Below are 121,694 nucleotides of genomic sequence, written 5' to 3' on the forward strand. Positions count from 1 at the left end.
TATGGAATGTTTATATTTATATATATATATATATTTTAACTAACCAATAGGGGGTAACCAACCGCTCAATTAGCCAAGTGAAATTCAGTCCTGAAGCAAGTTCAAAGACAAAGCAATATGAAACGACTTCAAAAGATCTGAACTGAAATTACATTACGCGCAGCATTCCCGGGTGGCAGATTTTTATTTTATTTAAGTACTTTGAAGAAAACACGACCCTCCATTATTAACTAATTTTTAGGCTAAAATGTTTTGCCACTGGGACAATGGACATCGTCATGGACAATCAAATGGACAAGCTAGTTCTTTATCAATATACACGTTTATTTTATTTTATTTTTGATTGTTGTTTTATGCGATGGACGGCTAAGAGGATGGACTTTCTTACAAATATAATGTACCAACTTTTATAACTCCTTTTTTTGCAAATAAACTATTATGAATATTACGTAAATTGGTATACAAAATTTAAGGTATACAAACCAACATAAAGTAAAACTTATATTTACGCAGGTACCTATATTTACAGACAACTAACTTAAAATCATTAAAGCTAAACTAGGTATTGAAACAGCGTTGCAATTGTGCAAACTGCATATTGCTGCAGGGTACGTCTTTAACATTAATCTCCTTGATACGAGTAAAATTACATTTTCTTGCAACAATGCAATAGACAGCATTGCAGCTTTGCTGCCGACTGCATTGTCAAAGTCCGTTTTCCTAATTGTGTTTGAGTGCCCAAATATTGAGTGTCGCATCGCATCGCCGCACTCAATGTTTATTTTAAAACAGTTCCTTTACTAACAGACAACGCACACTACGACTACGCGCAGTCCAAATCGTAGCATGTATCGTAGAACCATTGTAGTCCGGCAAACTAGTTTAGTCAGTAGCAAAAAAATTAAATTTAGCCGCGAAGGTTCGGTTCGATCGGTTCGACTTTGGTTACTTTGCCTCCTAAGGGGATGAAAATGACATTCAACATTTATAAAGACTTATAAGCGTACAAAATCGCGAGTGGAGCGGAGGCTAGTAATATAATTATGTGACAGTGACAAACAGGCGCCCAAATTGGCTCGATAAAATGAAAGCGACTTATCACAAAAGTAACGACATGGTAACAATATGGCTTCCACCTTCTGGTACTTCTCGAGACAAATTGAGATGTATTTAACATTGTTGCTGTTTTGTCTTGCTCTATAATATATATATATGTAGCTCCTTGTAGCAGTTGTAGCGGTCAGAGAGGTCTAATTCTATTTAATGTATGTTCGCATTATAGTACCTACGCGTAACAATTCGAATTCGAAAACTCAGCGCGCGGTTGTTTTATGCGATCAACGCAACGTTGAACGCATGGGAAAATCACAATGCGCTTACCGCTGCGTTCACCGCGTAAAACAATATAATACGGTCATGAAATTATCTGATTTAAAATTTAATTTTTCCTACATTCCGTAGATCGCATGCGTTCAACCCTGCGTTGATCGCATAAAACAACCGCGGGCTTAAATTTTTACCGTATTCTCGCGCAAGAGATAGGTAAGTACATTCAGCGAATTGCAGTTGCGATTGTTATGCGCAAATGCAAATTTAATTTCATCAGTTTCGATACGTTCATTGGTTGGTACCATCGTCCATATTATTCACTTACAATTCATAAATCGTAGGTATTGCAAAGACGAAAGGTCTACAAGTTCTTACACATTGCTTAATTAGCATGGCTTTCCCGATTGCCTAAACTAATAAAAACCTTTACCGGGAAACTGAATGATAGAAATATTTTTAAAACGAACCTGTCTGGTCGCGGCTTACTAACATTATCAATCACGCTGACACAGTTACAATATAAAATCTATAAAAACAAATACACGAGTATGGTAAGTGTTGTAAAAATGGGAACCATTTCATTTTCGCTTCAACCCTATGGATTAGTATGAATGGTGTGGCATCTGACATGTGGCATGTGGCATATTTAAAAATAATAGGTGTCTTCACATGCTCTTTTTTAATACAAGTATATTTATTGATAAATAATTACTTCAACAGCAAAAAAAATATTGAATAGCATCGGAACGGATTCTTAAAATTAATTAGCAGGTACCTCTTTTGCTTGTACGGTATACGGTAGGTATTTGTAGTAATTTTTGAACCCTCAATTATGCGTAGTCTGACGCGAACATGTTTTTTATTAACAAATTTCACGCGAGGTGGCGACATAAAAGATTTATATAGTGAATAGGGTTCAGTGGCACAGGCGTGCAATAAATAAATCTACGAAATTGTGAAACCATGCCAGGGGAGCTGCGGGAAATATTCACTTTCAATTTGTTTCTTTCCCCCAGTTGTGATATCGGCTATGCAGGAACCTCTGAATTATTCAAACATCTACTTCATAGGTTTGTGGCCAGATAATATTACGCCCCACTTTGTTTGTTCTTTTTTTATAGGATTTTGTACCTCTAAAGCTGTATATAATTAACAATTTTAAATACCACGGTTACTTTTTACGGTTCCGTACCTCAAAAGGAAAAAACGGAAAATAAATAAGGGATTTAATATGTTAAGGTGACTTACATACGTACATAATGTATAGTTAATAATATACCTAAAGGTATGTCTAATGTCTACAGTGTAATTTATATATTTAATTGAAAAGGAAGCCATTTCAAAAACCTTTTTAATTATTTTATTTCTTATGAAGGAGCACTTTATGCTTTGATTACCCTTGCCAAGGATGCAATGCCTAAAGTATGTCCCACTTTTTGCAACTTCGGCATAGCGTAACTTTGCTTTCACCTCTGTTCCTATAAAAGCTCTTGTAAAACAGGCGCCTTCCGCACCTTTGCATTAACCAAGATTAAAAAAATCATAAGATAAAAGCAAAAGCGTGGACGGAATATTAATTACTCAACGAGAATTTTATATCTCAATGAAAAACCACTTTTAATAGAAAAACGTTTATTCCAAGCCAAAACATAACGACATTGTCGATAACAATTTGAAAAGTGAGAAAATGAGTATCGATACAAAAATATTAGATCTACATGTGCTTACAGACGAATCACAATAACACTCCTTGACGAAATCCTTATTATTGTGAATTTTCAAATCCTTCACAATTTCTTTAATAAGTGCATCTTGATTAACGTCGTAAACAATCCCTTTTGTAGACTCCTTTTTACTGTCATGATAATATTCGTTATCATCGTAGGGTCTTCTTTCGCGGCTGTCGTTGTCTTCATAATATAAATCTTCTTCAAAACGCGTCGTTTGCTTACGGCACTTGTGTTTATGTTTCCGAGGAATTTTCAAATCGCTGAATATTGGTTGTGGATAGCTAACTGTATATGGAATCATCGGAGCTTCACTAGCAAAATATGTATAGGGTACATAAACAGGGTAGAAACTGTATGGATTAGAAGTTACAAAGTCTTGGTATGGCTGACCCTGACTGCAAGAGTGGTTAGTTACGGCGCCAAGGCGAGAGCACTCGTGAGCTCTAGCGTTCGGAGTTGAGTGGGTACATCTTTTCTTATTATGACTAGTGCCCGAACATTTGCATGGACTTGATGGATTCGTTTTTTTACACTTACACTTTTCTTTGACTCCAAGGTCAGGTAAACTTCTCATCCCGATGACTTTACTGTTAAATGGTATGTTTTTTGAAGATTTATTAATTTCTGGTTTTACCCATAGTACCTTATTACGATTTAGTTCTTCATGTTCTGCCAGTTTATTTGCTTCAAATTTCAACTCCGATGTTATCTCAGATTTCGGTAAAGGGTCTAAATATTCGTCGTGGTTTTTTGTTTTGATATCGACGAGCTTGTTCTGATCTATTATGTCAACATCCCTTACGTTATTTATGTGCTTGAAAATTGGCCAATTCTGTTTTATTTCGAGAGTTGGAGTAATCAAATGATGCTTACTTGAAAGGGGTAAAGGATTTTTAGAACTGTCTCTTTGGTCATGTCTTTGTTCCAAAGATAGCAGCATTTCATCGCTCAGTATTTTGTCAAAAATATTGGACTTCAAATCATTATTTAGATTGCTTGTTTTATGGATCGTTCCTTTAGGTTGAGCAGCACCTGAAAAAAAACGTTTATTACAGACCGTGCAACATTTTAATAATATGGAACGTGAAAGGAAATTTACATCAAGTTTACCTCTTGAGTTGGAAATTTCTTGGCGTCCTCCTACATAATTCGTAGTCCTTATGGATCTTTGGGTGAAACAGTTTATCTCCGAATGCGTAAAATATGCAAACACTAAAAAATAGAATACAAAAAACATAACAGAAAATGGACATTTTACTGACACCAGTTGAAAGCTGCCAAGTCTTTATATAACGAATCTATTAGGCCATGTTTGACAATTATTTTGGATAGGTTATTTTGCTTTAGGATATTTTATTATGATAAATGTAAAATTTATCGTGTTGTTTATTTGTGTCAGTAATATTGGTGGGTGCTGCTGTGATTACTGCAGGATATGTCCTAGCCACACGCTCTGCATGTATAAGGTGGGTTAATTAGTTGATTAGTGGCGCGGCGGTGTATCCGTAGTGTGCAGGCCAAACCCTGCATTCTATTCAAATGGTTTGTACATAACGTCACACGTGCATATCATGCAGTCACGTAGGTAACCGCTAAGCTATTATTGTTAGAGAAAATTCACTTCATATTGCAATAAAATGTCTAGATTAAGGGTCAGTTGCACCAAACTGTATGTCACCCTTACAGTGTTCGCTAAATATTTATGTATGGGAAGTTTCATAGTTCACTGGTGACTAACGTTGATCAGTCTGTTAACTGTGGTTGGTGCAACTGGCCCTAATCATGGGATTAGTTGTCAAGCGGACCCCAGGCTCCCATGAGCCGTGGCAAAATGCCGGGATAACGCCAGGAAGAAGAAGGTGCAACTGGCCCTAAGACTTTATTTTTTACGGTTGTTTAATTTTGCAATAGACAGCAGCAACGTACTGAGTAAAATTTCTTAAACAAAAACAACGCGAAATACCTGCCCTTACGAACTTAATTTATCAACATTGTCTAGCTTATATAGCCCTAATAAATCCCTTATAACTGTAGTAGGCATACAGTATTACTCGTAGGAATTTATATAAATAACAGATGTTTTCAAGTCAAACAATGATTGGCATGTAAAACAAAGGATGTTTTAGCTCTCGGAAAACTGGATAAATATGGAAAGCAAATTCAGAGATAAAGCAAAAACACAGAGACATAAATGACGGAATAATACCTAACTATAGGCTAAGCTCTCAGTACATTTTTGACTTCGGAAAACAGTCCATATTACTTAAGATTATCTGACACATATCACTGACAATTATTCTTTCTGCAATACATATATATCCTACTACGCACGCAGCTTTGAATAAATACCCAATACACAATCTCCTGCTATTTAAAAAGTTGTGGCGGCTAAAATAAAATTCTACATTCTCTTGCGCTGCATTTTATACTTTTACTTGTATTTGACATTGTCAAACTGTGCGCTGTGTGTTACTCTCGGCACAATACACGTGGGGTCATTTTTAAACTCTTGTAAGACTTCTATGCTTATTTAAGTTAATTGCAAAAACACAACCCCGGTCTTAACTCCAGTTCCCTAAATCGGGAACTTTTTAATCACCTGGCTTTTCAGAAAACTCACGCTGCACGATTGCCAGACTCGTGGTTTTAATTTGTACTGAAGAACCTGCGAAAAAGTACGAAAAGTTTTAATTTCCGAAACAAACAAAACACCAGCTTTCTTCATTTATTTTTAATCAACAGAGATGCAAAATATGTGTAGCTAGGGCAAATTAGAACGACTGAACTTCTGAAGCCATACTAAATTATAAAATTTTATTAGTAACTTAGGTAGAGTTAGACCTAGATAAGTCTGCAACGATTTTGATAACACACGCAGTGCAAGTGTTATTTTAAACGTCAGTGTCAAAAGTGACATTTCTTCAACCAAAAACGTCACTTTTGACACTGACATATTAAAATCAGAATACGCCTGTAAGTCAATTTCAGTCAAGAGTCTTAGAGCATTTAATAACTGGAGTCGTCTTTAAGAGCTTACCCCTCTGCCGAAAACCTTACACAATTGTGCAAACTTTTAAGTATATGTCAAATGTATGGCTATGTGTACGTTACGTACAAAAATAGCCATACATTTGACGTGCCCCTCCCCCGCAAAAATCGGCAGACTGTTTTGTACAGAGAATTACAGACAAGGTTATTAAATGCGCTAAGATTTGAGTAGGTACGTATATCATAATTATTATAGTTATTATAATAACCTTTCCTACGACCCTACCTTTCTTACTTTTAGCCTTTTGTACGATAAGTTTTCTTTTGTGCAATAAAGTTTAAATAAATAATTATTTATTTTTACAGAGACCGGGGCCGGGCCCGTATTGCAGATCGTACGACGAGACGGCTTTAATAACGAAGGAGGATGTCGAGACGATCGTCAACAAAATCAATCAGAGGAGGAACTTTGTCGCCCTCGGGCTGGCCAGGAACTTACCGAGTGCCGCTAACATGAATCAAATGGTTAGTCTCAGAAAAATATTTTTCACACCACCTATTCGGAAAAGAGCTTTTTCTGCCCTGCTAGGATCCCTCCTAAGTGGCACAAAGGCCTCAAAGTGGCACTTTTCTTCCCTGCTAGGAGGGATCAATGTAACACTTTTCTGTTTTAGCACACTATTTTTAAATTTTTTTGCACATTATTTTTTTAGCTTAAATAATCTGTTTAAGCATCAGATTGTGTCAACACTAAGATTTTTTTATTTTTCTCATAGTTGATGTGAATAGCAGTACTTATGTGTCACACGGTATCAAAATTATTTCGTCTTGGGCGTTAACACTTGAATCCCTCATTACGCTCATCGCTTTATTCAGGATTCAATTAACGCCCTTGACGGAAATATATCATTTTGATCCCTTGTAACACAAACTACTATACTTAGATACATTGATTTACTCATTAATTACTTTCGCTGACTTGGTAGATATGGGGGCGTTAAGGCCCCAATACACAGTGGCTAACGATGGGTCATGCCAAGCCTCAGCCATGGGCGACTATGTGAACACTGGTGAACACCATAACGCTACGCCATGATTCCTTTGAAGTGTCAAAAAAACTGACAACTTCCCAATTGCTCACCACGGTATACAACTTTAGTGATGGCCAGTCGCCCGGCATTGTATAATGTAAAATTTTCACCTCGCGTAATTTGAAAACTATAATTTTTACCGATATTCTTCAAAGGCATTTAGGGCCACGCCCCACTAGCGTCTCCCGCAAGCGTCTAGTCAACTTTATGGCTACTGCTCGATGCAATCGCAACGTTGGCGCAACTGTGCAGCTACGCCATTTTCCATAGCGCTGACTAGACGTCGACGCTCAAAAAACGCTAATGTGGGGTGGGCCTTATTGTAGAAATTTTAATGAAGTGTATATTGTTAATTGTCAGTTTTGTTGTTACTTCATCTGTTTTTCTAATAACAATGAAAAACCTCAAAATGGGACAAAAAAGTGAGAATATGAATGGGAAATACCACTTAACAAGTTGTTCCCCGATTAAGTTTTTTTTTTAATAAATTATATCACTCAGAATTATTTAAAACGTCGCAACTGGAAACCGGAAAATCACAGGTAATTATCTCGGTAGGTACAGTCAACTGTGAAAATATGGGTGCACAAATCATCTCAAAAATATCTCCCATAGCTCTTATGTCAGCGAATTTAGAACTATGGGACATATTTTTGAATAAGTTGACTACATACCCATATTTTTACAGTTGACTGGACCTACCCATCAGAAGGTAAACGAGGCAATCACGAGTTAATCACAATGTCTAGCTGACTGAACAAAACCATCAAAACTATATTTCTCGAAAATGGGACCAGCTAGACCCAATTATTAACATTTAAGGCCTGTGCACGCCGGCTGCGTGTGCGTGACGTGGACGTGCGCGTGCGGCGTTGTAATATACAGATCCTTATAAGAGACGGCACACCGCTTGCGTGACGTGTGCGTGTGCGGCTCCAACATTTTAGCGCACGCGCACGTGCACGTCACGCACACGCAAGCCGGTGTGCACAGCCCTTTAACGTCCTACTGATGCTGTACTCGTAAATATCACCCAAACACAGAAAAAATACTATGAAAAAAAAACAACTACCTACCTACTAAAAGTTAAATTTGTTTAGAGACACACCCGGCACCTATATGTCTGAGCTAAAAAAACTAGGTAGTTCATGAAATTATCTTTAGCCTCATAATTAAAAAAAAAAAAAAAAACAAATATGAAACCAACAAGCAAACCACATGAGGCGTCTCAAAATGAAGTTAGAAACATATAGAAGTTAAAAGTTATAAACCGTGTAAACTTAAATAAACAGACCGATCGAACTGATTTATGAATAACTAGGTACATAAGTAGGTATATTAATAATATTATTCATTATTAGAGCGTTTCTTTTATTTTATGCCATTTTTATATACTGTGACCTTTTTTGCCACTTTTGTGTTATTTCTACTCAGAATCACGAGCTTTTCGATCCTAATGGGATAAAAAAATGTTCCAGAGTTTTTTCCTATTGGGTTATCATTTGTCCATATACTTTGTATGGCGGTAACGACAAGGAAAGTTTGAAAAATGTATGGAAATTTTAGGACACTTTTTTTCTCCTATAAGGATGAAAAGGGCTCGCGATCCTGACTAGAAATAACACAAAAATGGCAAAAAATAAAAGAAACGCTCACTAACGCATTCACTGCCAACGTTTCCGTGGCGATACACGCGTAGCCGATTCTAGGATTTTTCCGCTTTGTAGAGGAAAGCGACTACGCACAGAGCGCCCGCCAAGCGGGTTCCCGGCAATCTATGTATTAATATTGTTCTGCTGCTCTACGAAAAGCATTAAAAATTCAATTCCTCAGTGAGCGGTGTTGAGTAGGTATTATATTTTAAATTTTCTCTCTTTTGAAACTTCCGGCTACCGGAAGGTGAATCGAGAAAATATTTGACTTATTACCCGGAAGCACTCCGATTGAGCTGTCTGCTAAATAATTCACTTAGTTTATTCAAGTATAAATAAAGCCACTTCAAAATGAATAAACCATAACGGACGCGAGCTGAGTCTGTATCTTTAGGTATATAAATAAAAGTAAACAAACAATTTGTAAATTTTCGGGTAGTTATAACATTTGTTGGTTAACCAACCAAATACAAAACCGCCTGGATCCGTCACTGAACGACCTGACTTTAACCTACATTATTTGATCATGTAATGTTTTCATCTACCCTCAACTGACTTAAGAGCCCATCAACGTGCACACTAGCGCCACTTCTAAATAAACGTGATTATTTAAATTTAACCGAGAAATTTAACGACAGGTATTTAAATAAGGGGGCCGCTACGTACTGTATTGTGTATTTAAGTACCTTTTGAAAACATTAAACTAGTTTTTATGTTGCTGGATTCGTCGATCTAGGAACTCAAAACAAAAACGGCTGTTTTGAGTTCCTAGATCGACGAATCCAGCAACATAAAAACTAGTTTGATGTACTTATTCAAAAGGTACTTGAATACACAATACAGTACGTAGCGGCCCCCTTTTTTAAATACCTGTCGTTAAATTTAAATAATCACGATTATTTAGCAGTGGCGCTAGTGTGCACGTTGATGGGCTCTTAAGGAGGCATTTGAGGGTAGAATTTGTTTACTTTTATTTAAATACCTAAAGATACAGAGTATAGACGGGCCTACCTAGCCTATAAACAGGCCGTAACATAGATTGTCCCAAACCCCATTGAATTATGAGTACCGTAAAACGGAGTGAAAAGACACGATTTTCAACTTCAAGGACGATTTTCGCCAATAATCCAAATGATAAAAGTAAAAATTTTGATATCATTTTTTGAGTCTTGGTTAGTTCTTCAATTTCGCATTTGTGAAATAATTTTTTACCTACCCAATTCAGAGAAAATCAAAGAAAACTACCTGTTTTCGCCATATCCTTAAAACGGGGTCGATAGACACAAGAACGGGGTGAATAGAAATATTAAGTTTTAGTCGGCATAGGCATCGAATTTGGTCATTATTATGTTGATATTCTATCGGCAAATGGTATATATATCTGTTAAATAGCAATTTGACACTAAATTATTTTTTCGTGTCTTTTAACCCCCAAGGCGTGTCTTTACACTCCTTTGTGGTATCTAATCACCCCCTATGGCGTAACTACTCACCCCTTATGCGTTTCCACAGACCCCTTTATCACGTAAAATTGCTTGTTATTAGTTTTTTGCAAAAAAATGCTTGATTATAGAGAAAATTTGTGATATTATTTATTATTTAGGTACTACAGATACTATATTACCAGGTTAGCTAACTTTTACTTAGTTAATGTCAAAACATTTACCGCTAGAACAAAGTTCAGACAGGCTTCATTTCTTACCTCGGCGAGACCTTACTTTAGAGTCAAAAAAATCTAACTTTTAGGCAGTTTGATTAAGTTCTTTTGACCGGTATCAATGTAGAGAATAAATAGTCTACTATATACGCATTCCAAAAAAACGAATTTTGGAGATGTACGTTTTTAAATATATCAACTTGAAAGAAGAAGTTCAAAATTTCTCTATTCACCCCGCGATTTCTCTTACGGTAAGAATTATTTACAACCCATTACAACACATTACGCATTTACGTATCTGTTTCTAATTTACATGACTAAGGACACGAAACATGGAACCAAAATTTAAATTACATCATACGAGTATACTCGTAAGTACATCGTTATATAAACTCAAGCAATTGTTCACCGTATTCGCCCGCAGCAAATTCCAAATTCAAACTGGAGCCTATTGCATAATAAAATACAAGTAAATCTATTAATGATATAACTATGTAGCACGTAGCACGTACTCGTAAAATCTCTAATAGTATAAGCTTGTATTTTATTATGCAATAGCCATTAGACCCCTGGTTTTCCAAAGTCACTTACAGTAGTGATCCGTGTTGCGGCATAACGGTTAAGGCCCCGTGGTTTCAGGTTCTACTTTCACTTAATTAATTAATTTATTGTAAGTTTTAACATAAATAAATTAATCGATGAGTTCAATCAACTAATTTTTAGAAGAATATATTTAATCAATAACGTTTTTTCCTAATTACAGCGTTGGTCTGAAGAGCTGGCTTTATTTGCACAACGATGGGCAGACCAGTGCGACCCCGCCGTGCGCCCCGATAGGAAGGACCTCTGTCGCGATTTGGGTAAACAATAGTGTATATTTTCCATATATCTTCTATTAATTAATACACAACTAGGTGTATAATATTTAGTCACTATAGTCAGTCTTATAAACTCGTGCTTTTCCTAGAAAAGTTAAAAATCACTTCAAAGTGTGTCAAAATTATGCCCAGTACAAGAAACAGTATTCGATATTGATGACTACACGTACAGTAACACAGTGCACACCAAGCGTTATGACGCACATACATACTTACAGAATGCTTACAGATATATAAATGTACTTACAAATAAATAAAATTCAGTTTTAGTTTAGAAAGTAGGTTAAATGACAAACTATACCTACCTATTTTGAAATATAAGGAAAAATACTGCTGTTTCAGTGGACACAAAAGTCGGGCAGAGCATTGCTACTGTGATGGGTCTATCGCCTGGATTAAGCGTTAAAAGTTTCGTGGAAATGTGGTACATGCAAGCTTTAGACTACAATGGAAGTGTCACTTATTACAACCAGTAAGTAACTGTATGTTTATTACAATTATTTATTTATTATAACTAAAAATCTCGCAGTTCTGACGATTTTTTTACGTAAATTTTGTGAGTTAAGTATGTTTAACTTTTAGGTACCTAAATTAAATACCTAGAATTTGCTAATTACCTATATTACTTCTAGGAGTAATGTATGATAATTGACCTGAATATATATATATTTATTGTTTGGCTTCAGTAATTTATAGAGACCCCTTTCAAAATGTTTTTAAAATTATTGCAAAATCATTCCGACTGCCATATTTTAATAGTTCTTGTCTACGCGGAAATAATATCCTGTTGTTTTCAGAATTCAATAATAACACTGTATGCTTGATAGTGGTTGACCAATCAATGAAAACCTTTTTCAGATCAGAGGGCCGTAAAACTGATGATTTCACACAATTAATCTGGGCAGAAACAACGCTAGTCGGCTGCGGGAAAGCAAGATTTAACGTGAGTATCGCAATATTGAATGATGGTAGGTATTCGACTTTTGCAGTCACTTTTCCCATGTTAAGCGGGAGAGTTTCCCGATGTGAAATCTCATGGTACAAATAAGTTAATATTTTATAATTCATTCAATTTGAAAGGCCAATAAACTAACATAATAATACTTTCCAGATAGACGACAAAGGCACGATGATAGACAGATTCGTTTGTAACTTTGCTCCCAAAGGAAACGTTCGAGGCAAACCAGTGTACACTATTGGATACCCGGCGACGCAATGCAAAGAAAACTCTCATAAAGATGAAAGATTTACGGGCCTTTGTAAATCTGTTATAGAAAAACGTAAAATGTTCAGATATTTAATTTAAGTACTTTAACTCTTTGAACGTCAAGCGCCAGACACATGTGCAGTGTCAAGACGCAATTCCTGTATAACTAAAAAAAATATTCTATCAGCATAAGTTTGGTTGGTAATTACAGTATTTATTCTCGATCTTGATGTTGAATTATGTCTTAGCACTCATGGCGTTCATGATACGTATACTGTATAATTTTTGACGCTCAAAAAGTTAAATCATTACGTGCTTAGTAAGCTTACACGTGATGATAAGTACTCATTTGTGTTATTTTAGCTCAGAAAACAATGGCAACAACCGAAAACAGTCTGTTGAGAATCATTAACTTGTCGAAAAATCCAGTGAAGTTGGATATGGACCCTCTTCGACTCGACTACAAAAACCGAGAGATGAAACAAGATAGATTTAATTTTATGAGACACCAGAATTTGAGACACATCCCAAATAGCACGCGCGGTAAGGATAATTAAAGCAAAATGTCTCATGGCTAATTGTTCTATACGACTTTTAGGTACATGATACAAAATGATTTTGTTTTAATTTCAGGACTCGTACACCACATAACACCAGTGAGGCAACAAAGTATACAAGAATTACCAAATATTGCTCCATTGCATGATGTTATAAATCGCCAAAACCTCTTAGGACATTCTCCGAACATTTACGGTGCTTTTTACAGAACAAGATCTCCAATAGAAAATTACAGAAGGAATGACTACATGAGAGATACGGTTAACCCTAATTATTATGATGTCAACCTGGAACCACTAACTTATGATGGGCAATGTACTCGTAAGTCAGGAACTGTTCATAATTATAATGCTTGCCACTCTGTTAGTGAAATAGGACATCCTCAATGTAGTCGAAAAGCCAAAGAAAGAAATGAATATATACTAACATCTCCACCTTCCTGCAAGAAAAAAGACCATGCATCTATAAATGCATGTGACTCACAAAAACTTACTTGTGTACTGAATCCAGCCACAACTATAAACAATTGCAATTACAAATGTCATTGTCTTAACATTGAGAATCCGGGCTTGGAAAATCGTCGCCGAATCCCAGGCGAATATGTGTACTACGATTACCTTCCGAACTTAGCCCTTCGTGGTGGGGTAGAATTCCACGGTAGGCACCCTACAAAGCATCATACAGATTCAATTACCTTAAGGACTAAAGACCAAAGTACTGGCAACTACAAAGAAGATTATTACGACATAAATATACCTAAGCAAATAACAAATACACCAAGATCGTTGCGAAAGAATTATCGTAACCACCATCCCTATTTCGTAAATCCTAGAGAAAGGTCAAAAAGACTAATGGAAACACGATTTTCGAATCTTTGGAAAGTAGATGAATCACATAAACGATCAAAACGTAATCCAATATATACGACACTGCGAAACAATATAAAAAGTAAATTAAGAACATACGGAAACATTGAAATTATTTCAGAACCCATAACGATACCAGGAAAAGATTTCAATGAACATCGTCATGAAAGTGCAGACAGGTCTTTGTCGTTTGACGAGTTAATGAATTTTAGAAAAAACCGCGGTGGGGAAATTGACTATAACATAAGAAGAAAAAACAAAAACGACAAAAAAACTGTTAAACCGAAAACCACTAAACCCAAAACCACTAAACCTCAAATTACTAAACCTAAAACCACTAAACCTACAACCACTAAACCAACAACCACTAAACTTACAACCACTAAACCTAAAACGACTAAACAAAAACTCGCTATTAGAAAAGACGAAAAGGGCAGCGAATCATCAAAAGCGCCAGAGACAACTACGTCTTCTACTATACAAATGACTATAATCGGTAGCTTTTCTCCGCAGAGCGCTTGTACACGTAGAATTACATGTACATGGACGATGCCAAAAATGACTGATGCGAATGGCAAAGTCATTGATAATGGTGGTGGTGGTGGAGGTGGCGGAGGTGGCGGTGGCGGAGGTGGCTGGAATGGCGGGGGTGGCGGAGGTTTTCCAAACGGGAGGACGCCGTGGGGACACGTTGAAAACTGTACCCGAAGATATACTTGTAGTCGCATATTCTACAATCGAAACGTACAAGCAAGCGATACTGCCGCCGGGGAAACGACTCTTCCAGATGAAGATTATTGTGAGCGACGAGCACTCGATGTAAGACGAAAAGATTTGGATGAGACCGGAACTGTACATCGTTATAAACATTCCAATGAACCATCTCTAGTTACGCCTTCGATGAAAAATGAATGTACTGGGAAAGCTTATGTCGATTGCTTATGCAATGATCAAAAACCAAGAAAAAAAAGAAGCCACGCTTGCAAACACAAGGAAGATAAAGAAGTTCCAGAATGTAAATCAAAGAAAAAGGAGATCCCTAAAAATTTGTTGGTTTTAGCTTTTAGTAAAATCTTACAATCGTGGGAATATAATCGTAAGAAGCATAGAAAAACTCGTAGTGAGTGCCATTGTAATGCAAGTGTACCGACACGTATGTATATTAGTCACATGTTTATATTCTTTATTTTTATCACACTAAATTAAACAAATTAATAATAACTGAGATTGTTTATTTGTCTCTGATAACATAACATAAACAATTTACGACAGGCAATACAATAATTGATACTAAAGGGATCAATGTCAAACATTTACTTCGGGGAAAAATTTTATTGTATTCTAATACAAAATTTTCTACTTCACTGTTATGTTTTACTGATGACAGTTTGTTATGAAATGAAATATGTTTCCCATTAGGGCGCTCATAAAATCTCGACATCATACTTATATCGTAGTCTAACCCAAAAGATTTATGTTTTTTAACATTTTTGTTCCTTCGTTTTTTCCTTTTAGATAAATTTGTTTCTTTTCTTATAGACATATCATTCAAACCTAAAAATATAATAGATTTGATTAATACTTATTTAGGTGTAACTCTCTGCCTATTGCATAGGTTGCCTTAGCGTAGAGTCCGTCTCAGCTAACTCTGCTTCTATTTCCACAGAAGATGTCTGAATGTGCTTTTTTATAATGGCATTATATTTTCAAATAAATTTGATATTTATGATGATATTCCACATTTTGTCATTGCAAATGCCATGCAGATTTACCTTGGACGACATATAGTTTGCACCGTTTCGCGGTATGTACACGTTGTTCGAGAGATGGGTGCAAGTTATAAATCGTCGACAGTATAATTATTCTGTATATTCATATCACAAACATATTATTGGAACGGTTGGGTCACTTACACATAAGAACACATAATATCTTCTTTTAAATAAAGAATAAAATAAAATTAAAGAGTAAAAAATGAGTCTTGGACAGGTACTATATGTAGGTAGCCATATTAAAGTCATGTAAAAACTATGTAGTTATTTGATAATTTATTATTTACTTTCAGATTTTTCAGCAATATCTTTTAGAAAATTCCTCATATTGCTGTAACCACTAGTTTGTAGCCTCATGTCATCAGGTGAAAGAGGTCTCATTCTTGTTGTAGTTTCTATAATGGGTTCCGTTTCAAGTATTTCTTCTATAAAATCTCGGGTAGGTCTGCTTTTTCTTATTTCTTCAATTTCCATTACAACATCTGGCTCCGAAGGTTTATAAGTAATTTCGTAATCAGTTTCCCTAAATATTTTTGTTGTTTCTTCTCCATCGTATTCAGGAAAAAAGTAATGTCCAGTAAAATCGTAACTTGACTTAACTGCAGAAACTGCTTGTATTTTAATGGGATTGACAAATGGTCCCAGTATTTCTTGTGTTACTTGATCATTTATTCCATCTGCAACAACAAATAAATTTCAAGTACTTAATAAGTACGTAATTATATTAGACCTCATTTTTCTCAATAAAAAAAATATATAAGTAAATATTTTATAACCTGTGTGCCTGAACATAACTGCTTCAACCAGATTAACAAGTAATGTTGAATTAACATAATCTGTGCTGATCGTTTCGGGTTTCGTTGGTGATGTCGCCTTTTTGTAAATGTTATTTACGAACTCAGCCACTTTTTCATCTTTGACAATATTTCCAGACGAAGTAGGTACAGTAGTAGCAAGAATAGCTTTCAAAGCTGGGTCATCACTTAGTTTATTTTTTACAATTTTAACAATTTCATCAACTGCTAATTCGTTTTTACATTTAGATACCCCTGGAGTAGTACTGCTCGAAAAATGTTCTTTTGTTAATTCAAACAAATGTGAAAAATAATCAAAAGTCATATTGTCGTCCCCGTACAGGTGAGGGCCATCTGTAGTCAAATTTGTTGCTTGATTATTTATTACAGAGGATTCGTCTACACTTATAATATCGGTTGTGAATTCAGCTTCGTCAGATTCAGAATCATCTATATCTGCATTATCGGTTCCATGTAAATTAATTGGCTGAGAATCTGAAATAAAGTCAAAATGTTTTTTTTTGTAGCCGTAAATAATGCTAGTGCAATAAAAGCCAACGCAGGACAGCTTGTGGCGCGCTGTTGAGGATTGGCGACCTCACGTATATTATGTTTAACGTCCAATGACAACTCTCTACTCTCAACCCTCACACCGGTGTTGCCCTTAAACCATCGTAGTCAAAAAGGTCTCTACGTATTGGCCTCCCAAATGTCCGGCACACCATTGCACATCAATACATACAAAATAAACTTGTACGCTAAACAATGTTAATATCTGTCTTCTACAATAAATAAACTTATATCCTTCTTCAGAAAAAAATATCAATATAATCCACTTACTACATAATGTCTTATAAGTGTCACTGGTACCATAGTCACATTTGCCAGGTTGCCCAGCTGAGTAAACTGGTTGATTTAATTGGTTCCCTAATGGAGCGAAATTGCATACTAATCTGTATACCACTCGATTTTTTTTCTCCTCTGAATCTTTGAAATATTCCTGTAAATAAAAATTATTAATAACTGCTCATTATAAAATAAGATCATAGTGATCCGTCTTGATAAGTGATTAGTTATTCCAATTAGAAAAAGAATAATGGCCACTACTAAGAAAATAAGTAAAGAATATACCACACCGAATATCATGACTACATAGGTACTTTGAAAAAATCTCATATCTCACACTGATACACAAAGTTGAAAAGCAGTAATCTGTATGCATCCTATACATAATGTTTACATTTTTCTTTTGATTATAAGAACAAGATACTTTTTTTTTCAAAGTAGTGCCGATATACAATTTCATCCCATCTCCCTGATCGACACATTATGGGTTAATAATCAAAACACAAGTAGGTCAATCATTGACTAATCCGCCACTATGGCCATGATGATGTGATCCTGTTATCCGTCAGGACTCGCAGAAAAAAAATCCATTTGTCGCGATCTTGAGCGGCTAATTCCAGCTCTTCCCAACCGAGACCAATTAATATAGCCTCTTTCTCAACGGATCGCCTCGATGTAGTGCTTGGTCGCCCCGACCGTCTTCTGTCAGTCGATTGCCAGCAGAGACCCAGACAAGCAGGGGCTTGGGCGCTTGGACAGGATTAGTAACCATGACACAATAATAACTTACTTTGAATTTCACTCCTCCACACCCCACTTGGTATGAAGCTGCCCATACTAATTGCGTGAATTGATTGTAACTGGATGGTCCTGATTCACTTGATCTGGAAAAATACAGTAGTAAGACGGGCGTACCGGACCGCTACCTCTCTCTCATGAATAGTCGCATCCTTAACAGACGTATACGGTGAACCACTTCCAGTCGAACGAACAGCGCTCATAGGCCAAGAAAGGTACGCTCGGCTAGTATGGCGGAATGGAAATAATTAGTAATAGCTGAAATTTTCGGTGTATGGGACAGATAATAAATCTAGTGATTACGTCGATACATAATCCAAATAAATATATTACATTTAGGTATTTAAAAAAAAATGTAAAAATAAAAAAAATCACAGAAAGTTTGTAAAAAATATTAATAACATTTTTTAAATTTATACTCATAGAGAAATATTTGCTTTATGACATTAAGCATGAATCACACAAAAAATAATTCTGTATCCTACATTTAAAGTAATTAACCTACGGTTATTATTAAATTCAGTATATTTCCGTCCTCAAAAATGGTAATAGGCTATTTTTTCTCTCATTATTTCCAAATTACAATAAGTACAAGCGTTGCAATTTAATCGTACACTAAATAATACCGTATGGTAGGTTTTATGGGGTTATGCATTAATTGCCTGGTTAAAAATGGTAATAGATCAATATCATATGGGATTTTTATTATGAGTTCTCTTTCGTCGAATACTGTAAAAATCGGCTTGAAATATGATTCGTAACACAAAAAACCATCAAAAACGTTATCGTTGCTTTAAAGTTGCCGCGCACGAGCCAGCGAGCTAACGCGATTGGTCGTTGCATGGAGCGGGGCGACGGAACGATGAAACTTCCATTGCCCCGAGCGCGAATATTTAAAAAAGTATTTAGTATATTTACTATTTACTCGGTCAAAACATATGTACCAGTGAACGTAAAAAATATGGGAGACTAGATTCGAACTAATTTTCAGCTTTAATCTGGGCAAGAGTGCTGTAAATAAGAAAGTAAATTTTACGTAATTGCAGGCTTTCCGTCTTTGCGTGCGCGTTAAATTTAATACAATAATAGGCCAATTATATAGGGCTATTATACTGACACACACCCAATTTGATAGCAGAAAAAGACGCGAAATTAAAATTTTCTTAGGGAAATCAAATCTTCGCGCCTATAAGTTTAAACCATTTAAGGTTTCAATAGCGGTCATTTAAGTACCACCCCTCACCACTAAAATGTAATTATCAAAAACGACAGTTGCTAATGTTCCCTAAAGTAAGCATTTCTAGTTATTGCTGCAATACAGTGGTACCGGGCACCTTGCGACGCAAGGCCGAGCAGGAATCGCAAACCTTAAAATATTTGCACTAATTAATTGAGTTAGGATTTTGTTAGTACTCTTTAATTGAATAGCAAAAAATATAAGTTATGTATTAGAAATACCGTTTTTAGTCGATTATTAATTGAGTAATTATTGTTAAACTTATTTTTACCGTGTGGTGTCGGTTAAAATTTCACTAGTAACATCATTTGGCGACTAGGGCAATAAAAGTCGACACCATAACCAACAAATTAACAAACAACAATAACCAACAAATTAACAAACAACAAAAATTTGCAGTAATATTCCAAAACTCGACTGAACGCAAGCGCACCGAACCGTGTCGCTCCCCTGACGCGACTCAGAGTCACAAAACGTAAGGCCGTGGTATTAACGTCAGCGGATAGCTGAGCGGCGAGCGGTGACTGCAGGCGGCAATAAGGTGTTCAGTTAATGTTTTTATAATTTGAAATGACTTCGTTTCCATGTAGAAATAACCAAACAGACTTTAGAAGCATTTAATATTTTATTTGTGGCCGTATAAATTATGTTTTATTGGTAAATTAATTACAATTATTCATATTTGTGGATAAAACAATATACATACTATAATTAATACTAAATTAACATTAAATAAATACATTATTTATGACATAAAAATACATTGCGCGTATTTAACTACTTACCACTGTTTAATTACGATACTTGCAAGCAAGTAGTAAAGTATATGGCTCCATCCTATCCTGTACCACGATATACAAGCGATAACATTTTTGCGAGTTTTGTATAGATAATGGATTTGTCGCTAGAAAATTACGATATCGAGATAAAAGTCAGGTCTCTGAGCGCTATAAACCTTAAATGCTTTTTACTTATACATGTTTTAAATTTGCCGCGCTTTTTCTAGTCAAGCTGAATGTGTTTCACTATAGAATAGTAATCGAATTGGTTCAGATTTAACGTTTAATGCATATAAATAACATAATTAGTAAATAACATAATTTTGGACTAAGTACATTATATTATACATGACATCAGGCTATGGTTTGGCGCACCGTGACCCTGAACTGCGCGGTAATGTGTTACGGCTGTTAAGTGAAGTCCAGACGGTATGATCAAATCGACCGATTTGATCAGAAATGAAATTGGGGTCAATCTCCAAATTAAGCAACAATTAAACAACTGTACCGATATTTGGAACCTCAGAATAATATACCCGGCCGGATACCGGATAGTAACTTTGCTTGATTTCAGAGTAAACAAATTGGATTTAAGTAACAGTCACTGTCATATTGTACATTACTCGTTTATTATTTCAAAACAATTTAAACATCCACTCACTTGCACGCGTAGGTACCTACTCATTTCGAACATAGAAATGAGTCCGCGCCAACGTTCACCACGAAACAGGTTAAAACCTGCACAATGCGCACCTAAAAACCGAAATGTAGGTATTGTTAAATTTAGTTTGTAGTTAATTAGTTTTTTGGTGTAAGTGTATGAACCAAGGTCTGAAATAAATGATTTTTTATTTTTTTTATTGTTCCGCCGGCCGAAGATTCGGCGCTCGGATACCGTATATTTGGCCGACGGTCAGGCCGAATATCCGGTATCTGACCAAACAACTATCCATTGCATCATTTGCATCTCTAATTGAGAGTGGCAACACTGTCGTAGGTCGTATTGCCCTTTTCTAGCATATACGTCCCTCGCTCCTACATTCCCACCACACAGGCAGGTTGCTTTGTCAGTTATACAAGGCAAATTTTCAAGTCATTGGCTTGCTGTTTTTCCATCTGGAAGGTCGTGAAGCTAAACTGCTGGTGAGTTTTTGAATTTGTACCTCAGTTTAGCTGACTATATTGAAATAGTTATATATTTTACAAGGGGGCAAAGTTGTTGTTTAACCGCTCGTGCTAATATTGATACTTGAGCAAGTAAAACATTCGAAACATGGAATCTTGAGCGTTGCGAGGGTTAAACAAAATTTGCCCCAAGTGAAACACAAAATGTTTCACCATACCAACCCGAAGCAAATATTAAATGTAAAAATATCATACAAAATCAAATACAAATGAATGTTATTAAATATTTATGATTTAAAAGTCAATTCTACCAGCAAATATAAGAAAACAACTCAAAATTTGCATTTGATTCCTTTGCCTCACTTGTGAATAAAATGAAACTTTGCTCTCAGTTTTTGAAGCGCAAAGTAAGCCTTTCCGAGCTGGTGTGGTGAAAAACAGTTTCTAACGGCTTATGCCGCTCGAAATAAATAATTAAATTTTTCACGCCACTGTTCGGAAATGTGGCAATAGATGGTCTAAAACCAAGCTGGAAAGTAGGCAATAGCTGTAGCACCTGAACCACCACTACTACAATGTTTCATTGTTATCATCATCTGTCATTGGTGACAGTTCGCTACAGCAATGAGTATAATTTAAAACATAAAAATCAATAAAAGGTCTTTTTTGGCGCAACTTTTTCCTTCAAAAATAAATTTAGGTTATTTATAGGACCAATATCTTGTTAAAAAAAAAACGACATGTCAAACTATTCATTCATTCAGTCAGTTCATTCGATTCACGCTTAAGGTGTTTTTTACTTTTGTAGCTGTTTGTGGTTTTTTAGCAAAAACGCTTCTAAGTTTAGAGTCGGTTTGAAGCAAACAACAGAAAAACGCCTCTTAAATGTGATAAAAAAGAAAAAAGGCGGGATCGGAAAATTCTCACTGACTTGGATAGTACTATAAAATATAAGAAACACGTATCTACGCTCGCTATAAAAATGAGTTGTTCTAGTGAAGAAAATGATATTCTTACGCTGACGCCTACCGAAATTCAAGAGACAGCACAGGCAGTGGCTAGTAATTTGCTACCAGAGAAATCGCGGGCTAGTACTTATAGTTATGCAAATGTTTCCTTATTTCCTCGCAGTAGTCGTGAAAAGCACTATGTAATGCCTCGGCCGGAAACGCTAAAGATGGAGTCGTATTATTCGAGGGCCTCCACCAACGTGTCAGCCCTCAAACTCACTCGTCCATCTTTTAGCGGTTTTACGTCCTCTCCTATAATGTACTATAGTTGTCCGTTAAATTATCTAGCAAATAAAAACGATCCGGAATAGTGATGTGAAAGTGCAAGAGGATATTAGAAAGAGAGATGCCTAAGAGTACCATACCATAATGAATACATGTGTCTTAGCTGTATATTGTATTGTTATAAATAATGTTAAAAATGCTTTATGTTGTTAATGTGTTCCAAATTGTGCCGTTTTGGCATTAGCTGTAAGGTGCAATTTGTTATTTGAAATAAATAAATAAATACAATAAATGTTAATTTTACAAAATGTACCTATCAAATTGTATACTTTACTAAATATCTCTCTCCTCACAGGTGTTACAATAAAGGGTGTACATACTACATAATTAATTAAACACTCATAATATAATTATATTACATACACATAATAAGTATATCATAGGATAATATCCTATACATATTATGTATAATCACATTGGTTTGGCGTCTTCCCACCACCAGGCGATAACAAACATGTTTCAATATTATTCGTAGGTTCCGAATATCGGTACAGCTGTTTAATGACAGCATTTACACAAAAATAAAACGCTAATTAAATAACTTATCATATCCGGAACTACAGATGCAACGGATAATTGTTTGGCCGCATACAGGATACCGGATGTACGGCCTGACCATAGGCCGAATATTCGGTATTCAGCCGCCGAATATTCGGCCGGCGGAAATATACCTACATTCCGGTTTTTTAGGTGCGCATTGTGGAAGTTTTGACCTGTTTCGTAATGAACTTTCGCGCGGACTCATATAGGTCTATCACTAGGTACGAAATTAGTGCGCGAGCTAGTGAATGGAACGTTTAAATTGTTTTAAAATAATAATCGAGTACGATTATATTCCGATATCAAGCATAGTTACTATCCGGTATCCGGCCGGATATTAAAATAAGGGCGAGATAGGATACCGGATAGTAACCGAATATCCGGTGCATTTCTATTCGGAACCTAAAGTTTTAATCCTGCATGGTGCAAATATGTATAATTTTGAGACAATGACTTGAAAATTTGTCTTGTATAACTGACAAAGCAACCTGCCTGTGCGGTAGGAGTGTGGGGGAGAGAGGGACGTATATGCTAGAAAAAGACAATACGACCTAGGGGCTGTCCATACATGACGTCATCTATTTTTGACGATTTTTGTCCCCCCCTCCTCTAAGATCATCCAAAAATCATGCTTCGAATGACACCGTTTCCTCCTGCGTCATGCTACAATCATCCGATGTCCAGACCCGCCCCCCCCCCCCCCCCAAATTTGAAATGACTTAAATTTATGAATAGCCCCCTACGACAGTGTTGCCACTCTCAATATTATTTATTCTTAGGTTCCGAATATGGTGCAAGGAGTAAGGTGCAAAAGTGTAAACATATATTTGACGTCGACTCTTATTATGCTATGTTATACTTATTATGGAACTTAGGAACATAAACTATGAATAGAAAGAGCACGAAATAGTCAATATAATACGTTTGTTGAAAAAAAAAGTCTACAGACGCTTAGGCGCGAAGGGTTATTGTCTCATAGAAAATTTGAATTTCGCGCCTTTTTCTACTGACAAAGTTGTTGGATAGACGTTAATATCAAATGAAAGAGTGGGCCTACACACTTCGCTGTGACAGAATGTGAAAGTGTCACCAAAACTGTCAAATGACTACGATAATAAGTATTCCTTTTATAATGCCACTCCACACTATGCCATTCTGAAATTAAATAAGACGATAGATAGTCATTCGCAATTTTTATTTTTGTAGTGGGTCATAATTGACGTATATAATTACGAATATAATTTGAACATCAACCAATATTAAAATAATATTGGAAATGATATCAGTTATTTTTAATCAGCTATCATTCACGCGCGCGTTCATTTTGCTCAGACTTGGCCGCACAAATATCTGGTGCGAGCGAGACGCCCGCGCACGTTCGAATTGGCCTGTCACTTGTAGCAACTTGTAGGTAAGTACATACTTACCTACATACTATCCACGCGTCCTTGGCACGAACTCCCGCCACCGCCCGCATTGAAACTGTCCCCGCGCGCCGCAAGGAAATGTAATCCTTAGCATTAGCGCAAAGAGTTCAAATTTGGTAGTTTCATTTAGCAAATTTGTTAAAATGCACATATTTATTACATTGACCATATTTTTGTGTGATTATGTATTGAATATCACTTTGAACGTTATCAGAACAAAGTCTGCAAGAAATTATATCTATAACCATTTTTTCTAGCATGTTTAAGGCGTAAATATATATACAAGTGATACAAATAATATTGATGTCGGATTCTCGGATAAATAGCTTAATGAGGTAGTTTTATGGTAATTCAATCAAAGACCTAATTATTACTTATAAACTGAAATAAATGTCATATACTAAGAAAAAGTGACCAAGGCCTCCAGTGCCCCAGGCTGGAATCGAACCAGCGTCCTCTGCTATCGCGGCAGGTGCCTGAACCACTCGGCCACCGGGCCACAGCGACATTAGTCAAATTTTCCAAGTATATGCACTTCCTACTGAAGGCTTGTGGCGCCCCCTGGCCATCTCTAAGGCCCTATCTATCTTTATTTTCTGAAAAATAATTTAATTTGTTCAAATACTTCATAGTAATTATTACTTTTTTTTTATATCAAGTTACGACGTATATCCGTGAGGCCCCGCCATTTATTGAATGAGTTATTTTCCGTGTTAATATTTTGACTGATTCCATTGTCGACTCATTATAAATATTATTTTCGTCACGTTTACGAACTAAAAATACTATTACTATTTTTAACAAACAAGAACGGCTCTTTTTTTTAACTATTTTTTTTTTACCTACTTCCGGACAGAAAGTTGGTTGGATTCGAAAATAAAGTATCTTAAAATGATCTAAAGAACAGGAATAAAAAAAGAATTGCCTATTACTAATTAATGTTTAACGTAACCGTATCTTTACTGGAGTATCAGTCCGTACCAAGACTATATTAGTACTTTAACACATTCAATACCACTAAGTGCTACGGGTTACGCTCGTAGCGCGTAGCCACGGTTTCGTCGTATGTAGCGCGTAGTCGCTACGAACAGTGTACCCGACAGTCGGGTTCTTGGTGTTGAATGTGTTAAGACACTAAAGTATTTCTTATTTTACTGTAAGTGTGAGTCCATATTAGGTTACGGTGTCCAACATTACAAGCGAAGCGAGTGGTCCGTAGGAAAAATAAACTCTCATAAAAATTATATAGGTACATTTAGATATATATGGTCAAGCAAATCTTGTCAGTAGAAAAAGGCGCGAAATTCAAATTTTCTATGGCACGATATCCCTTCGCGCCTACTATTTTCAAATTTGCCGCCTTTTTCTACTGACTAGATCTGCTTGACCAGCAGATAGGGGATATTACTGCAATGTTCTGCCGCCAGAGTGTAGCACTACCGACTCAGTAAATTCAAAGACTAACTTATACATACTGTGCCTTAAACTGTTTTTTGACAAGTTTTCATAGACAATAAAATATGACATTGATGCATCAAGGCGGTTTGTTAACAAGGGCGCGAAAATCGAAATTTAGTTATCTGCCTCTTTATCGCTCGAATATGCAAGAGTGATAGAGAGATTAGATAACGAAATTTCGATTTTCTTGTTTCGCGGTAGGCCATGTGTCAATGTGGTTTGTTTACTGTATGTGCCACAAAGGTGCCACCTACGCAGAGCTTTGCCTAATATTCCCTATTATTGCTTTCCACGATTTTCTTTAAAACTAAATCCCTTATGTAACTGAGAACATTAATACCAGGAATTGTATAATTATTTATAACATTATAATTTTGATTCCATTTCATTTCTATGGCGCCTACGGCTTTTCTGAAATTTAATTCAATGTACAGCCACCTGCAATAATATATTACTCTTTGAAGGCCGCAAAAATATATGACACGCTCTTATGGCTCTACAAATAAGTTCGTGTCAGATATTTTTGCGGCCTTCGTTGTGTAACATATTATTGCAGGTGACTATTTACCTCATGTCATGTTTAGAGGGCCTACCGCGAATACCGAAGTTCTTAAATTGCGGGCATCTTTCTTTTTATGGCAGAATGTTGGCGATCCCATGACGTCTTCCAAACGGCAATGCGGACAAAGCCGATGCGGGTTTAATGGGTAGGACTTCTCCCGCTTGTCTCAAAGAAAGGAATGGGAGATGGGACTCCCACATAACCCTCGACGCCTCCCTCGGTCACAGGGGGCATGCGTAACAACCTCATCGTTAAAAAAAACCCTCTGTATTACTAGCGACTTACGGGCGATATCTGGATAACACGCTTGCGTTCACATTTAACAGTTGTAGGTACCACACGTCGACAAGCGCCGTCGGTGTCAACCCTGGTGCTTCACCGTACACTGTAGCGATGTTTTGTCCGACTCGCATGCTGTCTTTGAAATAGAAAAAATAATCATGTTTATATCCAAAATGTAGAGTGCAGTATCAGCGCCAATAGTGTCATTTATCAAGACTGCTATTCTTGAAACACCAATTCACGAATTAATTTACCTATATTGATTGTGTAAACAAGATACGGAGTTATGATAATTGTTGCGGCTCTCCATGATCTATTTCGAACAAACTGTTAGGTAATAGAGAAAAATAATAGGTAATCAGCTTCCATATTGCTTTCCGAGAACACACTTTTATTACTCAGAAGTCACTTATATGTTCCTCAGAAGCCTTCAGTCATATAAAATCCTGCTCCAAAACTACAAAATACGGTCGTGTTTATTATCAGAAATGAGTAAAGGCGATCATATCAGCTAACTATTTAGCCACAATAACCCATTTCAAATGCATGTTTTTGTTTTAATATGTGCAACCTGCCTATAAATGCCGCCACATAAGGCCGCCACTTAAAGAGAAACGAAGTAGGCTAGTACAGTGTAGATAGGTACAATTTCCAATATGTCGTTTTTTCGTATGAAGGTTCGGAACCCTCCATTATGCGTGATTAGGTACTGACAAAGGCGAGAATCCAATCTGTGCAACGTTGCGGATTGCGGAGCATTAATATTGGTGTGTGTGTTTGGCGTTTTATACGGGTGTCCTTTCCTCGCTACGCTCCGCTCTGCTCTTAGGGCTTACCGGGAACGCGTTTGACGTGTTGCCTCCCTGTCACACTTACGTACGAATTCACAAGTGTGACAGAGAACACGTAAGTATACCTATATCGCGACAGTCATCTTCCACTTCCCCAGCGTCTTTATTAGACACGCATTGGTCTGCCCAGCGCTGGGCGGATTCGGCTAGCTCTTCATTCCACTCCTACAACGAGAAAATATCTATAAAATGATGACGTATAAAATAACACTTGCATTGCGTGTGTGCTATCAAAATCGTTGCAGACTTCTCTTGGTCTAACTCTACCGTTTTCACGTAGCACTTAAGACTTTTTAGAGGCAGAAATAAATAGTGATTTTAAATTTTTAGCTTTAGTTATTTTAACTGTACTTAGTTTTAGTTTTATATTCATGTCATGTTACAACACTTATTATATAATAAATCTCGTTCAGTCATCTGTCCCTCCCCCCTTGTCACCTCTATAATTATTGTTCCTCTGCGCACCTCGCACAACACACTCGATACCTCGCGCGGCGGCGGCGCACCTCTATAGCAAACCGAGAAGTAGGTAAATTGCCGCTTTTTACGCATAATGATGCTAAACCGTCTCAGCTGCGACATGGGTTTAGATTTTTACTTCTAACCATGAAGGGCCTAGGAATTCCAATCTTGAGCATCTAAACTTTATATTTTCGATATCGTTCCGCCTCTTGATGGCTCCATAGATAAAATAGCAAACATAATTCTCCGCTAGGTCGACATTAACCCTTTGCAAAGATTACCATTTTAAACATATCCTCGGCGGCGGGCAGTGACCGGATATCGCCTGATGCCACTTTATCGCGTCGCGCATTTATCTTGTCGAGGATTAACTGTTTGTCCTTGTCGCTTTTTATCGTCAGCTCGTAGTCGAGGCAGCGAGCGGCGGGACCTGGAGTCTGAAATGTAATGTTGTTCCAAATAATTAAGAAAGAAAGACTGCTGGATATATTTATGCCTCCCCTAAGGTTCTCCACGACGCGCGATATCCTCATTAAAAGTTTCCCTGCGATCTTGAACAGATCATCGCCCGCCTCATTGGAAGTTTTTTCATTCTGCGATTTCCGGTTCGCAAAATAATAATTAGGCATAGCATTTAAAACCATAATGCCGAGTAAAGTTAAAAGCTCCGTAAAAGCAGCTGGGGCTAATGCACTAAACACAAGAAAATATTGGTTGGTTGGTGGTTGAAATATTGTTTTTTTTACCTTGCATAACTGCAACATTGTTAGTAGCCTTTTTAAATTTTCCGGTAACAGTGTTTGATACTTACCTAGTGAAAGTGAAATCTTGACTCGGCGCATCGTACCGGTGCAAAAGCTGATGTAATAAGCCCTAACTCTAACTGTACTCACGCTACTATGATTTACCTAAAGTAGCAAAAGTTGTCTAAGAAACCCCTTTCATGCTGATTACGTATTCATTTGCCAATTTGGACTCGGTGAGCTGAGTAGCGATAAAATAGCAAATTCAAATGCATGCTGGATGTGAGCAGCTTTAAATTGAAGTTTCTGAGTATTTTTCTAGGTGGGTAGCTACTTTAACCCTTCTCTTACCAATTGACGCGATATCGGGTCAGCAAATAAAATCAAAATTCAATTCTAAATTCAACACCTCAAGGTCGTTTTTTGCCTAGCAAGATCCCAGGGAGTTACGAGCCGGTTAGCATTAAAATCATGGTAAACTTTTACGGGATATGATATATGATACAGAGTCCATGGTATTCTTATCTCTTACCTGAAATTTACATAAGGTATGTTGGTTATTCAAGCACAAATTTGGATTGCAATATTTGTTAACACAATCTGAATAGAACACGCCTGAAAACAAAACGTAAAAAAATATGTGAGTCAACATTCGGCTATGAAATAAGGAATAAAATATAATCATAATAAATTAAAAATTGTATTGTATACAATGAAGTTAATAAGGTCTAGGTGGCTGCGAGATTCGACACAGCGACTTGGCGCTCTTGGCAGTGACAATGCCAATGTACGCCGCAAAAAATTAAAACTCCCAAGTAAAACTTGGCGTGTGAAATTATAAAGCCAATTGACCTAAATTACATAATTATTATATATACTTAATTACCCGAAAACTGTAAATCTTAAAAGCGCGAATCAGCATTTTAGATATTAGGAACGCCATCCGATGTGCCATTTGAGACGATAAGAGAGGGAGAGAAACATGGAATGGATGGCTCTTAAGCCATGTTTCTCTATGTAGTGAAACCTTATCTTCTTCTTCTTTCCATCCTGTTACCCCCTGCTGGGGTGTAGGGCTCGTATCTTTTTCTTCCACTAACTCCGACCCTGTTCAGTATGACCTATAGGCTCACTAAACGGTGTATTCCCATTTTTTTGAAGCAACTCGGGACAAAATTGAGTCGTCAAACAAATTTGTCAGTAGAAAAAGGCGCAAAATTCAAATTTTCTCTCGGACGATAAACTACATTTTTTTAAATTTGCCGCTCGTTTCTACTAACGGAAACGCAATTTAAGACACAATTTTTGAACGAAACGGAACGCAACAATGACCTGTCAGTGTCAAGTCAATGTCATACCAGCCAAAAGGACAAATGCAAATAACCTATTTCTTTTTAGCATTCCCAATTGTTTTTCTTATTTAGGGGTGCCTGTTATCATCGTAAATAAGTTATAACTATATTATAAGTTTACACATATATTTAAACCATGACTTCCCGTAATTTGAGAGCTTTAATTGGACCTTCAATATTAAACGCCGATTTATCAAAATTATACGAAGAATCGCAAAAACTTCTCGATAATGGTGCAGATTATTTGCATTTGGACGTAATGGATGGGCATTTCGTTCCAAATTTGACATTTGGCCATCCTATAGTTAAGTGCCTTCGTTCTAAGATAAAAAACGCGTTCTTCGAGACACATATGATGGTGTCCAATCCTGAACAAGTAAGTATCTCTACAATGTGCTTGTCTTTACTCTTATATCATTATTGAAACTACTTCAGTAAGTGTCCCATACAGCCATGGCGAATTCTAACTGTCCATAGACTACGGGCAAACTTATGGGTCCACTTTTACTTTTGGGTAAGTCTCCACTTACATTGCCCAGAAATGAAAGAAACGAAGTAATCTTTTTAGAGAACTCATTGCTTCTTATAGCCTAAACTACCCTACATTACATTTAGAATCTTATTGGAATACATCATTGTTGCGCTTGTAAATTCCAATATGTGTACTGTCCATTTTAAAGAAAAGTAAACCTATTGTATAATTTTCAGGTTTTCATTTCAGTTTTTAAAAATAGAGCATATATCATAATTTACAATCAACACTAAAATCACATTTTATTGTTAAATTTCAGTGGATTGCTCCTATGGCGGATGCAGGTGTCAACCAGTACACATTCCATATTGAGCCAGTCACAAATGTAGAAGATGTCTGTAGAAAGATCAAAGAAAGTGGTATGAAGGTAAGCAAATCTATAATTTTGAATATATCAGCAATGGCATAGAGCAGCGGTCGGCAACCAGCGGCCTCTCAGTTGCAGCCCGCGAGCCGCCCTGGCTATTTTGTATGTAATATTAACAAACGAGTCAAATGACAATGTCTCATAAATATTAACAAAGTGTGGCCCGTGTCAACTTCGGTAACTACTATTTGTCCCTTGGCTGCTAAAAGGTTGCCGACCGCTGGCATAGAGCAACATTGTTTAATGTCTTTATACCCACATGCTGCTGGTGATAATTAGTTCAAATTAATATTATATATTCCTGTTATTATATACTAGTCCAACACAACTATATTCAACTTTGTCATCAACTGATTTCTATAACAAACATAGCTGAGAACCACCGGTTCATCCATTGAAGAGCTACAATAACACAGACAGACCAACAGATATTGCATCAAACATACAAGACCCCTCTTTTTGAAAAAGGGTTATGTCAAGCTTATGTTTACACCTTTTAGATAAATAGTCTTTCTCATCTAAAAAGGTAACCTAAATTAATCACTTTCCAGGTTGGTGTAGCCATCAAACCAGGTACACCAGTAGCAGAAGTGGAAAAATACATAAACATATCCGATATGGTGCTCATAATGACGGTGGAGCCAGGGTTTGGGGGCCAGAAGTTCATGCAGGACCAGATGGCTAAAGTGCAGTATCTGCGGGAGCACTATCCACTGTTAGACATTGAGGTGGATGGGGGTGTGGGACCTTCTACCATTGACTGCTGTGCTAAGGTTAGAAACAATTTTATGACTGGTTAGGGTTACTATGCCAGTAATTAAATATTCTAAGACTATTTTACACAATGAAGTAGTTAGTAGACTATTTTACACAACTAGTATAAGCAAGGAGATCATTATCATGAAACTAAACTAAGCTTGTACTAAGCTACACTTATAGATACTTGATACTAATCATATGTTAGCTTCATACTTGTGATTTCTAAAATACCTATTCATTTTTAAGGCTATATCTTATCTAGTAGTTTTTTTTTCAGGCAGGAGCTAACATGATAGTGTCTGGTACTGCTGTGATAGGTGCTCCGGACCAGGCTGCCACAATCAAACTCTTACGAAACACCGTGCAAGAGGCTATTTCAAAGAAGCATTAGACAGATTTTTATGCATTCCTACTAAAAGTACATTAAGTCTTCCAAATGGATATTTTTATAAGGGTTATACAATAAAACAATATTTTTTACATATGTTTTTAATCAAATCTGCTTAACTCATCATTTTGTGTAGCTTTTCGTGTAGTTTCTACCTTTGGAGCTGGAAATATAGAACTGGTAGCAATACCTTCCCCTTTAAACACCATGGGTTCATTCATAGCTTGTAACTTGCTCCGTAATCCTGAAAGTGTGACTAAAATAGCTTCTTCCGTTCTGATGGTTCTGGAGCCCTGGTTGGGTAGGACATTGAGGTAACGGTCAAATAGTAAACTGGCATCATCTACTTGCATCTGTTCATCACTTTCTAACGCTGCCTCAATACCATGCAGTCCTCCGAATACTACAAGTGCATGGTTGTATTTTAGCTCCTTGTTGGGAATGTTATCAATTGATTCTCCTCTGTCTGATGTTCCTATTGTCAGGTCATATCTGGAAACATAATTGATACATCAATTTTACATCATAAAGAATAGGAGTATAAATTAAAGACAATGTAGCACCATGTCAAAGTCAAGTTGGTTCTGTGGTGGTAAGTCCAACAAGGTTTTTGTTAAAGTACTAAATGACAACACACATAAAAATACACTATTAACCTTTTCGACGCCGTGTCAAATACAAAAGCTGTCACTCGGACACCACATCACCGAAGTGTCAAAACTGAAATAGAACTTTATGCATATTCACGTAGTCTATGTTGCTCTGTGGTCTGTGACCGATTAATCGGTCTTTGGCGTTGAGCCTACGGTGCGGATATATCGGTCATTGGCATCCAAAAGGATAAAATACTTATACAAGCTCAAGAAAAAAAGTGTAATCATGCAATACTAAGTTAATATAGATACCCTATTTCATACTCATTTTGTTGTAATTAAGCCTTTTAATAGTGCACTATGGTACTAGGTAATTAATTACAATAAAACTTTCCCCATAATGAATACAAGTGCAGACTAGGGTATATTATGTAGGTTTTCACAGGCAAACTCACAGCCAACTAGGTTGATAATACTAACCCATCTTTGTAAGGGCTTTGTGAGAACACTTGACTCAGATTCTGTGCAATCCGTACAGTGTAGCCCCAATACACTCCAGTCTCAGCCCTCGGAGTGGAAAGACTCACAATTTTCCCCTTCAGCTTCTTGCCTCCGTCCGGCAGCATCCGCACAGTCACTCGGATACCTGGATTCAACAACTCGTCAACGGAGATATCTTTAAGCAATCCAACATTGACTTGAGAACCTTTCCCTGGTTTTACTGGTTTGTTCATAGTTATACCTTCCCTGAAAACCAAAATCATAAATTATTATTGTATTGCACACTTGGAAAATTGGAAGGAGTTAAGGTGATCTATTTGTTGCTTTATTTAATGTAACTGTCTGCATTTCTTTTGTTATATGAGATAATCTTTACCTGAATGTAAAGTCATTTGATGACCGTAAATGATGTGGTGCATCCAAAGGATTGAGCAACCCAGCAAATTCCAAATCTTTATGGAGTGGAAAGAAATGTTTCCGCAAATATTGAGGACACTCCAAGTACTGCAAAATCCGTGCTAGTTGTACACAACTCCTGCGAGCCACTTTGACACCATCCAAATCTTCAACTTTAGACTTCTTTGTGTCAATCTTGTCCCCAATGTCGTCGTATACTATAACTTCGTCAACGCAGAACACGCATGCCGCTCTTGCGATCTGTCCAGCCAGGTAAGTTCGCAATTCGGCCGACTGAGCATTTTCCATAATAGAACCTGGCACCGCTATGCTAATTGTCGATATTTCAGCGTATTTCTTCTTTTTTTCCTGCTCTACTCTCACTTTTTCTTCGGCCTCCTTCTCCAATGCCTGACGCTTTTCTCGCTTCACTATCTTTTCCTCGTTGCGCTGGCGCTTTGAAGCTTTCCTTTCCTGGTTTATTTCTCGCCATGTTTTCCCAGGGGGCTTTATGGGAACGGTTGGTTGCGACATTTCCTTTATTAATAATCAAAAAGACACGTGAACTCTTAGTTACCATAACAATTTCATTCACGATGCATTCACGCGATCATGACGTTTGTTTTTGACGTTTCACTGACATTGACATTACCAATAGACATTCAGCAGCCGTATTTTCGTACTATCGTCCTTGCCCATCTAAAACAACAGATATTTGGCGTTTTATAAAACAGCTCAAACAGTAGTGGGTGGCCAAGTTTGCACAAACTCCCTATTTATGGGGAGCTATCACAAGCAAAAAATTCAAACAAAACAAAATTTACTAGGTTTCATGGCAATAACTCTACTGTAAAACTGTACCATTTAATTTCTTCTTAAAATTAGTCATGCTTTATGAATTACAGCTTTTTAATCATAATTTAATAATTGAACATCATTTGAACATGTATGGAATTATGGAAAATGGGCATTTTGGTCGGGTATCACCAAGTTTTTTTTAATTTTGTAAAATAATTTTAAAGCATAGACCTAGTATTATTTAGAATAGATGAGCTATACGCAAGCACCCGTGAGGGACAGAACATATGCAAAGCGACTAAATTAAAAACACGTTTTAACATTACTGACAATATACCATAAACAACCTACGTAAATCGGATTAATTGTTGCCCACCAATCAAGGTTTGATGTACAGAAGGGTTGCCTCCCTGTCGCACTTGTAAATTCGTACGTAAGTGTGACAGGGAGGCAACCATTCGAACGTGGTTCGCGGTAGACCCTCAGTTGCTGCAGAGTTAGTGACAATTTGATTGCAGGGCGGGTAGGGGGGGAGGCACTTAACTCTCCATCCGTCATATCCGTGCACTGACTTAATATTAGAAATAGACACACAGAGCGGAACAAAAACGTCAACAAAATGTGGGTCAGAATGACATTAGCGGAAAATTTGCATTGATGATAAAAACGCTTACGTAAATTTTGAGTCAAGATAAATATTTTGTACGGAAAAGAACTTACTGTCGTAAGCATTAAGTGTCAAATTTGTAAACATTAGTACCAACACTGTTAAAACTTTTAAGTCCGATGGCACTAAACGTAACGTCACCATTGTATTTACGTCAAACAACGTCAAACGAGAATAATGAACGAATAGAGTCCCTTTGGTACATTTTAATAGGTATTACTGTACAGAAAAATCAAAGTAATAAATGAAACAAATTTAATTTGATCGGGAGTTCAAATAAAATTAATTCATGGTAACAACCCTTGTAAGTTATCATAAAACAAATTTATTTTTAATAAGTAAGCATTCGTCTTTAAATACTATTTTCCTTGAAATAAATTCAACTTATTAAATAACTGTGTATTTTAGATCTACATAATAATCTTCGCGCTTTAGTTCTTTGCAATATAGTGCACGGGGACATTTAGGTCGCTACTGGTACTGATTGGTTATGGTCTTTATCAAAAAATCCTGTGGTTGTCACTGTGTTCAGACAGGTTTAGCATTTACAGTTAGTCGATGACCTTATTGGTCGTGTATATGTCGGAAACAAGGAAATGGGCTGAACACACAAGTGCCGTTTTGCCTTTGTTTAAAACTGCGTCACCCCTATCTCTTGCTATAATAGCAGTCCACTCTGCACGTCGCATAGGTTTTCTTGGAAATCTTGAATTTAAACATAATATTATATGTTACGAATTCCATATAAAAATAAAAAAGTATTAACCTCACATCGACTCATTAGATTTTTGTTCCTACACATCCCTTCTTTGGTACTAACAAAATAATTTATTCAAAACCATGAAATTACCACCAGATTACATAAATTATGTAATGCTATCCAAAGCACTAACCGAAAGAAATACATTCCATGCTTTTTCCTTGTTTTATCATTGTTATTTTTGCATATTTTTACGACATTGTTGACAACTTCACATTTGAGCGGTCCATACAAGACTAAACGAAAAAGTAACGCGTGATCTGTTTTAACGTTACTTTTGCGGGGCCATTTTTTGCGGCTGATTGGGTATCCAGTTCTTATTCTATATCAATGTATCCGTGTTTGAAGTTTGGATGCCTCTTTAATAAAATTTTAAGTGGAAAATAACACCCGATTAATGTCAATAACAAAGTTGTTACCAAACAATATTCGTCCTTATTTTGTAGTTGAGAAGGTTAGTATCCTTTAAACGCATGTTATTATCAGAATCCATTTGCATTGCACACACTGACTTAATATTAGAAATAGACACACAGAGCGGAACAAAAACGTCAACAAAATGTGGGTCAGAATGACATTAGCGGAAAATTTGCATTGATGATAAAAACGCTTACGTAAATTTTGAGTCAAGATAAATATTTTGTACGGAAAAGAACTTACTGTCGTAAGCATTAAGTGTCAAATTTGTAAACATTAGTACCAACACTGTTAAAACTTTTAAGTCCGATGGCACTAAACGTAACGTCACCATTGTATTTACGTCAAACAACGTCAAACGAGAATAATGAACGAATAGAGTCCCTTTGGTACATTTTAATAGGTATTACTGTACAGAAAAATCAAAGTAATAAATGAAACAAATTTAATTTGATCGGGAGTTCAAATAAAATTAATTCATGGTAACAACCCTTGTAAGTTATCATAAAACAAATTTATTTTTAATAAGTAAGCATTCGTCTTTAAATACTATTTTCCTTGAAATAAATTCAACTTATTAAATAACTGTGTATTTTAGATCTACATAATAATCTTCGCGCTTTAGTTCTTTGCAATATAGTGCACGGGGACATTTAGGTCGCTACTGGTACTGATTGGTTATGGTCTTTATCAAAAAATCCTGTGGTTGTCACTGTGTTCAGACAGGTTTAGCATTTACAGTTAGTCGATGACCTTATTGGTCGTGTATATGTCGGAAACAAGGAAATGGGCTGAACACACAAGTGCCGTTTTGCCTTTGTTTAAAACTGCGTCACCCCTATCTCTTGCTATAATAGCAGTCCACTCTGCACGTCGCATAGGTTTTCTTGGAAATCTTGAATTTAAACATAATATTATATGTTACGAATTCCATATAAAAATAAAAAAGTATTAACCTCACATCGACTCATTAGATTTTTGTTCCTACACATCCCTTCTTTGGTACTAACAAAATAATTTATTCAAAACCATGAAATTACCACCAGATTACATAAATTATGTAATGCTATCCAAAGCACTAACCGAAAGAAATACATTCCATGCTTTTTCCTTGTTTTATCATTGTTATTTTTGCATATTTTTACGACATTGTTGACAACTTCACATTTGAGCGGTCCATACAAGACTAAACGAAAAAGTAACGCGTGATCTGTTTTAACGTTACTTTTGCGGGGCCATTTTTTGCGGCTGATTGGGTATCCAGTTCTTATTCTATATCAATGATTGCACAGCTTCGCTGTACCGAAACCGGCTCAAGCTATCGCAAAGTTAGTTTAGGTAAGTTTATTAATTAATCTCTAATTACTTATAACACGTTTATAAATCCAGTAGTTTATCGATGTACAACGTTACTGAAGTTATTGCAGCTCGATTTCGACAGCTATTAAACCACAAAAGGGTTATCAATTTCCTCGTGGTAAAATGTTGTGGTTAACTAGTGTTGAAACTTAACAAAGTTTTAAATATACTGTATATTTCTTGTTCAGTTCTAATCCTAAAACATTATAGTGATTGCTCGTATGACTCGTATCAAGTTATCATCAACAGTATCTCAGCAGTGTTTAAAATATTAAATCATAGGTTGTATGTACATGTATAACTTTGTATACCTATTTTAAGGGAAGGAAGTTGGAATTTATACATTTTTAGAAGGTCTTAAACTCATTGTCTAAATAATCGCGTACAGAAGTAGATAAAATGTATTATCAAAATTATTTTTATAATTTGGTGCATAGGTACCTAACATGATTTAACTGCATTTTGAAATGTAGCTTTAGAGTTAATAATTACATAGATTTTTGAATTTATAAGGTGTCCAAATGTTACTTAAGACTTAAGAGCATAACATATTGACATTTTAAAAAAATCTGCCAATCTATTTTTTCTCGCTCATTTGATTATATTGTAATAGTAAATTAAGACCCTAATTGGAATGGTTATCATGAAATTCATTAATCAAATCTTTCTTTCCTTGGTAATCTTCCATAAATTCCAATTATTAACTAAATCAACTTTACAACTTATATTGATAATCACTATAATCAGCAATTAAAGTTGTTTGCTCTAACTAGTCTAACTTATCAACTGACTGAAAGTGAAATATTTGTCAATTATATCATCACATACATAAGACAACAACAATAATATTTTCATCACAATGTTGACTGACGTAAGGCAGTCAGGGCTGTCACATGCAAACAATATTAAATCCATCTATGATTTCATAATAAAGTGCTACGGAATAATTTAATATCATCTCAAGTGTGGTCGCCAGCATTTTGGGGAGTTTCCCGGAAGCGGGTTAGTTGAGGGAGATTTTTTATATTTAGTTATGTTTTAGTTTTATCTAGTTATAGCTTGATTAGGTTAAGGTTAAGTAGCAGTAATTAGTTTTAAGTGTGATTTTTTTTTTGACGTAATACTTTTAATATGTATGTATATGTGATTACTATTTGTGGAAATAAAATATAATATACTTGAGTGTAGTCAATATTTATAGGTATAGCAATTTCTACATCATAATAAATAACAAATCAACCTTCATTTGCGCTCATACTATCATTACATAGATACATAATGATTCATTATGTATCTATGTAAAAACTCTTTATTGTACAAAACACAAAAGTATGGCACAGGATAGGCAGGAATTATAATGTCAAAACCAAATTGTTCTCGTCAGACCGAGGTAGGTAGGTACTATTATTTATTTTGTGACCGAGGTATGATAATAAGTATTTTATTTTATTTAAAAGGTCTGCCAACAGCGGTTACAATGATACATTGTTAGGTAGGTATGGTACATTAGATTGGTATCTTAAGCTAATTGCACCCAGCTTATTATAGAAAACTCCACTTGTGTAAACCTAAGTTGTATTGTACTTAAATATATGAACCATAAAATTGCACAATAAAGGCGCATCTAGTCTTAATTTTCAATAAAAAAGTTGTAATGATTCAAAAATATAATTTGAAATATCTAAAGAAAACATTATTTCTTGGCTCGTGCCTATGTTTTTGTTGTTGCAAACTTCAACATTTTAAGCATCACTTTTTTGAGTTGACATCTTATTGCAAAATGAATGTGGTTTTGTGGGGGACATATTTTTGCTAAACACCATCCAATTGGCAATTAGGTTAACTTCAGAATTTTCAGGTGTGGTAGTGTTTTCTATATTATACTTTAATATTATTCAAAAATATATAAGTAAAGCAAGTTAATAAAAACCTAAACATTTTGATTTAGGTGAAGCCAAGAATTTATTTAAAATAACAGATTTTGTTCAACCCTATGAATATATGTAATAAACAAGCTGTTGTTATCAGGAACCCCTGCGAAAGGTCATCCCATATTAACACAGGCGATTGCTGACTCTCAGTTGATTTCTACTTCTTCTAACATACAGACATGGCAGCCAATGGAAAGTTAGGTAAGTTATTTTTTTTTTTTACTAGCATAGCACACCATGTGGTTATAACTGGTCTGGGCCCATAACCTTTTGAAAAGTCAGACTTACATTCGAATAGAAGTCAGTAAGTACAAAACATAACCTGATGGCCTATTTATTTAGTGTCGATTTTACTGATTTAAGGACCATAAAAACCTAATTCCATAGGCTTAATCTCATACCGTTATTTTTATACCATGTTGCTGGCAAACAAGCATAAAGCCCGCCTGATGGTAAGCAGTCACCATAATAGACTCCGGCAATTAACTTCATAACCTAACCCAATTTTCAAACTTCATAATATGAGATAAATAAAAAATATAATACATTTTATTTTTAAATATGTATACCTAACCCTATGCTATGAAGGCGAGGATACAACTGTCTAAAAAAATTTAGATAAGAGAATTTAAAATAAAATCAAAAACTTTCCTACCTACAAATAGCTTGTAGGCAATAGGTATGTAGGGTCACACGTTGTTGATTTAAATTAATGAACATCTATATTTTGTGCTTCAAGTTAAATTTCAAGTCATAAAATTCTCAAAATTATACTTTCCAGCGCTTCTTAGCGTCTCCGACAAAACCGGCCTAGTGCCGCTAGCCAAATGCCTGTCAGAGATCGGACTTGGTCTCGTCAGTACTGGGGGCACGGCGTCCGCGCTTCGCGCCGCCGGGCTGCAAGTGCGCGACGTGGCCGACATCACTGGAGCCCCGGAGATGCTTGGTGGACGAGTCAAGTCCCTGCATCCTGCAGTACACGGCGGCATTCTGGCGAGGTGAATATTTCTACATATTTATAACTTAAATTAGTGGTTCACTGAGAAGGTATGGGTGCGGGAGAGGTATTGTGACTTGTCATGCGCTGATTAGCAAGTGTGATAACATTAACAATGTTATTGATGCTATGTTAATTGCTTCTAAAAATGAGTCGGATACAACTGCGTTCAGTAAGTCTACCCATTATAGTTTTGATATAAAACAGCAATGAATGTTTTTTTAAATCTTCTGAGAACCTATTGCCATTTCTTTGTGGAATTTGACATTTAATACAAATATTAAAAAAAAGATTTCTGGAAGTCTGTGTTTGGGTTATCATCAAGAAATGCATTAATATTGAACCAGAATTGTTTTTGTGGGATTCATCCTTACGATCATAAAATAAGAGACACACACACATTGATCAGCAGATAAATATAAATCGGTCATTTCAAATTAGTGTTCTTAATTTTTAATTTTCATATTTCATATTTTTTCATTTATTTCCCAGGCTAACTGACTCCGACCAGGCCGACATGAAACGCCAGAAGTTCGACATGATCAGCGTAGTGGTGTGCAACCTCTACCCCTTCGTCGACACCGTTGCCAAGCCCGACGTGACCATCGCAGACGCTGTGGAAAACATCGATATCGGTGGAGTGACCCTCCTCCGCGCCGCGGCGAAGAATCACGACCGTGTCACGATCTTATGTGATCCTAGTGATTACGTCAGTGTTATTGAGGAGTTGAAGCAGAAGAAACAGACTTCTTTGGAAACTAGGTTAGTATAGTAAAAGCTATAAAACAATACAGTCATGGACGAAGCTGTCTAGACAGGGCAATCGTTCGGGGTGTGGGGTGCTATATTTAAGAGGAGTTTCGAAAAATCATGGTTGTGTCAAACTTTTTTGACGTAGCGTTATCATCCGTCTATCCTATATACTCGTAGTAGCGTTATCATGAAACATAAATAGCAAAGTTACTATGTGTCAATCAATATCTTGTATTGTGATAACCTTTCGGCTGCTCTTCAATTATAATTTAGCCTTATGTAAATCTGGCTCAAGGAGCTTAATTTAATTTAATATCGACCACCTTCTAGTAATATAACAATAAAAAGTTATATTCAGGATATACTTTGGTGATTGATTTTATACCTTATCATAATCATCATAAAGTTTATATTCTAGATATATTACAAGCGGCATGATTTAAACATCGACTTTATTCACTCCCCGTTAAGGCAAAAAAATCGAATGTATTTTAACCATCTGCTACTTTATTATTATTATATGTGAATGCATGCACAGACAGCTTAAAGCTGATACGTGCACATCAATGTCCACTTGTGTTTTATAGTCTACGAAAGTGTTCATCAAGTTTGTTTTTAAGAGTTTATCGAAGGTGCACTGATCACTGACCCTGGTAAACTGTTCCACACTTTCACTTCATATCAATTTCATTATTATTAAAGCTAAATTCTAAGACATATTCTAAAGATAGGCCCTGTGTCCAGGCAAAAGTTGGCCCTGAAGGCTTTCACCCACACCGCGGAATACGACACGGCGATTTCTGACTACTTCCGCAAGCAATACTCGGCAGGGAAAGCGCAGATGACCTTACGTTATGGTAAGTGTTAAACCCCAATGTTTGGCCGACTAGCTAATTACTTAATGTAATATTTGGAGAATTAAGAAAACTTCAAGATATATTCCAAAGTTGTAATGGTTTGCCTCTTAAGGTCAAGGCAGAAACCTCAGCCCGAACAGTGGCTCAGTCGCCCAAATATTGCCTCCCTCGTGTTGAAGTTAGGTTGAGTGAGCCACTGTACCCGGCCTTTTTCTACCGAGTCACTGTTCCCTCCTTGACCATAAGTATTATGCACATACTCGTAAGCTCGCGCCACGCTTTCTTATCTTTAGCAACAGTTTTTAACATAGCTCCTACTAAGTCTAACGTCTTTACCACACCTCAAGTAACAGTCATTTGAATTTAGAATTTACTGCGTGAGAATACGGTAAAAAATTGAATGAATTTGACCACATCCATAACTCCTGAAGTTCTTGATGTTCTGCCCTTACCGGGATTCGAACCCGAGACTTACTAAAAATTAAAATGCAATTACAGGCATGAACCCCCACCAGAAGCCAGCCCAAGTGTTCACAACCCGCGACCACCTGCCGCTGTCAACCATCAACGGTTCCCCCGGTTTCATCAACCTGTGTGACGCGCTCAACGCGTGGCAACTAGTCCGGGAACTGAAGCAGGCCCTTGGGGTGCCGGCCGCCACTAGCTTCAAGCATGTGTCGCCCGCTGGCGCCGCTATTGGATTACCTCTTACGGAGCAGGAGGTTAGACTAGATATTTTGTTAGGAAATAAGACATCCTTTTAGTATATACCATAGAATTCAATAGTGAATAATTTAATGAAATTGTTCCAGGCCGCAGTATGTATGGTAGCAGACCTACTCCCCTCTCTCACCCCCCTCGCCTGCGCCTACGCTCGCGCGCGCGGCGCCGACCGCATGAGCTCGTTCGGAGACTTCGTGGCCTTGTCTGATGAGTGTGACGAGGTTACTGCTAGGATCATCTCGAGAGAGGTGTCCGATGGTGTCATCGCGCCTGGATATAGCAAGGGAGCGTTGGAACTATTGAAAAAGAAGAAGGGTGGAAGCTATTGCGTTCTGCAGGTGAGCTTAAAAACTTAAAACTAGGGTGGACCGCATTTGTGACTTTTCAAGGGGTCTAACATGTTGGTCTCTAAGAAATTTTTGAGCGTACACAAAAATTGAATCAATCAGCATCAAAAATAATTAGGTACGTTTTTGTTCGCTGACTCTCCCAAAATCTGTTAATTCCCAACATAGTAAATTACTAAGTTAGGGAAGGTCTCCTAAAACTATTTTCGAGTAGCAACACGGTATCAAGCCTTATTTAAAAAATCCACCCTTTATACATCCACATTATAATCTATTTTTCGTATTTCACTTAAAACCACATTCTACATTTAACTTTCTAGATGGACCCCACCTACGACCCAGCCCTCCTAGAACAAAAGACCATCTTCGGTCTAACCCTAGAACAGAAGAGGAATGACGCTGTAATCACCCCGGACTTGTTCAAGAACGTCGTGACCGACAAGAAGGCGCTGCCTGAGAACGCTGTTAGAGACCTCATCGTGGCTACGATTGCGCTCAAATATACGCAGAGCAATTCTGTGTGCTTCGCTAGGGACGGACAGGTTAGTAATAGCACAGAATACCATCTTCGGTCTAACCCTAGAACAGAAGAGGAACGACGCTGTAATCACCCCGGACTTGTTCAAGAACGTCGTGACGTGACTGACAAGAAAGCGCTGCCTGAGAACGCTGTTAGATACCTCATCGTGGCTACGATCGTGCTCAAATATACGCGAGCAATTCTGTGTGCTTCGCTAGGGACGGACAGGTTAGTAATAGCACACAAGACCATCTTCGGTCTAACCCTAGAACAGAAGAGAAACGACGCTGTAATCACCCCGGACTTGTTCAAGAACGTCGTGACCGACAAGAAGGTGCTGCCTGAGAGCGCTGTTAGAGACCTCATCGTGGCTACGATCGCGCTCAAATATACGCAGAGCAATTCTGTGTGCTTCGCAAGAGATGGACAGGTTAGTAATAGCACAGAAGACCATCTTCGGTCTAACCCTAGAACAGAAGAGGAACGACGCTGTAATCACCCCGGACTTGTTCAAGAACGTCGTGACGTGACTGACAAGAAAGCGCTGCCTGAGAACGCTGTTAGATACCTCATCGTGGCTACGATCCTGCTCAAATATACGCGAGCAATTCTGTGTGCTTCGCTAGGGACGGACAGGTTAGTAATAGCACACAAGACCATCTTCGGTCTAACCCTAGAACAGAAGAGAAACGACGCTGTAATCACCCCGGACTTGTTCAAGAACGTCGTGACCGACAAGAAGGCGCTGCCTGAGAACGCTGTTAGAGACCTCATCGTGGCTACGATCGCGCTCAAATATACGCAGAGCAATTATGTGTGCTTCGCTAGGGATGGACAGGTTAGTACAACTAAAAGTTTTAACTAAAACTTTTATGGAAGAAGTAGTAAGGTATAGCGAGCCGTCGTCTCAAGTATATTTTTGGGCGTTCTACTGAAAAATTTTGCCTACCTTAAAGAAGGTCATATTAAGTCTAAGAACTTGGTTTATTCAGTTTGTAAGTACTTATAAAATAAGTACATGAAACAATTCACGTGCGGCAACGTTATTGTAATGTTGTTCTTGTTAAACAGTGAAAGATTTATATGGTGCTATTGTAACCTGTAGCTCTAAGAAAAAGGGCAACGATAAGGCTGCTAGAACTCACAAAAATGCTTTAAGCCTTTATAAGGCAGATGGAATATATTTCCCACCTGATTTTGAACTTTATTTTAAAGTGATAAGGTTCAATTTTGCATATACACCCTTATGCCTTATTGTTAAGCATTGACAGCAATTATTTTGAGTAGGTATCAATATTAACTTAGTCAATAACGGCGCCCAATAATTGCAAAAAGACATAAATAGTAGATTGTTAACCAAGGGTTGAAAGGCACCCATAACTGTCGAGGTAGTTTGGCGCTCGAACGCAGTGAGAGCGCCAATAGACCGAGACGGAAATGGTGCCTTTCACCCGAGTTAAACACTCTACTTTTCATATCGAATGCGAGGAAACCAAACAAGACAAGGCAATTTCGCAAAATCAGTAATTGAAGTACTTACCCAATAGACCTACGGCCATGATTTTTTTCTTTAGGATTTACTTGCAATCGGAGACTTTACACGTGGCAAAATCATTTAGATTGCAATATTTACCAAAACACACATTTTTTAACAAACTGCAGTAATTTTAAAATGATTTGTTCATTATATAATAGCAAAAAGAATAGATAGTATAGAGGGGTCCTGTCATTGTAAATTTTGTAGTCACTGTAAATTTACTGCCATCTATCGACACACGACTAAAACTCAAAATGAAAACGTATAAAGTTATCAAAAAATGTATATATACAGGGTGGAAAGGCACGACGATCCTTCCCGGAAGTATTAGGTCGTTTAAGTGATACAGAGACGATTGGTAATGGTAAGAATCGTTAGTTGAGTAAAAAAAAAATTGCAAATTTACTACTTTTTAACTTTGGTGACAACCCTATAGCATGTGCACATCACGGCTATAGATTAAGGATCTCCGTCGGGAAAGCTCGGGACTTTACACTTTTTTCCGATCGTTGACAGAATCGCAATGATGTATGAATGACGCATAAATGTCAGATAAATCAAATGAATGCAAAAATATTACAAACAATTTTATTACTTTCTTAGATAATTACTTTTTGCCAATATTTAACACTATCTTCTCTTCACATACGGTGTTCAAATGTACCTCCGTGTCTTACAACGCCGCCGCAGCCCGTGCCCGAGTATGTCGATGCACATGCGATAGTGTATGCTCTTCGTCATTTTTCCTCCGCAGATTGTCCTCCGCAGAAAGCACCAATTAGCCTTCGTCTCATTTCGTCCGCAGTTTCACATTCCGTTTGGTACACCATATCTTTTACACAGCACCACAAATTTAAATAGCCACGAGCATCTAACAACGGCATTTTTATTTGACGAATATGACATTAAATAAGTAAAGTTCAATGAAAATTAATTCCAAACATCAGACGTTTTGTCTATTTCCTACCACGCAAGAAGGTTTGTTAGTTTGGTATTGAAAAAGTATTTATTCTTGATTTATTCTAATGTTCTGTTTTGCATGTACATTTGGTGCCTCTAACACAACCTACTTGTATTTTTTTATTATTTTAGATAGTTTCCAATTATTCGAAAATAATTTTGTGAAACGTGTTAAGAAACTAAAACCTTTTTATCAGTCAAGGAAACCAGAGATATTTATAAGACGATTGCGTACTTTTGAGTGGTTGTCAATGTCACCATTTGAACTGTCGTTGTAAACAATGTTGTGGATAGTATTATTAATATTAAGGAATAACATAATACTTCATTCAAGTATTGAACAAGTGGAACCACTAAGAAAGCGAAAATCCTGCAACGATTCTTACCGTGTTGTAAGCAGACCTATAAATGGTTAGATGGCAACAAATTAGCATAATTTCCTGTCGTATACTGATTGTTTACAAGTAAGCTCATTGACCCTGTCACCTGTTAGGGTTAGAACAAAGTAGTTTTTTGCATGGATGTTTAAAAGGCCATAATTTAGAAACGGTTGCCCATATTAACATAGTTTCTATGGAGAAAATATAGAGCTTAGGCTAAACTATCTCCCATTTCCGGAAAGGATCGTCGTGCCTTTCCACCCTGTATATGGATAAAATGATTTTGTTATTTTTATATCATTTTGATCCATGTTCATTCACTTATATCTATGTGTTAAAATTGTTAAATATGAAACGGTGTCGTCACGCCATCTAGCCGAGGATAGGCTAAAGGTGTGTGCGCCATCTATTCCAGAATGACTTTTACTTGAAATCTGAGGCACGTTTTTTCTTTAGACTTTATTCGTCTTATACGAAGTTACATATGTCTTTGATAATAGTATGAAAATCAGCGGGATTGCCTCTTATATACTTTTTAATTTTATACTTTTTCGTTCTAAAAGCCGCAACAGACTACCGGACCGCACCGCGACCTTGGTGCGCCGCACCACGTAATAACATAATAAAAGTATTTTAAATATTAAATAACAATTTAATTAATAATATAAGAAATTTTTATCTTGTATTTTATTTTATTTCATGAATATAGTGCTAAATAACTTTAAAAACCAATTTAATATCGTACAAACGTTTAACTGTGGCTGTATAAGATTCTGCCTTTGCTCATTTACGCAAGTGTAAGGTTTAAAAAAATATTTTTGGTGTATTCCTTTTGGTTCCCGCCTTATGAAATCGAATAAATAGAATTCAACGAAAGAAATCAAGAATAATTTGTTTTTAACAATTTACTTACATAATTTTTTATAAAAAAAGGATCAACGTGGGATTAGTAAAATCAAAGACATATCTAACTTCGTATAAGACGAATAAAGTCTAAGGAAAAAACGTGCCTCGGAATTGAAGCAAAAGTCATTCTCGAATAGATGGCGCACACACCTTTAGCCTATCCTCGGCTAGATGGCGTGACGACACCGTTTCATATTTAACAATTTTAACACATAGATATTAGTGAATGAACATGGATCAAAATGATATAAAAATAATAAAATCATTTATCCATATATATACATTTTTTGATAACTTTATACGTTTTCATTTTGAGTTTTAGTCGTGTGTCGATAGATGGCAGTAAATTTACAGTGACTACAAAATTTACAATGACAGGACCCCTCTATACTATCTATTCTTTTTGGTAAAATTAAACAATTACCAATTGTTCCAGGCGAGAAAATAAAGACACTATTTTTCCATTTTGTTTCCACCCAGTTGTTCGTGGGACGGGGACGCAGAGGAGTACACCACTTTTCTGCGCTAGAGCATAAACGTATCACTTTCTACGCACCTTTTAGAACAACAACGACCCACTTTCAGACATGAGATATGAAAATGTCTTTTGCTAGAATGACAGATGAATTCATTCATTCATTACGGCCTATTTTCTCAGGTTATCGGTATCGGAGCAGGCCAGCAGTCCCGCATCCACTGCACCCGGCTGGCGGGCGGCAAGGCGGCGCTGTGGTGGTCGCGCGCGCACCCTCGCGTGCGCGGACTCAAGTTCAAGCGGGGCGTCACGCGCGCCGTGCAGTCCAACGCCATCGACAACTTCGTCAACGGGACCATTGGTTAGTATGGTTGTCTCATGTATTCGGTAGAGATGCCAGTGAGAGCAAGGGTGCATCTGATAGGCAAGGCTGCTCTATAATGCGAATTCCCACTTGGTCATTCAACATGAACGCGACAAACGGTGGCTAATGTATTTTTGAAGTCAAACTTCTTTAGCGGCGCTGTGTAGTTTTTGAGGGGGGGAAAAATGTTAAACTCGAGACAGCGTAAGGCGTAACCCTCACTTTCTACCGCGCGGCGAAAATGTATGCCTGAGCCTGCTGTTTCGTTTAGGCAGCGCAGGGTGCTTGCGTGACGTCATGTGTGACGGACAATGTCATTGTGTTTTACTTTTTTGATTTAAATGCCATCTAGTGAGTTTCCCTCAAACTGGTATTAATATAACTGTAGTACTCACAGTGATGTGCTTAGGGGTTTCAAATGGTATACACCCACTTGCCAGAATTTCATTTGCCATAATAGTCAACAGCCATATTGTTTCCCATAATTACATATGCAATACTTATTGTTTACTATATTAGTCACGTGCCAGAAACTTTGTTTCCCATAAAATCAATTTCAATAATATCATTTGTCATCATCATTGTAAGCTAAAATTATCACTAGCCATAATATATTTTTTTTACAGAAACCAAATGCTACTACAAAAATGGGTTAGGTTAGGTTTGAACTGCGACCCTTACAGAAAAGTAATGCTACTGGAAAAGTGGGTTAGGTTAGGTTTGAACTGCGACCCTTACAGAAAAGAAATGCTACTGGAAAAGTGGGTTAGGTTAGGTTTGAACTGCGACCCATACAGAAAATAAATGCTACTAGAAAAGTATTAAGTTAAGTTCGGTTTGAACTGCGACCCTTACAGAAAAGAAATACTACTGGAAAAGTGGGTTAGGTTAGGTTTGAACTGCGACCCATACAGAAAATAAATGCTACTAGAAAAGTATTAGGTTAGGTTAGGTTTGAACTGCGACCCTTACAGAAAAGAAATACTACTGGAAAAGTGGGTTAAGTGAGGTTAAATATTCTATTAAATAATATTATTACAATTAATAATATGGACAACAACACGTATGGCACTCGTACGTTCTGGAATCTAATAATCGGGTAAACAAAGAGTATGTCACATCCATGAAGTTATAAGATGGAGTGAACTGTCACTTTTTTTGCCATACTAAGTTTAACCTTATCACCGAGTCAGAAAGACGTTCTTACCAGACTAGAGAAAACGGTCCACTTGAGATAGCAAAGGTGGGTCGTGGTGTCTCACTCGCACATGTTGCCAATGTTAAAAATATACCATTGTGGTAGTATTTATATCAATATACTACTGAAATGAAATACCTTCTTATATTATTTAAGTGCTATATTTAGAGTAAGGTTCTGATATCTTTTAAGAAATTTGTAAATAATTATGATGTCAATATTATTAACTGATTTAACCAAGCATGTGCACAACAAAACAAAAACATTAATTTTGATATGGTAGACATTGTAGTAACTTTGAATATTAATTGGTATCCCTAACGTGTGATGACAACATGTGATGTTATCAAAACACGTGAATGAAAAATTTCTTAAAAATGGTGAATAAATGTTGCGTTAAAGGTTGTAGGAGTGAAAGAATTTCTAATTGTGGAATAGTGTTTCACAAGGAAGCCACAATGATTACATTTTGCGATAAAAATACAAGTCAACATTGTCAAACTCATTAGGGTGACCATGATGTCGGCACGATGAGAATCAGTGTTACACAATTCTTATTACGTACTTAAAAGTAAGTTTATGTGAATAGGTATGTATTTATTTCGGCATGTTTAAATTGGTGAAATGAGAGCTAATACAGGATACGTAATTGCCAAAATTGAAATCCAAAGTCCTTAAACATTACAGACACATTTATACATTGTTATAATAATAAAAAACACATTGATAATAAAAGAAAAATAGAACTTTATGGTAATTTACTGACTTTTGGGACGATACCAGAAACGTTACTGGGAATTTACCCTTTTGGAAAATTTACTGGGAACGGCACATCACTAGTTTATTTACATTTCACGACTCTTCTCTTTTCGCACAGATGGCCTACCACCGTGAACACCGAGGTTCGCAAATTGCGGGCATCTTTCTCTTTTACTCCTATAAAGGAGTAATTACAGAGACAGAGAAAGATGCTCGTCAAACGATGCAAACTTCGGTGTCTATGCTCCAGTGACAAGCGTCGTCCTAGTTAAAAACTATAGCAAACGGGCGTAGCGGTCCCACGTGACCCTGTGGCAGTGGCGGATTTGCCCTAAGGCCGAGTAGGCCTGGGCCTAGGGTGGCCAGATATTTTAAGCGGCAGTCTATATGATGGGTGCTGAGAAAGGGGCGGCTAGTGCTTGCTATGAAGGGCCTGGGACCTAACGCGGCAAAGACTGTAAAAAGCTCTCAGGACAGTGGGGGTGTCCTGAGAGCCTACCCCGAGCCGCTTTCGACGTGTTGCCTCTTTGTAGCGCTTTCGTACGTAAGTGTGACAGAGGGGCGACACGTCGAACGCGGTTCGCGGTAGACCCTCTGGTTCTGTCAGCATATCTGTCTCTCTATCTCTCTCACTCATACCTGTATTCTTGACAGACGTTACGGCGGACCACCTTCCTGAGGATCGACCATGTTCGTGGTCTAGCATCTACGCCTATTAATAACAGTTTTTAGAACAACTATATTAAGTACCTAAGGTTGTGTGAAGCGTTGTACAGAAGAGTAAAAAAAACTGTATCCATCCCTTTTTAGGCCATAATACTAGTACAGCGAAAAGACAGTATGATTTTTTATAACTATGCACGAATAAGAAAAGATCCTGGCCAAACTATATATTCAATGTTATCCTAATATCCCACATACATATGACTTATGGTCACCCTAATTAGAAAGAGATGCAACGGCCCACCTTGACTTCTCATGTGGACACACTTTTTGGCTAATGTACACTATCCGGTTTACTCTCTAGGTCCGTGGTCACATCATTTTTATGGTAAACAAACAATTCGGGCAAATGAAATTCGGGCAAATAAAATTCGCGTATATGAGTATTATTTTATATAATTTTCGGACAAACAATAGACAACCGTTTCAAATAATGCGACGAAATAACGCTAGATGGCGTTAACCTCAATTATACATAGTGCTGCAGACATTTTGCACTAGGTGGCGCTGTTATTAATATTTTGAGTTGACATTGTATCGTTGAGTTTTCACTTCTGCCGGCACTCCCGGAGTGCAACCCGTTGTTTTTTTTTTATTCATTATACTCATGGTCCGGTTTCTTTTAGCCCGTTATAGTGTCCCACTGCTGGGCAAAGGCCTCTTTGATGGAAAAAGCACAACAACGCGAGTTGTCGAGATCTATTGATAGATTTAGTTCATGAGTAATCGAAGACAATATTTAAGTATATTCTTAATTCCCCAGGTACGGATATGCCGCTGTCGCAATGGGAGTCCCTGTTCGACGGACCGGCGCCTGCGCTCCTCACGGAGCAGGAGCGGAGCGAGTGGCTCACGCACCTCGACAAGGTGGCGCTCGCCTCTGACGCCTTCTTCCCCTTCCGAGACAACATCGACCGAGCTGTACAGGTCAGTTATACACCACAGAACACCACGACTACTATAATAGACGGAGAACATAAGACAACCGAGGTCAAATTTAGTATGGGAGCGCGACCGCTATTTCAGTTGTGCCAACAGGACTCGTGTAAATGAATACATTGTGTATTATGGGTCATAAACAAGAAGTCACGGACGAGTGTGAATTGAAGCCAGAAGCGGAAGGCGAGGCCTTAATTAACACGAGTTCGTTATTCCTGTACCGCCCGTGGCACGCAATGTTTCTCATTACACTTTTGAGAAAAAAAAGTGAAATAAATACTTCTGCCTAATTTCGTACGCACAATAGTACAGCCCTAGGTAGAAATTTAGTATTTACGGACCACATTGCCTATGTATAAAAACACACACAAGAAACTGTTGATAAAAAAGTTACTCATCCTTTCTTTCGGTCGACTTGATTACGTTATCACATAGCTTGTGAGTTATCTCTTTAATGTCTGGCGCTGTAAAGTTCTTATCACCTCTTCTTTTTGCGGCTTGTGAAATTCATAAATTGCAAAGTTCTCATGAAAAAATTCCAACAAATTGAAAATCTCCTTTTTTTCAAGCCCGGTTAAAATGCCATCAGTGACTTGTGACTAAGTGTGGTAATCCATCTGTCCAATATCTTTGTCCAATGTGTATTGCGTCTCACATTTTGCTTAATGAGAGAGTGAGACGCAATGATATTGGATAGGTGGAATGTGGAATACCACCCTAAAGTATTTTTTGCTCAACAGTGCGGCGTAGAGTACATCGGCAGCCCGGCCGGCTCCAACAACGATGCTGAGGTCATCACGGCCTGCAACGAGCACAAGATTACGCTCGCACACACCAACCTCAGACTGTTCCACCATTAAGCCTACCATTCTACCCTTCTTTGGAGTATCTTTTGCCAGCCCAAAAACGACTTTGAGTTTTTAAATTTAGTGTTGAATTTTGATTGTCATTTCAAACGAGATATTTCATTCGCCGGATTCGAAGGCTTAGAGCGGTTTCGCACTACGTCCGACCCGAATCCGATCCGAACCCGTGAAAATATGGTCCGTAGTAGCCGTAGAACTATTTCTGTGGTAAGTTACGCACTAGATCCGATCTCCGTCATCCGATTTCTTTCCGTCATTCAACCTGTGCGGTGCGTAACTTACCATTAGTTCTACGGCTACTACGGACCATATTTACACGAGTTCGGATCGGATTCGGATCGGACGTAGTGCGTAACCGCTCTTAAGGAATTGAGTCCCACGGACGCGATTTCGAATCGGCAGAGATTCAAAATTCGAATCGAACTTTAAAATGTCAAAACTTTTGACGGGCAAATTTGAAACCCTGGGACCCAATCTGTGAAGGTCTCTTTGTCCTAAATATAAATGACAGTTCGATTTGCCAAATCCCTACTCCGCTTTTGTACCGATTTTGTACTAAAATAACGGATAGGTTGGAATAATTGAGGCAATATCTCATGTATCTGGCATATAAAAAAGCTAAGTGGTTGCACCAACCATATCATACTGATTAACACAATTCAGAAGAGAACTATGAACATTTCCATAGGTATAATAATAGTACATTATTGTCGAGGCTCGGAAGTAGCTACTTGCAGGCTGAGGATTCGTTTTAAACGGACGACCTTGGGAGTCCGTTTAATTGAATCCGAAGCCAGCAAGTAGCCTTCCAGCCGAGTCATATATAGTGCTTTTCTCAAAAATGGTGCAAGAAATATAAATATCATAGAAATATTTTACAAAAGCAACGTTCTTACGTATATATTTTCACAGAAAAAAGTAGAAACAATTGAAAAAATTAGCTTTGCCGCCTTTTTATTTTTTTAATAAAAAAATAGAAGTGTATTTTTCTGCCGAAAATACGCCAACCTATTTGAGACAGCTAAATAGTCGCGGTACTAATCACCTGTTTGGCTGTTTAATGGGCCTGTGCCTTCATTTGATATGGCCATTTCAACTTTTAAAAAGTTTGGAACTCGACAAATAATGGAATTTGTATGCAACATTGCAGTCCCATAATCGAGACTGCAATGTTTTTAACTTTTTAATTTTTGACTGACCATAAACTACGCGCTTCGCGACCTATTTTTTAAACGGCAAAGTCGACTTTGCCTTCCATTTTTGAGAAAAATTTGTTAAGAATACAGACGGTTTGGTGCAATCTTCGGGTTCCATTATTGTGATCATGCAAGGAGAGTCAATAAAACTGCAAAGCAATCAATTAAATTGACAATAGAATAATCATTCCATATTTTTATTGTTACAATTTTGTTATATTAGTGATTGTTAGCGTTTTTAAGAGAATGTATTTAGAGTGAATCTCTTTTATATTTGTTAAAAGTATACATTGTGCCTTGTTAGAGTTTAAGGATTTATTAAACGTATGACTTTTATTTTTTGTTTTGTTTTATTACTAAAAAACTAACGTTTATCGACCGATGTATAGTTATTTGTACAACAAGAGATCAAAGTTTGATATTTCTTCGAGTGCTTATTTTGAGTCCCGTGCAAGCGAAAGATTCTATAATAGATTCACGAGCGTAGCGAGTGAATCTAAATTAGAATCTTGAGCGTAGTAAGGGATTCATAAGCGCACGAGATGTAAATAACTTTGATCTCGTGTAGTACACAAAATTTTTCACCCTAAGCAGTAAGAACATACCTAGAGGGACAGAGATAATAGAACCCAAGTATATCGAACTTGTATTAGACCCCGCATGTTGAAATGACATTTGACTATAAAGGTCACTTGAATGTCCTTAATACACATATTTACATGTAAAAAATGGGAGCTAGCTCGGTGCCGGATGGTAGGGTGCCCAGAAGGCTGGTGGCATTGCCGCGCTGAATGGCAATGCCAATCCGCTGGGCAAGGAAGTAACCAGCCTGTTATAGACTACAGTACATATAGTTAATTATTGTGTGCGATCATTTTCCTTTACATACGTACAGTCGCCATCAGATATATCGGAGCGGCCAAGGTGCTCACAAATATCGGAACACGCCTCTATTGTCAGGGCGTTAGAGCGCGTGTTCAGATATTGTGAACACCTTGGCCGCTCCGATATATCTGATGGCGACTGTACCTACGTTTTCTTTGTGTTATCAATGTCAGATAGAACTTTAGTATGCCTGTTTTAACAGATCTCTAATATAATTTATTTCCAATGGCATGATTCAACGAGCGAGATAAAAAAGGAAGCCAGACACTTCCTAGTATAAGTAATTTTGTTTTTGTAAATACAGGCTATGATATTTCTTCTAATTGCTAGCTGTACAGTATAAATGCTGTTATAGATACCTACTTAAAGCATGGTTGTACCTACTACTTGGGTACTAGGTAGGTAGTGGTTTTGGCAAATAACTGAATTAACTCAAATCATAATTGTACAAGAGAAATGAAGTACCTAAGTACTTATCGCATTGGCCCGCATCCGTTTTGCAGTGAGATAACCACCTAAAATTATGTTTTGTAGGCAAGTACCTAATACCTATATCTCAGATACTATAAGGACAATTCGTTTAATTAATTGACCACCCATCAATATCCAGTTTTTGTACTAATGTTTTATTAAGATAGCAAATTATTTGGACAGGTTTCCGTTTAGGTATAGGTAATCATAATATTTTTCTATAAGATCCTAAAGTTACATAATGTCACAATAATGTTATTATTGTTAAGTAAGTAGGTACCTACATAATTATGTTGCGGCAGGCGTGGCTCACTCCGCGATTTCGTCGCTTTGCTACAGGTAGCTAAAAGTACATCCGTTCGGCCCCAATTTTGGGGTTTGCCATAAGCAGGGGTGCGAAACTCCTGACTTCGGTCAAACTCGGCTCCGCTCGACTCAGCATTGCTCCGAGCAATTATTAGGGTTGGCACCACTTGACTTCCTTTTGCGTGCACGACCACAGATAAGATAATCACTTGATTTATGACAACCCTAAATAGCCGAAAGGGATAGTGCCATATATTAGAAAGGGACAGCAAGATTCGACCCTGAACCGCTGTCAAACTTCGTTTTAGTAGGAAGTTTCCTTTCTGTACGGTAGTACTATTAATTATTCTGTGCCATAAGCCGCGCGTGGCGCTGTCGCCACCTAGCGGCCATATCTGTGCTGATTAGTAACAGACGCGTCTTGTTAGAGAGTGAGTCTTCTGTACCTAGTACTATTATTTATTCTGTGGTTGCGGTGTGAAAGCGCCGTAACCGTAAGTATAATTCCTAGCTATTTCACGATTACCTACAATGAAATTGATAATAACAATATGATCTTTATTTTCGACAACAATCAATGTAATCATCCATATGATATGATTCATTAAATCATCTTTTCTAATACATAACATCGTCGGTCAACAGAGTTCTCACAGAGTTCATCATGCGCCGAACGCGGCGCGGGCTCGGGGGTTTTCGTGAGTCATCCGGCTGGTTCTTCCCCGGCTGTGTTACGTCATCAATATGCGAAACGTTCGGCAGTACAGGTGTTGCCAGATCACAAGTTATCTTAACATCTTCTTTTTTTTTCGTATTTTGAATAATGCAAAGAATACAAGTTCTAGTTCAAGTATAATATGAATAATGTTATGTGCCAAACGTAAGAATTATATATTAGAAAGTATTAATTCACGATGCGTTTGTGGTATTATACGTTCAGAAATAAAATGTTACTCCTTAATATTATAGTTAAACTAGGTAGACCTAGATTGAGAAAAAAAAAATACCTTTTTAAAGACAACACTGCGCTTATCCAACCTTTGAAAGTAATACATTTAATGGTTTTAGTTTTTTATGGTATGGTTGCATTGAGTGTACATTTTAGGTTATTATTTTGATTGGGAATTTTACTGAATAATTGTTGTGACGTATGTAAAAAATACTTACTGTTATGTTGAAAGTGAGTTAATCTACTGCTACTGCTGAAGACAGAGAATCCGTACTTCAGGGAGCAATGAAAATAAACAAAAAATCTTTGCAAGATCGATCAGGTATGGAGGTATTATGGATTATAAGATTTATAAGTACATACTCATATTAAATAATCAATCACACCGGCACCAAACACTTCGCTATTGTAAATTGTAAGTAAGTACTTATATATTTGGACAAGTATGGCTGCGTTACTTTTGTTTGCAATATTTGAAAAAAAAAGAGATTTAATATGAATATTAGAGCAAGAGAATAGAAGCAATGTGTGTATGTGTATTCCATTCCATGCAATTGTTTCTCTCGCTCCGGTCGCTCACGCAGCGCCCCCTCACCAAAATGTTCTATGGGATGATATCCTTTTGCGCCTACATTTTTCAAATTTGCTGCCTTTTTCTACTGACAAGATCTGCTTGACCCAATATATATCTTTAGGTATTTAAATAAAAGTAAACAAACAATTATAAATTTTCGGGTAAGTACCTAGTTATTACATTTGGTGGTTAACCTAGGTACCAATTACAAAACCGCCTGGATCAGTCACTAAACGACCCGACTTTAACCTAGATTATTTGATAGTGTAATATTTTCATCTACCCTCAACTGGCTTAAGGAGCCATTTTGTTTACTTTTATTTTAATACCAAAGATACAGAGTACCTATAGGTAGATTGAATTGAATTGACAATACTCTTTTAATTACATTTGCTAACATTCAATTATTATTAAGTGTGTATAATTATTTTCTTTAGTCAACCAATTAGCGTAGATCCTAATAGGACTATTTACACACTAATATGGACAATATCACATTTATTGTTATTAAAAATTGCACATAAGATCCTTTTTTTATTGATTTTCGTCATAATAAGGAGTATTACTGCAATGTTCTGCCGCCAGAGTGCAGCACTATTTTTTTAGTAAACCATAGAGTAACTTATACATACTAGGCCTTAAACAGTTTTTTGACAAGTTTTCACTATGACATTGATACATCATATGGTTTGTTTACAGGTGGCCTACCGCGAAACGCAAAAATCTAAATTTCTTTATCTGCCTCTTTAACGATCGAGTAGTCAAGAGTGATAGAGAGGCAGAAACAGAATTTTCGACTGTCGTGTGTCACGGTAGGCCATGTGATTGGCCTAGTGACGCCCTCTACCTACTCAGAGTTTTGCGTAATATTCCCTATTGTAATCTGTTTGACCAGAACTTGCGAATTAGTGGTAATTAAGCTGGCAACACCGTGGATTGGACCTGTCAATGTCAGCCAAGCCAGCGAGATTTCTGCAACTGTGTGCATGCCATAAGCCCATTATTTTTATTTTATTTCGTTTCCTATTTTGATCAGAAGCGGTAGTACGTTGCTCAAGGAAAACATATTAAATTGTTAATAATGTTTTAATTAAGAAGTGCATCATGAGCGAATAATTATTAGAGCTCGTTCAAATGATTTTCTTATTGTGAAGTTTTCATTCGGGTTTTCCCTATTCTATTTCGCTCTGGCTAGTGTTTGTACTGTATGTAAGAGTGAGAAGTGGACAATCAAGTAAAAATTGCAACGTTTAAGTTCTCAAAGTGTAAAATTACAATGTCAACAAGTGAGCACGATACTATGAGTGAAGCGGCGTCTTCGCCGCTGTCGTACATGGGGTCCCCGCATCGGTCGCCATGCCAGCAAGTGCCGCAGTTGGCTAATGTCTTCACAGAACTTAGTTGTGCCGAAATCAATGGCTTCAACGGGATGAAAGGTAAATAAACAAGGTTGCTGTATTTGCTATGGGCTCTATGGCAAACAAAACAGTGTTAACCATAATATTATGATTGCGTTTTTACGATTTGTAACAACACATGTACCTACCTAAATGGAACTCTTCACCACAAAGAAAGATTAATGTTGTTAACACGTCAAGATATTACAGAGAAATGAAGTTAGTATTAAGGTTTACTAAAGAAAAGAAATAAGTATTATACATTATATTAATTCAAAATATAACCTTTGCTTTCTTTTTTTTCTTATCCACTTTAGGTATCTTAGAATGGTAAACAGCTTTGTTAAAATATGGAAATAATAAGTTTATTATACTATGATACTTATAAATATAACAACAACAAGTTCTTTAGAAATCACTATCTTAGTATAAACATATATCTAAGTATATATACCTATTTTTGCCACCCTAGGCCCGACCTACTGGGCCTTAGGGCAAATCCGCCACTACAGATAAGTTATAACTATAAACTTGAATAAACAAGGATTGATTGTAGGTTTGAGTGCCAATGTGTACTTAACCTTATTGCAACCAAATAAGGTTTACAATACACGGCCTGCCGGGATAGTAAACAGTCACGCCTGCTGCAATAGTAAACAGTCACGCCTGCTGCAATAGTAAACAGTCAGCGTACCCTTTGGCCGATTGCAACTCCAGGGGTGTTATATGTGTGTTGCCGACCCTTTAAAACCTGTATATTCCTTTTCAATGAGTCTTGAACTTCCATTTTTGGTTTGGTCTGTCTAAATGGTCATGGTTATGGAAACCAGAAGAGCCTTTGTACAGTTGATGTCAAAGATATGTTTACACTTTTGCCCCTTACTCCTTTGTAATAAGGCAAAAAAAGCAAACTTATCTTTGACGTTGACTGTACCTCGAAAGAGCCACTTGTGGCACACAAGCCGCGGTTTGGTACTATGACATATATTCTTAACTTCTAGTACCTACAAAATTACCTCCAATGAAATCTAAATCATTACCTAATTAAAAGGAACAGACTCGCTTTGGTTTTGTTTCGTTCAATTTTAAATTGAATCAAATTGCGTTATATTTTCTAATACCATTGATTCAAATTTAATTTGATTTATACAATTTTTTTGTATTTTGGGCCTCTAGAGGTTAAATGTTGACCCCATGTCTCACTCACATTTTTCTTTGACATTATTTCTGCAGTAGATATACTTACTCATATTAGCAAGGGGTCATCCATTAATTACATCACACGAATTTCTAGGTTTTTTGACCCCTCCCCCCACATTGTCACACTTGGTCACATTTGGCAAACCCCCCTGGTGTGACGTCACATTTTTTCAACGTAATCGGCAAATCGAATTAAGTAGATTGTACCTATTATTAATATTTTATCAAAATATTTTTGAAAAAAGAAATATTAGTAATTTTATAACCCAAAACTGAAACTGGAAAGAAAATTAAACGAATAAAAATGATTATCGTTCCAAAAACTTGTTATTTCACTGTACAGCGAATTAAATAAATTAAAGTGTACGTGTGTAATCATTAATCAAAGTTTGTGACTCCCCTCTCCCCCTGTCACATTTTCTTGCCCCCCCCCCCCCCCTAAAAGTGTGATGTAATTAATGGATGATCCCCAATTATGCTATGAATATAGAGAAGTTGTGGATGTTTGCATGTTTAAATCCATTGGTTAGCGGGTGTGTTTAGATGTTTAGCTAAAAATAGCCAGGCCTTAGTGCAGTCTAGATTACAAACGGGTTATACCTACTCAGGACTAAATAACTTTGTTGCCTGCTATTACTAGCCAACCAAGTAGCACATTTTGGCTAAAAATTATACAATTGATGGGGTCACTTTTGTTTTAATGCATGTCTGGTTTACCAACTTACAGTGAAGACAAAATGCTAGATTTGCTTGATTATGGAATTTTCAACTTCACTGCTTGCTCTTTTTCACTTAACAATAGCTTATTATACTAGTTGTATCTGTTTGTTTGTACCCTTCAGAATCGCAGACTACAAATTCTGAGAATCAAAGCATCAATAAAACTGATAAGGTGGCTTCTACATAACATAACATGCCTGAGCATATCACTAGCTGTACAGAGTCAAAGCCATTGCCGATTATCTGTATTGAACCTCTAAAACTTTAACCTGGCTATGCCTAAATTCAAGAAAAACCTTTTTTTTAAGTGGATTCACAATATAGAGTTGATTTCACATACATTATTTTCGATATAACATAGTTGCCATATAATATGCCAAATAATGTAATAATAGTATGCCAAATAATTTTTAGGTTGACTTAAGGCTGACCTACACCAGACGTCCTTTCGTAAACACAAGGGTTACTGGATCCAATTTATCACCTGGCTTTTGTTTCACCATGCTGAATTTTTTTTGCCTAACATTGACATTTCACCATTAGTGTCCGACCGAAACATATTTTTTTGCCGAAACCGAAACCGAAACCGAATGTTCGGCTTTGGCTCTAGTTTCGGCCGAAACCGAAACCGAAACCGAAACTTTTGTAGACTTGTTAAAATCGTTGAAAAAATGTCATAAAACCGCTTTTACACACATATTATGGGGCTGTCAACACCCAATGTCCTTGAAATTGATGTTACTTAAGCAGTTTTTTAAGAAAATTACTAGAGTTAGACCAAGATAATTCTGCAATGATTTTGATAACACATGCAGTGCAAGTGTTACTTTAAACGTCAAAACTTGTATGAAATTATGACGTATAAATAACATTTGCACTAGTAACACTGCGTATGCTATCAAAATCATTGCAGAATTTTCTTGGTCTAGCTAACATGTAGATACAGGGTCAACCAAAAACGCGAGCGCAGCGAGCGCGAAATTTTTTGTTAACAATATCGCAAGGCCAGGTACCGATCTACACCCGGGCCTAAAAGTCCGAAGTGCCCCAGTGAGGCGAACTTTCATGCGAAGTCAAAGCCGTGCTTCAAGCTTCAGGATAAGTAGTTAAGCACAGACTCCAACCAATGTCCATTGTATTAAAAAGCGAGACCGCAGGCTGAGCATGGCGCAGCGAGGCCAAAGGCTATGCTGAAGTAGAGTAGAGGACATGTGGAACACAAACCAATGGTAAATTGAGGTAAACAGTGAGGCTAAGGTCGAGCATTCGTATGAAAAACTGTACTGGGGACCGTTTTAAGGGTTTTTTTTTCGTTTTAATCAATAGTCAGCTGTTCAGCTTCGCAAAATGTTAACTATTGATAAAATCAATTTTGCGGCCCTAGTTGAGCATAGCCTTTAGCCTCGCTTAAAATTTGCCATTAGTGGTAGATAGAAAAATGACTGAATAAGAGCGAAAAAGACATCGTTCGATTCGGGCCGAGCTGATACTCGGCCAACGGCTACGTGCGACAGTGCTATCTCATTCACTCCGATACAATTAGACAGTGTGCGCTTTATAGGTATTGACAGCCTCTTAAAACTGCGTCGACCGTCCAGTGGCGCTCTCATTAGTGGAATAGTGTTTTATAATAAACCAATTAATTTCTGTACCTATAGATGAATCAGTATATGTAGATTATTGTAGATATGTATTAATATTGTTGTCCTACTTATTCCCCAACTTTTGGTCCTTGTCCGAAGTACCATTTCGTAAGTTTCGGCCCGGCCGAAAGGTTCGGCCGTTTTTTGGCCGAAACCGAAACTACAGCCGAAACATGATTTTTTGGCCGAAACTGGCCGAAACCGAAACCGAAACCGAACCTTCGGTCGGACACTATTCACCATACATTGCTGATCCAACAAGTTAATAGTAAGACTATGAACCATCGTTTTTTAGGGTTCCGTACCCAAAGGGTAAAAACGGGACCCTATTAAGACTTCACTGTCCGACTGTCCGTCCGTCTGTCTGTCACCAGGCTGTATCTCACGAACCGTGATAACTAGACAGTTAAAATTTTCACAGATGATGTATTTCTGTTGTCGCTATAACAAGTATAACATTCAACAAATAGGTACTAAAAACAGAATAAAATAAAAAACCGGGCAAGTGTGAGTCGGACTCGCGCACGAAGGGTTCCGTACCATAATGAAAAAAAAAACGAAAAAAAAATGCAAAAAAAAAAAACGGTCACCCATCCAAGTACTGACCACGCCCGACGTTGCTTAACTTTGGTCAAAAATCACGTTTGTTGTATGGGAGCCCCATTTAAATCTTTATTTTATTCTGTTTTTAGTATTTGTTGTTATAGCGGCAACAGAAATACATCATCTGTGAAAATTTCAACTGTCTAGCTATCACGGTTCGTGAGATACAGCCTGGTGACAGACGGACGGACGGACGGACGGACGGACAGACGGACGGACGGACGGACGGACGGACAGCGAAGTCTTAGTAATAGGGTCCCGTTTTACCTTTTGGGTACGGAACCCTAATATTTAAGTGGGGCTCCCATACAACAAACGTGATTTTTATGCCGGTTTTTGTGTATTTAAGTGGGGCTCCCATACAACAAACGTGATTTTTATGCCGGTTTTTGTGTAATGGTACGGAACCCTTCGTGCGCGAGTCACACTCGCACTTGACCGGCTTTTTATCTAGAGATCTACATGAAAATGCCAGTGTTGATAATTTGAGTCAGACAATGCTGTATTGGTGCCGGCGCCGGCAGACTTCTTGAACATAATTCTTAATCTTTAAGTTCGTTTAGTCTTATCATTATTTGCGCGACAGACATGGAAATACAGTACAACAGTGTAACCTTGTATTTTCAGAATTATGTTCAAGAAGTTTGCCGGCACCTGTGTTTGCAATTCATGGCGTACCAGATATCCTGACGTACTCGTATATTGACATGTCGCGAATTTGATTGTCAAGTCTTTACCAACCTGATGCTTTAAATGGCTACACACATTATTCCATTCTAAATGTACATTTGTAGAGTGTATTATGCATTTGTATCCTTTTCCAGGCTTCTGTACCACCTTCAACATTGTTCACTGACCATCGATATAAGTACCACACCTACTTTATTACTTGAACATAACTAACATAAAATCTACTTATGGTTGATTCATAGTGTTGCTGTTAGTTTTGTTTATTCGTTGTAGTATACATCCATAACGGATTAACTTACTTGTTGATAAAGGAATTACTCATAACTCTGGAGTATTATTATTACAGTAAACAGTCTGAAATCGCTGAACTACAATTAGATCATGAAATCATGAAAGCTCTTGACTTATCAGTCCCGCTTTAAGACGAAACAGGAGCTGAGTTTTAAATATTTTAGGTAAATATACCCGTCTCGCTAACGGAAGCGGCACCTAAAAGTAGTGCGATAAGGACAAGGCGAAAAATCCTGCGTAAAAATCTCAAAAATCGAGGTTTCGTACTCCTCTGTTTCCTCCTCCAAAACTTATCCAATCGTAACCAAATTTGGAAATCTAAATGATTATGAAATTATCTGTGTCGGACCGTTTTGCTTTTTTGGCTAATTGATATCAGTTTTGAATGCCACGCCTCTCATTGCGGCATAGTCAATTAGGCCATTTTGGCCATTTTTGAAGGGCTCTAACGCCTTAAAAAACAAAAATATCAAAAAAAGCAAAACGGTCCGACACAGATATTGACAATATTAATATGTAGTGGAGTAAACGAAGCAAGATGTTGTATGGAGACCCATGCATTAATTCCTCAGTCGATGAAATTTTGCTTGGTTATTGTATAGTATGAGCCGAAACTAACATATGAAATATCCAAAAAAAAAAACACTGCTAAGTTAGGTTTTTATACGTAAAAATACAAATCTGTTTATATATTGAACCGAGTAATTCCTCCGTCCAAAATTATTTTACCAAATAAGTTACTTGTATCAGCATGTGATACTAGAAAAAAACCGGGCAAGTGCGAGTCGGACTCGCGCACGAAGGGTTCCGTACCATAATGCAAAAAAAAAAAAAACGAAAAAAAAGCAAAAAAAAAAACGGTCACCCATCCAAGTACTGACCACTCCCGACGTTGCTTAACTTTGATCAAAAATCACGTTTGTTGTATGGGAGCCCCATTTAAATCTTTATTTTATTCTGTTTTTAGTATTTGTTGTTATAGCGGCAACAGAAATACATCATCTGTGAAAATTTCAACTGTCTAGCTATCACGGTTCGTGAGATACAGCCTGGTGACAGACGGACGGACGGACGGACGGACGGACGGACGGACGGACGGACGGACAGCGAAGTCTTAGTAATAGGGTCCCGTTTTACCCTTTGGGTACGGAACCCTAAAAAATCAAAAACTTTTGTCAAACATGAGAATATTTTTTTATGATAATTCCTTTTTTTGGTGCTCATTTTCATCGGAAAATTGCTCTGTCAATTTTTTCTTCTTATATGATCTTAGAATATAATTTAGCGTAGAGGGTAAGAAAATCCAAAAAAAATGCATACCCAAATTTATGTATTTTAGAACTATTAAAAACTGAGAGTGGAAAATTTCTCAGCCTGATTTCTTTTTAAATATATACTGAGTAGTCACGTATACACTTAAATCCAAAATATCCAAAAGAAATATCATCCAGGACACCGAAATTTTGGAAGCGAAGATAAATCCATCCCGCGGTTACGCAATAATGTACCGTCTTCCTTTAGCAGTTTAGTGCAGATTAGCGTCCTTGTGCTTCTAATACGACCCGACCGCGTGACCCGCAGCCTGCACTTAATGGCTCCTCTACACGATGGGCCAGCGCCGGCCACTCCAAGGGACGCAGCCATGCGGTAGAATGAGATAGCAATGTCACTTGCTCCCTCTAACGCTTAAATGCGTCCCTTGGAGTGGCCGGCGCTGGCCCATCGTGTAGAGCTGTAGAGGAGCCATAAGAAGGGAGTTGTCGTTGTCACTAGTGTGTGATTCTTTACACTACATTTAGTGATTTTTTGCGTTTTCTTTGTACCGAATAATATAATTATATTAACGTAGTTTCATATAACTTTGATTAGAATAATATCACGCTAAAGACGTTAATAACAACCGACATCAAATACACTACTAAACCACTACGACCAGTTTTGACATTGACAATGTCAAAACTGGTCGTAGCCGTACTAGAATTTTTGCCACGTAATAAAGATTACTTATCGTATGCTTACCGTTAATAAATTGCGATATCTTAAAACTTAACCGTCAAGATCTTTAAAACTACTGAACCAATTTTGATGAAACTTGCACTATAAACTGAAAGACACTTCATCATCATCATCATCGTTAGCCTATTGCAGTCCACTGCTGGACACAGGCCTCCCCCAAGGTGCGCCACAAAGCACGATCACGTAGTTCAAGAACAAAAAAAAACTACGACAGATACGTCAGTGTCACTTATGTCTTTTTCTAATATCCTTGTTTATATTGGCATTGATAAAAAAGCTTTTTGTCAAAAACTATACAACCTTTGTCACCGACTGCACTGCCGGTACCGCTCACGCACCCCGCTTGTACTCCGCTCCCTACACACTGTTCCCGTTATGTTTCGTTTTTAATGCGCTCGTTATTTTTTTGGATGTTTTTATAGATGAATGGAAAGAAAACTGTGAACTTAATTCAATAAATAAAATGGATAGAGAAATTTTCCACAGCGAGTAAAAAGGCAATTTCTGAAAATAGTATAGTTACATGGTAATTTTTTTGGATTTTCATTTTGTAGGTATAAAACAGCAATAAGCTGGCATTCCAGTGAAAAAATTAGACTGAGCAATTTTCCGGTCCACGACACACCAAAAAATTATATTTTATTAATATTGGTATTTCTGCTGGGATATTTTTTTGGATATTTCATATATTGTTGCAATACGTTACATGAATATGTCCGGTGAAGAAAGTTTGAACGGAGCATTTTTCTGTAAAAAGATATTAACGATTTGAGACTTTAGGTATTTACTTTAATTCTATTATTATTATTCTTTGGATATTTATACAATACTTATTATTTATTGATACTTTATCATACTGTAAAGTTTTTTCTGGCTGAGGAATTACTGCGGGGTCCACTACCTTTATTTACTACATTATAATCTGTGTTGAAAAAATCATTGCTCTAGCTTCAAAAACCACGGAGGAAAACGAGGAGTACGTTTGTATGGAGAAATGACCACTCCCGTTGGCTCTTAAGTATACAATACACACATACACATAACATAATGTTTAGGTTTTTCAAGTGAACTATGTGTATGTATGTACGAAATATATGTACATACACATAGTTCACATGTGTGCGTGTATAGTATGGGCAAAGACATATATAACTTTGAGTAACTTTGTATAAGACGAATAAAGGCTAAGGAAAAAACGTGCCTCGGAATTCAAGTAAAAGTCATTCTCGAATAGATGCCGCACACACCTTTAGCCTATCCTCGGCTAGATGGCGTGACGACACCGTTTCATATTTAACAATTTTAACACATAGATATCAGTGAATGAACATGGATCAAAATGATATAAATATAATAAAATCATTTATCCATATAACATTTTTTGATAACTTTATACGTTTTCATTTTGAGTTTTAGTCGTGTGTCGATAGATGGCAGTAAATTTACAGTGACTACAAAATTTACAATGACAGGACCCCTCTATACTATCTATTCTTTTTGGTATGGGCAATAGCCCACCCTCTTAACTCACAATCACAATTCGGACTTTTATGAGATGACTGAAGGCGTTATTGATAGATACAAAAAACCGTGCATCAACAGTTTAATTAAAAAAAAAATATCGCCACAATTGGCAACAGCCGACAACATACCAGTTTAAAATCAACCTTCATACATTTCAATAAGGCTTACTATCGCGTGTTTAAAGTGCATGTATATGTAATTTATTATCTATAGAATATAGGCCTTAATTTGACATTTAACAATTAGAATTTTGACATTATTTGATGAGCACGCAGTATTTAAATAGTTGACTTTTATTATTAGGATGATACCTATTAATTTGAAACTCATGAGCTACACCGCCACTCACGTTAAATATTTGTATGCCTCATTTCATATGGCCAAAAGTGGAGCACTTAATTATATGTATGTAACACCTGTTTGTAACTAAATGAATTGAATTAAATTGAAAGGTTTATAATAGTAGTTTGTGTTACAAGGGATCAAAATGATATATTTCCGTCAAGGGCGTACATTAAATCCTGAATGAAGCGATGGATTCTACAATAGAATCCCGAACGTAGTGAGGGATTGTAAAGTAGAATCCTGAGCGTAATAAGGGATTCAAGTGTTAACGCCCAAGAAGAAATAATTTTGATACCGTGTGACACATACTGCTTTTCACATCAACTGTGAGGAAATTGTTATGTTCCAAAATATGTATTATTTGAGAAAAAATCGTGTCCTAGAACAGAAAAGTACAACTTTGATCCCTCCTAGCAGGGAAGAAAAGTGCCACTTTGATCTCTCCTAGCAGGGAAGAAAACGCCCTTTTTTCGAATAGGTGATGTGAAAAAGTTATTTACCGACAGAAAGGCCGTTCCTGCGCATCGTGGAGCAGCCGCAGGACCACTTCCGGTTCCGGTACAGGAGTGAGATGGTCGGCACACACGGCTGTCTACTCGGCAAAACTAGCACCAGCAGTAAAGTCAAGACGCATCCTATGGTCGAGGTATGAAATAGGTTAACAATTTAAAAAAACTCTTTACTGCGGCCTCATTACTGCGTAGAACCAGGGATAGCACAAACAGCATTCTAAGGATGATTGCTGATCACGTTTGTTGTCCCATGAAAATGATAAGTTTAATTAAATTAATTAAGTCTAATATAACTTTTAAGTATTAATATAGTTTCAAGCCTCATAAATATGTAATACTAACACAATGGGATCACTGATCTTGAAATAAATAATTGAAATTGAAAATTTACGCTACATGCCATAAAAATCCATTTTATGTCAAAAATGCCTTAATTACATCATTTTGGAAAGAGCTGATACTCTTCAAACTGCTGGATAGATTTGTATCAAACATAGCTAAGAACCACCGCCAGGAATCACGCTTTCACTTAAAAAAAAACCGCATCGAAATCGGTCCATTCGTTGGAGAGCTACGATGCCACAGACAGACAGACATTGGCGTCAAACACCTCTCTTTTTGCGTCGGGGGTTAAAAAGAGCTAAATTATGTAGGTATTTATATTTATGACTGTCATTTCAACTAGTCTTCTTTACTGTACATGTTCCTTATCAGAATGTGTTCCCATTTTGCACAAAGAACAATGACAATAACAAGGCACATTTTATTTTTCAACTCTTCGTATTACAACATAAGCGTGTTTACAAATAACTGAAATAACCATTATTATAAATAAAACAGTAACCTAGTTATATTTAGAATGCTGCTTATCACATAAAGACAATAGAGGTTTATTCTGAAATTCTCAGAATACAATTGAGTTTTGGACGCCTCCGCTACTGTTAATAAAAGGAAAAATGAGAAGTACTAGTTCTGTTATGTAAAGCGTATTCTGTTACATCGACTTAAGATTTGCGCCTGGCCCTTATGAGTATTGTGTAGCTATAGTATTCCTTTGCATATTAGGTATCGTAGGGGAATCCCCCTATCTAATTAACAAGGCCTAACCACATGTTTTCATCCTGTAGTTGGTGAACTGGAACAAACAAGCACTGATCCGCTGCAGACTCGCGCAGCACCTCAAGCCGGACGAGCACCCGCACCAGCTGCTCGAGGACGAGCAGGAAGACAGAGACGTATGCGCGGAGGTGCCGGAGCGCGGCAGCTACCGGGTCAGGTACGTACATGTTTCTGTAGATACAAGCGAGCATGGGGCCGCTGCAGGCTCGTGCTCAAGGCATCCGCACCAGCTCGAGGTCGAGCAGGAAGACAGAGACGTATGCGCGGAGGTGCCGGAGCGCGGCAGCTACCGGGTCAGGTACGTACATGTTCCTGTAGCTACAAGCGAGCACTGATCCGCTGCAGACTCGTGCTCAAGCCGGAGCATCCGCACCAGCTCGAGGACGAGCAGGAAGACAGAGACGTATGCGCGCAATTTTACAGCTCGCTATACAAAATACCTTTAGGTACATGAATGGGGTTGGCATTTGGCAACTGTCAAAGGTTTGCCTAGATGGCGCCATCATAGCTTGCCCCTTTTTCTATGAGATTTGGCTTAAAGGGCTGGCATTCAGGGTATTAAAAAAACAAAAATTTGACACAATTCTAGGGATTGACAGGGCAAGCTATGATGGCGCCATCTGCTAAAAACTTCCACCGGCCAACCCCATTGTGGGATTATTAGTACACATCACAGCTAGGTAATGTCGTTATTAGGCCGGAACATTAACTAGCGACATTACTAGAAAGTATAAGTAGGTTATACTTATACAGAATGATTCATGAGACGTGAGCAGGACTAATCCTGCACACTCAGTAACTGATAATTGATCGATCACCGTCGTATTTAGGTGAAACAATCACACTTTTTCCTATTTTTTAACTTTTTGGTGAGGGCAAATTTAATTCTCAATAATCATGGTCACCCTACAGGACCTAATTAATAAACATAAAACCTCTTTAACCGTAATGGCATTTTGATTACGAAGAAAATAAACTGTCAAACTTGAGTGAGATACGAGTTTTCAAAAGTAACCAGACAGTAATGACATTCAATTTGACACAGAATATGGGTAGTTTAGTATTCTAATTTTAGGGTGACCATGCATGTCGTAAAAAAATTAATAACTTTTTTTTTCAACACGACTAGAAAATTAACGTTAACCTCACTAATACTGATACGAAACAGTTGCTTATAATTAACGATATGCGCAGTGTTAGTCCTGCTCACGTCTCCTGAATCACCCTGTAGTGATAGGAAATCTAATCCAAATTATGTTAAATTGACCTAAATAGGCCTAGTAATGCTTAAACTCGTAATCCCCTTAATTTTAGCACGGTAGACATTAGACTACACGTAGAGATGAGTTATAACTTTGTGACTAGGAGTTTTTGACAAAATTACTGCATATGATTTCCCCTAGAATTAGATGTCACCTTCCTGTTCGTATTGTTGACAGTTTTGCTGGCATGGGCATCATACACACTGCCAAGAAAGATGTGCCCACTCTGCTGTACAAGAAATATAAGGAGAGGAAAGGAAAACTTATCGACAACAGAGAAGTGAGTAGTCTTAGTCTGATATGTAATGTACATTCAATTATTTGTAACAATTAGGCCCACTTGCACCATCCTCGTTAGTACCCGGGGTTAAGCGGTTAAACCGTTAACCCAGTGACAAATTGTACTGGTAACCATGGTTTAACCGGTTAACCCCTTCTACTAATGAAACTATTACTTTACAGTTTATACATACTTGGCTCAATAAACATTATACGCCTCGCGTAGCAATACCGAGAACTAACTCATAACATTATCATAATAGCGTCGCGGTAGTTAGATATCGACATTACGTGTATATTGCATCCGTATTGCTGCCAAAAATATATGTTCCGAGAATAGGTATAGCAAAAGTTGCTTATTGTAAAGAATGTCTTTTCTATACTAAAGTTTCAGAGATTTTTACCATTCATTTAAATCAATCCTCGTAGGACTAACCATACTACATTTTTGATAATGGAATTTGGGAAGTTAGTTGTAATTTTTATTTATTAATGTAACTAACAAGGAAGGGTACCCAACTGGTCAGCTCCGATTTGATTTAGTTTTATATATGTTATAGAGTAGTCTAAAATAACAGCCACATATTTTTGTTAGCTGCCCATACTCTACTTACTGGGAGAAATTGGCCTCCAAAGTACTGAAAAGTGACAAAACGCTCTAACTTCTGTAGAGAGTTTTGTTCAAGCAAATTGCTAGTTAGTCCATCATCATCATCATCATCATATCAGCCAGAGGACGTCCACTGCTGGACATAGGCCTCGCCCAAAGAGTGCCACAATGTCCGGTCTTGCGCCACCCGCATCCAGCGGACTCCTGCGACCTTACCCAGGTCGTCAGTCCACCTTGTGGGGGGTCTACCCACGCTGCGCCTTCCGGTACGTGGTCGCCATTCGACAACCTTTCGGTCCCAACGGCCATCGGTTCTACGGGCAATGTGCCCCGCCCACTGCCACTTAAGTTTAGCGATTCGGAGCGCTACATCGGTTACTTCGGTTCTGCTGCGGATGGCCTCATTTCTGATGCGATCACACAGAGAGACTCCAAGCATAGCCCTCTCCATTGCCCTTTGCGTGACTTTGAGCCTTCTTATGAGGCACACAGTAAGCGGCCACGTTTCAGTTCCATATGTCATCACTGGCAACACACTGGTCGAAGACTTTCGTCTTAAGACACTGCGGAATATTGGACAAAAAGATGTGCCGTAGCTTCCCAAACGCTGCCCAACCGAGTCGGATTCGCCGATTAACCTCTTTCTCGAAGTTAATTACTGGTTTGAATATATGTTGGAGAACATGAAAAAATAATGGAGGACACGTGTTTTACTATTTCGGCTCAAATTCATATTTTACAAAAAAAAACAGGATCAGACAAATTCTACTTGTTTTCGTGACTTACTCGTACCGACCGTATTGCCACTTTTGTTAAGAAGTGGCAATATTATTGGTGAGCTCTGAAATGTTGCCCTTCTAGATGCATAAATTGAAGTTGATATTGTAAGCCAAATGTTGTTTATAAGGCGTTCGTGTTGTAAGTTTATTGTAGATAAAACACGGCACAAAGGCACGCTGTAACTGAACGACTTATTGTAGGTACATAAGTGTACGGCGATGTTAAAGATATGTAAACAGTTTTTCACCTTATTTCATTGTAATAAAACCAAAAATGTATACATATTATTGATAAGAACTGTACAGCTAAGAGTGGGCGTGCTTTATCTGCCATTTTCTCATACGTGACCACAGTTCGAACTTATTTAATGTTGAAGCCTACGTCGGGCAACGTTGCGTGCTCCTATTGTTTAGTTTAGATATTTAGTTCTTGAAGTTAGCCCATTGAGTATCCGACTAAAAAATGTAGTTAGGTACTCGTAACTCGCGGAGTGTCTTTCTTGAACGCGTTTGATGACTTTGATGCATTGACTTATTTTTACGAGTACCTATACTCTACTTTTAAAAACATGCGGATAACGTGCAAGCTCACAATTTGAAGTCGTAAAGTGTACTTTTGGAACAGAGTCAAGGTAGGTACCTATGGTTTTGGTATTGTTTTCTTAAATGCCCGGTATCGTATATTATACTGTAAACTTTCTCTATTAGTGAGGGAAGTTGTGTCACCCAATGTATGGGACTTGCAAATTTTGGTATCAGATGAATTCACTTGGCACAGATGTAGTTACGTAAATCTCTCGCCCGGTAGCCATCCGCCACCCCCTGGTGGATAGGCAGGGGGGCATCCAAAGTTACACGCCGCATATCGGCTTCTATTTACCTACCACCTAGAGTTTGGTATCATTTCCAGATAAATCGGGCATAAGGAATTCATTTTTGGGACATTTAATGTACAGTTTAATAGAAAAAAAAAAATATAGACCCTCAAATCAAAATCGGTTGCTATCTTTTTTATTCAACTATTACTATTATCAGCCGAAACTACAAATGCTAGAAAGTTGAAATATGCACACCAGTTTACATTTATAATGTGTACAAGAGATAAGAAGCGATTTGATAAATTGAACCCCTAAGGGGGTTAAAAAGGGGATGAAAGTTTGTATGGGGTAAATTTTAAGCTAGGAATATCAAACTTCGTTAAAAGATATATTATTGAAATACAAGAAAACTAATTTCAGCGTTTTTGAAAATTCGTCCCCTAAGGTGGCGAAATAGGGGTCGAAAATTTGTATGGAAATCAAATTTTTTACGAGTGTGGGGCTTGAAACTTTGTATATGCATATATTATTAGAATAAAAGAAAAGTAATTTCAGCGTTTTTAAAAATTCATCCTCTAACGGGGTTAAAAAGGAGTTGAAAGCTTGAATCCATTACAAATTACTTTGGCTGGCCTACCTGCCAGGGGGTGGCGGATGTCTACCGGGCTCAATTAGCTTAGCTTTACGTATATTACATCTGTGCTAAGTGAATTCATCCGATACCAAAATTTGCACCTTATGACACTACTTCCCGTACTATATACCTACTGATTGTTTCTCGAAATTGGATGATACCTAAATGATGAAATTCTAATCATAAAATAAAAACCGAACAAAATTAACACAAAAAACCGTCAGACAGTTAAACCTAGAATAAAAGCTAATACTTTTTACCTACTAGTACATTTAATGTTTTTATGTTAATAGCTTCAGGCTGCTTAAACTTTTTGTTGCCACTTGAATAGTGAATTCCTATTTGAGCATACACAAATACTCGTTTGTTCTCCCTTCAAATAATAATTAATAGCTCACTTTTGTCGCCAAGAGTTATAGTTATCGCTCACCCACTTCAGCTTACCTACTGAAGAGGTTTAGATATGTTTTTTTTCTGTTGCGTGCTGTTATGTTTACGTTATTTATTAGTGTTGTTTCTTTTTTGGATTGTTTATTATAAATTTCATTAAAAGGTTAGGTCATTTTAACCCATATATGATGAATACCTACGAATACATATGTATTTATGGTAAAATTTGCTTTCATTTACAAACATGTAACTTAAAAAGCTAAGCTCTTAGTATGATGATATAATGTTGCAGGCAAATTCATTTCTAAGCTAAGGTCTTACTAAAAAAGTACCTAATACATAACACAACACCTAATAAACTAGACCATACAAATTATCAAAATTGAATGCAAAATAAGCTACAGGCAAATAGACAACTCGTGATATGGCAATATATTGTGTAAAAGTTTGGCGAATGTGTAAAAAATATCCATTGTAAACACGATAAAATGTCCATCTAATGAAAATCAATTGATTTTTGTAATGAATGAGAGAAGGTTTTCATAAATAATAGATGTAAACAAAAAACATAGGTAATGTTAAATATATGTTAATATTTAGTATTTAATACGTTAGGCACCTTAACTTCCTGTGCCTTGATGCCTACTGATTTATCATAATAGAGCCAGTGGGAACCATAACCACAACCTTGCTTCCCTCAGTTAGTTATAAACATTGACGCGCGGCGGTCGGACTGGCCGAATACGTCCCTAAATTTAAAAAATTTACAAACTTTAAGTGAAGTGTGCGCACTGGCCATATAATCCCAAATTTAAAAAGTTATGCAGGGAATTGGTGTGTTCTATTTTAGGGCACGTAACAAGCGCGCCAGAGTCAAAGGTGAGTTTTTTTTTCTAGCTCATGAGCTACTGCGAGACGGAGGCTAAAGGTATCAACCTGAACATCGTGAGGCTGAGGTTTAGCGCCCACGACATCGACACCGACAAGGAGATCTGCTCTCCGGTATTCTCCGAGCCTATACATAACATGAGTAAGTTTTTATTCTTTATGCTTAGATCTAGTTTTTTTACTAAGAATAAAAGTTTAAGCTGAGCAGGTAGGTACAGTCACCTGCAATAGTATGTTACTCTTCGAAGGCTGCAAAAATATGTGACACGCTCTTATGGCTCTACAAATAAGATCTTGTCAGATATTTTTGCGGCCTTTGTTGTGTAATATATTATTGCAGGTGACTGTACATCTAAATTATTCGGATTAATATTTATGTAATATTTAATATGTTTCTTCTAATCGACAATGTTTTGATTCCACATTCATTAAAAACAATTATTTTCACAAGCTTTAATTATGCAGTGGGGCGACACTCCTCCTTTCGGGCATTCTCGGTTCCGTTCGGGTCAGCATTGCTCTGAGCAGTTATTAGGGTTGACACAACTTGACGTGCACGACCGCAGATAAGATTATGACTGAATTTTGAAAACCCTAAATAGACAAGGGATAGAAAGGGACAGCATGATTCATCACTGAATGAAATTTAAATCATTGTTTAAGTTTAATGGAATAGAGTTGCTTTTGTTTTGTTTTGTTCGATTTTAAACGGAAACTCATTTCAGAATTCTAATTCTAATACCAAATATTTCAAAGGTTAAAATTGAACCTTCTGTCTATTATTTGCGTTACCTTTAAAAAGTAAGCCCGAATACGGCGGCCGTTTGATCAGAATCGTCCATAATCTGCGCTGAAGTGGCAAAAATAGCTAACCAAGTATATTTGTTGCCGCTTTGTTGATATCCGGAGGTCGAATGATTCACTTCAGATTATTATGTTTAACTGATATATGGTTCAGTAATGTAAACGTCTCGATACCTAATCACAATAATCTGTATTCTGTGTAATTGTTATATTTAATACGACGAAGCAGACAAGAAACTCTAAAGTCGACTGGGCATATGCAGTATTCTGCACTGATGTTTGTTATGGACTATTTGTGAATTGTATATTTAGTTATTCGAAATGGCGGCCTTGTGAATGTTTTTATTTCTCCAATAACGTTGTTTCATCTGCAATTTAAGTGATGTTCTAATAATATGCGAACACCATAAACAAATGCCTAAGCAGACTACATATTAGGCATAGTATATAATATAACGTAATTGGAAGCCGCCTTCCGTGCAAAAAAATTGTTATAACAACAATGGACGCTTGAGAATTTTAGTATTAACTGTATCATACTTTAATAACCGACGTTGGACCTTATGTCGTTGTAATAAGAGTTAGAAATGGTCAAGTTTAGCGACAATGGCAAATTGGTATATGATTTTGGCAACCAGAAGTGCTTCTATTGTAGAAATGCTAGCTTGTACACCGGGTTCTGTGGCTTAATTGGAATCCTGTAAATATAGGTATGTTGAATATCCTGAAAACTGAAATAAATGTCATATACCAAGAAAAAGTGACCAAGGCCTCTAGTGCCCCAGGCTGGAATCGAACCAGCGTCCTCTGCTATCGCGGCAGGTGCCTAAACCACTCGGCCACCGGGTCACCGCATAGGTCAAATTTTCCAAGTGTATGCACTTCTTACTGAAGGCTTATGGCGCCCCCTAGCCATCTCTATGGTAGAACAGTATGGTTCGGACCTTCTAACTGGAGTACTCATGTCATACCGAGTTAGCGAGAGAGATGGCGCTGCCATCAATACTAAAGTATTTGAACAAATTAAATTATGTATGTTTTTATCAAGTAGAAAAACTACTAATTTTTTTTCTTGGTATATGACATTTATTTCAGTTTGTAGTTTATTAGTAGTGTTTCTACTTGATAAAAACAAATAAAAATATTTTTCAGAAATAATTTAATTTGTTCAAATACTTTAGTATCCTGAAAACGTTTAGACAACCTCCTATTGCTCTAAATTTAAAATTCTATGGGCGAAATTGACCCGTAAAAAGTTACTATCCTAATGGTTTTTTTTTAATAATTTATCCGGCTTTGCTACTCTCTCTTTTTCTGGCTACGTAAAAGGCGGATAAGTAATAGTCGAGGTGTATGGTAAATGTCTTTTATCGAGGTTTTCCTAAGAGATTACAGGTAATGGGTACTTATGTTTTTAAAGGGCCCGTTTTAAGGCCTGTGCACACCGGACGCGTATGCGTAGACGTGCGCGTTGTATTGTACAGATCCTTATAAGAGACGGCACACCGCTGGCGTGGCGTGTACGTGTGTACGGCTCAAAAGTTTTAGTGCATGCAGCCCGTACGCTCTGGCCATAATCGCTTTTCACCAGGCGGTTCGTGTCGTTGTTTGCCACCATTGTAATAAATCTTGTTAATATTGTGTTGTTAATTTATTTCCAGAGAGCGCAGCAACCAACGACCTGAAGATATGCCGTATAAGCAAGTTCTACGGCCGTCCAAAAGGCGGCGAGGACGTTTACATTCTAGTGGAAAAAGTCAACAAGAGTAAGTGAACGTTTATTTTTATTACCCGTAACTCATTTATGAAAGAAACAAATTCTTTTTAAAGATGTGCCCTTTTTGTTAATCTTATAGTTAAAACATTTCACGAACGTTCATACATACTTGATCTTAAAGTCTAATTTTGGGTAAACCTGATCGCCGTCGGTTTATGGACCTTTCACAGTGCACATTTTTTATAACCCTTTTTATAAGAAACAAATAAGTGTTCACTTTTTAAAACCACGCAACTATTAGGGTAATGATAATGAATGGTAGTGATTGTTATTATTATAACTCATTCATAAGATGACACGTGCAGTGGCCAGATGTCAAATAAAGTACTTATACATTATTGCGAAACGGTTTAAGACTTATTGTCACTCGGACTTCACACAAATGGGGATCGGTAATTTAATGGCACTGTCATAAACCAATATTTTAAGCTTAGCAAAGTACTTTTCACCACACCAGCTCGTAAAGGTTCTCTTTATTCGTCAAAAACTGATGAAAAAGTTGCACTTTAAATCCACAAGGGTGGCAAAGTACATATGTATTTAAAAGCGAATTTTGAGTTGTTTCCTCATGGTGGCTGGTGGAATAGACTTTTTAGTGATGATTTTGTGTTTCCCTAGGTAGCAGTTTCTGAGTTTCGTTAACCTTTTCGTGCCTTGAAACCCTGGTGACGCTCAATATTCCATTTTTCGAATCACTTTTGGAACCTTTTGGAATCTTTCACTTGCTCGGGTATCAATATTAGCTTGAGGAGTTAAACAATAAACAACAACTTTGCCCCATTGTAAAACTAATAACTATTGAATGTTAATATTTTAATTTGATTTCATTGGTATCAAAATATTTAGTTAATGATTGCCAGCTTTAATCCTTAAAATATTTATCAATTTGATAATTTAATCTCTCATTAATAATTTAGAAATTTTATAATATAATGACTTAATCTGAAGATTAATATGAATTAATTAACAAATCACACTGAACACAAGTTCAGCCGCAGTATACCTACAAAGGTATGTTTAGTAAAGAGTAGGTAGGTATTACATTTTGATTCTTTATAGAAAAACGGTCGATATACATTGAAACGTTACTCGCTGACTTAGACTTTTTTTTAAATCGGTAATTCACTTTCACCCACCAGGTGAATAAAGGCACATTGTGTACTAAACTCGCACTAAACATTTAATCAATGTGTAAACAGGCCCTAAGTCCAAAAGCTCCCGTACTGAAGCATTTTAGAGTTTTATTATAAATTCGTTTTTGTAGTGATCTGATTAATTTGATGATAATATTTATTACTAATTTAGTTGTTACTCGTAAACCAAACAATACCACAAAATAAATAATAGTACTAGGTACGGAAGACTCACTCTCTAACAAAAGTAACAAAACGCGTCTGTTACTATCAGCACAGATATGGCCGCTAGGTGGCGATAGCGCCACGCGCGGCTTATGGCTTTCCCCAAAATTGGGGTGGAACGGATGTACTTTTAGCTACCTGTAGCAAAGCGACGAAATCGCGGAGTGAGCCACGCCTGACAATACTGCAAAACTCGTAATGTAGATTATGGATTGCGGATTTTATTGAACTGCTATTATTACAAAATATGATGTAAACAGCTCATTTGTGTACAAACAAGGCACGTACGTTTGTTCTAATATTGCAGTTTTTAATTTTTTATAGGTTTAACAATTTAAGTGTAGCTTTTAGCAAACAGACCAATACAGAATTTCCTTACTATACACAGTTAAAAGATACCTTTTTATAAATATTTAAAGAAACCCGAGGAGAGGATTTCTTTCAATATTTATGTATAAAGTAAGGTACCTAGGTACTAGGTACCTAGTACGAGTCCTAAATGTTTTCTAGTCAATTCTATAATTTGATGAAATTATCTGTTATGAACAATTTTAATTACTAAAATTATCCATCAAATATCAACCTTCTCCGCACGCAACACGACTCACGTTGCTACGTCAGTTTTTGTACATTTCATTTAAAGAGCTTTTTTGCGCCAGGGACCCTATATTTCCTACTTTGTAAAAAAGTTAAGTAGTCTCGATACTTGAAGCCCTAATTCCAATCTTCTCTTAGGTTCTTTGAATTATGACTGACGAGCTTTGAGACTGTGGTAAAGTTTATTTTATTATTTTTAAGACATTTTTGATTTGTATCTATTAAATAATATTATGTAAATATGAATGACGATCATAATATAAATTCATGTAGATTAGTCTAGCATAATTTATAATGTAATTTCATATTAGAAGAATAAATATTTAAGTCTAAATCATGTTTCACTCCATACTTAGGAGCATCATCTGCGTCGACGCGCGCTCCCGATGATGCTCCTCGATATGGAGTGAAACATGTTGAGCAATCTCGATGTGCCTTACGGAAGTTTTGTTATTAAACTTATTGAAATGATTGATTTTGTTTCCAGAAAACATCGAGATCCGCTTTGTGGAGCGAAATGAAAATAATGAAGAGGTTTGGTCGGCCAAAGCGCACTTTCTTCAGAGTGACGTTCACCACCAATACGCTATCGTGTTCAGGTAAGTGCCAGTTGTTGGCCTTAAAACTGATCCTTCTCATCTAGGCAACATAGCTCATAGTTCAAGCAAAAATTACAGTTGAGTGACTGTGTAAAAATAGCTGTCCGGAGTATTAAGATCAACTTAAATATGCACTGTGGGGTATGACCAAACGTTGATTAAAGTGCTTGTACGTTTTATTTCCTAGCATAGGTTTTATGTTGTGTACTATTCACATTCAGCTTCTTTTGTTACGATGTATGAACTTTTTAAAAGCGTCAAGAGTAGGGTTTGCACGACGGATCCGAAATGTATGGGAAGATCCGCGGATCCGGATCCAGATCCGGATAATTTCATACGTTTTTTACTGGCAAAGTTGGCTTGCCTCTAGAGTAAAATTCGCTTATCACAGTGATGCTAATCCGCAAGCCACTCTGGTATGTAAGCGAGACAGCGATATGCACGTATGAAGCACAACAAAATCTCCTGCTCACACTCGCACACCGGAAGAGCATGTGAAGACCGCTTGCGAAATGTTTTGTGTTCAGGACACCAGCGTACAAGAACCAGGAGATAACGTCCGACGTGAAGGTGTCAGTGGAGCTAGTGAGGCCTTCCGACGGCCGCTGCAGCGACCCCAAGGAGTTCACGTATCGGGCAGACCCGCTCACCAACAAGACCAAGAAGAGGAAGTACAACACGCAGTCGCCTTTTGGTTCCTTTAGCAGCACTAGCTCTTTAGGTAACACCGACTCCAGTTTATATCGGTAGGAAAGTATAGTGTAAACTCCTTCCTTTGATGAAGCGAAAATGTTGTTGAAAATGGCGTAGATGTTGGCTAACTTTAGTTACTTTTCATACCATAAAATACCTTCTTTTGTCACTCAATATAAAAAAAAACCCATAACGCAATGAGGTCCTTTGAAAATCGATATATGTGCCATTTTCAACCAAAAGGGTATTGTCGATTGTCAATAAGGCGCTATTTCTATACACGGTGAAACATGAGGAAACCGAATAATTTTAACAGCGTATTCCTGATCATATTTAGAGACAAAAATGCCCTATAAACTTTTTTGAAATTCGCATAGTTTCAGAGTTATTACCAATTTAAAAAAAAAACAAGTTTTTATTGTTACATAGTGTAATACGCCTTTTTAATGGCGATGTTGCTACTATGGGACGTAGTCTAAATATCCTTATTGATAGATGTCAAAAAGTGACAAGTAACACTTTGCAAAAACTAGGTTTTACGAAAAAAAAAAAGTAAAATTCCATTTTAAGTGACAAGTTTACTAATAACATTTACTTTTTATGTACAAATACATAAGAAAACAAAACAAAAAAAATATTTTTTTTGGCGAAATTGACCTAAACTCATATTATTATTTTTTCCTTCTTTTGACCTCAGAAATGCGTGGTTAAAATCTTTTGCATTCCTCGTGAGCACCTTGTATAGCTTCAATTTGAAATCAACCTTATTGACAACCGGCAATGTGGTACCTTTTGTGGTCACATATAGAGATTACACACCACGTTATACGTAAACATAATTGATATTTTTTTGTCTTTGTTATAGGATCAATAAAAAGTATTGGTTTACCGGCCACCGTTATGGAGTTAAATGTAAGTACGAAACGAACACGTTATGATTACTTTTGTTTTTTAATTTATATTTAATTATTTTTGTTTCAACTTTATTTTTAGCAACAACCACAAAAATCAAGTCCAGAAAACGATTTTACTTACCACCTAATGATGCCTAATGCCGTAAGTATTAACAAAAATATATTTACTTCACTAAATAAATTAACATATATTTATGGTTATATCGATACCATACTGGCTTTCTACGAAAATAACAATAACTAACAATGTTTGATCACACAATTGCAAGTCCATATCTCAAAAAACAATGAAACATGTATGTAGTATTTATGTATGTAGCATGTATTTTATTTTATAAGTAATATTATTTATGTATTTTATTTACTTTTGGGCGTTTTGGTTAGTTTACTTTCAAAATGTTACTGTGCATTCCGTAAGTTTGTCTATCTAATTTGAATTCTCCCCTCATCAACTCGAAGGTTAGCTGGAAGAGATCCCTTACAGGGATAAGTTCGCCTTTGTACCTTTATTTCTGTAAATATTATGTAAACCTGTGTTGTGTATAATAAAGTGATTACTACTACCAAAAAGAATAGATAGTATAGAGAGGTCCTGTTATTGTAAATTTTGTAGTCACAGTAAATTTACTGCCATCTTTCGACACACGACTAAAACTCAAAATGAAAACGTATAAAATTATCAAAAAAAATATATATATATGTATAAATGATTTTATTATTTTTATATCATTTTGATTAATGTTCATTCACTGATATCTATGTGTTAAAATTGTTAAATATGAAACGGTGTCGTCTCGTCATCTAGCCGAGTATGAGTATAGGCTAAAGGTGTGTGTGGCATCTATCCGAGAATGACTTTTTCTTGATTTCCGAGGCACGTTTTTTTTCTTAGACTTTATTCATCTTATACGAAGTTACATATATCTTTGCTACTACTACTACTAGGTACATATATTGAAATGCGATAATTACCCCTATTTATGGAAAACGACCAAACCAAATTATTTTATTAAATATTTTGATTTGTAAATTAATTTAGTATTAAGCAGAAACGTCTGCGAACGATGCTATTAAGCTTAGAAACAAATTAAATTTTGATTTGTGTTTTTATCAGTTCATCATTCACCACTATATTATGTTGAAATGAACTTTATCATTCTTTGACTTGGTAAAAAAAAACAACGGCTAGCACTCCGGGAGTGTCGGCAGAAGTGAAAACTCAATGACATTGTAACAGTTTTTCGATCAGGTCACGTGACCTGTCGCGAGTTTAACATTTTTTCCCCATCACAAAAGTGCACAGCGCCGCTAAAGAAGTTTTCACTTCAAAAATGGCGGCTTTATTCCCGTTAAAGGAACATAATGACGCCTAAAACTATCTACATTTGTTTTAGGTACCCGTAATGATGGAAACCCAAACGACCGCTGACTTGGGCGACGCACTAATGGGGATGGCGTGTGACCAAGAACAAAGCCAAAACCCTTTGCAACTGCACTGTACCGTCAGCCCTATGATGCCACAGGCAGACCCGCCTACGATTAGCTTAAACTCTACGGAGTTTGCAAACCTTCTGCGAGCTGATTTAGAACCAGAACAGAGGGAAGATTTCACCGGTTAGTACACAAGCCAGAATAAAAATAATATGGTGTCAAAAAGAAGTTATGTATATACAGAACGAAGTCACAGGCGTCACAGCCTTTTGCAAGTGCACTGTAACCCAATCCCATGATGCCGCATGTAGACCCGCTCTCAATCAGACAATTTCACACGGCAAATACTATCTTTTTTACGTATCATCTATAACACTGCGCCAACCCGAGCTATCCAATCAAAACAATTTGAAAATTGTTATTCACTTTTTCTTTCTGAATCAAAAAAATCGGTTGCTTACAGCATTTTGCCAGCAGTACATGACTCCATCAATGACCGAGTTCATGCAAGACCGATTGGAAGCAGACTCAGGACGCGGAAAGGTTAGTTTACCAATATAAATGCAGTGGTGTTTTTACTACACTAATTATCTTTGATCAATATTTATAATGTATACACATTTCAGCCTACACTCCAACGCAAAACGCAAGTACAACAAGGCGACCGTTCGCAAGTAAAGACCCACAATATAATGGACAAGTCCAGCGAATACACCGCCGTCTACTCGCCCGAACACGGATTGGAGGTTAAGAAAGTAAATATAAACAACGGGAAGAAATAAGCAATGAAGCTTGTTTCATCCGGACACCTTAAACGGACTGAGATTTTTGGATGTGCATTAGTGGTTTCCATAACTTAATCTTTTTGGTTGCTTGCACGTTCCGAAGCATTGTTTTTGGTGTTTAGTTTTATGTTTATGGGTGTATTTCGTTTAGTGATTCTGTCTCGTCATCCAAGAGACATCATTGACACAGATGGAATTAATGTTGTTTAGTTGGATTTTTTTAAGATGACCGACGTGACTTTTAAGTATTTCTTAACCCTTTGAGCGTGAAAGCCGTCAACTAACGCGCGCGGCTATATTATCATTATGTCATCTTATATAATTCTAACTTTAAATAACACGTTGCACTAGCATGCTTACTTAGTATTGTCGTATAGAAGCCAAAAGATGCATGTTGGTTTATAATTCGTTGTTTTTTAGCATTAGAAAGAACTTCAAAGAAGTAAGCTTGTGGTTCCAAATCGGGCATTTTTTTTGCGGTAAAAGTATTGACCATGGCTACAAACGATAATTCCATTATTATTAACAATGAAAGAGCCCGATAAAACTGCACGCTTACTTTAGATGAGTTCTTTCTAATGCTAAAAAAACGGAAGTATAATATTAAAATATTATAAAACTATGGTTTTAAATACTAACCCAGAGAGATGGCCAAGAGGGATTTCAAAACACGAACTCAACAAAAGTTTGATTTGTGGCTATTAATATCTACTGATGACGACCGGTCTGGCCTAGTGGGTAGTGACCCTGTCTGCGAAGCCGATGGTCCTGGGTTCGAATCCCGGTGGGCATTTATTTGTGAGATGAACACAGATATTTGTTCCTGAGTCATGGTTGTTTCCTATGTATATAAGTATGTATTTATCTATACAACAAGTATTTTTATCTGTGTAAGATGTCCCCAATATTTATTTATTTACTACAGAGTGTTTTATATTTCAGTTAGTAAGAGAGATCTGCGAACACATTCGGAACAAGTCTGCTTTCAAGAAGCCAGTGGTGAAAGAAAAACTTGAGCGACTGTTTGCGATGCGCCTTTCCAACGGAGACACGTGAGTACAACTTGCTTTTTTATTCACAAGTTGGGACAGTAAGTCCAATTGTCTATGAAACAACTGACAAAATTGTAGGTATATTAAATGCGAGCTTGACTGCCATTACCAGGGGTCGGCAAACTTTTAAGAAGTTTAGTCAATAGGGAATATTACGCGAAACTCTGCGTAGGGGGCGCCACTCCCACCATCACATCACAATCTGGGGGTCTACCGCGAAAGAAGAAAATCTAAATTTGAAATCTAACCTCTCTATCACTCTTGCATATTCGAGCGATAAAGAGGCAGATAACTAAATTTCGATTTTCTTGTTTCCCGGTAGGCCCTTGTTTACAAACCGCCTTGATGCGTCAATGTCATATTTTATTGTCTGTGAAAACTTGTCAAAAAACAGTTTAAGTGTGCCTTTTTTGAAATCTTATATAAGGGGCTATTCATAAATTACGTCGTTTCAAATTAGGGGGGGGGGTCTGGACATAGCATGACGTAGGAGGAAACAGGGTCATTAGAAGCATGATTTTTGGATGACTAGGGGGGGGGGGGGGGTGTCAAAAATCGATGACGTATAATTTATTTGCAGCCTCTAACGCAAATGCTGTTTTCCTTGGTCTTAGAACACTCAAGTATTAATCTTTCGGTGGAGCCGCAAATGCACAGCGTTCAATTATCTATGAAAATTGGTATTTACCATACTAGCTGTCTATCTACCTACTGTCCCTACTATATATTTATATTATTACTAGTAGTTCGCCCCGAACTGAGAACTCGCAGTTAACCAAAAATTATTATAGAGCGATTGACTTGACTTTGTTGCACCTGGTTAGGTATCGTATAGTGCGACATAAAATAGTAGAAAATAAATGAGAGCACCACTTTCTACGTAACTGTCACATTTTTGACGTAAAATGCTTACACATGGCAACAATTTAGTATGGACATTTTTGAGTTCCATTTTATTCAATTTCTACTATTTCATGTCGCACTATAGGCGGCAATGGATCAAAAATCGCTTGGATTTATTGCAAGGTCTGTGGAGCCCTTGACTGATAGATTTAAGCAAATACTATGTATAATATATAGGACAAAGAGAGCCCTCTCGTGGAACTTTTTTGCATCCATTTTGAAGTGACATCTGTAATTCTTAACCAGAAATATCAACGTCAATATCAGGGGGGGGAGAGGCATAAATAGCGTCTAAGTATGTTGCGAACGTAAAAAAACTTTGAAGAAAGGCTTCAGGATATTTATTAATACACGAAAACAGATTAGATACTTTTAAATTGACTGTTGATGTAAATAAATTACCTATCATACACGGCTGGAATAACACACAATTGACCACGAAACACAATTACACGCAGCAGGTTGTGAATCTACCCGCCATAATCTTTCTAATTTTTTGGTAATAAACATGGTCTAATAAAACATGGTCTTCCATTCCCAGAGTTACACGGGCCTACGTCACAATAACATTGCCACTTTATTTCAACATAACATGTTACATGGGTACATTATACCTATGGTTAATAAGTTAAAATATTTCTTTATAATTTTATAATTTTCATTTATATGTATTTTAGCTTAAATTTTACAATAACACGTCATTTTTAATTACTCGTTAGCAATATCTTCCGATTCACGAAAGAAATTTCAGACTTTCGGGTAATTCTGTTTATACTACTGGCAACACAGGATAGCGCTGTGCACATTTGACAATTCGGATCTAGATAACTTCATGCCCTGACCGTCATCCTTGTCGAACGCGTGTTAATTGTTATTTCCTTCTCGCTCAGTGTCAGCAGTCGCAGTGTTTTCCAAACTTTTCACGTCGTAAGCTTGGTAATTAATGTGTAACTGTGAATTAGTTTTTTAAACGTTTGTCTTGTATAGATAAATAAAGTTTAATTTAATACATTAGATTTGTTTTATTTTAATATGTTTCTAAATGAATAACTTAAAATTAATGCCGTTAAAATAATTTTCACCGTTGGTTAAAATTCTCCCACATTTCAAAGTTTGAGAACCTGTAAACAGCATGATGACGTAGGCGCGTGTCAGTTAGGTCATACGCGAATCTCGGAATGGAGTACCAGGCGGAGTATATTATTATACCATGGTAATAAAGTTCTCAGCAACTGTGATGGCGTATGAAAACTTTGTTTCTTTTAACATTGTAAAACTGAAAGTATTTTTATTTATCTGAATTATGTCGTAGTACAGACAATAAATGGGGTGCTATAATATTTTGAGTTTTATTTAACAAAATTGTTTTTTTGTGACAATCGCCTCCATGGCAACGATGGCTATAAATAATCTGTTCTAACAGATGTTTTTTTGTTTGATTCATGCCTTAGATACAAGACCTTTAAGACGTTCTGACGAAATAAAGTGAAGCCATATTAAAAAAAAAGTTTAGCGTTAAGTAATATAGATGTCGCTATTTTTTCGAATAAAGTGCTTTATATACGACTGTCCCTCCCCTAGATTTAAGTCATCATAGAAATCATAGAGATTAAAATAAACTGTATCTGTGCTAAGCCGAAATATTTCCTGTCAAATGTCAAATACCTATATTATGTTTATATTATTTTATTTTTATCTTGCTAATTATTTCAAAAAGGTAAATTTAAAAACGATATTATAAAAGTGCAAACCGCGCACTTTCATTTGATATTAAATTCGACCATGTTTTTTGCAAATAAAATGACCAGAATAGCTAGGCCCCTCACAAACAGCTTTTTGGCCTTCTAAGCTCTTCTACCTCAATAATCCCTTAATCGAGCCTGCTCATAATTTAATGACTAAAATATAATGCCCTCAACTACACGTTTACCCAATTTCATTTAAATTAGAACAAATTTACTTAAGTTCTTGAGTATCAAATTATCTTCTGACAGTTCAGCTTAAAAACATCGAAATGCCGGGACGTGCCGCTAGCCAGCCGCGTGATCCAAGTCGAATGTAAGAACTTCGCTCGGTCGTTCGATAAGTAAATGCGAAAGTAACTTTTCTTACCTAATCACGCTTAAACTGCTGAACAGATTTAGATGAAATTTGATATGAAGATAGTTTGAGACCCGGGGACGAACATAGGATGATTTTTTTCAATCATCACCATTCCACGCATACGAAGTTGCGGGTCGAACCTATACTCTGTATCTTTAGGTATTTAAATAAAATTAAACAAAATCTACCTAGTGATAACATTGCGTGATCAAATAGTGTAGGTTAAAGTAAGGTCGTTCAGTAACTCTTCCAGGCGGTTTTGTATTTGGTTGGTTAACCAATAAATGTTATAACTACTCGAAAATGTACAAATTGTTTGTTTACTTTTTTTTAAATACCTAAAGATACTATAGTACATATTTTATACACGTTTGTTTCAGATTCCTCCACATGAGCCTATGCAATAATAGAGTTAGTTTCGAATATATAGTGAAATTACTGCACTCTATGAAAATGCACCATCTCATAAATCTCGCCAATGATCTCGAGCAGACGATTCTACACTTGGCCATCGTCAACGACCTTCCGCAGTTGGTGGCCGTCATCATAGCGAACGGTATGATATTATTTATCAAACGTACATATTTGTAGGTAAGGTGCGGGGTAATTTTGAAAATCGCTAATACCTATCTACTAAACTAGAAACACTATCTACGGTAAGCGTTGCAGTAGCGGTCGAGTTGCTAAAGTATAAATTATCCCGTTGTCGAAGTTACTCAAATGCACCTTCGGTACCTACGTAAGTATTTATTCTTGTCTACTTTATTTATTGATTTAATTTATATTATATTACTGCACAATTTTACAAAAAAAAACCGGACAAGTGCGAGTCGGACTCGCGTTCCAAGGGTTCCGTACATTACCCAATTGTTAAAAATGTATTTTTTATTATGTGAAACGCGAGTGAATTGCCTTAAAAAACCCGTAGGGGTCGGTTCAAAAATTAAGTAATTAGTCCGACTCACGCTTGACTGCACATTTCTAATAGGTTTTCCTGTCATCTATAGGAAAAGAACTATTTTGTATATTTTTTTTTAAATTTTAGACCCTGTAGTGTGAGTGGTAATTTTTTGGCTATTTTCTTAAATAACTTCTAAACTATTTATTTTAAAATTACTAAAAATATATATATTTGTGATTCTCAAAATGAGCTCTTTCATTTGATAAGATTTCATTATAACACGATATAGTTTAAAGAACTTTATTTTTTAATTTTCTGATTTACCCCCCAAAAGTGACCTCCATATTTAAAATTAATTTGTTTACGTAAGATGTCCGTCTTTGGGTCACAAATTTACATATGTGTATCAAATTTCCCAGTACTTTTGGAGAAAATGGGCTGTGAGTGACAGACGGACAGACAGACAGACGCACGAGTGATCCTATAAGCGTTTTTTACTTTTGAGGTATGGAACCCTAAAAAACAAGATATTCTCCACCAGCGTTCCATTGGGTAAACAAAAACAGTAATATTTTTATTCTAATTATAAATTATAATTATTTTTATGACATTTTCAGAGTCCATCTTAAGTTATAATACTGGGAAGTTGTAAATACTAACCAATACTAATTTGTTCAGGTGGCGACCCGATGCTGGGCGACCAGGATGGCAACAACGCCGTACATTACGCCGTTCAGTGCGGCGTCTGCATGCAGCCGTTACTATACGCCATCAAGAAGAACAAGGTGCCGTGCGACCTTAACGCCGTCAACAAAGGTGAGAATTGGGAGCTTTTCTGGTCTATTGCACCCACAAAAAGTCTAAGCAAGCAACATTCTTTGGTAATATTTATATTTGTCCTTTGGTCAACCGTATGAATAGATTTAGCTAGTAATAGCTAAATCTATTTTTACGTAACTAGATCGCTTACGTAAAGCTAGTAATAGCTAAATCTATTCATACGGTTGACCAAAGGACAAATATAAATATTACCAAAGAATGTTGCTTGCTTAGAATTTATTATTACCGGTATTACTACCGGCTTGCAGTAATTTTGAAAAACAGTAACTTCGAGCTTAATATAATACGGTCCTAATGGTAAGCGACCATGACGAAAAATAAGACAATCTTACTTTAGCGAATCGAAAAAAAGAAATAGTAACTTGAATTAGGTAACCAGAAAAGTCATAATAAAATCGATCGATTCACAAACTGCTACCTAATTATCTAAATCAGTTTATTATTACTGAATGGATTTATTATTGACCTTCGTTTATCTTGCTGCTGGAATCGTTAAACATACGAACACAAAATAGACAAAACGTTCTAACAAAAGTTTCCATTCCACAGAAAAACAAACGGCCCTCCACTTAGCCGTAGTCCCAGGCATCGAGCCGTCCGACATCGAAGCAGCAAAGAACTCCATAAGATTACTCCTACAACACGGAGCCAGTCACAACGCGCGCGACGCGGAGGGCCGCACGCCGCTGCACCTCACGGCTTACGACGACCGCTTGGCTCTCGCTAGTGTGCTCTTGGAGCACATACCCGAGGTATACTTGATACTACTGTATACAGCAACAGTCTATAAGATTACTCCTCCAACACGGAGCGAGTCACAACGCGCGCGACGCGGAGGGCCGCACGCCGCTGCACCTCACGGCTTACGACGACCGCTTGGCTCTCGCTAGTGTGCTCTTGGAGCACATGCCCGAGGTATACTTGATACTACTGTATATAGCAACAGTTTATAAGATTACTCCTACAACACGGAGCCAGTCACAACGCGCGCGACGCGGAGGGCCGCACGCCGCTCCACCTCACGGCTTACGACGACCGCTTGGCTCTCGCTAGTGTGCTCTTGGAGCACATGCCCGAGGTATACTTGATACTACTGTATATAGCAACAGTTTATAAGATTACTCCTACAACACGGAGCCAGTCACAACGCGCGCGACGCGGAGGGCCGCACGCCGCTGCACCTCACGGCTTACGACGACCGCTTGGCTCTCGCTAGTGTGCTCTTGGAGCACATATCCGAGGTATACTTGATACTACTGTATACAGCAACAGTCTATAAGATTACTCCTCCAACACGGAGCGAATCACAACGCGCGCGACGCGGAGGGCTGCACGCCGCTGCACCTCACGGCTTACGACACCGCTTGGCTCTCGCTAGTGTGCTCTTGGAGCACATGGCCGAGGTATACTTGATACTACTGTATACAGCAACAGTCTATAAGATTACTCCTCCAACACGGAGCGAATCACAACGCGCGCGACGCGGAGGGCTGCACGCCGCTGCACCTCACGGCTTACGACACCGCTTGGCTCTCGCTAGTGTGCTCTTGGAGCACATGGCCGAGGTATACTTGATACTACTGTATACAGCAACAGTCTATAAGATTACTCCTCCAACACGGAGCCAGGCACAACCTAGTTCGTTGGTCACAACGCTTTTGAGTGCCGTTAAATTTTTGCCTGATCACACTATATTTCGACCGCCAAAGGCGTCAAATGACGCGCGTGGCTCCAGCCCCGTTATCAAAACATTCCGATAAGGTTCGCAATTACGCGCCGCGCACGATATGCTTGGCGTTCAAAAATAATACACCATTTTTACTTAATTAATATGAAGAAAAATCATATTTTTAAACTATGGTTTTTGAATGTTTTTGTCCCCAGTAGTTTTAACCCAACTTATGTTTGTAATAATTTCAGAGTGACATCGATGCTGTGGACAGCCGTGGCTACACGGCCCTCCAAATCGTATGCGGCGGTGAAATCAGAGAAAACACCATCGAATTTATGAAATTGCTCATACTCAGAAAGGTAATTATTAATCTTTTCCACTATGGTATTTATTTCATTTAAATTTTTCTACCTATTTCTGTAAATAACGGAAATATGATAAAACGGCTAGATTTTTTTCAAGGACTTAGCTTCTGCCCATGTCTTCATGTGCGTAGTATGTATAACGAAAAAAAACCTAACTATTGGTATACCAGATTTCATTTAAATCAATAGTTCACCCACCCTGAGGCTTGAACGCCGAATTTATTATGCTCTTACCAAATATTTATGTTTATAGGCGGATCCTTACAAAAACGAACCTCATACGGAGTCCGCATGGATTTTATCACGCGATAAACTGGAGCTGCGCGCCGCGCTGGCAGAATTTCTCGACTGCGACACCGACGTCAAGTCTGAGCCGGAGGATGAATACGAGTCGGCCGATGAAGGGGTGAGATGTGAGATGTACAATCGCCTGCACTCGCGGTGTTCTAGTTAAGAGAAAATTGCCTTTATTCTTGCAACCGAGCAGCTACCTGGCTACCTGCAAGGCGTTCAAATGCGTTCAAACGAGTATCGCCCTAAGGGTGGAACACCGCGAGCGCAGGCGATTGTACCTACTTGAAATAGAGTCACTTGTCGCCAGGGCCGTCTTAAACTATGCTGGGGCCCCTGGGCAAATAAGAATTTGGGGCCCTTTTGGAAAGTAGAGAAAGCTAATTAAACTAACATTTTTCTACTATGATCTTCTATTTATTATGCGGCAATCAAATATACTGTTAATGTCTGTCCTTCGGGCCCCCCTGAGGATGGGGGCTCTGGGCACGGGCCCAGTGTGCCCTTATGGTAAAGACGGTACTGCTTGTTGCGCGACAAGACACTGCTCGACTGCGACACCGACGTCAAATCTTAGACGACTCGGCCGATGAGGGGGTATGCGATATACTTTAAACACACTTGCATTTTCTCATTTCAGTCTTAAAGGAGTCAGAATTCGGGCCTCGGCGACATTTATAATTTCATGAAGTTTGGTAATGATGGTACGGATCTGACATTACGGTTTATTTCCTTTGACTGTACGATTTTGACAGTATTTCGTCTACATTCCAATGTTTTTGACCGTACGATTTTGACACTAGTATTTAGTCTACATTCCAATGTTTTAGACTGTACGATTTTGACACTAGTATTTAGTCTACATTCCAATGTTTTTGACTGTACGATTTTGACAGTATTTAGTCTACATTCCAATGTTTTAGACGGTACGATTTTGACACTAATATTTAGTTTACATTCCCATGTTTTAGACTGTACGATTTTGACAGTATTTAGTCTACATTCCAATGTTTGAGACTGTACGATTTTGACACTAGTATTTAGTCTACATTCCAATGTTTTAGACTGTACGATTTTGACACTATTATTTAGACTACATTCCAATGTTTTAGACTGTACGATTTTGACACTAGTATTTAGTCTACATTCCAATGTTTTAGACTGTACGATTTTGACACTAGTATTTAGTCTACATTCCAATGTTTTTGACTGTACGATTTTGACAGTATTTAGTCTACATTCCAACGTTTTAGACTGTACGATTTTGACAGTATTTAGTCTACATTCCAATGTTTTAGACTGTACGATTTTGACAGTATTTAGTCTACATTCCAATGTTTTAGACGGTACGATTTTGACACTAATATTTAGTTTACATTCCCATGTTTTAGACTGTACGATTTTGACAGTATTTAGTGTACATTCCAATGTTTTAGACTGTACGATTTTGACACTAGTATTTAGTCTACATTCCAATGTTTTAGACTGTACGATTTTGACACTAGTATTTAGACTACATTCCAATGTTTTAGACTGTACGATTTTGACACTAGTATTTAGTCTACATTTCAATGTTTTAGACGGTACGATTTTGACACTAGCATTTAATCTACATTCCAATGTTTTAGACTGTACGATTTTGATAGTATTTAGTCTACATTCCAATGTTTTAGACTGTACGATTTTGACAATAGTATTTAGTCTACATTCCAATGTTTTAGACTGCACGATTTGGACACTAGTATTTAGTCTACATTCCAATGTTTTAGACTGTACGATTTTGACACTAGTATTTTGTCCACAGGATGAGTCATGTCTGAGCGACCTATCACTGTACAGCTCTGAGTTAGCCGCTGTCCTGGACAAGTCGGGCGAGTGGCGCGCGCTGGCGGCGCGGCTGCGGCACGACGCGCTCGCCAACTGGTACGAGAACACGCCCAGCCCCACCCGCACCCTGCTGGCGCAGCTGCAGGTACTGTGCAGTTGACGTATACCTTATGGCAACGAGATAAGGTCCTTAATTGAACAAAAATGTGTACTCAGAAAAGAAACTCGTGTCTGGCGTGCACGGCTGCTGTATGATCTAAGAATACATACGATATTTATTTATTTTATACCAGTTTTCAGTTAATATTTCTCCGTCATTACGGATACAATTTTAGAATTTAACGTTATTGATTCTCCAACCCTTAACACACTCTATGAGATTTTAAACTCATTAATACAAGTCATGCTCGATATTCTAACCAGTATTATCAATATTATCATGCAGGTTTGAAATCGAAACTAGTTTGATTATGTTTATCTAGAAGACAGTGAGTAGAAGAGCATCGGTTTTTCTCGGTGTTTTCCTTCACCAAAAAGCAACATAGTTCCAAGATACTTGTACATACACATACGAGCCGAGATTTGACGCACGACTAGGCTAGCTATCGTCTTACATTTTTACCTACTTATTCAAAAAACCTCTGTTAAATTTTGTCTCATTCTAACAAACAGAAATGTCAAAATAACGGATAGGGATAAATGATTAACAACGGTTCTTTAGATTTCACAAACGTTTATAAATAACGTCATACAGTAGCAAGTTTTGTATATCAATATGTTTTGAACAGGAATGCCAGGATATCATAACCTCGAAGTCTCTGATGCTGATACTCGAAGACCTGGGACTGATGGAGGCGGCGAAAGTTATTCGCGATAAAGCCAGCAGTCTCGACTAGGAACTCTAATTTTGAATCTGTAAGCGTCCGCCGACAGTCGCTACGTCGCTTAACTGTCCGCCGATAGAACGTTTCGTCTGTAAGCGTTTCCACGACAGAACCAGACCGCAAGCGAAGCGTCCTGTCGCCAAATCGTTCATAGTCTAAAGATTCTGTCGTCGAAACACTCACAAACGAAATGTACTGTCGGTGAATCGTTGATAGTCTAAAGGTTCTGTCGTGGAAACGCTTACAGACGAAACGTTCTATCGGCGGACAGTTAAGCGACGAAGCGACTGTCGGCGGACGGTTACAGATTCCTAATTTTAAGACTAGTATTATGTGTTATGTACAATACTCTCCTTGTCATTCCGTACTTTTTTTGTTCTAGAATATACTGAAATGACAGGTCCCCACATTAAATGTACAGGTATAGGTACATACATTTGGTTTGAATCTGATTTGAATTGAATTATTGGTCGTAGGTATTTGGGTAGGGTGGTATTCCAGTGTCCAATATCTTGATCCAAGGTCATTTCGTCTCACTCTCTCATTAAGCAAAATGTGAGACAAAATACACATTGGACAGGTGGAATACCACCCTAAGCAATAGTTATTTAGTTTACCTATTGTTTTAGTATTTTTTAAGAGTCCTTTTTATTATATACTATTAATTATCTTCACCAAATGTTAAGAGTACCAAAAAGTACAGTTATATAACTTTATTTTTGTTAACTTTACTGTAGGCGTATCTATACTTCAAGCTTTGGTTGACATAACACAAGAGGTTCACCAAATTTAAATCGAATTAGCTGTATTACTGTACTCTTTTACTGTTTATAACTTTTAGAATATTTGAGACATAAATTACTTGTTAGTTAAATTTTTTATCAAAATAATTTTCTTCCGTATCAAATAAATTTCTGTGGTAGGAATTGAATGAATGTATATCGAAGGCGAAGCGTTTTCATGCATGCGGAGTGTTAACTGTGCCATGTGTTATTAGTTTAGTGTTAATATGACCTCTAGCAACCCAGAAACCTATAAAAAGGACTCGCATTCCATTCTAATTTGAATCTTTATTTTGAAAAATCAACATTTTAACTGATGGCTAGAGAATAAAAATGACGTATTATATATAATATTGACGTAAAAAAGACGAGAAAAATATATCAGGGCAGCAATTTACACATTTGTAATTTCTTTAAGGCTGAAATTATTAAAACGTTAATTGGCCAGCGATTAGAATTAAAAAATATACACTCATACCGTCAATACAATACAAATGTTTGAGATGAAGATGACACTGCGTCCGATTCGCACGTCGCTCCGAAGTTTGAGCGAGACAACGCTATGATATCGGAGCGACGTGTGAATCGGACGCAGTGTGCCATGCCCCTTACCGTTATTTACACTATTCATGCTACTTGCGCAAGTGTTGTTTCAACATGCGCAAACGACGTGCACCGTGTGCAACCGCCCTTATTTCAATTGTTTGAAGTATTATAAAATAACATATTTAATTTGTTTCGACTTGTAACTTGTAACTTGTAACTTCAATGTTTAAATTACCAAACCAAACTTAGGTAAGCAGTAGGTATCATTATTAAGAATCAATGGTGCATATGCCTGCCATCCTACTTTTATAACAATTGTAATTATAAGTAAATTGTGTAGAGAGGCATTTCGGTCTGCTGTGTTTGAAAACACATTTTTTTTATAAGAGCTAAGTAAGTAGTAAGGAAACGTGATAATATACGTAAGCTTTATGTGGCTTACATTTTGATGTTGATAAATCAAGTATAATTATATAATTAAATATTTTAATTCCTATTGACAAAATAGTCGATGACGACGTTTAAATAATTGACTATAAACGCTGTCGCGTTCAATAGTTCAAAAATATGGGATAGAATAGGCAACACATATATCTAATGTGTAATTATAAGAATAAAATAGTAATAAAATGCATTTCTGTTATTTTAAAAAATAAAGATGTTATTTTTAATTGGTGTTTCAATTGTACTCTTACGCGGTTATCACACTGATGTGTATACGCACTCCCTCCGGTGTGTGAGCGAGAAAGCGTTATGCAATGCACGTGGCAATAATTATGCAGTATTCATACCTTTTGGCTGGTTCATTTTCTATGGGCGAGTAAATTTTTTTTTTCGCGATTTCGGGGTTGGTCCCATAGTAAAAGTTGCTCGGTATAATCCCAAAACCTCCCTGGCAACGGGAGTGCACTTATTTTTTGACCACCCTGTATAGATAGAGACACCGGAGCCGCGAGGGGATCCGCATCCATGTGAAAATCGCCTTACAAACCCCAATAATATACATATAAGTTATAATAATTCATAGCTAACATTCAATATGACTAAGTTCAATTAGGATTTAACGTTAGGAGGAAATATATATACAGCCACTTGCAGTAAAAAAAAACCGGACAAGTGAGAGTCGGACTCGCCCACCGAGGGTTCCGTACTTTTTTAGTATTTGTTGTTATAGCGGCGACAGAAATACATCTGTGAAAATTTCAACTGCCTAGCTATCACGGTTCATGAGATACAGCCTGGTGACAGACGGACGGACAGCAGAGTCTTAGTATAATAGAGTCCCGTTTTTACCATTTGGGTACGGAACCCTAAAAATGGACAGTATAATCCTCACAGAAGTGCATTTTTAGTTTGTAATTGTACAGACAGCAAAAGAATGCGGTATTCTGTTTCTGGGCAAATAGAAAGAACAGCAATATAATAGTGTACATCGGGGGAATTATGTACTCTCGTCTGAAGCCCCCTCCAGACTATGTGCGTGAATCGCGGCGCGACGTCGCGGAGCGAACATCGCGAAGTTGGCGTATGACTCCACACTCGCACGCTTCACGGCGATTTCGCAGTTTGGTTTGCGGCAATATGGCGGAAAAGCATCAGCTGATCGAGTTTAACTGTTAGTTATCTATGGCATCATACGTGATTTAGCTGTTTTTCCATTTTGTTTTATTGTAAAACCGTATAATATAGCTGCTTAATATAATATATCATAATGTAATTAATATTTATCTTGCCACAGAGGAGCCAAAATATTGTGTAATGTGGAGTCTTGCAAGTTCGCGCTTCGCGTCTCCTTTGACGCGGGCCGAAATACCGACAAAAAACGGAGAACAAGGCGCGAAGGCGTGAACAATCTGCGAAATCGACGCGACACTCGCGTTCGCGGCTTCGCCCGCGATTCAGGCGCATAGTCTGGAAGGCGCTTGAGAACGGCGCACACATGTTCAATTTTGAAGGGTCACATCATTCCAAGGAAGTCAATAGGCCTTGGTCTCATTTCAAACATAGACAGAGAGAATCATACTATCTTTGTCTTACACTAGTACTAGCACCCATTTGTTATTATTTAGCCCTCATTCACACGGGCGCTTATACAACGCGCGTTAAAAAAGCGCTTGAATCTGTCCGTACTCTAAATTCGATTTAACGACCAAGGCTTAAAGTCGAAAATCCAACAACGCTTGATTAAAAGCGCCACCGCCGTCGTGTGAATAAATACACATGTATCTATTTGTGTCATTCCAACGCTTTTTTAACGCGCCCGTGTGAATGAGGACTTACTGACGAATTTGGTTTGACCAACTATATATCTGTCCTTCACGGCGCACGCGTATAGCACATCTATAGGATCCTACCATCTATGGTACACTTGCACCTATCAAAGACATATGTACTTCGTCTACTGAGGCCTGAGGGCCTACCGCGAACCACGTCCGAAGTGTTGCCTCTTTGTCGCACTTATAAATTCGTACGTAAGTGTGACAGGGAGGCAACACGTTAAACGTGGTTCGCGGTAGGCCCTCAGTTCACTTACTATTTATAAGAAAGTTATGTCCTCTTATAATTGCGCATGTATGCGCATGACGCTTCTATGTGTGCTTTGGCCTCCTAGAAAAAGTTGCCAGTAATAAAAATAAAAACATTTTTCTACAGCAACATTGCTCCCAACTCATTAAATTTTCACGAATTTTATACATTATTAATCATAAAACGGAACTTAAAACACTTAAAACTTAATTACACGCGATTAAGTTTTATAATGAATATTTGCTTCCAACTATCTTTATCAATGTCCATAAAATATATGGAGGGTAGACTTGTACGTCTACCCACCATAATAAAAAAAAACATTTGTGAATTACTCTGTCCAACAACTGCTGTGGTTAAAGTCTCGGAGGGTTAAAGTTCATAACGAAAATTTTATTTATGAAGTCTTTATATAATAAATACAACGTAGCGGTACTACCACTTATCTAGGACTCTGTAAGTCTGTACAGTCTATCTCTACATAGATTACAGCAATGCACATAGAAAATGTGCTAAATGCGGAGCAACGGCTGTTGAAGATACATATTTGAGTGAAATTCACAGCTTTAGTGGGTTCAGAAGGAACCGCGTCATAACGCATCTGAAAAGCGTATTAATTAACCGTGAAGAAATGTATGAATATAAGTTGGAAATCTGTGTAAAATGCCGTGTGTAAAGTTTAGTGTATCTGTGTGTGTAAAGTGTAATAGGTAGGCATGCCTAAAGTTATTTGTATTATACTGAAAACTTTGTGAATGCGCTTTATTAATGTCTATTTTTTTATTAAGTTGTCAGGGTTTAATTTTCAGTGAATATTTCTATTTGTAAAACATTTTTTAATAAATAAAATATTACAATGTTATAAACATAAATATGCCTTTTATTTAAATCAATTGATAATACCACAAACAAGGGGTAATATTTGCATCTTTCATATAATTCGTGATATGAAGATAACAAATATGTTTATCAACAGAATTACTACCTATTATTGACTATATATTATTGACCCGCCAGGCTAAACCGGTTGTCAACTTTAGTTCCATTGGTACACACCGAAGGCGCCACTAGTATAAACGTATAAACGGAAGGGGACATTTTTTTGTATGGAGTTACCGTTCTTCTCCTAGTGAGTATTATGTTCTTTGCTACTGAGTTCCTAATTTTAGAAACCAACTTTCAAGCAGTATCTAAACGCCTGCTGTCAGTGTCAAGTGTCACTGTCAGTGTCTCCGTCTTATGTCAAAAACAGCTGATGTTTTCAGCTTTCGTAACAATTGTAATATTAATCTCTATTTTGCAAACTAATAATGGTTTTAGCTCAACACCGGTTACTTCAGAGGTTTTACAATAACACAAGTATTTCAAGTTACTAATCTCTAAGGAAAAAATGTTATTGACCACAGCAAAACAATTACTTAAGAAAAAACTAGTAGCCTTGCAAGTTTTACGGATATTTAAACAAAAACCAGACGCTTCTGAAGTTCTTACGGCGTATTTGGTGCAGTGTAATGAACCACCTTGGACCTCTTACTTTGTAAAGGTAAAATCTGGCCACAACTTAAATTCTGACTCTTTTGTCTCTATTGAGGAAATTTGTAATTGTATATGACACCGTAAGATTGTGAACCCGTTAGTTTATAATAGAGGTTAGGTTAGATTGTAATCTCCCTACCGTCAGTTTATAATTTAACTAGCGATATTATAAACTGACGAGTGTTTACAATTTTACCGTGACATATATAATTTAAGAAGCTATCATTGGTAATCCTTTATCGTTTTCGACAACACTGTGTTTATAGAATTTCACTTTAGCATTCCGGTTTAAATTAAATTCCACTTTCACAAAAAAAAGCTTCAAATTTAAAGTTTCTTTATATTTCATTCAAACCTCAGCTCTGACTACTCAGACACCATCTACTGTTGGTATCTAAAAACTTTATACAAGAGATTTATAAACCAAGTTTACGTTTTTCTCGAACCCACGAAATACTATACATTCCTAAAATAGATATACATTCCCTTAACAAAATCATAAATTGATTTCAGTACAGTAGTGTAAAGGATGACCAGTTTGGCATGTCCAACTTCAACTGGAAAGTGGGCAAGTCCAACTACCAGATACTACGGACTGGTTGCTACCCATACATCAAGTACCACTGCTCCCGGAGGCATGTAGAGGACCTCACTGCTTCTGACAAGTTTATGAGAATTATCAAAGTTGCCAATTTTGGTAAGTACTTACCTATTTTTTGTGAGATTTGAGAACATTGCGAACTTTCCCGAATTTCCAGCATTATTTGACTGAAAATAGACTTTAGTAGTTGTGTCCAGATTAATAAGTTGTTTATTTGGGTTAATATCTTAAATATATTATAAAGGAAGTCCACATTTTCAAAACTTATGTAGGCCATACTGAGTAGCAAACATATTACAATTGTCTAAATCTTGAGCTGCTCCTACCAGCTCTTTGCCAGCCAGCCAGTTGTCATCCGTTGAACTACCGCCATTTAAATTATTCAATCATTTATACCTATCTATAGCTGTGTCCAGAACTTCGTCATTCTCCTAGGGAAAAAAAATCCAGAAATGAAAATCTGAATCGCTTTTAATTAGTGACCAAACTGAATTAAAAGCGATTTAGTAGCCGGGTCCACACAGAGCCACAGAATAAATAATAGTACTAGGTACAGAAGACTCACTCTCTAACAAAACGCGTCTGTTACGATCAGGACAGATATGGCCGCTAGGTGGCGACAGCGCCACGCGCGGCTTATGGCTAGCCACCAAAATTGGTGTGGAACGGATGTACTTTTAGCTACCAGTAGCAAAGCGACGAAATCGCGGAGTGAGCCATGCCTGACAGAGCGCGCGAGCGACGCGAGGCACGTCTACACTGGCCGTTTTGTGCGCGATAAAATTGCCTCGCGCGTATGTTCGCTCTGTGTGGACCCGGCTAGTTATTTAGCCGACGTAAACAAAGTCACAAGCAGAAGCTAGTTTATACATAGTGTCAGGGTCTTTGGTCAGGGTGACCACCAAACCTCACTAATTACAACCAGAGCCATACTATAGCCGTACTAGTAACAAAACAAGGTTCATTTTTGTTTAATTGTTTTATTGCGTGAGATTTGGTTGTCACCTGACGATATATTCCTTTGTTTCCAGGCATTCCATGCCTCCTGTATGGGCTAGCAGCAACACAGCTCATTCGCCATACTGAAACAGTCCACACATCGAAGGGCCCCGTTACGATATACTTCCTGCTGCCGGAACACAAAGGCTCCTTGCACTGACTAACAAGTACGAGTAATACTCATATTATTGTAGATTTATTTATTGTTGATTAGTTAAAATATACGTAAGTAATACTTTGAATTAATGTTTATATGTACATCTGCTTAAGGTTAAAATTATGTGGCTATTACATGTAGGACTATGTATACATGTATGGATGGATGTAGGCCACCGTCTGTCCAAGCAACTGATTGTTATCAGTTAAAAACAAAACATTCTACGATTTATACGAGTATTGTGACTACTTAAAAAACACAAATCGAAATATTTAATGAAATAATTTAATTTGTTTCCAAAGTTGCATCGTATCTAGAATTAAGTGGTTCTAAACTACCAACAAAACATTTTACGTGATAGATTCGACGCGAGATGTATCTATAGTACAAGTGCTCATTAGTGTTGTTTGCAAACATTCATTAACGAGAATGGCAAAGTTTTTCTATCCTATATAATTCCTGTATCCTACAATCATAAGTAATATCCAGTTATCATATTAGAATATAATAACCGTCTCATGTCTCGCGTTACTTGTACTGGCGCAGCATGTTGAATAAAGAGTATGCGTTGCTCATTATCTGCAACAAACAACTTAGGTTTAGGGTCACAGGAGCAAAGTAAAGTTATCGGGTGTGTTTATTCGCACAATTACTTCATTGTATCATTTTCCTTGACCAAATATAGATTTGCACAATTAATTAATGTCGATTTACGAGTCTATTCTGCCGGTGCAGTTACTGTGAGGTGCCTTATTTCATTATTTCCATTTCATTACTAGTACAGCTCTTGATTTGATTTTGATTTTAAATAAGGCACTCTTTCCTTCTTTGTCATAACTTGTCATAACATAAGGTTACTAAAGTTTTACTAAGGCAGGGTATTTGACTAAGTTACAGTCAGCAGCAATAGTTGCTAAGCGGGCCAGGTGTTCAAAATGATCTTGACGCGACTTTATTGTTAAGAGAATAAGAGCGCGTCAAGGTAATTTTGAACACCTCGCCCGCTTAGCAACTTCTGCTGCTGACTGTAACTGTACGGTACTGCAAATAGTGTAGACCGAGAAGAATCAGATCAGGGTTACCCTAATCAGATAACTAATGGTTACAGACATAATATAGCAACAAGTTGTCGTTACCTATTGTTATGATTACTTGGATGCGTTTATTATCTTATTGACATAATAACTGGAAGTACCGTCAGATAGTTTCTTGATGCCGACTTCCTGGTTAATAAATAACTTCAGTCTTGTCTCCTTTAACTTTACGATAATATATTCATTACATTAAGGGCCACTTGCACCATTCCATTAACCTGGGGTTAACCGGTTAAACCTGGAATTACCATGGTTACCCATACAATTTGACACTAGGTTAACGGTTTAACCGCTTAACCCCGGGTTAGTGGGATGGTGCAAGTGGGCCTAAGTTAAATAAGGCCTTAGACGAGCTTGTTATTTTAGAGTGCTACTTAACCACTAAGTTTCTGATAGATCAAAATAAAGGACCGTACCACCCTAGGAGTACCTAACTGTGTAAAGAGGAGCTGCATAATAAGAAAAATGTGGCTTTTTCTTCGTAGCAAACCAAGATCCGTTTTGATTATAGTCATTCGATTTGTAGCTGGCCCCGAACGGCTAATCCTTTGTCTATATATTACTAAGTAAAACCGCACGTACTACCTGCAACTACTGCTACTACCTATACTGAATCTGTCTGTCTACCGTATGTTACATCGGAAAACCAGTTCAAATTTAAACACTTTATTGCGCGATTTGCGCGACAATATCATAACTAGGTGTCTCCAGAACGATTGACCTATGGGCCACGCCGAGACCTTCGGCACTTCCGCTTTCTTTTCGTGGGTCAGCTTGTATGGCCTTTGACTCTCCCACGTCCTTTCTGCGGGCCAGAATTAAGGGTTTGCGGGCCAGAATTAAGGGTTTGCGGGCCGACTTCAACCCGTAGTTTTCTTTCTTTAAACAATTGAATGAGTTTTCAAATACTCGTAAGCAAGCAATCTCACCGAAGAGAAAGTCTCGAGCTGCAAATGCGGTAGCCCGGTGAACTTGATGGCGACGGGCCGCTGCGTGCGCTGTATGAAGATGATAAGGTCGGGCCGCAGCAATCGAGACAATGGCGTCTCGTGCCACCCGCAGTAGAAGCAGCGGTCGCCAACGAAGAACCCCTAGAGACAGCAACGTAAAGTTCGCTATAGACGGGCGTTTTACCCGCGCGGTTGCGTATTTTGCCAGGATTATTGTCCTAATAAAAGAACAAAGTGCAACAACGTTTATCAAATGTAGACTGACTGAAGTGACTGAGTATCCTGTCTTATCTTTATACCTACTCGTACTTACATGTCTCATGTCTAGGTATATTTGCTGTTGAGGATAAAAGTCAGGGGCTCTGTTTTAACTGCAACTGCACGGCCGAAAGAATCACATTGCTGATGCAGCTCTATATAACTTCAGATATGTGCGAACGAGTCAAGTGTATCATGCATAGAGGGTTACCAATAATGTGCCTACTTACATAGGATTTATGCTAGAATTGTCTAACAGCAAAAATATGTCCCTTACTTTGTTGCGTAGCAAAGTCCCAATATAACACGGGATCCAGAGCTGAAGACAGGCGCCAATGCCCAAAACACCGAACAGGTAGTCTATTTTCCCTTCTGACAATTGCTGAAAAGTTTTACAACATGATTTTACATTTCATTAGAAGTAACAATGTGCAATGTGCAGTTACAACTCTTAATGGAGCTTATAAGACAACTACGTAACAGTCACCACACATAGGCTTCTATACTTTACTCGTAGCATGGAATTGTGACCGTTTATTTTGGGTGCGTCCAAGGTCTGTGTGTAAACATCGACTGTTGTAGTATAATAAAGTTTCAGTGCATGCAGTAAATAAGTACGACCAATATACTCACCTCTGCAACCTGATATGCCATTAAGCATATGACGATAGAACTGAACATTACTTGGTAGACCAGCGTCGGACCGTATACTGAAGATATGTCGTTCACAGAACTGCATGGAAAGTAGACAATGTAAATACCTAAAGGTTTCCATGCTCGTATAAGTATGAGAGCCCGAAAGATACGAGGGAGCCCAATTTTTACCTCATTGCAGTTTGTAACTAATATTTTTCGAAGCAGAGGTTTGTTTTTAAAGCAGAGTGGGAAAATGCATTCTAGCATGATGACATCGTCACCAATAGAGCACGTCGCGAACTGCTAATAGGTAGTGCCGCTAATGCGCACAATTTGAATTGTTACTAAGACAAGTCTTCCGGGCTCCTCACGATTACACTAATAAAAGTAATAAATATATATGCATATCATACATAACCAGGAAATTAATGGACCTACTCGAAGACTGAAAGGTGCCAGCGCACAATCTGGGCCATCCTGATGTTTAGCTCGTCCTGCACGGCCACGCGACGGGGGTCCTCACGAGGCAGCGCCACCACCGACTCGTCCAGCCCGTCGAACAACTCCTCCAGCGCGATCAGGATCACGTCCATCAGATTGTAGTAGTGCAGCAGGAGGTGGAACAGTATGTATACGTACACTACAATAGTGGTAAGGAATTGAGCGTGAAGAGATCAAAAGGTTCCCCTGGTTATTCTGCCAATGAGGCGGATATAATTATAAACGGTCCGTAACGCATTGGTAAATAAGGCTTGTGATTTATTTGTGAAATACTATTTTAATTTATACCGCTTCTTCCACGTGATTGATGCTAAGTGGAGTAGTAGTCAAAGAACCTAAGATTGGTATTCCATCTGTCCAATATCTTGGTCCAAGTGTATTTGCGTTTCACATTTTGTTTAATGAGAGAGTGAGACGCAATGCACATTGGACAAAGAAATTGGGCACGTGGAATACCACCCTAAGGCATAAGTAATTCGAAAGAAGTAGAAGCGACATAATTACACATACTTAGTTTTTGATAATTCTAATGAAATACAGTAGGCATGTTATGTAAATGTAATGATTGCAACTTACAGCCAAAGGTCAATACCACCACATATATGAGTACAACTTCCAGAGCAAGAAAAATTTCATAGTTCGGTGTCCTGTAAGGGTCATCTTCTGGCAGCCACATCGGGAAGATCAGTGGTCTGATCATATGCTCGTCTTGCGTGGCCAACGTGCTCTGGTACAGCAGGTACAACAGCGTGTTGGAAACGTACAAAGCTGATATGAAACTTATGAACCCTATCCATGACCAACAGAGCCGCCAAATGAGTAGTTGGCCCGTTAAGAATGTGTCTCTAAAAGATAAAAGAAATACAATGTATTCTCGGAAGCAATTATTAGTATAATATTATATAATAATAGTTATACTTATTTACAAAATCATTAAATACCCATTACGATGTCTCTTAAACAAAAGCCATTGTTTCTTTTGTGTGAGCGGTCAGCTGCTCCCGTTAGCAAAGCAACAATGTCGTTAAAAAAACAACTGTATCGTGATAGTATTAAGGTTCAAATCTATGTAACAGCTCATGTTTTGGTAATCCGACCTCCTCACGATCGATTGGACGATCGACCACCTGAATGTAGGCGAGCCCTCATATTAATACATAGATTTGAACCTTAATACTATCACGATACAGTTGCTTTTTAAAGGACATTGTTGCTTTGGCACGTGGTTAATACAGGAACTACACCGCTCGCATAAAAGAAACAATGGCTTTTGTTAAAAGCTTAATAGGGTCTTAGGCGTAAAAATCATTTGAGAAAATGCATACTATATCTTTGCAATGGTGCTCTACTTACCTGTACTCAGCTTTTAAATTGCAAATAAAAAGAAAATCGTTGTTCATATTGTGCAAAAGTTTAAAGACTTTAAGTCTATTAAGTAGCACGCTGGAGTAGACGATCCCCACAGAGCCAAGGATGAAGAAGTAGCAGAAGCATTCGGTGGCGAATCCGTAGTCGTTCATGGAGATACCATGCCATATGAAAAATATTTCGAAAGCCACGGCGACCAATGTTATAAGGGTGCTTAGTACTGGAAATATGAATCTAAGGAAATCAGAGAGAATATTATGTTAAGCAAAATACGATTCAGAATATGTTATATATATAGGTACATACAAAAAACGATTTGTCATATGCGTTCAAGTATAGTAAAATGTTAAAATATGAGACGGTATTAACCTTATGTTCGACTCACGGTTGTTAAAGAAAACTCCATTAATCGCAAGGAATATTTGTAATTGTGGATGGAAATTTTGAAGCGTGATTTCTTTATCCCACTCGAAATCCTTTTTGTAGAGAAAAGCTTTTGCAGTACTGATGAGAGTCTTCATGTCGCTGTCGGTACTTTCGTAATATTAAGCTTACACGAGCTTGCTAACATATAATGGCCCTATTTAATAATTAGAAGTTCATCAAATTACAGCTTTACTGCGAATATTCCCTCATGGGCTAATCAAGTTAACGGTAATGAGAAAATTGGAATTAAATCGTTCCATTATTCCTTCGAATGTCCTTGCCCTTTAATGTCCTTTATGGTTCCGTAATGAAGTGAGATAATTCAGATAATAAATGAAGCTTAAAAAGGAAATCTCTAAAATGATTAAATAATAATTAAGTTTATACTTTCTTTTCTGGTTATAAATATATTTTCAGCATAATATTTAACTTTAAGTGTAGGTACTTAAATCAAAATACACATAAATGTGAGAGACCGCTGAGATTTCACTCAGAATTGTACTGTCGTAGCATGTTGAAATAAGAGTATGCAGTGCTCATTATCTGCAACAAAACAGCAAATTAAAAGATAGGTAATACTCGAGCATTTAATATACCTAAGCTATTTTATTTTACAACTAGATACCTATGTACTAATTCCCTAAGCATCTAAAGAATAAATCAAACCCGCCCAGTGCTTGTCAATATGCCGAGGTTATATAGGTATGTACATACATACATACATATAAGATGCTTAGGGAATCAGTATAAACATTACATTTTCAAGAAACAATCTTCCGATATAGCTACAGTAACGTACCGAAGAGAAAGTCTCAAGTTGCAGTTCAGGCAGACCAGTGAACTTGATGGCGACAGGCTGCTGCGCGCGCAGGATGAAGATAATGAGGTCGTGGCGTACCAGCAAAGCTAATGGTGTTCTATGCCAGCCACAGTAGAAGCAAGCGTCGCCCAGCGATAATGCCTGTGCCACAGATAACATAGTATAAACATGGCCACCGATTGGTAGTGCAGGTTAACTAAAAGGTTGAGTAGAAACGCAGGGAACACATTTTTGTAATGCCATCAAACTCCGGGATTGTTATGCCATTTAGGGTCCCAGTTAAATTGGTTGTTCAATACTCGCGCTATGGAATGTTCTATTTAGCTAGACTAGAATCCTAAATGGCTTAACATTCCCGTGTGGTGACTGTACATATTTCACAATCTATTTTGAACTTTTATTAAATAACTAAGGGTTCTAAATTCCAAAACAAAACAATGCTTCTGGGACTCAGGAGGTTAAGATGGTGAGGTGACGGAACTGACGGATCAGTAACGCCAGTGATGTTCTATGCCAGTCGCAGTAGAAGTACCTAAGCATCGCATAAATGCAGAGTTAAAGGTGCATTGGCTACGTATTTTTTTTTGATATGTTAAGGAAACTATAGGTCTATTTACTGCTGCTCAATCTATTGATTAATGTTAATGAATGACTGTTTGTTTCTCGATAAAAAAAAATAATAACATAATATAAACACGGTCAAGTCAACGACTGGGAGTGGAGGATGAAAACGGTGAGGTCGTGGCGGACAAGTTATATCATATTTGTTGTATTGTAATCTGCATCAGACATCGTTTACACGTGATTTCTCCAAAACCATTTATTTTCGCTGAACATAAGTAGGTACAGCAAAATATAAAATCAATCAAGTAATCAGTCAAATTAAGGTCCTCTATCGTTGGTCTTCGTTTGATCCACAGTGCTAGAATGACGCCTAAGCTTAGATTATGTAGATTGTTTGATTCATACTGGATATTTATGCCATTTCGGGTTCTTGCTAAATTAGAAATTATATAGCGTAAGTATCGAACAACTAATTTAGCTAAGACCTTAAATGGCGCAACAATCGCGGAGCGTCATGGTATAATGATTATAACTTCAAAATATTATTTAGTATGTGTTTTCTGTATTTACTTTAGTCCGCAGCAGTGTGCCGATGTAGCACGGGATCCACAGCTGAACACAGGCTCCAAAGGTCAATATTCCAAATAAGTAGTCGAACTTTCCAGCTGACAGTTGCTGAAAATCATGGAACTAGTTAAAAAATGTTAGAAGAGAAAAATCTGGTAAAAACCGGGCAAGTGCGAGTCGGACTCGCGCACGAAGGGTTCCGTACCATAATGCAAAAAAAAAAGAAAAAAAAAACAAACAAAAAACGGTCACCCATCCAAGTACTGACCACTCCCGACGTTGCTTAACTTTGGTCAAAAATCACGTTTGTTGTATGGGAGCCCCATTTAAATCTTTATTTTATTCTGTTTTTAGTATTTGTTGTTATAGCGGCAACAGAAATACATCATCTGTGAAAATTTCAACTGTCTAGCTATCACGGTTCGTGAGATACAGCCTGGTGACAGACGGACGGACGGACGGACGGACGGACAGTGAAGTCTTAGTAATAGGGTCCCGTTTTACCCTTTGGGTACGGAACCCTAAAAAAAGAAAGCAATGATCTAGATATTCTAGATCTTCTATAAGGTGAAAGTTCTTGGATGAGTCCAATAACTTCCAACTTGAATTATTATTTGTTTAAGTACCGTTGTTTAGTCTGCGTCTGCAGGAATTGTTAAGATAAATATTTGAAATTCTCAAGATGAGCCTTTCATTTAATCACGATATAGTTTGAGAAACTTTATTTTTTAACTTACTCATTTACCCCCCAAAAGTGCCCCCCATGTTTAAAATTCATTTGTTTACGTTACATGTCCATCTTTGGGTCACTAATTTACATATGTGTATCAATTTTCAACTTAATTGGTAGTAGTTTCTGAGAAAATAGGCTGTGACAGACGGACAGACAGACAGACAGACGCACGAGTGATCCTTTAAGGTCCGTTTTTTCCTTTTGAGGTACGGAACCCTAATTAACCTTTTCGACGCCGTGTCAAACACAAAAGCTGTCACTCGGACGCCACGTCACCGAAGTTTCACAGCTGAAATTGAACTTTATGCATATGCACGTAGGTCTATGTGGCTCTGTGGTCTGTGACAGATTAATCCGTCTTTGGCGTTGAACCTGCGGTGCGGATATATCGGTCATTGGCGTCCAAAAGGTTAACGTTAATTACGTTAATATTAACCTTAATTTACCATTTCAGTTGGAATTAATTATCTATACCAATTCCGTTAAGGTGGTTCGACTAGGTTATTCAAAACTTAACTCTCGCTACCACTTTCGCAAAATTTCAGGTTTTATTTTTTTGTGGAATGGTCTTGGTATTTGTATACTTAAAAGTATGTTTTTATTTATATATTTGGATGATATCAGAAACGGCGCTAACGATTTCAATGAAATTTGCTATAAGGTACTTATTCTCGCTTCGGTCAATTAAGTACCTGTCAACAAAATTGCACTAAACATGACGGCACTCCAAATTCGCGCCGTGGTCAGCCCGGCAACGTCAGAAATGGTATGGCAACGTCGCAAATGTATCTGTACACGACATTTGTGACACACACATACGTAAAATTGATGAAAAGTTAACTATGATTTTTCATGATTTATGTATGAAACATTGTTTTCCTATTAATTTCGCGCAAACGAATATTCGAAAGTAGATAAATGCGGAAATATTTATGTACTAATAGTGTGTAGTTACTTAATGAACACGGATTGAATTTTGTATGAAAATCGAACCACCTTAACACCACTCCGCTGCACCAATATGCTATAAAATTTACGATGTCTGCTCATGACCATAAATGTATGAAGGTACTACATAAAATTTAATCAAAGGATACTAATAACCTGATATAATATATTTCTTAGCTGAGGTACCTACACTTTGTCAAATTGTACATAATTAGGATAATCTTAGCACCCCTGAAAATGTTTTTGTGTATTACCTACAATAAATTTTTGAAGTTTGAAGTTTAAGTTTAATAGATATATAGCTCACCTCCGAAACTTGATACGCCATTAGGCAGATAACGACTGAGCTAAACATCACTTGATACACCAGCATGGGCCCGTACACTGAGGATATGGTGTCCACTGAACTGTAACATTTGAGTTCAATTACTTTTCTGTTTATTTGCCTTTAACAGGTTAGGTTGTAGGTACGAGTAGAGTACGTACATTTATACCTAATGATAAATAACTAGTTTTCGGTAGTGTCCGACCGAAGGTTCGGTTTCGGATTCGGCCAGTTTCGGCTGTAGTTTCGGTTTCGGCCAAAAAACGGCCGAACCTTTCGGCCGAGCCGAAACTTACGAAATGGTACTTCGTACTATGAAACTAAACTATGTGACAAAGACCAAAAGTTGGGGAATAAGTAGGACAACAATATTAATATGTACCTACATATACTGATTCATGTATAGGTAAAGAAATTAATTGGTTTATTATAAAACACAATTCCACTAATGAGGGCGCCACTAAACGGTCGACGCAGTCTTAAGAGGCTGTTAATACCTATAACGCGCACACTGTCTAATTGTATCGGAGTAAATGAGATATAGCACTGTCGCATGTTACGGGGCCTGGGCAAAGGAATAATAAGAAAACTCATCATCTTCCTCGCGTAATCCCGGAATTTTTGCCACGGCTCATGGGAGCCTGGGGTCAAATTGACAACTAATCCCAAGAATTGGCGTAGGCACTAGTTTTTACGAAAGCGACTGCCATCAGACTGACCTTCGAACCCAGAGAGTAAACTAAGCCTTATCGGGACTAGTCCGGCTTCCTCACGATGTTTTTCTTCACCGAAAAGAAAATAGTAAATATCAAATGATATTTCGTATATAAGTTCCGAAAAACTCATTGGTACGAGCCGGGGTTTGTACCTGCGACCTTCGGATTAAAAGTCGAAATATCTCGCTTTTTAATACAATGGACATTGGTTGGAGTCTGTGGTCAACTACTTATACTGAAGCCTGAAGCACGGCTTTGACTTCGCATAAAAGTTCGCCTCACTGGGGCACTTGGGACGTTTAGGCCCAGGTGAAGATCGGTAGTCTACAAAAAATTCGCGCTCGCTGCGCTCGCTTTATTGGTTGACCCTGTATCTACATGTTGGCTTGACTGGTGAATGAATAGAGTTAGACCATGAAAATTCTGCAATTATTTTGATAGCATACGCAGTGCAACTAGTGCAAATGTTATTTATACGTCATAATTTCATAGAAGTTTTGACGTTTAAAATAATACTTGCACTGCGTGTGTTATCAAAATCGTTGCAGAATTATCTTGGTTTAACTCTAGTAATTTTCTTAAAAAACTGCTTAAGTAACATCAATTTCATGGACATTGGGTGTTGACAGCCCCATAATATGGGTGTAAAGCGGTTTTATGAGATTTTTTCAACGATTTTATCAAGTCTACAAAAGGTTCGGTTTCGGTTTCGGCCGAAACTAGAGCCAAAACCGAACATTCGGTTTCGGTTTCGGCAAAAAAACATGTTTCGGTCGGACACTAGTTTTCGGTCTCAATGTCTCACAAAAACATAATATTGTGATCTGCAATAAATGTCATATAACGAAGAAAAAGTGACCAAGGATGGCTCATTTAAATAGACTTGTGTGTCTACTTGAAATAACAGAAATTAAGTCCAAAAAGTAATTTAATTTGTTTCTAATAGCATAATATTGTCCTTAAGAATCTTCATCTTCCCAGCGATTGGCTCGGTAAGGTTCCGCTCCGCTCAGAATTTTATTTCCAAGAAGTTTTTCGAAACTACATAATCCGGCGCTAGTTTCTTTAAAAGCGAATGCAGTAGGGATGTACCGACTAGTCGCCGACTAGTCGGGAAAGCCGACTATCCGGCCACATTTGTAGTCGGCGATTAGTCGGCGACTAGTCGGCAAAAATGGCCGATTAGTCGGCACTTTATTAGTGAAAGAATACCACATGTTTTATGTTTATTTTACTGAAATACCTATTCAGGATGCATACGAAACCTTTTGTTAATGTAAATAATTGACCGTTTGATCGTTATCGTATGTTGCTGGCAGGTGTTTTCCTCTACAGGTCGATCTCAACTGATTCTCGTGTAATTTCATGTGCAAGTCGATTTTTTTAATTATTATTTTTAGTTTTTGTTTTTTTTTTTAATGGTAGAGCCATGACTGGCCATGAGGAACTATTAATGTTATTGCAAAATTTAGAGACTCTGTCTAAGTCTCTAAATTTAGCAATGCACGTTGCTCGTAAAGACGCCCATACAACCATTTCCAGTCGCCGTTACGACGCGGTGTTGACACATCTTGTGTCGACACCGTCTGTTTCGGTCACAATTCCAGTCGCAGAGTCGTCGCCGTGTCGACACAGTTACCAGAAATGGGGAAGGGTCGACACATGACACAAAGTGACATAAAGTGTGGTCGCCGCGTGCACACATTGTTTCGGGTTTGCGACTACTTTATGCCAAAATCATTCGTTCATTCGTTCATTTTGTTCCTGTCAAATGGAAACTGTCAGATGGAAAAATACTTAAATAAAAATAAGTGACGTTAATACGCCATCTCTAAAACGGATTACAAGACGTAATTATATATTGTTTGCATTTATATTACAATATGACTTAAATTATTATGGGGAATTAAACTGCTCGAGTGATTTGATAAACTAAGTGTAATATAATCAACGCGCCACCACATTGTTTTAGTTTAGCCGGAAATGAAATTGTTTACTTCTCAGTGCCTGTGTTCATAACTATATTATTTGAAGCATTTTTAGTACTTCGATGCGTATACTATACTTAAATAACAGAAATAACGCTTTACATACTACGAAACTTGTTCATTATGATGTATAAATATGGTTTAAGGCTGAGAAATATTGCAGTCACAAAGTAGTTGCAATGTTTCGACTTTGTGTCGACTCTGTGTTGACACATGACACGCGCTGTCAAAAGTAATAACAAAGTTACTGGTATGTTACTGGATTTGCAAAATGGCTCCTTGTGTTGATTTGTTTTCAGATATTCTCAAAGTGTAAAAATGCCGTGGTCAGAGATGGGCATTAATCGATTAACTGTTTATTCGACTAATTAATGGAATAAAAAAAGTTAATTCTCAAATTTTAATCGCGATTAGTTTAGTCGACCTAACATAGATTGAAATTGAATTAATCTGAATATTAATCGAATAAATTATCGATTAAATCTCGATTGAAAGTTGACAGGGGGGCATTTTTGTACGTAAAAATAATAGAAATGTCTTGCATGCAGATGGTAGCAAAACACTTTGTCATAAAAGTCGAGATGGGTGTCGATATATAGGTTTTAGGGAGTGCCGATTTCGAAAATGATGACTATTTTGGATTCCAAGATGGCGGCCATGCACTATGTCATAAAAGTCGTCATGGATGTCGTTTTATAGGTTTTAGGGGGCGCAGATTTCGAAAATGATGACTATTTTGGATTCCACTTTTATGACAAAATACGTAGCCGCCATCTTGGATTATAAAATGATCATCGTTTTCGAATTCTGCACTCCCTAAAACCTATAAATCGACATCCGTGACGAGGCAAGTTATCTTTATTTTCAGATCTAACAAATTGCTACAGAATACAAAGGACAAAAAAGAAGCGAGGAGGTAATGAAACAAGCAAAAATACAGATGATTCCTCGACGCAATTGGGTGATTCTTAAATTGTATCCAGATTTTTTTTGTCATAAAAGTTTATATTTTTCACATATTACTCTCACAAGTTCCGTGACATTTCGACCTTGTAATTTTTTAAGTAAATGTTTTTGTTTATCTATGAGGATCTCACTAGAATAGTATAATCAAGGTATGTTTATATTTGATGAATGAAATAGTAACGCAAAAAAAAAATATATATTTGTGTCTTATATTCCTGCCGAAGACTTTTATTTTACCTTTTCCTTCTACACAAGTTTGGCCAAGTAATAAGAATTTAGGGCTCTCAATTTTATTTTGACTTCTACAACAGTAAAGCTACGAGGCCATGTTTGGTATCGTTTTCGTATAAATTCGCAGTACCAATTAAATTTAGTTAAGGTATCACATTGACACCATTGCGAAGTAAAAACATATAAACTTATTAAAATACTTTCTTTTAAACTCCTCTTCACGCTTAAACTGCTGAACAGTTTTAATTTAAATTTGGTACACATAAATTTTGAGTCCCGAGACAGGATATAATAAGTTATCTCAAAAATCATCCGTTAAAGGTGTGAAATGAGGTGTAGGGGGGAATTCAGAATTGACTTCTTGAAGTTAATACTGTTTAAGTTTAGGTTTGAAGTCATGTTTTTTCATCATTTTTAACTAAATCAAAGATGTAGACCATCCCAAATTTCATATAAATCGGTTCAGCGGTTATTGATTTCCCGTACAAATTTCCACGCCACTTTTCACACCTTCAAAAGATGATTTTGGTTATAAGATCTATCCTATGTCCTGTTCCGGGACGCAAACTATTTCTATACCAAATTTCAACGAAATCGGTTCAGCGGTTAAGCGTCAAGAAGAGTTTCAAAAAAACCGGCCAAGTGCGAGTCGGACTCGCGTATTAAGGGTTCCGTACATTAAGTCCGACTCGCGCTTGACTGCACATTTCTAATAGGTTTTCCTGTCATCTATAGGTAAAGAACTATTTTGTGTATTCAGACGGACATACATACAGACGCACGAGTGATCCTATAAGGGTTCCGTTTTTTCCTTTTGAGGTACGGAACCCTAAAAAGATTTATTTTTATTTTGTGGAATGGTGTCAATGTGATATCTTAAATGGATTCAGCACCCCAGGTTTATACGAAAACGATACCAAACACGGCCTAGCACCTTCACTGATATAGATATATCAAGATAAAATTGAGAGCCCTAAATAAACTTTCAAGAGCGGATATCTCAAAAACTATTCAACATATCGAAAAAATTGACTGAATAAACTTGTAACAAATTAAATTAACTTTCATTTTGTATAAGTGGCCATGTCGCTGAGATGCATAGTTTCCGAGATATAATCGAAAAACGAAAATGGGACCTTCAAAGCCCCCTCTCTCCCCCCGCTCAAGGGCTACGGCCGGGGACTTTTGATATGTTCACCTCCTAACTTGTCAAACCGAGTTACGGAGTCAAAAATTGTGTTCCGAGCATTTCCCTCTACAACTTTTGGAGCATTCGTTGCCTGACCTAAGTAGCTTATTGAATTTCTTTAAAAACTTTTCTGTAAAAGGTTGACGGGTGTTGGGTGTTTATATGGTTTCGGTCGATTATTATCATTTGCATTGCCCATGATGACTTACTAGAATTACGAGCACACGAGACACTAATAGTAGTTTGACAAACCTTGGTTTTCAAGAGGTATTTTATATTGACATTTGCTGTCACAAATTTGCTGTCAGATTTAGTCGCAAACCGCACGCAAAGTGCACACAAATGTGTCGACACCTTGTTACGGAAAAGTGTAGACACGGCGACGACACTTTGTTTCGAAACAATTCTAGACACATTGTGTGGACTCTGTTACGACACATCTGACATTTAGTTACCACTTTGTGATTCTGCGACTGGAATGGTTATATGGGCGCTGACCACAGGGGATAGGTTCTTAACTGGCGATGCGTACGGGAAATAGAGCCATGAAAATACCTCCTACAAGCTGTACTGACGGTCTGCCCAGGATCGTAAAATAAAAGAACTAAAGACAGAAATTGAACGAGGATTCTTTGTGATAGGTCTTTGAACCTGTAGAGAACACCTTTTAGCCAAGCTAATATGATGAATAGCGCAACCAAAGGAGCAAAACAATTGTTTTTCACCTGAACTTATACGAAACTAATGATCTGGCCGACTAGCCGACTAATCGGCCATTCGAGCGCCGATTAGTCGGCTAGTCGGCCAAATCAATAGTCGGTACATCACTAGAATGCAGCCATCTTGACACTCGTTGGAGTGTCAAGATGGCTGCAGTCACTTTTATTCGTGTCCTGTGTTGACAGAGGAAAACTATAAAGCCTTATTGGGAATACCAGTAAACACTAGGGTCTGTGCAGAAAGAGAAGAGTCGTGGAATGTATTGGGCCCCATACATTTCACGACTCTTTCCGCACAAACTCTATTGCCTCTTAGATATAACATACGTACAACATTGCAAGTAATAAAAACTTTGAATTAGGAAACCTACTCGAATATGGAGAGATGCCAGCGCACGATTCGTCCCATCCTAGCGTTAAGTTCCGACTGCACGGCCACGCGACGGGGGTCCTCGCGTGGAAGCGTGGCCACTGACACGTCCAGCCCGTCGAACAACTCCTCCAGCGCGATCAGGATCACGTCGATCAGGTTGTAGTAGTGCAGCAGGAGGTGGAACAGTATGTATACGTACACTGAGAGAAACATTTAATACGGGTGATATGTTTTGAGTGGAATTGAACACAGCATCAACTGATCGTTTTCCGTCCGGAGTTCGGATTTCGTTAGAGATATATTTAAGTATTCAAAAACGAGATATGTAGCTATTAGCTTTAGCAGGTTTCTTATTTGTTGGTTTCTTACTACTTTACACGAAATTATATCTTAGCATATAGCGTGAATGGAAATCTATTGTCAGTTGTTTGATTGAGTCGGTGTTGTACCTACGGAGGTATTTGTTATTGTTCTGAATTTAGTCTTTGTTTTTTTGGGTTGGTCATGCCTATTATTGCGTTATTGTAAATTTACCTGTAAGTATAACAATGTTTTTTCGTGTAGGAAAAAGAGAATACTTACGACCGAATGTACAGATCACTATGAATATCAATATTATCTCGAATGTCAGGAATACTTCATAGTTTGGAGTTCTGTGGGGATCGTCTTTGGGAAGCCAGATAGGAAACATGAGCGGGCGGACCGTGTGTTCGTCTAGCGTGGCGAAAATGCTCTGCCACAGCAGATAGAACATCGTGTTTGATATGTACAATGAAGCCACCCAGAAGATGAAGATCAGCCAATACCAGCAAAGCTTCCAGATGAGAAGCTGCCCATCCAAAAAGCATTTTCTGAAAGGAAATAACATTTTGCTCAATCTATACTACTTAATACAGGCCGCCATGTTTACAAACTTATTTTTTTTCAAAAAAGACGCATATAGTTATCATATTTCGATGGTACCTAAGACCCTGTCTTACCCACTTAGTTCAGGTGCAGCATCACTTTAATTCAAAACGAAAGATTCACCATCACACAGCTGTGCATGGTCACTACGAGTCTTCGAGTGTACGAGTAAATGGTAAACAATGATGCGATGTGGCAGTGGAAATGCTATCTATTGCTACATTATCAGTAGATGATTCGAACGACTGGCCAAACAAAACAAATGCACTATAGGTACCCATAAAATTTGATGGCTAATTACAATAGCGATACCTATATTCCCTTCCCAAGCCGCAAATAAAAACGAAATCATTATTCATGTTATTCAGCAGCTCAAAGATCCTGGGCCTGTTAAGCAGTACGCTGGAGTAGACGATGCTGACGGAGCCGAGGATAAAGAAGTAGCAGAAGCATTCGGTGGCGAACGTGTAGTCCTTGATGGTGATGCCTCGCCATATGAACATCATCTCGAAAGCCGTGGCTATCAAGGTGATTAGGGTGCTTAGGACTGGCCATATGAATCTGCAATAACCGACATGTTATTAGGGTTGCATATTAAAACATTTTATCCCTTAGCTCTCTTTAGAAGTAACGTTTTAGATTTCTTGAGAGCCCTTTTCAGGGTGAGTCTGATCGTAATGTGTGTGTGAGGTCCAAGTGGACGGAAGTAGGTAACTATTGATATCAAAGGCAGGTAAGATGTTAATTTTTGACTGGCGATTAAATAAATAACCTTATTATCGATTCGCGGTTACTAAAAAATATTCCGTTTATAGCGTAAAACAATTCAAATTGTGGGTGAAATAGCTGAAGCGTAATATCTCTTCGGCCCCAGTCAAAATCTTCTTTATTTATGTAGTATTTCACCGTATTTAATATAGTCATTGTATAAAGCGGTAGTCAGTTACATAAGAAGATTGAACTTGCAATGCAAGGTTGTAGGCAATTTCTTTTCCATCGATTTTTTACATGGAAAAAAATAAATTACCAACAAATGGCACAGATAATCAAGACAATCAAGTTAATCGCAACAATTGTGTCGGATGTGATAATTGTTCTGCTACTACAGCTCGCATGCCCGCTCAATATCTAGCACATGGGTCGGAAAACTTTTGAGAAGAAGAGCCAACGGCAGAAGAAATCATCTGTTTTGTTAATCTCAAAGAGCCTTAAACGTTGTTTTCCGTTGTCTAGCGACTCCGCTAGTGAGTGACTAAAAAAACCGCCATTAGGTACATCTTAAAAAGGCCCTATACGGCGCGGTTTGCTGACCCCTGAGGGGCCCACAGATTACCAGTTCCAGGCTCACCGCATGCCAAATCTCAGCGCGCTCAGACCAACTTGAAAAAATTAAAAAAAAGTCGGCCATTTTGTTTTTTTTTTTAATGTAGGTATGTAGTAGGGATGTACCGACTAGTCGGGAAAGCCGACTATCCGGCCACATTTGTAGTCGGCGATTAGTCGGCGACTAGTCGGCAAAAATGGCCGATTAGTCGGCACTTTATTAGTGAAAGAATACCACATGTTTTATGTTTATTTTACTGAAATACCTATTCAGGATGCATACGAAACCTTTTGTTAATGTAAATAATTGACCGTTTGATCGTTATCGTATGTTGCTGGCAGGTGTTTTCCTCTACAGGTCGATCTCAACTGATTCTCGTGTAATTTCATGTGCAGTGCAAGTCGATTTTTTTAATTATTATTTTTAGTTTTTGTTTTTTTTTAATGGTAGAGCCATGACTGGCCATGAGGAACTATTAATGTTATTGCAAAATTTAGAGACTCTGTCTAAGTCTCTAAATTTAGCAATGCACGTTGCTCGTAAAGACGCTGACCACAGGGGATAGGTTCTTAACTGGCGATGCGTACGGGAAATAGAGCCATGAAAATACCTCCTACAAGCTGTACTGACGGTCTGCCCAGGATCGTAAAATAAAAGAACTAAAGACAGAAATTGAACGAGGATTCTTGTGATAGGTCTTTGAACCTGTAGAGAACACCTTTTAGCCAAGCTAATATGATGAATAGCGCAACCAAAGGAGCAAAACAATTGTTTTTCACCTGAACTTATACGAAACTAATGATCTGGCCGACTAGCCGACTAATCGGCCATTCGAGCGCCGATTAGTCGGCTAGTCGGCCAAATCAATAGTCGGTACATCACTAGTATGTAGTTTGTTTTGTCTCGGGGCCCTCTATGATATTTGGTCGAGCACCTCCTTCTATCACGCATCGTTTCAAAGTTGCCATACAAACAAATACTACACGCGATTACATAAAGAATATTGACCAGGTTCGAATCCCGGTTATGTATGATAGATTTAAAAAAAATTTAATGCCATTATCTAAAATCGACGCCATGGTTCCTAAGAACATATTTCGCTATCTCTTATAGTTTCTTACTTCTCCATACTGACCCATTTGGATTGATCACCCTGTATATTAATTCTTTCAATTTTTTTCTGGCCTTCAATGGTGGCGCATCAGACTGTTAGGCAGTGTTGGCCGAAAGTTAATGCAAATTGAAAATGTTGGCCATTAACCATTATAAATTGAATCGTAAACTGTAATCGTCCGTTACGGTTTAAGGTTCAATTTATAATGGTTAATGGCCAACATTTTCAATTTGCATTAACTTTCGGCCAACACTGCTGTTAGGTAGGTAAGGAAGTTGGAGATAACAATGTTTAATTCAATATTTCTGTATGTAATTAAGCTCTTGCCTTTTAGGAACGGGAGTGATTTCTACAATAATCCATACACTATGCCGTTAAATTCTATAGAATCAAGGTCTTATCATTTTATTTACTTAGGGGCTATTCATAAATTACGTCATTTCAAATTAGGGGGGGGGGTCTGGACATCGGATGATGGTAGTATGGCGAAGGAGGAAACGGGGTCATTCGAAGCATGATTTTTGGATGATTTTAGGGGGGGGGGGGGGGTCAAAAATCATCAAAAATTGATGACGTAATTTATGGACAGCACCTTATCACTATCACTTGCAATTTCTCCTATTGGTTGTAGACGTCGTGAGTATTTTAATCTCACATTACCCACGCATAATAGATTGTTTACAGTGTTTGTAGTACATACGTAGATGTAGTACCTAGTAGATACATCTTAGATGTTATTTTATCGCCGTTCTTATATGACTTGTACTTATAATCCACGCATAACAGATTGTTTACAACTTTACAGTGTTTGTCACATAGATATCTATGAGTTGAGAGGGCTTGTTATTTTATCCCTGTAGGTAGGCACATAACTTATATGATT

General features: G+C 37.4%; 9 protein-coding genes across 15 annotated transcripts; 5 read left to right on the top strand and 4 right to left on the bottom strand.

Annotated features, from left to right (window-relative positions):
- Window positions 1–2,944: 2,944 nt before the first annotated feature.
- On the bottom strand, window positions 2,945–4,304 carry LOC134792173 (uncharacterized). The gene is made up of 2 exons (XM_063763412.1): window positions 4,170–4,304; window positions 2,945–4,091 (listed from the first exon to the last, which is right to left on the bottom strand). Exons 1-2 carry the CDS (start codon window positions 4,294–4,296, stop codon window positions 2,962–2,964), a joined length of 1,257 nt encoding a protein of 418 aa, XP_063619482.1. The 5' UTR covers window positions 4,297–4,304; the 3' UTR covers window positions 2,945–2,961.
- A 29-nt stretch (window positions 4,305–4,333) lies between these two features.
- Window positions 4,334–15,177, top strand: LOC134792156 (venom allergen 3-like). Of its 2 annotated transcripts, XM_063763379.1 has the most exons (8): window positions 4,334–4,525; window positions 6,414–6,572; window positions 11,211–11,307; window positions 11,668–11,797; window positions 12,184–12,268; window positions 12,437–12,605; window positions 12,896–13,075; window positions 13,166–15,177. In XM_063763379.1, the coding sequence occupies exons 1-8, from the start codon at window positions 4,418–4,420 to the stop codon at window positions 15,160–15,162; spliced, it is 2,925 nt and encodes a 974-aa protein (XP_063619449.1). In that variant the 5' UTR covers window positions 4,334–4,417; the 3' UTR covers window positions 15,163–15,177. The 2 variants fall into 2 exon arrangements, with proteins under 2 accessions (XP_063619449.1, XP_063619450.1); XM_063763380.1 differs by lacking the exons at window positions 12,896–13,075; window positions 13,166–15,177 and having other exon boundaries at window positions 4,391–4,525; window positions 12,441–12,590.
- On the bottom strand, window positions 15,172–29,665 carry LOC134792161 (uncharacterized). Of its 2 annotated transcripts, XM_063763392.1 has the most exons (9): window positions 29,460–29,665; window positions 28,466–28,621; window positions 27,788–27,887; window positions 26,875–27,007; window positions 18,159–18,252; window positions 17,363–17,522; window positions 16,505–17,017; window positions 16,016–16,405; window positions 15,172–15,510 (listed from the first exon to the last, which is right to left on the bottom strand). In XM_063763392.1, the coding sequence occupies exons 1-9, from the start codon at window positions 29,610–29,612 to the stop codon at window positions 15,188–15,190; spliced, it is 2,022 nt and encodes a 673-aa protein (XP_063619462.1). In that variant the 5' UTR covers window positions 29,613–29,665; the 3' UTR covers window positions 15,172–15,187. The 2 variants fall into 2 exon arrangements, with proteins under 2 accessions (XP_063619462.1, XP_063619463.1); XM_063763393.1 differs by lacking the exon at window positions 15,172–15,510 and having other exon boundaries at window positions 16,000–16,405; window positions 29,460–29,664.
- Window positions 29,666–30,280: 615 nt separating this feature from the next.
- Window positions 30,281–32,413, top strand: LOC134792147 (ribulose-phosphate 3-epimerase). Its single transcript, XM_063763365.1, has 4 exons — window positions 30,281–30,655; window positions 31,071–31,178; window positions 31,730–31,951; window positions 32,215–32,413. The coding sequence occupies exons 1-4, from the start codon at window positions 30,416–30,418 to the stop codon at window positions 32,326–32,328; spliced, it is 684 nt and encodes a 227-aa protein (XP_063619435.1). The 5' UTR covers window positions 30,281–30,415; the 3' UTR covers window positions 32,329–32,413.
- Window positions 32,352–34,394, bottom strand: LOC134792146 (putative methyltransferase C9orf114). The gene is made up of 3 exons (XM_063763364.1): window positions 33,796–34,394; window positions 33,399–33,665; window positions 32,352–32,817 (listed from the first exon to the last, which is right to left on the bottom strand). Exons 1-3 carry the CDS (start codon window positions 34,347–34,349, stop codon window positions 32,427–32,429), a joined length of 1,212 nt encoding a protein of 403 aa, XP_063619434.1. The 5' UTR covers window positions 34,350–34,394; the 3' UTR covers window positions 32,352–32,426.
- Window positions 34,395–36,373: 1,979 nt separating this feature from the next.
- LOC134792162 (bifunctional purine biosynthesis protein ATIC) lies at window positions 36,374–54,583 on the top strand. 2 transcript variants are annotated; one of them, XM_063763395.1, is made up of 11 exons: window positions 36,374–36,494; window positions 39,845–39,948; window positions 40,529–40,745; window positions 41,237–41,506; window positions 42,242–42,354; window positions 42,853–43,076; window positions 43,167–43,415; window positions 43,745–43,966; window positions 48,386–48,563; window positions 52,010–52,173; window positions 52,926–54,583. In XM_063763395.1, the coding sequence occupies exons 2-11, from the start codon at window positions 39,927–39,929 to the stop codon at window positions 53,043–53,045; spliced, it is 1,779 nt and encodes a 592-aa protein (XP_063619465.1). In that variant the 5' UTR covers window positions 36,374–36,494; window positions 39,845–39,926; the 3' UTR covers window positions 53,046–54,583. The 2 variants fall into 2 exon arrangements, with proteins under 2 accessions (XP_063619465.1, XP_063619464.1); XM_063763394.1 differs by lacking the exon at window positions 36,374–36,494 and adding an exon at window positions 37,814–37,934.
- Window positions 54,584–58,399: 3,816 nt separating this feature from the next.
- LOC134792179 (nuclear factor NF-kappa-B p100 subunit) lies at window positions 58,400–95,047 on the top strand. Its single transcript, XM_063763419.1, has 21 exons — window positions 58,400–58,868; window positions 68,368–68,507; window positions 69,501–69,649; window positions 70,932–71,034; window positions 75,162–75,294; window positions 77,618–77,722; window positions 80,176–80,287; window positions 80,815–81,008; window positions 81,846–81,892; window positions 81,974–82,036; window positions 83,289–83,508; window positions 83,789–83,868; window positions 83,952–84,080; window positions 85,053–85,162; window positions 88,549–88,724; window positions 89,748–89,885; window positions 90,459–90,661; window positions 91,830–91,940; window positions 92,200–92,352; window positions 94,042–94,209; window positions 94,853–95,047. The coding sequence occupies exons 1-21, from the start codon at window positions 58,709–58,711 to the stop codon at window positions 94,958–94,960; spliced, it is 2,802 nt and encodes a 933-aa protein (XP_063619489.1). The 5' UTR covers window positions 58,400–58,708; the 3' UTR covers window positions 94,961–95,047.
- Window positions 95,048–100,039: 4,992 nt separating this feature from the next.
- On the top strand, window positions 100,040–102,105 carry LOC134792178 (uncharacterized protein C15orf61). Its single transcript, XM_063763418.1, has 3 exons — window positions 100,040–100,345; window positions 100,852–101,035; window positions 101,971–102,105. Exons 1-3 carry the CDS (start codon window positions 100,193–100,195, stop codon window positions 102,096–102,098), a joined length of 465 nt encoding a protein of 154 aa, XP_063619488.1. The 5' UTR covers window positions 100,040–100,192; the 3' UTR covers window positions 102,099–102,105.
- A 242-nt stretch (window positions 102,106–102,347) lies between these two features.
- LOC134792148 (odorant receptor Or2-like) lies at window positions 102,348–119,461 on the bottom strand. 4 transcript variants are annotated; one of them, XM_063763368.1, is made up of 8 exons: window positions 119,146–119,461; window positions 118,686–118,934; window positions 118,050–118,318; window positions 117,466–117,667; window positions 111,268–111,367; window positions 109,283–109,387; window positions 108,128–108,289; window positions 102,348–102,674 (listed from the first exon to the last, which is right to left on the bottom strand). In XM_063763368.1, exons 1-8 carry the CDS (start codon window positions 119,295–119,297, stop codon window positions 102,624–102,626), a joined length of 1,290 nt encoding a protein of 429 aa, XP_063619438.1. In that variant the 5' UTR covers window positions 119,298–119,461; the 3' UTR covers window positions 102,348–102,623. The 4 variants fall into 4 exon arrangements, with proteins under 4 accessions (XP_063619438.1, XP_063619437.1, XP_063619439.1 ...); XM_063763367.1 differs by lacking the exons at window positions 108,128–108,289; window positions 109,283–109,387; window positions 111,268–111,367; ... (2 more) ...; window positions 118,686–118,934; window positions 119,146–119,461 and adding exons at window positions 104,119–104,280; window positions 104,675–104,779; window positions 105,031–105,130; ... (2 more) ...; window positions 106,888–107,136; window positions 107,272–107,493 and having other exon boundaries at window positions 102,448–102,674; XM_063763369.1 differs by lacking the exons at window positions 108,128–108,289; window positions 109,283–109,387; window positions 111,268–111,367; ... (2 more) ...; window positions 118,686–118,934; window positions 119,146–119,461 and adding exons at window positions 104,119–104,280; window positions 104,675–104,779; window positions 105,031–105,130; ... (2 more) ...; window positions 106,888–107,136; window positions 107,288–107,413 and having other exon boundaries at window positions 102,448–102,674.
- Between the last annotated feature and the right edge of the window lie 2,233 nt (window positions 119,462–121,694).

Source organism: Cydia splendana, chromosome 7, assembly GCF_910591565.1.
Source record: "Cydia splendana chromosome 7, ilCydSple1.2, whole genome shotgun sequence".
NCBI lineage: Eukaryota > Metazoa > Arthropoda > Insecta > Lepidoptera > Tortricidae > Cydia > Cydia splendana.

Bases quoted from the DNA above. Each gene is read 5' to 3' on its own strand.
- LOC134792173 (XM_063763412.1), bottom strand. From the start codon at position 4,296: ATGTTTTTTGTATTCTATTTTTTAGTGTTTGCATATTTTACGCATTCG. The intron at 4,092-4,169 runs GTAAACTTGATG...GTTTTTTTTCAG, and splicing joins AGAAATTTCCAACTCAAGAG to GTGCTGCTCAACCTAAAGGA.
- LOC134792156 (XM_063763379.1), top strand. From the start codon at position 4,418: ATGATAAATGTAAAATTTATCGTGTTGTTTATTTGTGTCAGTAATATT. The intron at 4,526-6,413 runs GTGGGTTAATTA...TTATTTTTACAG, and splicing joins ACACGCTCTGCATGTATAAG to AGACCGGGGCCGGGCCCGTA. The intron at 11,308-11,667 runs GTAAACAATAGT...CTGCTGTTTCAG, and splicing joins GGACCTCTGTCGCGATTTGG to TGGACACAAAAGTCGGGCAG.
- LOC134792161 (XM_063763392.1), bottom strand. From the start codon at position 29,612: ATGATTATATTTTATTCCTTATTTCATAGCCGAATGTTGACTCACATA. The intron at 17,523-18,158 runs GTAAGTTATTAT...TTTTATTTACAG, and splicing joins GTGGAGGAGTGAAATTCAAA to GAATATTTCAAAGATTCAGA. The intron at 16,406-16,504 runs GTTATAAAATAT...TTGTTGTTGCAG, and splicing joins AGTTATGTTCAGGCACACAG to ATGGAATAAATGATCAAGTA.
- LOC134792147 (XM_063763365.1), top strand. From the start codon at position 30,416: ATGACTTCCCGTAATTTGAGAGCTTTAATTGGACCTTCAATATTAAAC. The intron at 30,656-31,070 runs GTAAGTATCTCT...GTTAAATTTCAG, and splicing joins TGGTGTCCAATCCTGAACAA to TGGATTGCTCCTATGGCGGA. The intron at 31,952-32,214 runs GTTAGAAACAAT...TTTTTTTTTCAG, and splicing joins CCATTGACTGCTGTGCTAAG to GCAGGAGCTAACATGATAGT.
- LOC134792146 (XM_063763364.1), bottom strand. From the start codon at position 34,349: ATGTCGCAACCAACCGTTCCCATAAAGCCCCCTGGGAAAACATGGCGA. The intron at 33,666-33,795 runs GTAAAGATTATC...TTTGGTTTTCAG, and splicing joins TCAAATGACTTTACATTCAG to GGAAGGTATAACTATGAACA. The intron at 32,818-33,398 runs GTTAGTATTATC...TTATGTTTCCAG, and splicing joins CAAAGCCCTTACAAAGATGG to ATATGACCTGACAATAGGAA.
- LOC134792162 (XM_063763395.1), top strand. From the start codon at position 39,927: ATGGCAGCCAATGGAAAGTTAG. The intron at 43,077-43,166 runs GTTAGACTAGAT...AAATTGTTCCAG, and splicing joins TACCTCTTACGGAGCAGGAG to GCCGCAGTATGTATGGTAGC. The intron at 43,416-43,744 runs GTGAGCTTAAAA...TTAACTTTCTAG, and splicing joins GAAGCTATTGCGTTCTGCAG to ATGGACCCCACCTACGACCC.
- LOC134792179 (XM_063763419.1), top strand. From the start codon at position 58,709: ATGTCAACAAGTGAGCACGATACTATGAGTGAAGCGGCGTCTTCGCCG. The intron at 58,869-68,367 runs GTAAATAAACAA...ATTTACCGACAG, and splicing joins TGGCTTCAACGGGATGAAAG to AAAGGCCGTTCCTGCGCATC. The intron at 71,035-75,161 runs GTGAGTAGTCTT...TTTTTTTTCTAG, and splicing joins AACTTATCGACAACAGAGAA to CTCATGAGCTACTGCGAGAC.
- LOC134792178 (XM_063763418.1), top strand. From the start codon at position 100,193: ATGTTATTGACCACAGCAAAACAATTACTTAAGAAAAAACTAGTAGCC. The intron at 100,346-100,851 runs GTAAAATCTGGC...AATTGATTTCAG, and splicing joins GGACCTCTTACTTTGTAAAG to TACAGTAGTGTAAAGGATGA. The intron at 101,036-101,970 runs GTAAGTACTTAC...CTTTGTTTCCAG, and splicing joins TATCAAAGTTGCCAATTTTG to GCATTCCATGCCTCCTGTAT.
- LOC134792148 (XM_063763366.1), bottom strand. From the start codon at position 119,297: ATGACTATATTAAATACGGTGAAATACTACATAAATAAAGAAGATTTT. The intron at 111,368-117,465 runs GTAGGTTTCCTA...CAAATGTTACAG, and splicing joins TGGCATCTCTCCATATTCGA to TTCAGTGGACACCATATCCT. The intron at 108,290-109,282 runs GTAAATACAGAA...TCTGTGGCACAG, and splicing joins GCACACTGCTGCGGACTAAA to GCATTATCGCTGGGCGACGC.